Source organism: Microtus pennsylvanicus, chromosome 1 (assembly GCF_037038515.1).
Source record: "Microtus pennsylvanicus isolate mMicPen1 chromosome 1, mMicPen1.hap1, whole genome shotgun sequence".
Taxonomy (NCBI): domain Eukaryota; kingdom Metazoa; phylum Chordata; class Mammalia; order Rodentia; family Cricetidae; genus Microtus; species Microtus pennsylvanicus.
The window spans coordinates 133,048,031-133,169,349 of NC_134579.1; the positions used below are offsets into that span (position 1 = coordinate 133,048,031).

Below are 121,319 nucleotides of genomic sequence, written 5' to 3' on the forward strand. Positions count from 1 at the left end.
ATACCCCACTTGTTATGTAGATGCTGGGATCTGAATCGGGACCTTGTGCTTGCATAGCAAGTGCTCCTACACACTGAACCATTTCTCCAGCCCTGCTCAAGCATCCTCGAGGTTGGTTATATGCCCTTGTGGTGGGTGTTAAAGCGTACAGGTGGACAGAGGCTTTCCTACAGTCCTATAAGAATACACTATGATGTGAAGAAAACAAGCCTGCTCTAAACCCATTTAGATGCAACACTGTGCGTGAGGTCATGGGTTGCAGAAGTAGCAATGTCAAGAAAGGAAGTTACACACTTAGTACTCTGTTAAAGACACGGGAATAGAGAGGTGCGGTAGGCCAGGGTTGTTGCATGGGGAGAGGGGCTTGCAGCTCTTCCTGCACCTATCAGCATAAGTTCCTATTAGAACTTGTTATGCAGGGCAAATATCCAGCCTCCTGGGAAGGGCATCTGTTAGACTGGCTTCAGGGTGGTACTTTTGAGCATTGGGCCTGTTTTGGGGAGAACTCAGCCCATATGCAGGAGTGCCTCCACCCTGTTGAAGCTGTCTTTACTTTCCTATACTTAATGTATCCAGGTAGTGCATAAAAAATCCTCTAGGCCAATGTGTGTGTGATTGTGAGCCAGTCACCTGCAGAGAAAGACAGCAGCTCAAATAGCAAAGTTTCTGCTTTCTGTCTTTAGAATTACTGTTTTCTGTGATGAGCATGAACTGAGAAACAACCACAGACAAATAAAAATACCAACCAGGGTGAGCTCAGTGGTTAAGAGCACTGACTGCTCTTACAGAGGACCAGCACCCACAAGGTAGATCCCAGGCATCTGGATGGAACTCTACAGGCTCTGTATGCACCCGATGCACAGGAACTCAGTAAAAATAGAAATGAGGTAGAGAGAGAGAGAGTAAAGTACCTCAGTTCTCCGCCAGCCTCCACATGTGCATGCGCCCAGACACACACACACAGAGCAATGCATCCTGACGAAGGCTGACTATGCTGGTGTCGGTGGACTTCTTTGTGGCCAGTTAGTTCCAAGACAGAAAAGTAGGGGCCGATGAGAGCTTCTGTGACCTGATTCCATCATAGGCAGTCTGTCTGTCTCTGTGGCCTGCCATGAGAGCGTTATCAGCTGGGAATGACTGACGAAAGCCACAATATGTATCAGATAGTTGGTTGCAAAAGTAATTGCAGTTTTTGCATCGCTGAAAGTTTTTGCTTAATATCGCAGTTTATTTTTTTATGTTTATGAATGTGTGTGTGTACATGTGTGTGTGCATGTGTGTGCTTTCCTACAGAGGCCAGAAGAGGGTTTTAGATGCCCAGGTGGTGGAGTTACAGGCAGTGGTAAACTGCCTTAACATGAGTGCTGGGAACTGACTCAGGTCCTCTACAGTAGCACTATGCTCTTAACCTCTGAATCTTCCCTCCAGCCCGTGGACTATGCTGATAAATGTGGCTGTGCTATATACCATTTTACTATGGCTTACAACCATAATGTTGTCTGTAATGAGGTCTGGTGCTTTCTTCTGGCCTGCAGACATACATACAGATAGACTATTATATACATAATAAATAAATATTTAAAAAAAAGAGCAATGGCCAGGTGGCGTGGCAAACGCCTTTAATCCCAGCACTTGGGAGGCAGAGGCAGGCAGGTCTCTGAGTTTGAGGCCAGTCTGGTCTACAAGAGCTAGTTCCAGGGGGCTGGAGAGATGGCTCAGAGGTTAAGAGCATTGCCTGCTCTTCCAAAGGTCCTGAGTTCAATTCCTGGCAACCACATGGTGGCCCACAACCATCTGTAATGAGGTCTGGTGCCCTCTTCTGGCCTGCAGACATACACACAGACAGAATATTGTATACATAATAAATAAATAAATAAATATTTAAAAAAAAAAAAGAGCTAGTTCCAAGACAGGCTCCAAAGCTACAGAGAAACCTTGTCTTGAAAAACCAAAAAAAAAAAAGGAAGAAAAAAAATTCCTTAATTTGCAGATGCTGCTTACATATAGAGTCATAGTTTGTTTTTAAACTCCTACGAAAGGAGTTTTCGTTGGGAGTTAAAACCAAGGTACGTGACCCTGTGCTTCTCAGGCCAAGTGAGGGTCTGTGCGCGTCTAGCAAGAAGATACCTCTGCTCCCGTCCTTGCGCGGGCTGGCGTTCCGTAGTGCGCAGGAGCGGAAACTGCGACGCCCTTCCCCCACTGGCTTCCGGCTGCCGCTCGGGTTCTCCCGCCTCCGACTGCTCCGCGGCTCGTGGACGTCCCGCCATGGCACTGTCGCGGGGGCTTCCCCCGGAGCTGGCCGAGGCGGTGTCCCGCGGCCGGGTGCTGGTGGTGGGCGCGGGTGGCATCGGCTGTGAGCTGCTCAAGAACCTGGTGCTCACCGGCTTCTCTCACATCGATCTGGTGAGGCCCGGCCTCCGGCTGAATGGCGGGCTGTCTGCGGGACGCGGGGCCCGAATTCTGGGCGGGAGTCAGGGCGGTGCGGCCCTCGGGCCGGGGATCAGGGTCTCCGCTCCGGGAGCAGTTTGGCGGGGACGCTGGGCCCCGGCTTCCCGGCCTCCTGTCTGTAGGCCTCCGCTCCCCAGGCCTGCCCGCGCCGCCTCCCGAGCCGAGCAGTTTCCCCAGTTACTCTGGGATGCAGGAAGTGATCGAGACCCCTGTGGATGCTGTAACTTTAATTCGAACGTGCCCCTAACTTGAAAGTAACGACCCCGCGGCAGAGCGGCTGCAGCAGCAGCAGCACCCCGGGCGTGCTCACATGCATTTACTCGAGTACGCTCCCGGCCTCTAGGTTGCAAGTGTTCGCATCCCGTTTTATTTTTAACAGATGAGGGAAGTAAGGCGCTATGAGGTTGAGTAACTTACCCTGAAGGGATGCCGCTAGTGGCTGGATGAACTCCTTTGGGGCTCGCGCGCCTCTGGGCTGGGCACAGTGCAGATGGGACACTGCCGTTTTATGTCATTCGATGTTCCCTTGGGTTTGCGCGATTGGGTGACCACGTGTAATCCCTTCAATTGGGAGACAGTAGGTTCGGGAGTTGAGGTTCGCTTGGGCTACGTAGCAAGACTTTTCCTCAAGAAATTTAAAAAAGTTTTTGATTGTCCATAATCTAAGTTTTGCTTTAGTGTGCAATGACAGGAAGCCGCTGTAGTTTGTTAACTGTTGGAGAAACTATCTAGAACTGGGATGTGAGTTGAAAATGCCTTAAGGATTAGCAGAAACGAATTTACAGGTGTCAGGATGTAAGGCGAGGCAGAATTGGAATCTATTTTTCTATGCATTGATTAGACTTCCCAGTTCCAGGCCACAGAGAATCCAGTCTGTTGGTAATTCTGGAGGCAATGTTTAAAAAAGAATAGTTTTTTCAGTAGACAAGAGTGAATTGAAAAGTAAATGATCTTTGTTTTAATTGTTTTTCTTTGGTCTAATGTCTGTAGTGAACTGTAGCGTAAATGAGGAGGTTCACGAGATCCCATCTCGTAAGGATGACAGATGTTTAGGACGCTGGGAGCTTTGAAGTAGAAATGGATATTTCAGTACTTAGATGTTTTTATACTTTTTAAAAAATATTATGTATGCAGTGTTGTGGACACCAGATCTCATTACAGATGGTTGTGAGCCACCATGTGGTTGCTGGGAATTGAACTCAGGTTCTCTGGAAGAGCAGTCAGTGCTCTTAACCTCTGAACCATATCTCCAGCCCCTAAATTTTATTTTTATTTTAAAAATTTTCCCTTAGTTTATGTGTCTGTTCCTGGTGCCCTCGGAGTCCAGGAGGGGCATTGAATTCCCTGGAAATGGTGTTACCAATTTAGGTGCTGAGAATTGGGCCCCAGGTCCAATGCAAGAGCAGCCAGCACTCTTAACTGTTGAGCCCTGTCTCCAGCTCCTGGGTTAGATTTTAAACACGAATTTTTTATTTTATTTTTTGACTTTAATATCCCTCAAGCAATCCTGAGTGACTATGTATATACAGAGTAAAGCAACAAATGTTTCCAACTCCGATCGCCACATCACTTAATGGAAAACAACAGGCACAGGAAATTATACCACATTTGAAATAATCAGACAGATGGGTATTCATTTATTTGGGGGGGTGGAGCCCGTATGACAACTTAGGGTGTCTTCTGGGGGCATTGTCTACCTTTTTTTGAGACAGAGACTCCCTTGTTCTGGAACTCTCCAAATTTACTAGACTGACCAGCTAGTGAGTCCCAGGATCTCCTCTTGTTTTAATATGGGTGCTGGGGGATTGAACCCACATCTTTGTAGCTGGCAGGACAACCACTTTAATGCCTTTTATCTCTTTTGTCTATTTATCTATCTATATTTTGAGACAGGGTCTCTATATGTAACCCTGACTAGTCTGGACCTCATTATGGAGACCAAGCTGACCTCCAACTCACAGATACCTGAGTACACCACCTTGCCCACCGGGAACTTTTATATTTCTATTTATTTGTTTGTTTTTAAAATTTTTACATTTTTATAAACCAAAGCTTTTATGCTTTCTAAGGAATTCCCTGAAATAGGATTAAATAAAAAAAATTAGCCATCCTCAGTGCATTCTGGTTTTTTTGCTTGCTTGTTTGTTTGTTTCAAGACAGGGTATCTCTATATAGTAGTCCTGGCTGTCCTAGAACTCACTTTGAAGACCAGACTGGCCTTGAACTCGCAGAGATCTGCGTGTCTCCTCCGAAGGACTGGGATTAAAGGCTGGCTTGCCACCACCAGGTCTTGATGGTTATCTTTGACATTGACACTGCCCTTCCCATATTCTTTAAATGTAGCTTTTAACAGTTTGGGTATGACTTGTCCAGAGAAGCACTTTCTACACTGGTAAGTTCTGAGCTATGAATGCTGAAGGTAGTGATATTGCTCGAACAGTTTGATTCATCCGGGTTTCTGCCTTTGTAGATTGATCTGGATACTATCGATGTCAGCAACCTCAACAGGCAGTTCTTGTTTCAAAAGAAACACGTTGGAAGGTCAAAGGCTCAGGTAACTGTTTCCCATGTGTGTTTAGAACTTTGACAATGAAGTTTCTCTCAACAGGCCAGATTATGGCTCCTAGAGAGAGGGAAAGTAAGTGAAGCTAGCATCCCCCCCTCCCCTATCTTTCTCTCTCTTTCTTCCTGGTTTTTCAAGACAGGGTTTTCCAAGTCACTCTGTAGACCAGGCTGACCTCGAACCACACCTGTTCGCCTGTCCGTTTCTACCTCCCAAGTGCTGGGATTAAAGGCTGCACCATCACAGCCCTGCTTCTCTCTTCTTTTGTCTATGATTAAAATTATTCGTTTGCTTATTTTAGTTTGTATGGGGCACCTGTGAGTGCCACTGCAGGAGAATAGAGGTAGGGGACAATTGGGTCCTGGGGGTCAGGTGATGAGAGAGAAGGGCTGAGGAGTAGCCCACATCCCCCCCCCCCCTTTTTTTTTTTTGTCTGGAAGGAATTGAAATCCTGAGTGCTGTATTTGAGGTGTCTTTTGTATCCTCTTCATATTTAAGTTTGCTCCTTTGCATCCCAGAGGCCAGATTCTCCTGTGTCCCCAGGGAAGATACTGCTGCTTTGAATATTCTTCCTGGGTTGGGACCAAAGGTCTTGTTCCTCTGTTTTCTGCCAGCCCCTTCCCTCCCATCCCATTGTGCTTGTTTCCTATTTTCTTATTTGCAGCTCTCTTCCCCACAAGTACTTTGCTGTGTCAGTTTTTAGACTGAGTTCCTTCATCCTCTGACAGGAGTCTTTCTAAACTTGCATTACATTTTGTAGTCAAGCTAACCTGGGTGGTTATTTACGGCTTCTTTTCTTAGGCTCTTAAGTGAATGACTGACATTATTGCATTTTAGTTCAGTTTAGTTTTGTGTTACTGGAGGTAGACAAGTGCTCTACCCCAGCCCCATGGTTTCTATTTTCTCTGTTTGCCATTCACATAAAAGTGTAGGGGAAAACTAATTTTATGAATATGTATATACTTAATGAACTCTTACCACATTTTTTGTGTGTATATATATATATATATATATGATTACCTAAGTAAGTAAAGTGACCTTGTATATGTCAGATTTCAAATGTCAACCAAAATGAGTAATTTACTTTTGGTTTTCCAGGTTGCCAAAGAAAGTGTGCTGCAGTTCCACCCCCAAGCTAACATCGAGGCTCACCATGACAGCATCATGAAGTATGCACGCCATTCTGTTACAAAGCTATTTGCTATGAATTTTTAGTTAAGCCTTTAGAGTATAAGGTATTTTTATCAGGCATCTATGTGAGCCTGAATCATTCTGCAGTTTTCGGATAATTTCTAGAATACTTATGCATGCTAAGTCTGTGCCATTAGTGGCATCGCTTCTACAAGTTCATGTAGATGAGCGATGTTTTAATGTCAGTAAGGAAGTTACTCAGAGACTTAGAAATAACTGTGCTTTCATGCCTGAGGCTCCGCTGCTGCTGTGTATAGTGGTAGGGTCTGACTGCACGTACCTCAGTAATGATGGGTAATCTGTCCTTATGGACGTGCAGAGCAAAGATCCATGAGCATAAGTCCCCTGCCACACACACATGTGACTGGGAATTAGAGGGAGCCTTCAGCTTTCTCAAAGCACTTGTCTTTCCGGCTATTTCTAATGCTTTGTAGATCTGCCTATTGCCTCTTACCCCTTGCACTTTCCCAGTGCTGCTAAAAGTGGAGCCCCGAGGGGCCTGAACCCTGCCTGATTGTGACCATGTGAGGTGAAACCGCTGGCCATGTAGATCCTGGGAATGTGTCCCTTGTATGTTCCCAGGCACTTGCTACCCTGAGGGGGTTACTAGTGAGGTTATGCCAGCTTTCTGCCAGTTTAAGAATTTGTCTTGGTGTCTTAGATTGCTGGTCAGGATGGAGAGAAACTTGAGAATAGTTCCTTTAAAATATGCTTGTGTTAGGAAAATTCCAGCCTTCCTGTCACTATGGCATATACTTCCCACCAATGGTTATTTTTACAGTTATTTGTCCATTTTGGGACTCTATTTATTATGCTGAGAAAAAATCATACAAAAGACCAGTTTTGATGACCTTTTTGTTTTGCTTTTCAGCCCAGAGTATAATGTGGAATTTTTTCGAAAGTTTATATTGGTTATGAACGCGTTAGATAACAGAGGTAAGGTGTTTTTAATGTTTTACATCTTGTTAATTTCCTCTTCCCCTTGTCAAAGCTGGTTAGAGATTTAGTGTCCAATTATGAATTAGAATTCAAACACAAAAGGAAATAAGAATAGGTGGGGCTTTTGGGATGTGTGGCAGTCTCTGTTGCCCAGCCCAAGCCAGTCTGGAACTCACCGTGTTTCCCCAGGCTGACCTTAAACTGGTGACAATCCTCCTGCCTCAGTCTCTGGTTTGTTAGAATTTTAGGTATAAGCAGGGCCAGTTGATGGCTATTTCTCTAGGACACACAGTTGGCCTTCATATACTTTGCTATTCTACCAGAAGGTGTAGCTAGAATTTTTTTCAGGTGGTTGTAGTACATCTTGTTTGTGCATAGACCTAGGCAATGAGCATCTGAGGGGTGTCCACCAGGACTATTATAATACAAATGGGCCAGAGCATCAGGTGATTGTAAAGTGCCTTAGGGTGAGGCCTCAGTAAGGTGTTAGTTTTTCTGCTCTATTCTTTTTTTTTTTAAAGATTTATTTATTATGTATACAACATTCTGCCTCGATGTATGCCTGCATGCCAGAGGAGGGCGCCAGATCTCAGTACAGATGGTTGTGAGCCACCGTGTGGTTGCTGGGAATTGAACTCAGGACCTCTGGAAGAGCAGCCAGTGCTCTTAACCTCTGAGCCATCTCTCCAGCCCCTTTCTGCTCTATTCTTGAGGCGGGTCTTAGATTTACTAAGTAGCTGGGGATGATCTTGAACTCTTCTGACCCATTGTGCTTCTGCCTCCCAAGGGCTGGTACACCAGGCCTAGTTTAGGCTGCTCCATTTAAAGACTGGCTCTAGAATTCTTCCAGCTGTACCTGTAACATAGGGTCCTAGACCAGGCCCTCGTAGGCGTAACAAATTTCTTTCTGGAAAGCTAAGCATGGTGGGCATGTCTTTAATACCAGCACTTAGGAGGCAGAGGCAGGTGAGTCTCTGAGTTTGAGGCCAGCCTGGTCTACAGAGTGAGTCTCAGGGCAGGCTGCAAAGCTACACAGAGAAACCCTATCTTGAAAAACCAAAAATAAAATAAAGAAAAAAAGAGTCTTTGTCTAGAGTAAATTTGTAAAGCAAATTTCTTGTTTGATTTTGCTGAGTGTCCTGTAATGACATGTCATTGGCTAAGGATGTAGCCAAAGTGTTGCATACAAAAGTAGTTATCTTTGCCTTAGTCACAGGGAACATGTGGTTTATTGAAAGCAAGAAAATGTTTTCATAATTGTCATCCTGAACTTGTTTCTGTCTTCAGAAACTCTTGGTAACTCATGTTTTCTTTCAGCTGCCCGAAACCATGTAAATAGAATGTGTCTGGCAGCCGATGTGCCTCTCATTGAAAGTGGGACTGCTGGTTATCTTGGACAAGTGACCACTATCAAGAAGGTAAACACTTTGTTCTTATTTTTTCACCTATTTACTTGAGACTTAAGGAAGGAAAAAACTTTGGGTGTATATAGTATAAGCAGGCCAGCATCCAAGGTATAGAGATTTCATGCTGTATAAGACAGGGTGGTGCCAGGCAGTGGTGGCGCACGCCTTTAATCCCAGCACTCGGGAGGCAGAGACGGGCTGATCTCTGAGTTCGAGGCCATCCTAGTCTACAGACCAAGTTCCAGGATAGGCTTCAAAGCTGCAGAGAAACCCTGTCTTGAAAAACCAAAACAAACAAACAAAACCGGGATAATGCTTGGGTCCCTGGGTTCATTAAATTCCCAGAAGACCTCCCACCTTAAGGTATATATTAAAATTGTTAGCCTGAGCAAGGCATGGTAGTGCCTTCTTTTACTCCCAACATTCAGGAGGCAGAGGCAATGGATCTCTGGTCTACAGAGCAAGTTCTAGGACAGCCAGGGCTACATAGAGAAAAACTATCTTGAAAAACCAAAATCAAACAGAAATTCTTAGATTGACAGAACAAGCTACAAAAATGCTTAGTAGTTATAGGGCTTGGTGTAAAGTTGTAGATGGTAAGCAGTAAGTCAGACTTCCAAAAGTTGCAGTGTGTCTGGCATGGTGGCACATGCCCTCTTTAATCCCACAGCAGGATCTGTTTGGCTTCAAGGCCAGCTTGGTCTACATAGTGAATTCCAGCCAGCCAGGGCTGCATAGTGAGACTTAGTCTCAAAACAAGTCAGCAGTGATTTTGGGACCAGTGAGATGGTTCAGCGGGCGCTTGGTGCTAAGCTTGACAACTTAGGTTTTAGCCCTGTACCAACGTGTTGGAGAAACAACTCGCACAACTTGTCCTGATTGGCACACATGTGCTTTGGTGCTCCTGTGCATGCACACACACTAAATGAGTGTAGAAATCAACAGTTGACTTTTGGGTTTGGAGTCTTCTAGTTCAGGTGTAGAAATGAGGTAGTAACCGGTCCTAACTCCGGATCTCTAATGTTCATTTTTACCTAAAGGAGTCTGGGGTGCAGGTAGATTTGCAGCATGTCAGCGAAGCTAACGAACGAGTGGGTGCTGTGCATCTTTAGCCTAGGTTTATAAAAGCCCGGGACTGATTAGTTAGGTCTTCAGATCTCTTCTTAGCTCCTTCAGGAAGTAAACATTAAAAGCTACATTTGAAGAATTCCTTCAAAGGTTAGAAAGTACTTTTTGAAAATACTTAAAATGGCCTAGCTTGTCGCATATTTTTTTTTTTATAATATTTGTAATTAACTTTATGTGCATTGGTGTGAAGGTGTCAGATCCCCTGGAACTGGATTTTCAGACAATTGTGAGCTGCCATGTGGGTACTGGGAATTGAACCCAGGTTCTCAGAAAGAGCAGTCAGTGTTCTTAACCACTGAGCCATCTCTCCAGCCCATTGGTATATTTTTGACTGGGTACCTATGTTACAAAGCATGGCTTTCTTTTGCTTTAACTGCTAGTCTTGGAAGCTTATTCTGTGCCATTCTCCAGAGGTTGTGTGTGGGTCAGTGCTCTATAGACTATAGTGTGTCAGTATAGAATGAGGTGGAGGTGTTTGTTACCTGCACCATACACAGTGTGCTTTTCGGTGGCTTCATCCGAGGTATTTATTGGAAGTCGGAGGGCACAGTAGCGTTAGCAGGAGATCCTGGATCTGCCATTTAATTTATATTAAAACATATATTGATTCTTTTTGTTTGTTTTTCAAGATGGGCTTTCTCTGTGTAAACAGCCCTGGCTGTCCTGGAACTTACTCTGTAGACCAGGCTAGCCTTAAATTCAGAAATCTACCTGCCTCTGTCTCGTAAGTGCTGGGATTAAAGGTGTATGCCACCACCACCCAGCAAGAATTTTGATTCTTTAACTGTTAACTGTTACATTGTTTTTTATTCTCCCATGTGAAGGCTTAGGTTGAGAAACACTGAGATAAAGAGGGATTCATCTGATGGTCCTACAGTAGGGATACCTTGCCCCTACTTTTTTTTTTTTCTCTTTGGAAACAAGGTTTCTCTACATAACCCTGGCTGTCCTGGAACTCTCTCTCTGTAGACCTCGCTGGCCTTGAATTCAAAGATTGTCTTGCCTTAGCATGAGTGCTAGGATTTTAAAGGTGTGCATTACCACCCCTGACTCTCTGTAGTTTTCTGTTATTTGGTGAAATAAAAAATATAATTCTCTGATTTGATGTTGTACTACAATGCTTTCTTCTTTCTGAATTTGCCTTCCACTTGCGTGGGAGTTGGGAGGAATGTTTCTGCCTCAGACACAGCTTGGTCATGTCACTTAGCCTTTGCATTTTGACTCTGGATCCTTTATATATGCAGTAAGGGTTTTGCGGTCACTTATAGTTTAAATTTTTCTTGGCGGCATAGAAGTGGGCTGGAATGTAAGTGAGGGGATGGAGTGTCTGCAGCTGTACCACCTTCTAACTGTTGTGGAGTAACTGCTCTCTCCTGCCCTGACTTCATAGGGTGTGACTGAGTGCTACGAGTGTCATCCTAAGCCAACGCAGAGAACGTTCCCTGGCTGTACGATTCGGAACACACCTTCTGAACCTATTCACTGCATCGTTTGGGCAAAGTATTTGTTCAAGTAAGAGTTATGTGTCCCTGGTGTGTTTTCAGAGCAGATTATGGAACACGAGGTCATTTTTACTTAAATAGTCTTAAAAAGGTTATATTTATAGCGGTTAAATATGGCAAAGAGACACTAGTGATTTTCTTGGGTTTAGCTCAGACAACATTCTTTGCATGCTGTGGATGAAATTTTGGATGTTTAGTCTGGTATTGGACACAGGCATGCAACAAAGTTTGTACGAATATATATATTTGGAATTATGAAAACATACTTATAAATAACTTGTTAAAGAATAGTTCACATCCCTGGTCGTCTAGTGGTAAAAAAAAAAAAAAAAGAATAGTTCACAGCGGAGTTAAAATCCTTTAGTGGTCTGGGGTAAGACTCATTTGTGTGGTACTTATCTGGTACGCCTGAGGCATGGTTAGGATCCCTACCCTGTTTAGTAACCATCCACAACCAACTCTAACAATGGCAAAAAATACCACTTGTTGAATGCCTGACTATGGTAGTGAGAAGGAAGGCTACTGGTCACACACACAGAGAAATGCTGAGTGTTGGTGGCCTAAATGAGGAGGTGTGCTCCAGAATATATGAAAAAACAAAACTGAAAGGAGAAGAATATAGTTGGGCACCCTCTCCCCCCAAATAATTTGCAATTTGATTCCCAGCTGGGAGAGCCTGAGTAAATAACTGAGAACACAGTGTTAGCACACAATTTCCAGACAGTAGTGAGGTTCCCAGGAACACATCTCCTTAACACCTCCCCAGCCCCCAGAGACAGTGTTTCTCTGTGCAGCCCTGGCTATCCTGGAACTCACTCTAGACCAGGCTGGCCTCAAATTCACAGATCTACCTGCGTCTGCCTCCTGAAGGCTGGGATTAAAGGTGTGCATCACCCAGTTTCCCCCTTTAACGTTTTACATTAATTTGATATATGCCCGAAGACAGAGAAATCAATTCTGATAGCATTAGTAGTTAGAACATTTCTTGTTAGGCAGTGATGGTGTACATCTTTACTCCCAGCACTCAGGAAGCAGAGGCAGATGGATCTCTCTGTGAGTTCAAGGACAGCCAGGACTATCTACGCAGAAAAACCTTGTCTCAAAAAACCAAAAAGAAAAAAAAAAGTTTCTTGATGTTTTGTGGCTCTTAGATAATATCCTTTGTCATTTCTAGGATCCCATCTTGGATGCTACATGAGTTTTCACGTCTCTAGCTCTTGGCTGTTCCTTTCTTAGATATTCTTTGTGTTGGACAACCCTTGTGGTTCTGAGTAGCAGGTCAGCACAGTGACCAACACTGGCATTTGTCTAGTGTTTTCCTCGTGAGACTGGGTATTGAGAGGAAGACAGCAGCAGGGGAAGATGCTGTTTGTCCCGCTGTCAGCATCATCTGTCACTACTGCACTGGGCTTGGTAACCTTCCTTCCCCCCTTCCCACTGAGCAGTGTAGCAGGGAGTCCCGGGCCGCCCACTCCAAGCAGTGGAGATGTGTTTTTTGAGGCCAGTGCATCCCAAGAAGTCATTGTGCTTGCATTTCTTGCTAAGTAACTCACTCTTTGGACTTTTCCCTGAGAGTGTTTGTTCTCCTCGCTTCCTGCTTCCTGTTCTTTTCCCCCTTGAGACAGGGTCTCTTGTAGCCCAGACTGACCTGAACATACACATGCCACATAGTTGGAGATGATGTTCCACTTCCCAAACACTGGGGTTGCAACTGTCCATAACTATTACCCGGGATCCAGTGTCTTTCTAGCCTCCACAGGCATACATGTGGTGCACTGAGCACGCATTCAGGCCAAAGATCCATTTACTTACTTACTTATTTGTCAAACAAAAAATACATTTATTTATTCATTCATTTAGGTTATTTTATTTACAACAGATCTGTGCATTTGAGGCCAGCCAGGTCTGCAAAGTGAATTTCGCAACAGCCAGGACTATGCTCAGAGGAACCTTGTCTTGAAAAACAAATCAAAATTTTTATTGTGGAGAAAATCTTTATTGGAATTAGGGAACAATTTTCTTATTTTGAGATTTATTTTATTATAAGTACATAAGAATGTTTTCCTTGTATGTGCACACCTGACACCCTCCATTCACCAAGGGCCAGATTCCCCCATGTAGGGGCTGAGGGGTAAGTGTGAGCTCTTCCAGAGGACCCAGAGTCCATTCCCAGCATCCACGTGGCAGCTCACAACTGGCTCTAACTCTAAGATCGGACACCCTCACACAGGCATACATCAGGCAAAATATCAGTGCAAATGAAATAAAAGTAAATACATTGTTATTCTTATTTTATTTATTTATTTTAATCAATTAATTTATTATATATACAATATTCTGTCTGTATGTATGTCTGCAGGCCAGAAGAAGGCACCAGACCTCATTACAGATGGTTGTGAGCCACCATGTGGTTGCCGGGAATTGAACTCAGGACCTTTGGAAGAGCAAGCAATGCTTTTAACCACTGAGTGATCTCTCCAGCCCCATTGTTACTTTTTAAAAAGACATCAAAAGCACTGAAAGTGAAGGAAGAAGAGTTGATCAGAGAAAGTGTTGGGTGGCTGTCAAAAAGAGACAGGCTGTTAGATTTGCAGCTGGCTGAAATTTGTTTTTTAAAATGTATTTCTTTTTTTTTCATTAATCATAAACTGATTGGCCCAGTGTCTCAGTCTCTTCTTATTAACTAATTCTTATAACTTATATTAGCCCATATTTCTTGTCTATGTTAGCCACGTGGCTTGGTACCTTTTTCAGCGAGGCAGTCACATCTTGCTTTTTCTGTGGCTGGGTCACGACTGCAGTCAAATGTGTTTCTAAAATCAATAGAAGTATGGTTGATAAAAATCAGACCAGATGCGACACGACTATAGCAGCACTCACGAGTAGAGGCAAGTGGCTCTCTGCATTCTAATGAGCTCCACCATACAGTAGGACCCTGTTGTAGCCGACAGCTAAGCCTCCACAAAGTGTGGTATGGTGTGTGGATCATGCAGCTCAGTTGACGGGAGTATTTGCCCAAATAGTGGATACTCCAGTTTTGATCCTTGGCCACAGAACACCCTAACTTGACTACCTAGCATGGATATGTCACACTCAATGGAAGATCCACCCAATCAGGCGGTCTAGAAGATGTGAAACATTGACAGCCTTGTTGGGAGTTAAATAGTATGACCAGAAGAAGGTCGTTTCTTGGGAAGTGTTTCCAAGAGCTTTACAGTTTTCGGTGTTTGCTTCTTTGTAGGGGAAGCATATGAAAGGGTTCCACTGAGATTTCACTGAGTCATCTCCCTGAGGAAAGGTCCTCTGTGTCTGAAGAATCAAACCAGGTTTAGGGTGACTTGGCTGGTGAAGAATCTTAGCTTAACAGTTTAGTATTATTTTCTTTTCTGTAAGAAGAAGTGCCTTATTCTCTGCTGAATCTTGCCACCTAGAATAAGACTTTGGGACTGTGTAGCAGATGGGTAATTATGGACTAGCCAGCTGCAGGTGTCTGGTGAGTGTCCTCTAGTGTGAAAATGTTCAAGAAGGAAGCTTGCCTGTTTTTGCTAGCACGTTCGAATATTGAAATGTTTGAAACCTAGTGATATTGTCACACATCTCATCTAGCCTTGGTGCCACGAGCAAACAGGATTCTCTTAGGATTATGTATGCGCTGTGAATCATCATGCTAAGCATTTGGACTATTGTAAATAGATATTTCTGGGGAAATAGTCACATCTGTTTCAAATGCCTTTCCCTGATTGTTCATTCTTCTGGAATTGCAGCCAGCTGTTTGGAGAGGAGGATGCAGATCAAGAAGTGTCTCCTGACAGAGCTGACCCTGAAGCTGCTTGTGAGTGGCTGTGCCTTTGCTGTTGATTTAATGGTGGTGCCTTAAGGTTGCTTAATGTGCCATTGCATTTTGGGGGAAAATTGTTATTTTATGAATATGGATGTTTTGCCTGTATGTATGTCTAGTCCCATCATCCCATTTTAGGGAGGTTGTTGGTTTGTTCTTTGATGGTAGGTTTTTGTTTTCGAGACTGGGTCTTTCTGTGTGCCCCTAGTTATATGTAAAGCACAGAGGTCCACCTGCTTCACTTTCCCAGAGTTCTGGAATTAAAGTGTATGATGTTTTAAAGCTTTCAGAACAAAGATTGAAAGGCTTAAGAACAAAGGAGTAGTTCCATTTCACTGGTAAGAACAGTGATCAAGATGGCTTGCGCCTTTAATCCCAGCACTCTGGAGGCAGAGGCAGGTGGATCTCTGTGAGTTTGAGGATAACCTGGTCTACAAAGCAAGTTCCAGGACAGTCAGGGCTACACAGAGAAACCCTGTCTCAAAGAAGCCAGAAAGAAAGAAAGAGAGAGAGGGAGGGAAGAAAGAAAGAAAGAAAGAAAGAAAGAAAGAAAGAAAGAAAGAAAGGAAGGAAGGAAGGAAGGAAGGAAGGAAGGAAGGAAGAAAGGAAGGAAGAAAGGAAGGAAGAAAGGAAGGAAGAAAAGAAAAGAAAGAAACCGAGATGAGACATTTCACAGATCTAATTATTAGGACTAGGAACAGCACCCATTCTGTTTACAGGGTCGTGGTTTTGTTTTTTTTTTTTTTTTTTTTTGGTTTTTTGAGACAGGGTTTCTCTGTGATTTTGGAGCCTGTCCTAGAACTAGCTCTTGTAGACCAGGCTGGTCTCGAACTCACAGAGATCCGCCTGCCTCTGCCTCCCGAGTGCTGGGATTAAAGGCGTGCGCCACCACGTCGTGTTTTAACTGTTAACCTGTTAGGGCTGGAGAGGTGGCTTGGGGTCAGTACTGACTCTTCCAGAGGACCTGGCACTCGTGTGTTGGTTTACATTCTCTGAAAGTCCTGTTCCAAGGGATCTCATATCTCTTCGGACTTCCAAGGGCACAAAGACATATAGGTCAAACTACCTGTGCATGTAAAATACAATCTAAAAAAAAAACAACTCAGAAAGCAGGTCAGTGGTGGTGAATGCCTTTAAAGAAGACAACAACAGCAACACACATCTCACTGAGGCACAAAAATACACTAGTGCTCACGTTGCTGTCCTGGAACTCTGAATGTGTTCCGTACAGCTGCCTTCCATTGCGTGATTCTCTCCCTTAGGTGAGAATGTAATTGTACATTGAGATACAATGCTTGTTTTGTAGGGGAGCCGACAGAGGCTGAAGCCAGAGCCAGGGCTTCCAATGAAGATGGAGACATTAAACGTATTTCCACTAAGGAATGGGCTAAGTCAACTGGGTATGATCCAGTTAAACTTTTTACCAAGGTCAGTCTCGCTCTCTTCCTCGTTCTTCTGGTCTGATTGGGCTTCCTGCTTCCTCTCTTTTAAAACTTATTTTATGTGTATGAATTGTTTGCCTGCATGTGTTTATGTGTACCATGTGTATGCCGGTGCTGCCTCAAGTGGGGGTTCTGATCCAAGAGAACTAGACTCAGGATGTTAGTGAACCACCATGTGGATGCTGGGAACTGAGCCCTATCCTCTGAAAATCCAGCGAGCGCTCTTACTGTGAACCATTTCTGCAGCCCCCAGGGCTTCTGCGCTTGATCAGCAAGACTCTATCACTCAACAGTATTTCAGCTAGGATTACTTTTATTATTATTATTATCATTAATTTTCATTTTAATTTAGAAGGGCACACATATGACATGGTGCTCATGTGGAAGTCAGAGGGCAGCCTTGTGGGGTTATGTGATACTCTTCCGGGAGAGACACAAACAAATATCAGTTTGCCACAGATAGGAAACTGACCAAAATAGAGTATTGATAGCACCAAAGCTCAACTTTGTGAAACAGTGAGTTTTTGATTTGGTTTTGTTTTTTTAGTGGGGCATGGAAGATGAAGGTTCTAGACAGGGTTTTATCTGTATGGCTCTGGCTGTCCTGGAACTCATTCTGTAGACAAGGCTGACATCAAACTGTCTCTGCTTCCAGAGTGCTGGAATTAGAGGTGTGTACCACCACCACCTAGCAGCTCAAACCACCCCAGAATTTCTTAACTCTATAACTTTAAGATGTTTACTAACCCCAATCCCCAAAATAAAAGGGGCAGAAATGGAGCACAAAACCTCTAAGTGTATTATTTTAAAAACAGTATTTAGCTGGATTTCATGGAAGCAGAGCTGGTGTGTTTTGTTTTTGTTGTTTGTTTTTCCAGATAGGGTGCTGGTGTGTTTATTGAACCCTTCAGTTTGTGTCGTTAGTGTTTCAGATTAATTTTGTGGGACTGCTGGGGAGGAAGGTAGGACAGTCTGGGTGATCCGTAGAGCTGACAGTACCATTGCCCTGAATTCTCCAAATATTTGAACTGTGGTGCTGAAAATTGTTCCTCTGCCTATATGTGCCATGCCTTTAAACTTTCTTTTATGGTATAATTATAGTAAGTAAATCAGCACAATTTGATCTGTGTTTAATGAAGTTGGGCTCAGTGTGATTCATGGGATTTGTTTGTTTCAGCTTTTTAAAGATGATATTAGATATCTGCTGACAATGGACAAACTCTGGCGCAAGAGGAAACCTCCAGTTCCCCTGGACTGGGCTGAAGTGCAGAGTCAAGGTAAACAATGCAGCCAGTCACTGGTGGTGGTGCAGCCTTTAACCCCAGCACTTGGGAGGCAGAGGCAGGCAGATCTCTGAGTTCGAGGCCAGCCTGGTCTACAGAGCAAATTCCAGGACAGCCAGGGCTGTTATATAGAGATATCCTGTCTAGGGTGGGGGTAGGGGGCGAAGAGTCCAGCTAGTGCTTTTCATACTGTGGGAATGCGTGTTTGTGCATTTGAGTGATTGGGCTGATTATAAAGAGAAATCATTAGACACACCACTCCCAAGAGCAGGAGCTAGTTTTCTCTCCCTCTCTCTCTCTTTTTTTAAATTGTTAATGATTAGGAAGTTGTGGGTTCGTTATTCCCAAAAGTGTGGTGAATATATGTAAAAATTGCCTTTGTACTCTTGAGTTATTTAAGATTTAATATAGAAATACATTATTAAAATTTATAGTCAAGGAAATAAAACAGTTGTACTAACTTCTTCCTTCTCAGTGGCATACTGTGTTTCCTTCTCTGAACTATGCTGCAGCGTCCCTGGAGTGGCATGGAGGTGTTTAATATTCTTACTCATTTTTAGGAGACACCAATGCATCTGATCAACAAAACGAACCCCAGTTGGGTTTGAAAGACCAGCAGGTTCTGGATGTAAAGAGCTATGCAAGCCTGTTTTCAAAGAGCGTCGAGACCCTGAGGATGCACTTGGCAGAGAAGGGGGACGGAGCTGAGCTCATGTGGGATAAGGTCTGTTTTCAAAGAGCATTGAGACCCTGAGAGTCCACTTAGCAGAAAAGGGGGACGGGGCTGAACTCATGTAGGATCAGGATCAAGTTTGTTTGGAAATGTGTCTGTCTCTTACGTACTTCACTTATGCTGTTCCTGTGTTGTAAGTAAAGCTAACAACTTGGGGTATTACTTACTTTGTTTGAATGTTTTCATCTCCAGTTGTTATGTTAGAATATGAATTTTCTATGCATATGGATAAGGTCAAGTATCAAAAAATTTGTTTTGGTAACACACTCATGGCTTATATTGAGTAGAAAGTGATTTGTCTCGGTAGGGTGTTAGAGTTAGAAAACAGGCCTGAAGGCCTCTGCTTTTGGAGGCAGCAGCTCATCTGCTTGATTTGACCTTAAAAATAGTAGAAGTTGCCTATACACTTTCCCCCAGGGACTAAGCCTAGGCCCTTGTCCATGCTTGGTAAGTGTGCTGTGTGGCTCAGGCCTTAACAGTTAAAAGCATGTGCTACCTCTCTCATCTCTGAGGTTGCCTTTCTGTTGAAGTGCACAGAGTTTCAGAACTTAGGGAGAGAGAAACATGGCGAGGCCGACACCTACAGTCCCAGCACGTGGGAGGCTGAGCTAGATCACCATGTTTGAGGCCATCACAGGGTCTGTAGTGCAAGCTAGCCTCAAACTCCCTCTGTTGTTGGGGGTGACCATGACCTCCTGACCTTGCTGTCTCCCCTCACGGATGCAGGACCACTTTACCTAGTTATGGGATGCTAGAGGGGCCTGCTCAACAGACCAAGCTGCATTACCAGGAAGATGCAGTTGTTCTTAAAGTTGAAATAAGTTCACTGTGTTTAATTGGCATTTGAATTGCAGGTAAAATTGATTATGTGATAAAGTTTATTTTAGTACTGACAGTTTTAATGGGAAACCTGAGATGTGTCTCTGTCTCTTTACTGGGTTGCTTACTTGCCTGGCATGCATGGGGCCCTGGGTTTCGTCCCCAGCATGGGAAGGAAAAGAAAGATTTGCAATGGATCTCAAAGTAAAGAGAAATGATTGGCCAATTTTAGAATCCTCAGATAACTTTGTATGCATAAACTTTGAAAGTTTGGTTGAATCAGATATCTAAAACAAGCTAGTGGGTTTAAGTTTTTGAAATTCTTATAAACATTAGTCTCTTGGTTTGTGTGATATAAATGGTAGGTTTTGAAATATTTTCTTTGCTGTTATTCTAGTGATTTGGAAAGTTTCTGTTTTTTCATTGGGGCCAAATAAGGAGCTCATGGCCCTGAGCCTAAGTACTGCTGCCCTCATGGTGTCAGTCAGTTTCTGGGAGACTGGGTGGTTTGGGGTTTTTAATTGATGTACTTTATGTATATGAGTGCTCTGTCTTTGTGCACACCAGAAGAGGACACCAGATCTCATTACAGACAATTGTGAGCCACCGTGTAGGTGCTGGGAATTGAACTCAGGACCTCTGGAAGAGCAGTCAATGTTCTAAACTACTGAGCTGTCTTTCCAGCCTGAGAGATTGTTTTGCCTGCATGTGTGCAAGACATGTGTGCCTGGTGCCCACATAGGCCTGAAGAGTTGAGTGAACCCCCTGGAACTGGAATTATAGTAGTTGTTAGCCATTGTGTAGATGCTGGCTTGGAACTGAACTTAGGTCCTAGAAACCAGCCAGTGCTCCAAACCACTGAGCATCTCTGTAGCCCCACATACCATTTGTTATAAAGGCATCTAACTGGGCATGGTGGTGTACACCTTTAATTCCAGTATAGTGAGGTGAAGCAGCAGGTTCCAGGACAGCCAGGGCTGACAAACCCTGTTTTAAAAATAACAGAAAAGAAAGAAAGAATCCAGGCATTTTATAGAGCAAGACAGCTACATCTTACTCAGGAACTTAACAAAAGTAGAAGTAGACAGCTAGACATGATCGCTCATTCCTTTGGTCCCAGTGCTTGGGAGGCAGAGGTAGGTGAATCTCTGAATTTGAGGCCAGCCTGATATATGTAGTAAATTTCATAACAAACAGGGATACAGGGATATGTAGTGAGACCCTGTCTCAAAATAAAAATAAGGTAGAGACCCTCAGGTCCAGGAGTAACATTTGCATTTGGGGTTGGCCTGGGTACATGGATGAGCTGCGCCCAAGCGTTTCAGCCTTTGCTTCACTTGAGAGCATGAGTTGTACACAGCAGCAGTCACCCTGGGCTTTTCATCTTTACTGGAGGGAAAATAGCCCTAAGGCTCTAAGGTAGGCATGTTGGTGTTGCCTTTAATCCCAGGGCTCATGAGGTATAGTCAGGCAAAATTCTCTGGGTCTACTAAGTGAGTTCCGGGACAGGGAATACAGGAAAATACAGGACAGGGCTACACAGAGAAACCCTGTCCTCAAAAACTGCACACAGGGGTCTGTTCAGTTCTAGTTTTACACGTTAAAGAGTTCAATAGCCACATCTGGGAAGTACCTTCCTGGTGGGATGGAGACTGAGCGGGGCTGAACAGGTTGTCCTTGTGTAGATTCTCTGCGTGTCTAGCAGCCTCACTACTAATGGGTCCAGAAAGGGCTTCCTTAGGTGAGAAGGGGACTTGGTCTTTAGCTGTACACATGTTCTCATTTGGTTTTGTTTGTTTATTTGATGTGCCCTGGTGTTCTGCCTATATATACTCTGTGAGGGTGTCATCCCTTGGAACTAAAGTTACAGTTATGAGCTACCATATGGGTAGTGAGAAATCCTAGCTCTTGTGGAAGAGCAACCAGTGAGTGCTTTTAACGGCTGAGCCATCTATTTAGCCTGGTTTTGTTTTTTTAAAGGTGTATTTATTTTTCATTTCATGCTTATAATTGTTGTGCTTGTTTGCACATGAGTCTGTGCACTGTGTGTGTGATGCCTGCAGTGGTCAGAAGACAGTATTGAATCTCCTGGAACTAGTTACAGATGTTGTGACCACCACATGGATGCTGGGAACTGAACTCTGGTCCTCTGTAAGGGATGTAGGTTCTCTTAACCAACCACTGGACCATCCTTCCAGTTCAGTGCATTTGTTTAAGTAGGAGCGCTTTTCTAGCAAGCATGGTGGTTCTTAGTGTTTTTAGCAGACTGTCTTCCTGGACCAGAGAACCAGATGAGCCTCTTTGGCCTACCCTGTCAGCCTCCATGCTACTTACTGGGCGGCCTCCCCCATCCAGCCTCTGGTTCAGTCACCCTTTGTTCCTGCTGTGTGGCCGAATGTGACTGTTTTGAAGGTAATGAATGATAGTGAAATGACTTTGATTGGACCAGGCCTTGTCATTTGTGTTGCTGGCAGGATGACCCCTCGGCAATGGATTTTGTCACTTCCGCTGCAAACCTCAGAATGCACATTTTCAGCATGAATATGAAGAGCAGATTTGATATAAAATGTAAGTTGTTTGTGCTTCAGTTGTATCATCAACAAACCCATGCAGAGTTTTCTGTTTTGACAGCTAAATGTGTTTGTCCGTGTCTTTCTGTCCTCTAGCAATGGCGGGGAACATCATTCCTGCGATCGCTACTACTAACGCAGTGATTGCCGGCTTGATAGTGTTGGAAGGATTGAAGATTTTATCTGGAAAAATAGACCAGTGTAGAACTGTAAGTAATTTTGTTTGGTTTTGTTTGTTTTTGTTTGTTTTTGTTTGTTTTTTTTTTTTTTAAGATATTGCCTCACTGTGCTGCCCTAACTGATCAGGAACTTGCTATATGAGCCAGGCAGGCCTTGAACTCACTGGGATCCACTTGCTGCCTCCTGAGTTGTAGATTTAAGGAGCTATTTAATTTCCTTTTAAGAGTAATTTTATAAGAAACACATTAAATGTGCTGGGGATTGTCTCGTGTAGACCAGGCTGACCTTGAGTTCATATGTAGTTGAGGGTGGCTTGAATGGGCTCCTAAGAGCAAGTGCACCCTCCCCACTCCCAGCTTTATTCAGGTTTTTTTGTTGGTGGTGGTGATTTTTGTGTTTGTTTTTTCAAGACAGGGTGTCTGTGTAGCTCTGACTGTTTTGGAACTCACTCTATAGACCAAGCTGATCCCAAACTCGCAGAGATCCACCTGCCTCCACCTCTTGAGTACTGGAATTAAAGGTGTGCACCACCATATCCAGTCAGTTTTTTGTTTTGTTTTAACCTTTATGTTTTTAACTTCTAAATTTTTTTTGATAAAATTTTCACAGAAAGCTGAATGTTTCGTTTGGCTTTTAGTTATGAGTTATGACCGTTATTAAGTTTATTCATACTTAATATGACTGTTTCAATTGTTTGTGCTTAGTTTTTAAATATCAAAGTGGATCCATAATGTTTATCCTAAGTGTTAAAGGTCATCCTGGCTTTCTTTTGCTGAATGCTAGCCTTCAAGCTGGGCTTTGTGCACAGTCAGCATGTGCTCTGCCGTGCTCTACAGCCGCAGCTTCAGTTGTTTGTTACTGCTACTGAGTGCCTTGCACCTCTTTCTCCCCTGGAGTGGCCCCGGGCCTGTAAGTCTCTTCTCACCAAGGCCTAGTGTTCATTGTGGGAAAAGCTACAGGCAGAGGCCGGGTGACCTTACTTTTCTCTGGGCTAGGGGAACCGTTGTGATTCTTGAGAGTTAATTGATCTTAGACACTGTGCCAGCTAGAGTCATAAAGTGAAGATGGGCTAGAGAGGGGAGAGGTGGCTGTTCTTTCAGAGGACCCAGGTTCCATTCCCAGAACCCACACCACATCTTAAAACTAACTTCATTGCCAGAGGATCTGACGTCCACTTGGCTTCTGTGGGTACTTAATGCATGTTGGGCACAAGCGTATGTAGGCAGAACGCCCATATACATAAAATAATAAGAAATGAAAAAAATGCCTTTAGTCTCAGCACCTGAGAGACAGAGGCAGATGGATCTCTTTATTTCGAGGCCAGCCTGGTCTACAGAGTGTGTTCCAGGACAGTCAGGGCTACACAGTAGGGGATGGGGGCAATTCCAGATTCATCTGTAAAATGGCAACTCAGCGTTTCTGTTTCTTGCTTGTGTTTTTTCTTTGAAGATTTTTTTGAATAAACAGCCAAACCCAAGGAAGAAGCTCTTGGTGCCCTGCGCCCTGGATCCTCCCAACAGCAGCTGTTACGTTTGTGCCAGCAAGCCAGAGGTGACCGTGCGGCTGAATGTCCACACAGTGACTGTCCTCACCTTACAGGATAAGGCAAGTGCAAGGACAAGTTCTGTCTTCATTTTGAGTCGAGGATGGAATTCACCCTCCCCTGGAAGCCCTGGCTGCAGAGCGAGTAGCACCATTCCTGATGGCTTTGCAATCCAGATTCCCTCTGGCCTCTTCCACCAGTGGTTCCAGGATATGTGTCTCGTCTTAGAAAGGTGTGGGTGTGCTTGACTGGAGGATGGGTCCTGGCTGGGCAGAGGCAGACAGTGGGTATTTGTAACAGCAATATCCTTCAATTGTCCTGGTTTTGTTGGTGAACAAACTGCATCACAATGCCTGGCTGAGGCTGGTGTGCTCTCTTTCTCACTTGGTCTTGAAGGATGTGTGTAAGGTGCTCTTTCCTATGACAGAGTATTATGTGCTGTGCAGCTGAAAGGACTTCTGGGTGTGGAGAGTAGGTAGGATTTAACAGTGTTGTCACTTAAGTTGCATCTTAGAAGTTTAGGGGAGACGCTGTTTGGAACAGGAAAGATTATCTGAGGATCTGATTAGACATTTTATAGTCTTAACAACTTCCATGACAGGGTTGACTTGGAGAATGAGGGGAAATGTGTTAGAAGCTCTGCCTGAGCCCAGTGTGTGGGGAGAGAGAGGAGGGCATCTCCTGGTCCTCTCTGGGAGAGCATCACATGGGCAGATGTGCGATGTGGGCAACTCCTTGGTTTCCTGCAGTCAGGAGCAGAGAGAATATATTAAAGGATAACTGTGGCCCGAGAGACCTAGTGAATCAGACAAACCTGATGATCTAGTGCCATCCCCAAGTCTCCTGGTGGAAGGAGAAACCCAATCCCAAAGCTTTTGTATGGTCTGAGTGCCGTGGCACTCGTGTGTACACTCTTACATATATATATCACACACGCACATATAATTACATAATGAGCTTTGAAGAATAACTTGAACCCTCGTCAGTGAAGAGGTAAACCTGTATAGAAAAGCAATATAGGGTTTTGTTAGGTCTTTAATGAGCTGCATTAGTTCATATTTAATTTCCCCCTTCAGATAGTGAAAGAGAAGTTTGCTATGGTGGCACCGGATGTCCAAATTGAAGATGGGAAAGGAACAATCCTGATATCCTCAGAAGAGGGAGAGACAGAAGGTACCAATCTTGCTCTTCCTCACCTGGGCATCTGCCTGAAGAAGGGACAAGCTGGCTCATGTGGTGTTTGCTATTGCACTCATAGCTGTGGAACTTGTGGGGGTTTCTCAGGCTGCTCTTTGTCTTCCACAGCTTTAGATTTGGAGGGTTTCTGGCGTTGATGTGCCTCGGGGATTTATTGGTCTTCCAGTGCCCAGATAATGGCTAATTACACATTGTAATACCACTGTTCATTTCCAAGGACGCTCAGTTTATTTCGTGGTCCCTAGGGCTAGGTTGGTGGGAGCATGAGCTTCAGGCTGTTGGTCACACTGGAGAGTGGCAAGGTCTTGGTAGCTGGGTCTTTCCCACCCCATCCCCAGCTTTCAGAATCAGACACACAGTGCTGCGCCTGCATCATCCCCTCCACTGAACTATTTAGGAGTAGGAATATAGTCACTTGGCAGAGCTTCTCTTAGCATGCATGAACCTCATGAACCGGGTGTGGTACACACCTGTCTCATTCCTCAAAGTGGGGGAGGAAGCAGGAGGATCAGAAGTTCAAGGCCATTCTTAGCTATTTGGTAAATCTAATGCAAACCAGGCATGGGTGCACACACTTTAATCCTGGCACTCGGTAGAGGCAGTAGGATCTCTGAGTTTGGGACCAGCCTGGTCTATAGAGTAAGACCATATATATATGGGGGGTTGGCAGGAGGACACTGGAGAGAGAGCTCAGAGGGCCCTGTTTCAATTCCCAGCACTCATATGACAGCTCACAATTGTCTGTAACTCCAAGATCTGATACCGTCATGCAGACAAAACACCAACACACATAAAATAAAAGTAAATAAATTATTATCAAAAGAAGTATCAGGATTCCTGTTGGTAGTTTTGCTTGTTGAGAGATTGAGGTATTAGGTCATATATAATCAGAGGTCATATGTTGGCTGGCCATTTGGGGAGTCGATTTTAAATCAATTTGCTTTGTTTTTTGGTGGGTTTTTTTTTTTTGTTTGTTTGTTTGGTTTTGGTTTTTTGAGATAGTGTTTCTCTGTGGCTTTGGAGCCTGCCTTGGAACAGCTCTTGTAAACCAGGTTGGAAATCGGTTTGCTTTGAATGGGAGATTTCTGTGGGTCTTTTGTGTTTGCCCCTTTTGAAGTGCTTTTGGTGTTGAATGTTCGGGGCTGAATTCCTCAGGGCCTAATAGCACAGTTAGTTTTCTGTGACTAAGAACCACAGCCTGGAACACTTACTTAACCATCAAACACTTTGCCCTCAGTCCTCTCCTCTCCTCCTTGTCCTGTCTTCACGTGATCTGTCTTGCAGGGATGTGTGTCCCAGATCTATGGGTGGCCAGGCTTCTATAGACACCTACTTACTTACTATTTAATTTAGAGTAAGACTATTGTGTAGCCTAGGCTAGCCCCCCAAATAACCTTGGCTTTTGATCCCCTGTCTCACCTTCCAAGTGCTAGGGTTACATGCATGTGAAAACCTGTTTTTAATTTGTTGCCACTAGTACAAAGAGCTGTCTCTTCAAATGCGATTACTTTCTTGGGTATTGTGGGTCAGGATTTGAGAGTGCCAGTTTTGCGGGGACACCATCTGACCATAATGGATTTTGCTTTTTAAGAACTTAGCTGCTTGCGCTGTGAAGTCATGACTAAAGCATCTGTGTTCTGTTCACATCCAGCTAATAACCCCAAGAAGTTGTCTGATTTTGGGATTAGAAATGGCAGCCGGCTTCAAGCAGATGACTTCCTTCAGGACTACACTTTACTGATCAACATTCTTCATAGGTAGGAGCTGTTACGCTGGAGTATATGAAGCACAGGAGCCCTCGAGAGGAAGGCTCAGTAGAGCCGCACAGGGCTGTACCTGCAGGAAAACGCTAGGACTCAGAAAGAGAGATAAGCAACAAAACCATTTTGGGATGAAAAGCTGGAGGGGCTGGGTGTTGGTGGCACACACCTTTAATCCCAGAACTCTTTAAAAATCTTAAATTATTCAGTGAATATTCCTCATGGCACACATGTGGAGGTCAGCAGACTTGCGAGACCTGGGACCTGAACTCAGGCCTGCAAGCACCCTTAACCTGAGCCACACTGCAGGTACCATATTTACCTTTAAGAAAAGTTGTCAAAAGTCTGAGGATCAGCCATCCTATAAGCCCTCCAGTTTTGTTTTGTTTTTTAGTTTTTCGAGACAAGGTTTCTCTGTAGCTTTGGAGCCTGTCCTGAAACTCACTCTTGTAGATGAGGCTGGCCTTGAACTCACAGAGATCCGCCTGCCTCTGCCTCCCGAGTGCTGGATTAAAGGCATGTGTGCACCACCACTGCCCGGCAGGACATTAAATTCTATAAGTTATGTAATGGACTTGAAGCTGAATGTCAGTGCTGTGCTGTCCCTGGCTTCATTGGGACACCAGCTGGGTGGCGGTGGCAGACTTGTGTTTATTTGTGAAAGGAAAGAGTAGGAAAGGACAGGGCAACTGAAGTGTCTGAAGGAGTAGCACAGTCCGACAGCATGTGCCTGTCTTTGTTACTTGTGTTCAAGTCTCAACAGAACCGCCTATGAAAATGTGCATCCTCTGCTCACCTTGACACACATTCTCATGCACAGTTTGAAACTCATGTGTGAAAGTGGGGAGTTGCCTATAAAGGTAGGGGAGACCTAGAACACCGAGATCAGCTCACGAATGGAGTGAAGGTGTAGCATCTCTTTGGGTGTAGCGTCTGGGGAAAGGGATGTCTCAGTTGCAGGGCTGCAGGATCTCTTGTTCAGTTTTCTATGTTAGTGACACAAAATAAAACCAGCCTTTACAGTTTGAACCAGAAAAGCTTTGCTCTGTGATCTTTTTTTCGAGAGCATTGTGAAAGTTAAAGCCTTCTGGGGTGCGGTGCACTCTGAGTGTGGGGGAATCTGCTCCTTTACCATGTGAGTGAGCATGGCCCGGTCCCTGGTTTACAGCCTGTGTTCTCTTACAGTGAGGATCTAGGAAAGGATGTCGAATTTGAAGTTGTTGGTGATGCCCCAGAAAAAGTGGGGCCCAAACAAGCTGAAGATGCTGCCAGAAGTATCACCAACGGCAGTGACGATGGTGCCCAGCCGTCCACCTCCACAGGTGAGTCACCTCCAAGCCAGAGGACTTAAAACAAGCTGGGACTTTGGTGGACTTTGTAAAATACTAACACTGAATTGGTCTGGAATTGACTGTATAATGGAGCTTTGAGTTTTATGGACCGTGAAGCCCTTTAAGGCTGGGGATAGTCTTAGAGGAGCAGAGGTGGTTTTCTGACTCCCCTGTTGGACTCCAGCAAGCTATGGGTTCACTTTCTGCTCAAGGTCTGTTCTGTCTAAGCTGCCAACTGTCTATCTGATATGGAAGTCTCCAATTATTTATCTGGTTGGGTGTGGCTTCCAGGAGGCAGAGTCCCTAAGCCCAGGCCACCTCAGACTATCCCAGGGGTCCTGCTGCAAACACCTGGTACCTTTTCAGGTATCCAACCCTGTGCTGCTCTCTGATTGGACGTTAACCTCCCCTCCTTTCTTTTTGTGCAGGAAACTGAAGGTTTTTTTTTTACCTCTGTTTCCATTTCTTTGACCCCTCATCTTTTGATGTTCCTTAGAATGTTTGTTCTGGGCTGTAGTGTCCTCTGAGGATTAAGGGGTGAACTTGGAGGCTGTAGAACATGGCCACCTTGGCTGACCCACTCCCCACCCACCCAACCAAAACATTGTAACCCTGACCCTCTGCTGTGCCGGGTTTTGAATGAAATGTAGGGAAGGTGTGGTTCTGTTTTAAGCTTTGGCACATGGGAGACACCCTGCCCTTTGGGTATAGAGCTAAAGAATTTGAGTATGGGGGTCCGGAGTTTGAAGCCTGGCCACATTTTGTGACCACAGGGAGTCCCTCTCTGTCCCTTGGTTTCCTTTCTGGAAGTGGGATAATAATGCTGTCTTCTTTATAGGGCTGATTAGATGAGTTTGTGCACAGCTCAGAGCAGTCGCTGGCAGGTGTAAGTGGCTTGTTGCTGTTGCTGCTCTTTCTTCTATTAGGGTGCCCCCACCCCTTCTCAGTGGAGACTCAGCAGGCATGATGATGCATTTGAAACGTGCTAGTCACAAGTTTTTGTTTTGCTTGGAAAAAATAGGACTTTGCCCAGGGTTGGTTCCCCTCCCAGTAACACCCTTTTCCTAAAAGTAGACATGCTTGTTATACCAAACACATTCCCTGGGGGTGGCCGGTGAGGGTGGCCTGGATTCAGTGAGCTGTCTGTGTGAGGCCTTGGTGAGCCGCTGACATCTCCCACACTTCACCACTCTTCACATTGTTTTCCGAAATAAGCCCAAGAGCAAGATGACGTGCTCATAGTTGACTCAGACGAAGAAGGCCCTTCAGATAGCGCCGACGGCAGCAAGGACGAGAGGGCGCGCAAGCGGAAACTGGAAGAAACTGAGGATGCTGCTGCCAAGAGGTCCCGCTTGGAGGAGGCAGAAGATAGTGATGACGTCATAGAGTTAGACTGAGCAGACTCCTGGCCCTTGATCTGGTTGGAACCGAAGGTTTTGTCCTTTGTTACAGAAGGGAAGCAGAGGGCTGCAGTGACTTTGGTTCCGCCCTATGAAAGCATTCATTTGCTGAGACTGTTAGAGACTGTATTGCTGTACTGAAGTAGGAGTAGTGTTTGAGACCCTTTGCGCTAAGCTGGGCGGACCAGCGATGAGCTGAGAGAACGTGTGCATGTTGCCTTCCCTGTAAATAGCCTTAGCTATCATTTCCTAGTGGAAAATACTGTGGGGTAGGAACGCTGAGACCTGGTTATAAATACTATGCCTTTATTTTTGGCTAGAGAAGAGTTATTTTTAGCCTAGATCTAACCATTTTCATACTCTTACCTGAAAGATTCACAGAAGTGTCAAGTGCTATGCATTGAGACTTGTTTTTTAAATGTTACCTGGCACTGTGTATATTAATGTAAAACAATGTTAATTTACTCAAATTTTCAGTTTGTACTGCCTGGTATGTCTGTGTAAGAAGCCAATTTTTGTGTATTTGTTACAGTTTCAGGTTATTTATATTTGATGTTTTGTAAACTCAAACAACAAATATACTGTACTTATGGACCAAATAAATGGTGTCTGTGTACTTGTTATCTCTTTGGCTGCCTTAGTGGGTTTGTGTCTGTCACAGGCATGAACAACTCTACACGTCTAACTGCCTCCAGGCTGAGACAACTGCTTGCCTTGCTTGCAGGTAAATAAGCTGGGCGTGAGCCAAGCATGGTGGCCCACACCTGAGGCAGGTGGATCTCTGTGAGTTTGAGCCAGCCTGGTTTACAGTGCTAGTTCCAGGGCAGCCAAAACAGTGAAACCCTGTCTTGGAAAAAACAAACAATAAAGACTGGGCGTGTCATGGTGGCACACCTCGTAATCCCAGCACTAGAGAGGCAGACAAGGAATCGCTGAGCCACTTTGCAGGCTCCAGGCCAGTAAAGTGACCCTGTCTCTGAGAAATACCGCCCAGAGTTGACCTCTAGCCTCCGCTGACACACACAAGTGAAGGACGTCTGACCCCTTGAGTGTGGCTAAACACATCTGGGATTTCAGGCGGAAAGCTGAATCTGGAAGCTGGAGAGCCGGATGGCTCAGGTTAAGAGCAGTTGTTCTTGCAGGTGACCTGGTGTCTGCAAAGCCACCTATAACTTTAGCTCCATGAGAGCTGGCCCCCTCTCCCCACCTCCAAAACCATGTGCATACCCACATAATACATTTTAAAAATTAAGCCGGGCAATGGTGGCACATGCCTTTAATCCCAGCACTTAGAAGGCAGAGGTAGGCGGATCTCTGAGTTTGAGGATAGCCTTGTTTACAGGGTGAGTTCCAGAACAGGTACCAAAGCTACACAGAGAAAATCCTGTCTCAAAAAAAAAAAAAAAAGAAAGAAAGAAAGAAAAGAAAAAAAAAGACAGGGTTTCACTTTATTTTAATTTTTTTTTTAAAATGTGGTTTTAAAATATCAGACCCTCTGGAACTGGGGTTACAGACAGTTGTGAGCTGCTGTGTAGATGCTGGGAATTGAACTGTCTCCAGCCCCAGGGTTTCACTTTGTTGTCCAGGTCAGTGTTAAACTTGCTGGTAAGCTAGGAAGACAGTTCCAGGGTAAAGCATTTGTCATAAAAGCATCAGGACCAGGATCTGGGTCTCCAAAACCCACATGAATCTGGACACAGTAATATCTGTAATCTGACTCAGCTGCTCGTGGTGACTGACACACCTTTGATCCTAACACTAGGGAGGCAGGGTTACAAGTCAACCAGGGGTATATAAAGAGACCCTATCTTCCAAAAGAAAACAAAATATGTTTTTGTAAAATGAATGAAAAAAAGTTTAATAAATTGTATTTTTATTTTTTGAGAGCCTGGGAATGGTGGCCATGCTTTTAATCCCAGCACTTGGGAGGCAGAGACAGGCGGATCTGAGTTTGAGGCCAGCCTGATCTACAGAGTGAGTTCCAGGACAGCTATGGCTGTTACATGGAGAAACCCTGTCCCCAAAAAAGAGAGGTTCTCTCTCATACAAGTGGAGAATGAGAACTGACAGTTCTGTTATTCATACACCTGCATGCATGCCATGGCATGTACCCAACCAAACACAGATGAATGACGTATTTTTCTCTTTAAAGATTTTTTTTTTTTCGGGCTGGAGAGATGGCTCAGAGGTTGGGAGCGCTGACTGCTCTTCCGGAGGTCCTGAGTTCAATTCCCAGTGGCCACATGGTGCCTCACGGCCATCTGTGATGGGATCTGGCGCCCTCTTCTGAAGCAGAATGTTGTACACATAATAAATTAAAGAGGAAAAAAAACAAAAGCTTTAAAAAAATAAAATAAAAAAAGATTTTTTTTTTTTTTTTGGCTAGGCAGTGCTGGTGCGTGCCTTTAATCCCAGGACTCGGGAGACAGAGGCAGGTGGATCTCTGAGTTCGAGGCCAGCCTGGTCCACAAGAGCTAGTTCCAGGACAGGCTCCAAAGCTACAGAGAAACCCTGTCTCAAAACACCTCCCCCCCCCAGAGAGTGATTTTTTTTTAAAGATTTATTTTTTATGTAAATAGTGTTTTGTCTGCATGTACACCTGCATGCCAGAAGCCGGTATTATATCTCATTACAGATCATTGTGAGCCAACCATGTGGGTGCTGGGTATTGAACTGAGGACCTCTGGAAGATCAGCCTGTGCTCTTAACCTCTGAGCCATATTTATTTTTATCTTGAAAAGTCAAAGGAAAACAAGATTTATTTTTAATGAAGTGCGTGTCTGTGTGTGTGTGTGTGGGGGGGGTTCTGCATGTAAGTTAAGGTGCCTGAGGAAGCCTGAGGCATTGGATTCACTGGTGCTTGAGTTCCAGGCAATTGTCAGTCCCCTGATGTGGGTGCTGTAGACCTATTCCGGTGCCTTCTACAAGAGAAGTGAGTACTCTCTAGCCAACATCTCTCCAGCCTCAGAGAAAATTTTGTTACTTTCTTTTCTTTCTTTGAAACAGGGTTTCTCTGAACGCTTCTCTACTCACAGAAATCCCTCCCTCTGCCTCCTGAGTGCTGGGAGGCACCACTGCCCAGTTGAAAATTATATCATTTAAAAAAATATTTTTTGTGTGTGGATGTAGAGATGGCTTAGGGCTTGCTTAAGAGCACTGGTTAAGTTAAGAACACTGGCTGCCTCTGTAGAGGACCTGTGTTTGGTTCCTGGCATCCACATGGCAGCTCACAACCAACTGTAATTCCAGTCACAGGAGATCCGACACCTGACCTCCACTGTCCCCAGGCACACATGAGGTACACATACGAACATACAAAGGAACTCCATAAAAAAAAGAAATACGTGTATGTATGCTCAGAAGTGTGTGTCTACATGTGTGTAGATGTGTATACATGCCTCTGCACTTGTGTGGAAGTAAGAGGATAAGCGATCTCTTTGCATTTCAAAGCCTTATTCCTGAGGTCCAGAATTCTCCATTTGGCTGTTTTTAGAGTGGATATATATATATTTTCGAGACAGGGTTTCTCTGTAGCTTTGGTGCCTGTCCTGGAACTGGCTCTTGTAGACCAGGCTGGCCTTGAACTCACAGAGATCCACCTGCCTCTGCCTCCCGAGCGCTGGGATTAAAGGCGTGCGCCACCACCGCCCGGCTAGAGTGGATATATTTAGAGGAGTCTTTTTTGTTTGTTTTTTGTTTTTTGAGACAGCATTTCTCCGTAGCTTTGGAACCTGTCCTGGAACTAGCTCTTTTAGACCAGACTGGCCTTGAACTCACAGAGATCCACCGGCCTCTGCCTCTCAAGTGCTGGGATTAAAGGTGTGCGCCACCACCACCCAGTTTAGAGGAGTATTTTTTTTTTCTTTTCTAGGGGTTTTCCGGCAAGAGCCAGAAAACCTGCTAGACAAATTCTAAAAGAGCTGTAACACTTAGAGGAGTATTTTTATAGATACTTTTATATTGGGGACCTGCTACTTGAATTCTACACATAGAAGGGACATTTTCCTCCTGCATTTAATTCAACACAACTAATTGCAGCCAAAAGCTTGAGACATTTAACTGTTCTCACTAAAGAAAACAAGGATGAACTGAGCATGGTAGCACATACCTTTAATCCCAGCACCTTGGAGGTGAAGGAAGTGGATCAGTAGCTCAGAGTCCTTGGCTACATAGCAAGTTTGAGGCCAGCCTGGGATGGAAAAGAGGAAGGGAGGAAGAGAGGGAGAAAGAAAGAAAGTCAACCAAGTTGAACTGTAGGGTCTAAGTGCTTTGTTCTGGTTGGTTATATTTGAGGAAAATTATTGCCTGATAAAGCACCACTTTGAGAAGTGTTGCTGTGCTGGGGCAGCCCTGGACCGGGTGAAGGGGAAAGGAGAAAATTAGCTGGAGTGCTGCGTGCGTTCATCTCTCTCCGCATCCAGACCTCCACCCGCTGCGTGCGTTCATCTCTCTCCGCATCCAGACCTCTACCCGCTGCGTGCGTTCATCTCTCTCCGCATCCAGACCTCCACCCGCTGCGTGCGTTCATCTCTCTCCGCATCCAGACCTCCACCCGCTGCGTGCGTTCATCTCTCTCCGCATCCAGACCTCCACCCGCTGCGTGCGTTCATCTCTCTCCGCATCCAGACCTCCACCCGCTGCGTGCGTTCATCTCTCTCCGCATCCAGACCTCCACCCGCTGCGTGCGTTCATCTCTCTCCGCATCCAGACCTCCACCCGCTGCGTGCGTTCATCTCTCTCCGCATCCAGACCTCCACCCGCTGCGTGCGTTCATCTCTCTCCGCATCCAGACCTCCACCCGCTGCGTGCGTTCATCTCTCTCCGCATCCAGACCTCCACCCGCTGCGTGCGTTCATCTCTCTCCGCATCCAGACCTCCACCCGCTGCGTGCGTTCATCTCTCTCCGCATCCAGACCTCCACCCGCTGCGTGCGTTCATCTCTCTCCGCATCCAGACCTCCACCCGCTGCGTGCGTTCATCTCTCTCCGCATCCAGACCTCCACCCGCTGCGTGCGTTCATCTCTCTCCGCATCCAGACCTCCACCCGCTGCGTGCGTTCATCTCTCTCCGCATCCAGACCTCCACCCGCTGCGTGCGTTCATCTCTCTCCGCATCCAGACCTCCACCCGCTGCGTGCGTTCATCTCTCTCCGCATCCAGACCTCCACCCGCTGCGTGCGTTCATCTCTCTCCGCATCCAGACCTCCACCCGCTGCGTGCGTTCATCTCTCTCCGCATCCAGACCTCCACCCGCTGCGTGCGTTCATCTCTCTCCGCATCCAGACCTCCACCCGCTGCGTGCGTTCATCTCTCTCCGCATCCAGACCTCCACCCGCTGCGTGCGTTCATCTCTCTCCGCATCCAGACCTCCACCCGCTGCGTGCGTTCATCTCTCTCCGCATCCAGACCTCCACCCGCTGCGTGCGTTCATCTCTCTCCGCATCCAGACCTCCACCCGCTGCGTGCGTTCATCTCTCTCCGCATCCAGACCTCCACCCGCTGCGTGCGTTCATCTCTCTCCGCATCCAGACCTCCACCCGCTGCGTGCGTTCATCTCTCTCCGCATCCAGACCTCCACCCGCTGCGTGCGTTCATCTCTCTCCGCATCCAGACCTCCACCCGCTGCGTGCGTTCATCTCTCTCCGCATCCAGACCTCCACCCGCTGCGTGCGTTCATCTCTCTCCGCATCCAGACCTCCACCCGCTGCGTGCGTTCATCTCTCTCCGCATCCAGACCTCCACCCGCTGCGTGCGTTCATCTCTCTCCGCATCCAGACCTCCACCCGCTGCGTGCGTTCATCTCTCTCCGCATCCAGACCTCCACCCGCTGCCTCCACCCACTGCGTGCGTTCATCTCTCTCCGTATCCAGACCTTCACCCGCTGCGTGCGTTCATCTCTCTCCACATCCAGACTAGATGTTTGCCGCTCTGCTTCTCCACCCTGGGGATTGTGTTCAGTCCTAAAGCCAAGATAAGCCTTTCTTCCATAGGCTGCTTTTCCAAATACTTTATCACAGCACTGAGAAGAGTAACCGCGGACCTCACCAAAAGGAATTTAAAAAGCTGAGTGACAGTACACACCTTTAACCCCAGCACTCAGGAGGCAGAGACAGGCAGATCCCTGAGTTCAAGGCCAGCCTGGTCTACAGAGCAAGTTTCAGAACAGCCAGGGCTACATAGTGAGACCCTGTCTAAAACGAAACAAAAACATACATTTTTATTTTATTTTATGTGTCTGACTGGCCTTCGTGATGACAGTGCATTGTGTGTTACCTAGTGCCCACCCAGACCAGGAGAGGCTGTTCATTTTCCTGGAACTGGAGTCACAGACAGTTGTGAGCTGCAGTGTGGAGGTGGCACCCAACCTGGGTCCTTTGCAAGAGCAGCAAATGCTTTTAACTGCTGAGCCATCTCTCTAACTCCCCCAAAATAACTTCTATTCTTTTTTTTTTGATTTTCTTTTTTTTAAATATTTATTTATTTACTATGTATATAATAGTCTTGTCTACATGTATGCCTTCAGGCCAGAAGAGGACACCAGACCTCATTACAGATGGTTGTGAGCCACCATGTGGTTACTGGGAATTGAACTCAGGACCTTTGGAAGAGCAGGCAATGCTCTTAACCACTGAGCCATCTCTCCAGCCCCTTTTTTTGATTTTCGAGACAGGGTTTCTCCGTAGCTTTTTGGTTCCTGTCCTGGAACTAGCTCTTGTAGACCAGGCTGGCCTTGAACTCACAGAGATCCGCCTGCCTCTGCCTCCCGAGTGCTGGGATTAAAGGCGTGCGCCACCACAGCCCAGCTTACTTCTATTCTTAAGAAGACATGAAAACAAGAAGTCATAAACTGGTAGAAAGGATTTGTAAAGCACACAGTACACTGGTATTCAAAATATGTAACAAACTTTCATAACTCAGTTAAAAAAAACCATACTAAATATCTTTGACTCATGTCAGCCTGGAAAAAAGAATGCTTAAAGGAGCTGGAGCAATGGTGCAGCAGTTAAGAGCACTGGCTGCTTTTTCAGCGGGGGCTGGTTGACTTCTCATCTCCCACATGGTGGCTCACAGTGGTTTATAACTCCAGTTCTAGGAGATCCAAAGTCCTCTTTGGCGTCTGTGGGTCCCAAGCACGTACTTAGTATATGGATATATGCTCAGGTAAAACACCCATATACATAAAATAAGTAAATTTAAAAAATAAGGACTTTTTTTTGTTAAGGCTTAAACCTAGCAAACTTGAAAAGGTTTTGAGCAAAACTTTTGTTAGAATGTACACATGGTGGGGCTGGAGAAATGGCTCAGTGGTTAAGAGCATTGCCTGCTCTTCCAAAGGTCCTGAGTTCAATTCCCAGTCAACCACATGGTGGCTCACAACCATCTGTAATGACGTCTGGTGCCCTCTTCTGGCCTGCAGATATACACACAGATAGAATATTGTATGCATAATAAATAAATAAAATATTAAAAAGAAAAGAATGTGCACATGGTGATTGCCTTTAGTCCCAGTGCTCAGGAGGCAGAGGCAAGCAGATCTCTTGAGTTTGAGGGCTATTTATTAAGTTCTAGGACAGGGAGAGCTGCAAAGACCCTGATCAACAAAAAAAATACATTGTATGCAAAAGTTTGAATACTAGTTTCTTTTCTTTTTTTTTTTTGGTTTTTTGAGACAGGGTTTCTCTGTGGTTTTGGAGCCTGTCCTGCATCTAGCTCTTGTAGACCAGGCTGGTCTCAAACTCACAGAGATCCGCCTGCCTCTGCCTCCCCCGAGTGCTGGGATTAAAGGCGTGCGCCACCACCTCCCAGCTGAATACTAGTTTCTATACACTTTGTCATGGTTTCTCCAGGTCTTCTGTTTGTTTGAGACAGGGACTATGTAGCCCTGGCTGTTCTGGAACACGCTCTGTAGACCAGGCTGGCCTCAAACTTGGAGATCCACCTGCCTCTGTCTCCTGAGTGCTGTGATTAAAGGCGTGCGCCACCATGACTCACTTGGTTTCTCCCACCTGTAATAATAATAATGTACACACACACACACGTTCATTTGTGGTACTGAGGGTTCCAACTAGGCTTTCAGATCTCTTTCTCATTTATTTACTGTGATGAGAGGTGACAATGAAGGAGGGGTTCTCTCCTTCTACTTTGTGTGTCCCAGGGATAGAAGTCATCAGTAGGCTTGATGGCAAGTGTCCAGCTCCCTGCCCCCCAGCTCCTTTTATTATTATTTTTTTATTTTGAGATAGTCTCACTTCATTGGTCAGACTGACTTTGATCTGTAGCTCAGGCAAGCCTTGAATTTGTGATCCTTTTGCTTCAGTCTCCCGGCTGGCCTCCATCCCTCCAGTGCTGGGATGAACGGCCCGCAGACTTAATTGCACACAAGGGATTTGATCTCATAGAAGTGCTTTATTCTACTATTCCACAGTTTTAAGTTTTGCTACCTATTGCTAAAGCAATGGATTTTAACTGACCCTGGACACTAATATGTTATTTAAATTCTGAAGGCTCAAACTGGGCAAGTTGGACTGAGACATTTATTTAATAACTTTCTGGGGGAATCTTGCTGTGCAGCCCATGCTGGCCTCAAAAGTGATCCTCCTGCCTCAATCTCCTGATTACAGACAGTCATGCACCATCATAACCTAGGATAGATCTTAAAATAACAATATTGCTTAGCCGGGCGGTGGTGGCGCACGCCTTTAATCCCAGCACTCGGGAGGCAGAGGCAGGCAGATCTCTGTGAGTTCGAGGCCAGCCTGGTCTACAGAGCGAGTTCCAGGACAGTCTCCAAAGCTACAGAGAAACCCTGTCTCGAAAAACCAAAAAAACCAAAACAAAACAATATTGCTTATAAAAGTATTTCAATTGTTGTTGTTCATTACATAAATTTGTGTTTGCACACGCACGTGTGTGTGCACGTGTTCATGCCATAGCGGGCATGTGGAAGTCTGAGAACAACTTATCTAATCTTCTAGTACGAGTCCAGGGAGTTTACTGCATGTGGTTACCAGCTGTCCATCTCTCCAGCCCCGTTTTGTTTGTGTGCATGTATATGCAATGCACACGGTTATCCGAGGACAACTTTTGGGAATTGGGTCTCTCCTCCCACTGTGAGTTCTGGGGAATCACACTAAGCAAGGTGATTTTTACCTTCATGTGTCTTTTCACTGGCCCCCAACACTTTCAAATGCCTGATACATTTGATCAATGAAATGTGATCATCGGTCAAATTGACTTTCCTTTCTCATCAGACAGGTAGATAATGAGGCAGTTCCCCTTGACACGTGCTCCCCAAATGCTTGCTTCCAGACCTTGTGTCTGGGCGAGGCAGGGATGGAGTTCCCTCAAGTCCTAGGAGATAGGTGTGTGTGTGGCCAGGGTGGGAGGTGGGGGTGGGGAGCGGGGAGGATGAAGCAGGGATTTGTTTCACTTCCATCTGGAAAGCTAGTGTCCCAGATGGCTCCTTGCAACCAGGAGGCCAGGCTACTGCACAAGTACCCTGATACCGGGGTACTTTCCTGTCAGGCTCTGAGCAAAGGGTGCCTGGAAGAAAGGAGGCTTCCTGGATCACTGGGGCTCTACACATAAGGATTGCCTTTCTTTACTCTGATCGCTCTACCAGCAGAGGACAGATTTTTAGTTTGTGGCTCTGGGGACACAGTCTCCAGCCATGTGGCCTCGCTGGCTCCATACATCACATGACTGCACTGGTGCTCAGAAGCATCCTGTTGACACACCCTAGATCCTAGGGCCTGCCACTGTAAAAGAGGAGCCCTTGCTTTTCAAGGAGACACTTACCATTGTCACAGCTGAGGCCCTGAAGTCTGAGCCTGGTCTGATGATCTTGGGAGTGCCAAAGGCTGCTGCCTGCAGTAAGACCAGGTTGCTGAGCCCTGTCCAACACCCATGAATGAGCAGACTATGCAGTGCGAGCCCCCTTTTGGCTCAATCTACCCAGAAAACTATAGAACAAGTGAAAGAAAGGCAATACTTGATGATAGCAATAGAGAACCCTGGCCTGGCAACCAATTTCCAGACTTGAGCCTGCTTACAAACCCAGAACCCCTTGAAGGGAACGGCAGGCCCCTCGAGTAAGAGGCATGTTGCAATACAGAGGAGTCTATGTTAGCCTTTCATGCATCCGTTATCCGGAGGGACCAAAGCTCTTCTAACACTGCAATTATACCTCTGAGAAAAGGAAACAATTGGACTTCCCAAGGCCTAGTAGATACTGGTTCTAAATTGACAATAATTCTGAGAAATCCCCCATCCAAAACAAAAATAATGCATTGTGACTCTCTGGTTAAAGTAGGGACTTAGGATGTCAGGTGTTCAACAGGTTTATTTTTTAGATTTTATGTGTATGGGTGTTTTGCCTGCATGCATGTATACGCACCGTGTTCGGTGGTGCATATACACATATGTTCGTGCATATACCCCCTAGAACTGGAGTTAAGGATGGTTGTGAACCTTCGTGTGTGTGTGTGCTGGGAACTGAACTTGGGCCCTCTGCAAGAAGCAACAAGTGCTCTTAACCTCTGAGCCATGGCTCCAGCCTAAATTTTGGTGGAAGTCAGATTCACAATGGGACCTGGAACTCACCCTGTGATTCTTTTCTAAGTCCCAGAATGTGTAATTGGGAGAGATATACCTAGGAGTTGCTAGAATGCCCACACTGGCGCCCCATGTCAGAAATTGTCAGACTCTCCACATTGGTGTCCCGTTTGGAAACTCCCAGAATTCCCACACTGGTGTCACATCCATGTGTAAGGCACTATCAGGCTGCGCTCCCAAAGCAGAACGCCTGGAGGGAATATGGGGAGGTTAAGAGCGCAGGGCTCAGCAGGGAGGTGGGGGTGTCTGGAATGCGCCCTGAGGTCCCCGGGGCGTAGAGCCTAGGCCACCGTTGGCTCGCCCACGTCCCCGCGCAGCCCTCGCGCCCCTCAGCCCGCCCGTCGCCGCCCCCTACATTCCACAGGCCGCTGCGCAGTCTCCTTCCTCGCATTCCTGACGGGGCAAAGAAGTCCCTCCGCCACCGCCCCCACCACCCCTCCCGAGCGGGGCCTTGGAGAGCGGAGGGGGCGCGGCCCCGAGCTGCGCGCGCATTCCTCCGCCGCGCGCGCCCCTTCCCTCCCGCCCTCATTCCCCGTCACGGTCCCGCGCGAGCTCGCGGCCCACGCCGAGCGACCGCGACCCCGCCCCGCCCCGTGCCCAGGGGTCCCGGGGCGGGCTGCGGGCTGCGGAGAGGCGAACGATGCAGCGGCGCTGTCGGAGCGGCAGCGGCAGCGGCGGGCGGCGGAGGCGGAGGTGACGCGCCGCGGCGGTGGCGGCGGGCCGACGGCCATGCAGCGCTCGCGGACGGCCGCGGACGACGCGGCTCTGCTCCTGGCCGGGCTGGGCCTGCGCGAGCCGGAGCCGACCGCCGACTCCCCGGGGCGCGTGCGGCGCGGGCCTCGGGCCGCCGACGAGGCGGCGCCCGCGGCGGGCCGTAGAGGAAAGGGCGGCGGCGGAGTCGGTGGCCTCGAGGCCGCGCCCGACGTCCCCAGCCGCCCCGAGCGAGGCCCGCGCGCCAGCCTGGCGGGCTCGGACGGCGGCAGCGCGCGCTCCAGCGGCATCAGCCTGGGCTATGACCAGCGCCACGGCCCCGGTCCCGGGCCGCCGTCGGGGGGCAGTGCGCGCTCCAGCGTGTCCAGCCTGGGCTCCCGCGGCTCAGCGGGCGCCTATGCCGATCTGCTGCCGCCCGGCGTCGGCCCCGCGCCTGCCCGCTCTCCGGAGCCCGCCCCGTTCCCGTTGCCGTCGCTGCCGCTACCCCCGGGCCGGGACAGTGGCCCGAGCGCGGCCGAGCGGCGGCTGGAAGCACTCACGCGGGAGCTGGAGCGCGCGCTTGAGGCGCGCACGGCGCGAGACTACTTCGGTGAGCGCGCGGGCCGGGGTCCGGGGGTTCGGGGTCCGGGATGCCCTAGGCGCGGGTGCGGTCTGTTCTCCAGCCACAGATGCGGAGGTGTTTCGCGCGCGCTTCCTGACTTGAGGCGGGAGAAGCGGGGGATCCAAACAAAATCAGGTTGATTGGCAAACTAAACTATTTTCTGGACACTTTAAAAAAAAAAGATTTACTTAAGAGACAAGGTCTCACTGTGTATAGCTCTGGCTGGCTTGGAACTCACAGAGTTCTTTCAGCCACTGCCTTTCCAGTGCTGGGATTAGAGACATGGATTGGCAAAGATTTAGTTATGTGTATGTGAGGGTACCCTAGGAGGCCAGAAAAAGGTGTCAGATCCTTTGAAACTGGAGTCACAGTCGATTGTGAGCAGATACGGATGCTGGGAATGGTGCCTGCAGGTAGGACCGTGTGAGGCCACAGGACTAAGCCAGGTACGCCAGGCTGCTCTGGGCTGAGTCGTATATACTGGATATTTCCTAAAGGAATGCTGGGCTAGGAGTTTAGCTCCGTGGTAGAGCGCTTGCCTAGAGTACTCAAGGTCTTGGGTTTGTTCCCCAGCAAGGCAAAACAGAACCACAAACCAGCCTTACCGCTGGATACACAATGGAAAAGTCCAGACTTGAGCCAGCTTGGTACAGGCCTGTAATCCCAGCACTTGGGAAGCAGGAATAGTAGATAGCTTGAGGTTTAAAGCCAGCCTAGTCTGCATACAGTTCCAGACCAGTCAAGACTACATAACAAGACCTTGTTTCAGAAAGGACAACAGAAAATGGATTTTATACCACCAAATACCAAAGAAAGGAACAACAACCCAGGAAAGGAATAACATGCATCAGCCCAACAACCTCTGAGGGCTTTCCTTGCCTCAATACTTAGGGCGAATCAGGGTAGAGGAAGTGAGGGTGTGCAGGGTTAGCAAGCATGAGACAGGCCTGGCAGATTTCTAGCCCCAGGCCAGCAAAACTAGCAGTTCCTGGCGGCTTTGAAGTAGACCTTGGGGAAGTAGAGGCTGTCTCTTAGCTGGTCGGGTGGGTGCATTCCGGGATGGAGGAAGATAGTGAGGTTATGGGAAGGTTGTAACCCAGTGTGGGTCAACATCAGGGGTGTGTGTGGGCTAAAGGGTTGGTCTGTCTTTGCGATAAGGTGCTTGGTTCGATGTGAGAAGGCATGATGGGAGTCGTGGTTTAGTAGATGTGGTGGCTGCTGGTAGTGGGCTGGGAGTAGGGGCAAGTGGGAGACAGACCTCCTGCCAGGTGTTGAACTGGGACATCTGCAGGGGACACTCCGATGCTCTTGGTCGGCATCTGGCCCCTGCACACTTGGAGGCTGGGCATTAACTATCTGTGGGTCCCATGGGTCTGTGTATTGCTCTGGGTAGGTAATGCTAATACTGGCTAGTACCGGCACTGAGGACCAAAGTCTGCAAGAGGGCTCCAAAGAGCAGCGAGGGCTCAGCTTTCAGGTGTTTCAGCCACATAGGAGACTGAGCTGGCTGATGATAGAGGGTCCCCTCAGAGTCAGGTCTCATCGAGTGCAGACTGGTCTAGAATGAGCTCTTCTAAAGGGATAGCCTTTATCTCTGTCTTCACCCCAAGTGCTGGGATTACAGGTGTGCATCACCGCAGCCAGATTATGGGGTGAAGAGCAGTTGGAAGCTGGGGCTTCATGCATGGTAGGCAAGCACTCTCAGTTGAACCTTATCCCCAGTACCCCCTTCTTTTTAGATAGGGTCCCTCCCTATCTACCAATGTGATCTCCAGCTAACCACCTTCCTGAGTGTTGGGACTGCAGGTATGAACCACCACCACACCTGGTCTAAGGGCCACCCCAAACCCCAAGCCAAAAATAGTTGTTTTTTTTTTTCTGGTTCTTAAAAATATGGGCAGTTTTGCCTGAGCTGTGTATCTGATGATGATTGATGTTTTTGAAATACAAAAACGGCAGTTTCCATGTGTGATAAATACCTGTAATCCAAGCACTCGGCAACTGGAACTTTGCCTTGTCCCCCTCGGCTGCCATTAGGAGGCTGACTGCCTCAGACCCCTAGAACTGCCCGTCCGCTGTGAGGCTCCGAGGGCCACACCTGTCTGCTTCTCTTAGCAGCCTTTGGTTCTGATTCCTGTTTGATTCCTTACAGGACCCCTACTCTGAGTTGCTAGACTGACACTCCCCCACACTGTTATTCTGTCTGACTGTGAGGGGTTTGGAGAAAGCCCCTGAGATCGGGATTATTATTATTATTTTTTAATATTTTAACAGTCACGTGTGTGGGAGGGTTGCATGAATGCTGAGGTGTGTGTATAGAGGTCAGAGACCAACTTGTGGTTTCTTTCCCTCTACCCTGTAGGTTTTTAGACTTGAACCCAGGTTGTCAGCCTTAGCTGCAAGACCCTCTTAGCCATTTCTCTGGCCCTGGAGTAATTTTTATTCTTTAACCTCAGTGGTTTTCAGGACTCTGTTGTTCCCCTTAGCCTCAGTCAGTTTGCTTTTCTATTCTCTCAGCAGCCTCTGGTCTCCTGCCGCCCATCCCACTTCCTACCTCCTCCGAGCACTGAGGTTCCTGTTCCTCCCTCCATGCTTTCTGTCCACGGCCAGCCTCACTCTCCTGCTATCTGAGAGGGTAACAGTCTTCTCTGTAGCCTCTTCCTCCACCCTCAGCCTCCCTCTTTCCTTTGGCCCCTTTCTTTCAGATATAAATCTGTAGAAGGGTAACACACGTGCACACACACACTCTCACACAATACGTACACATGCACACAGGGACAGGGCTGGTGAGATGTCTCAGTGGCTAAAGATGCAATTTGCTCCCAAACCTAACTTCCCAAGTTTGATTCCCGGAACCCACATGGTAGAAGGAGAGAACTGACTCCTGCAAGCTGTCCTCTGACCACACGGGTACCGTAGCATGCACATGTACTCGTGTGTGTACATGTATACAGATAAATATTTCTTAAAAAGCATCAATTAACTTCCAAACCCATATGGCCACAGAGTCCTTCTGTCCTTTCGTCTTGCCTTCCTCCCATCTCAGGTTTGCTCATTCCCTCCCTCTCTCTCATTTCTGAGGTGTCCTGTGCCCTGGGGTCACTTTTTTTTACCCTGAGGCAGAATCTTGTTCTCTAATTCAGGCTGGCCTAGAACTCTGCTAAGCTTTCTGATCACTGAGGTTGTAGGGATATACTGCCACAGTTGGTCATTCTAAAGTATGTTTTTATTAAAGCAATCTGGGTACATACAGACAATATACGCCAGGCTTAATGTACCATAGGGCCTTCCCTTTCTGTATACCTTTTTGTCCCCTTTTTTTTTTACTTTTTTAAAAAAATTTTTTAAAGATTTGTTAATTTTATATGTATGAATTTTTGCCTGCATGTATGCATATGCACCACGTGTGTGCCTGGTGCCCCCAGAGGCCAGAAGAGGTGTCAGATATCTGGCACTGGCACGTATGGTTGTGAGCATCCCCATGAGTCCTGGGAATTGAGTCCCAGCCGTCTAATTCAAGAGTGAGCAGCCAGTCAGCCAGTGTTCTTAACCACTGAACCATCTCTCCAGACCCTTATTTTTAGCTTTTGAGACAGCGTTTTGTTATTGTATCCTTGGCTGGTCTGGAACTTACAGCGTAGACCAGGCTGGCCTCAAAATCACAAGGATCTGCCAGCCTTGGCCTCCCCACCCCCACCTTTCAGTGTTGACTGCTATGATTCAGTCAAGTAAATGGTGAGATCTGATTCTCATGGCTGGTGGAGGAGTGAGAAGACAGAAGGAAGAGAAGTCCGGCAGTGTGTCGGGATGGGTTGTTGGGGCCTGGATAGCCTGCCAGTTACACGCTGAATCAGGACTGGAGGAAAATTAGGGAACAAGCCACGTGTGGTAGCGCATAGCCATTGTACCCGCTATCTGGGACACAGGTTGAGAGAGCTTGAGCCCAAGCTAGTGACAACACAAAGAAGACTGGATGAGATGAGTCAATGCTAAGACGTACTGCTAAGCCTGACAAGCTGAGTTCAGTTCCCCAGGACCACAGTGGGGAGAGTCCATGGTGGTGGACCAAAGGCACAGGTCCAGGACAGCTAAGAGCGCCCATCTTTGGTTTTTTGTGAGGCAGGGTCTTTTACCAGCCCTGGCTACCCAGGAACTTGCCTGCCTCTGCCTCCAGAGTGCTGGGATTAAAGGCCTGGCCACCACACCTTTTCCGACAAGGCCACACCGCTTACTGCTTCTCAAACAGTTCCACCAATAGGGACCAAGTATTCAAACATGAGTCTGTGGGGACCATCTCATGCAAACCACACAGAGATGCTGAGTATCTGAAGCGAGCAGCCTTTGTGTCTCCCGGAGGGCTGGGCTAAAAAGTGCACAAGATTTGGAGCCAGGCATCCTCCTAACACTGCTGGTCAGTCCTGTTTTCTCCCGCATCTGACCTGCTGGGTGGTCCCAGTTCCATCCTGTATTCCTGGATCCCTGCGTAGAAAGCACTGTCCGTTCAGTTCATGCTGTAAAGACCACAGAGGGACTGTCCTTCGCCATCCTGTGTAAAAATCACCACCTCCAGATGTGTGCCTGTGGGGGGCTGGTTCATACGTGTCAGGTGTGAGCCACTAAGTTGACGCTCTAGCCTCTAGACTTTTGTATTTATAGACCAGATCTTTCCATGGAGCCCAGATTGACCCTGAACTTGAGACGTACTACTTCAACCTCTCTAGTGTACAAACGGATGGCATGTGTCAATATACCTGGCCCTCTAGATTTAGTCTTTGTTTTGTTTTGTTGGAGACGAGGTCTTACATAGCCCATGCTGGCCTCCAGCTCTCTGTATAGCTGCCCTGTCTTTCAAGTGTTGGGATTACGGGCATGTGCCACCATACTCAGCTACCCTAGATTTTTAAAAATAAATTCTTTGTAAAATTTTTATTTATTTTTACTTTTATTTATGTGTGTGTGCAGTGACTGCAGAAGCCAGAAGAGGGCGTTAGATCCCCTGGAACTGGAGTTACAGGTGGCTGAGCCACCATGTGGGTGCTGGGAAGTACTCTTAACCACTGAGCCATCTCCCCAGCTCTGATTTAGTCTTTTCTTTTGTATACAGCATTCCTTCCATGTATGTCTGCAGGCCAGAAGAGGGCACCAGACCTCATTTCAGTTGGCTGTGAACTGCCATGTGGTTGCTGGGAATTGAACTCAGGACCTTTGGAAGAGCAGGCAATGCTCTTACCCTCTGAGCCATCTCTCCAGCCCTAGTCTTTTCTTTTTGACTGATTTGTTTTATGTCTGTGAATGTTTTGCCTGCCTGTATGTATGTATGTATATATGTGCACCACTTGCATGCCTGGTGCCCTCAGAGAGTGAAAGAGGGCACTGGATCCCCTGAAACTGGAGTTGTGGATGGTCATGAACCGAGTGGGTGCAGTGATGCAAAAACAGTCAGCGCTCTTAACCACTGAGCCACCTCTCCAGTCCCTTGAGCTCTTCTTTTTTTAATTTTTATTTGTTTTTCACATCCCAACTGCAGTTTCCCTTCCCTCCTCTCCTTCCAGCCCCTCCCCTCACTCCCCCTTCCCATTCCCTGTCTACTCCTCCACTTTGTTTCTCTTCAGCAAATGGCAGCCTCCCATGGACATCAGCCAGCCATGCTATGTCAAGTTGCAGTAAGACTAGGCACCTCCTATCCTATCAAGGCTGGATGAGGCAACCCATTAGGAAAAGGGTCCCAAAGCAGCAAGGGTCAGAGACAGCCTCTGCTCCCACTGTCAGGAGCCCCACAAGAAGACCAAGCCACACAAGTGCAGCATAAGTGCAGATGGCCTAGGTCAGTGCCCTGCAAGTTCTCTGGTGGGCGGTTCAGTCTCTGTGGTTGGTTGACTCTGGGTTTTCTTCTGGTGCCCTTGCCCTCTCTGACTCCTACAGTCCTTCTTCCTCCTCTTCCTCAGGATTCCCCAAGCTGTGTCTAATGTTTGACTGTGGGTTTCTGCATCTGTTTCCACTTTGATCTATTTTCTTTGGTGGGGGCGGGAGCTGAGCACTGAACTCAGGGCTTTGAGCTTGCCGTGCAAGCGCTCTTCAATTGAGCTAAACCCAACCCTGATCTGTCCTTTATTTTATTTTATTTTATTTTATTCTTTATTCCTTTATTTTTTTGGTTTTTCAAGACAGCTTTGGAGGCTGTCCTGGAACTAGCTCTTGTAGACCAGGCTGGCCATGAACCCACAGAGATCCACCTGCCTCTGCCTCCCAAGTGCTGGGATTAAAGGCATGCACCACCACCACCCGGCTCTGTTCTTTTAATGTCTTACTTATTTTTATTTTATGTTCCTTACTATTTTGCCTGTATGTGTGTGTGTGTGTGTGTCACATCCCCTGGAATTGGAGTTATGGATAGTTGTGAGCTTCCATGTGGATGCTGGAAATTGAACCTGGGTCCTCTGAAAGAACAGACAGTGTTTTGACATTATCATTGTTGTCATCATTATCGTTACGGTTTTTGTTGTTGTTTGAGGCAGGATCTCCATATAGACCCCTGGCTAACCTAAAAGGTGCTATGTAACCCGGGCTGGCCTGGAACTCTGAGCTATCTGTCCTCTTGCCTTGGTCTCCTGAGTGCTGGGGTCACAGGCGTGCATCATCCAACATGTACCCCACTCATCTGACATCTTGTGACTTCTGGCGTGTGTGTCTCCTCTGGAGCAAGCACATGGGGCTGGGGATTTCTCTGCACTACGTTTTCTCTACATTTAAGAAGTGGTGCACGCCTTTAATCCAGCACTCAGGAGGCAGAGGCAGGTGAGTCTCCGAGTTCGAGGCCAGCCTTGTGTACAGAGTGAGTTCAGGACAGCCAGGACTACACAGAGAAACCCTGTCTCGAAACTCCTCCTCCCACCAAAAAAAAAAAAAAGAAGAAGAACAAAAAAGAGAAGGGTGTGAGCAGGCAGCAGGCCACGTTTGTGGAATGTGTAGAGAATATTCGAACCTTGTACAGCCGAGGAAGGATACCTGTCCAGGGCAGTGATGCCCTTGAGTGTACCTTTGTGGGGTCAGAAGGTACATATTTATTTTGAAGAGTGGGATTTGGTTCCAAGGCTAGGAAGGTTGTCTTCCTCAGTGTGAGGTGGAGGGGCGTGGAGTGCCTTTTCTAGCTCTGATGCTCATGGTCATAGCTGATGGCTGACTTCAAGGGCTCTGCCTCCACCAGTGCTCTGTGAAGCTGTTTGAATGCCCAGGCAGCAGTAGCTGCCCCTACGTGCTGCCCGTACTCTCTGCCTTTCTCGTCGTGGGGACCAGCTCCCTGACTGGAGCCACTTAAAGGAGGAAGGATCCCTTCCGCTGTCCGTCATGGCAGGAGCATAGGGGCAGCGCCTCGCATCTCTGCAGAACATTTGCACATGAGCAGAGTTGAGCTACAACCTTCCAGACCTGCCTCTAGTGGCCTCTGTCCACCAGCCAGGTGCTTAAAACACGGACAGGACACATTCAGCTTCCAGCAGGGTCCTTGTAGCTGAATGTTAGACTAGGGATTTGGTGGTACTGTCGTTGGGGCCTGGCTGGCCACCCAACTCCAGGACATAGTACTAACTGCTGCTCTCCTGCTCCTTCCTCACAGGCATCTGTATCAAGTGTGGGCTTGGCATCTACGGAGCAAGGCAGGCGTGCCAGGCAATGGGGAGCCTGTATCACACCGACTGCTTCATCTGTGACTCCTGTGGTAGGTAATAGCTTCTACCCCACCCCCACTGCCCCGTCACTCCCTCGCATCCAAGTCTCAGGCAGAGGAGACACTCTGTTCTGGGATGGAAGGAGGCTGTTCACATTCTCCCTATGCACATGGCTCTTGACACCTTTCTGGGCTTGACTTGAGAGGTGTAGGTCTGAGGAAGGAGCCATGGAACAGCTGAGGGGCCTTTTGTCGGCTATCAGAAAGGCTCCTCTCTGGTCCTTGGCTGTGCTTCTTCCATCCGCATAGGGTTCTGGTCTGCCTGGGAGGGATAGGGGCATGGATGAGGGGGCTTGTACCATCTGGACATGAGGTTAATATTTGTAAACGTATTTTAGATATATTTCTTGGACTTTATGTGTATGAATGTTTTGCCTGCATGTATGTGTGTGCACCATGTGTGTGCCTGTTGGTCCCCTGGTACTGGCGCTGTGGATGGATGACTGAGTCACCATGTGGGTGCTGGAAATTGAAGCTGGGTCCTCTGTAAGAGCAGCCAGTGCTCTTAACCACACCCTGCAGGGAATATTTCCATAGTTTATTTTATCACAGTAACATACATAAGGATCAAGGCAAAGAAATGCTATTTTTGCTAGAGCCTGTAATACGGTCACTCAGGAGGCCGAGGCAGAAGCAGAGTTCAGAGCCAGCCACGGTAATGCAGAGACCCTGCCTCAAAAAGAAATGATCAAACTGCTCTGTGTCTAAGGCTGTGCTGCCATTCCTCACATCCCCCATCCCTCGGCTAAGTCAGAAATCCACATTTATCTTATTCCTGATGAATAATGTTGTCTACACAGCATCAGTCAGATCAAGCGTGCTCACCCTCTCCTTTTTTCTTTTCTTTTTTTAAATATTTATTTATTTATTATGGACACACTATTCTGTTTGCATATATTCTGCAGGCCAGAAAAGGACACCAGACCTCATTACAGATGGTTGTGAGCCACCATGTGGTTGCTGGGAATCAAACTCCGGTCCTTTGGAAGAGCAGGCAATGCTCTTAACCACTGAGCCATCTCTCCAGCCCCCTCTCCTTTTTTCTACCCCCCCCTTTTTTTGTTTTTTTTTGGTTTTTTTGGAGATAAGGTTTCTCTGTGTAGCCTTGGCTGTCATGGAACTTACTGTGTAGACCAGACTGGCTTCAGCTTCTGTCTCTCAAGAGCTGGGATTAAAGGCATGTATCACCATGCCTGATTTGAGATTTTTTTTTTTTTTAAGAAAAGCAGGGGGTGGGGAGCAGGGCAGGAGATGGCTTAATTAGTAAGGTGCTTGCTGCACAAGGTTGGGAACCTGAGTTTGAGCCCCAGCATCCCTGTGAAAAGCTGAGTGAGTGACAGCCCACCAGCCGTCTAGCCAGTCGGTGAGCTCCAGGGTCAGGGAGAAATCCTGTTTCAGAGACTACGTGGGGAGCAGTCAGGAGAGACATCCAGTGTTAACCTCTGGCTTTCACAAGCTCATGCACACATACACACATTTAATTTTGCCTTGTTTAACTGTAACCTCAGAATTTTTTTCTTCTCCTCAAATGTGACCTTTAGTCAGGCTTTTTGCAGAGCTGCTGCCAGGAGCCTGATGGGCCAGAGCTCTGCTCTCTAGACTTGTATGGGAAGCGGATTGTTTGCCTTGTGGTGCACAGTCTCTGGGCTGGACTCACTACTCCCTGGAGGTTTTTAGCCACAGATAACTGGGAAGCTCCTGGGGACTGAGGCAGGCCTGTTCTCAGGCTGGACTGCCAGTGGCTCCGGCTGTCAGCAGCCCTTTTAGCCCCTGGATTTGGCTTTATCTTGAGGGCAGCTGTTCTCACAAGGGTGATTTTTCTTTTAACCCAGGTTGCATGTGTGAGTAGTGTACTCCTCCTGCCTGCCACACGGTAGTCCGTTGTGTGATCAGACCACAGCTTGTTTCTCCATGTAATCGCTCATAGACACTCGATGCTTAGACTGTGCTGTGAACTCTCGTAGAGTTCATCCGTGCTCAGGTTCTCACTTCTCCTGGGTATATTGCAGGGAGTGGAGTTTTGGGGTCATAGGGTATGCGTGTGTGTAACTCCATAAGAGACTGCCAAATTGTCTTCCCAAGGAGCTGTAGCATTGACAGTCCCCTAGAAACCTAAGAGCCGCGGTGCTCTGCATGTTTGCCAATCATTGGTGCTGTTGTCTTTCCGAGAAACTGTTCTGCTGGGTGCATCTCATCATGAGTTTAATAATGCATCTTTCCCAGTGAGCATCTTTCTGTTGGCTTTTTGGCCATTAATATTTTTTTCTTTGAAAAATACATTTTTATTATGTATTTATAAGTGTGTGTGCAAGCATGTATTTCGGGAGGTGGGACAAAACTTGCAGGAGTCAGTTCTCTCTTCCCTCATGTGGTTCCAGGGATCAGACTCATGTTGTCAGGTGTGCAGCAAGCATCTTTGTTGCTGAGACATCTTGCCAGCCTAATAAGTATTTTTTTGAGAAATCTGTTCAAAGCTTTTGCTTGTTATAAAATTGGGAGTTTCCCTCCCTTCCGCCCCCACACAGGGTTTCTCTGTGTAGCTCTGACTGTCCTAGAACTCACTCTGTAGACCAGGCTGGCCTTCAACTCAAAAAAATCCTCCTGCCTCTGCTTCCTGAGTGCTGGAACTAAAAGCATGCACCACCACAGCCCGGTCAGGACTTTTCTGGGGGGAGGTATTTTTTAATTATTGTGCATGTATTTATGTGTTTGTGTCTGTCTGTCTGACTGAGTGGAGACTATGTATATGTGAAAACACGTGCCCCAGGAGCCCGAAGGTGTCCTGTCCTGGAGCTGGAGTTAGGTGACTGTGAGCCATCTCTTGTGGGTGCTGGAAACTGAACCCAGGTTCTCTGCAATAATAGTACATGCTCTTAACCGCTGAGCCATCTCTCCAGTCCCCCTTTTTGTGTGATTTTTAAAACCTATTTTAGTGATGCTTTTGTTAAGAAATGTTCAATTTTGACTAAGCCCAATTCACCAGTTTTTGTGTGACGGGATTGCAGGTCTGAGCAACCACACTCAGTTGAGGTTGTGTTTGTGTTTAGGTTGATAACAATTTTATATTAGAGTTGTACATGTGCAGAGGCTGAAGGTCAGCCCCAGGTGGTGTTTCTTGGGAACCTTTTGTTCTAGGAGCTCTCACTGGGACCTGATGCTTACTAATTAGGCGAGTGTAGCTGGCCAGCAAGCTGCAAATACCTTGTCTCTACCTCCACAACCCAGGAACTGTAAGGGTGTGCCACCATACTGGGCTTCTTGGTGAATGCTGGGGACTAAACTCAGGTCCGTGTGTGTGTGTGTGTGTGTGTGTGTGTGTGTGTGTGTGTGTGTGTGCGCGCGCGCGCGCACTTCACTGGCAACCATCTCCCCGGCCGCCTTATCACTTTTGTATTGATTGCTCCAAAAAATAAATGCTGAGATTGGGCAGCATTTGAAAATGGACACAGCTGGTGTGAGCTGGAAAGGATTTGGATCCTCTTTTCTTTTTCTTTTTTTTTTTTTTTTTTTGGTTTTTCGAGACAGGGTTTCTCTGTGGCTTTGGAGCCTGTCCTGGAACTAGCTCTTGTAGACCAGGCTGGTCTCGAACTCACAGAGATCCGCCTGCCTCTGCCTCCCGAGTGCTGGGATTAAAGGCGTGTGCCACCACCGCCCGGCCTCTTTTCTTTTTCTTAAAGATTGATTTATTATGTATACAGTGTTCTGCCTGCAGGTCAGAAGAGAGCACCAGATCTCATAGAGGGTTGTCTTGTAGTTTCCAGGAATTGAACTTGGAACCTTTGGAGAGTATCCAGTGCTCTAAACCTCTGGGCCATCTCTCCAGCTCCCAAGCATGCCACTTTTCGTGGTGATGACAGAAAGCATGTACTTCCGGGTCAGAGTCTTCAAGCTCACTTCCCATTCTGCTTGATTCTTGACTATTATGGGATGGCAGGTGATCCTGGGAGATTCTGCATACTCTATGTGGCAACCCTTAATTGAATTAGGAATTATAATTTTTAAAATTTATTTATTTATTTATACAGTATCCTGCCTGTAGGCCAGAAGAAGGCACCAGATCTCATTATAAGTGGTTGTGAGACACCATGTGGTTGCTGGGAATTGAAGTCAGGACCTCTGGAAGAGTAGTCAGTGCTCTTAACCACTGAGCCATCTCTCCAGCCTGGAATTATAATTTTTTAAAAAATGGTTTTAGAGCTGGAATATTTGTGATGCTCAGCATGACCTCAGACTTCACAGTTGAAGCAGTCCTCCTGCCTCAGTCTCTGGGGCAGCTGGACCTTCCAGGAGCCCCAACAGGAGAACCCCCTGACCCTTGTCCCAGAGGCGCATCTTGTCTGTAATGCTGGACAGCAAACAAACTCACTACTCCCTCCATGAGAGATAGATGCTGTCTGTCTTCTGAGTTCACTCTGAGAGTAAACTTGAAAAAGCATCTAGACTTGACAGCTGCCAGCCTTTACCTGCAAGATATGTGGGATGACTTGGGAGTTGGCTTCCCAACACACGTTCTTTACCTGTGTCTTCTCAGATTTCTCTGGGCCAAGCCTGGTTTTACAGTATGCAGGGCCATACACATAATTCCCTAAGTTTATCCCTTAGTGTAGGTTTCCAACTCCATGATGTTACCAGTATAGTTTCCATGTATGTATGTATGTATGTATGTATGTATGTATGTATGTATGTATGTATTCATCTGGTGTGTGCATGCACGCACACACACACACATGTGCACATGTGTCCATACGTGCGTGTATGTGTGTTTTTAATGTCAACAGAGGCCAGGAAAGTGTGTTTCAAGATCCCTTGGAGCTGGAATTACAGCTAGTATGGGCCACCTAATGTGAGTCTTGGGAACCTAACTTGGGTCTCTGGCAAGAGCAGTGTGCAATCTTAACCATGAGCCATCCTCTTCTCCAGCCTCATAAATGTAGTTTTAAAATGGTAACTTCGCCTGGTGGTGGTGGCGTATGTCTTTAATGTTGAAATAGGAGCGGCAGGCTGCGTCCCCGGCATCCCACGGCTAGCTTTACCGGAAATAATTACACAGAAACTGTATTCTTTTAAACACCGCTTGGCCCATTTCTATCTAGCCTCTTTTTTTGGCTTACTTTCGCACCTGGACTAGCCCATTTCTTATAATCTGTATAGCCCATGAGCTGGCTTACTAGGAATGATCTTAACCTGTATCTGTCTGGAGTGGGAGAATCATGGCGACTCCTTGACTCAGTTTCTTTCTCCCTGCATTCTGTTCTTTTTTTTTTTTTTTTTTTTTTTTGGTTTCTCGAGACAGGGTTTCTCTGTGGCTTTGGAGCCCGTCCTGGAACTAGCTCTGTAGACCAGGCTGGTCTCGAACTCACAGAGATCCGCCTACCTCTGCCTCCCGAGTGCTGGGATTAAAGGCGTGCGCCACCATCGCCCGGCTGCATTCTGTTCTGTTTATTCCGCCTACCTATGTTTTAACCTATGAGGGCCAGCCAAGCAGTTTCTATATTGCTTAACCAATGAAATCAACAGATTGATATATGACACTCCCACATCACTTCCCCTTTTTCTGTTTAAACAAAAAAAAAAGGCTTTAACTTTAACATAGCAAAATTACATATAACAAAACAGTTATCAAGCAAGAATTATAGTTACAATATTTATATCTATTTTATCTTTTATCATAACAATGGAAAACTATAACTATCTATCCATACTTCAACTCCATCAAAGACTCCAGAAGGATATAATATTACCTAAGTAAACAAGAAATCCAAACTCTAGAAATGACAGAGACATCTCGCTGCTTGGACAGTCACCCAGAGTTCTTTTGTACCGTTGGGGCATCCATCTTCAGCCTACAGGCCCATAGTATCCAGCAGACTCTTCCATGAAGCAGGAAATTTCAAAGACAGTTCAGTCACTTTCTGCTGTGTCCTGCAGAATGTCTCACAGACTCTTTCATGAGTCAGGAACCCCGAAAGACCATCTCACCTTTAGGCAAGTTCAGCAGTCCTCTTTCTGTGGGTTCTTTGTGTTCAGTTTATGCAATAGTCCAGGCAAGAGCAGTTTCTTGCCAAATGGCTATCAAACTTCATAACGATCCTCTTCGATGCCCATCTTCCTCTCGAAGTAGATTGGTGCCGCCAGGAGAAGACACATCTCATTGTCATGAAAAGTCCTAAGTTATTAAAACATTAAATGCCATATTCTGCAGTCTTTGAAAGATATGAAGAATGTATATCTAATTGAAATGTATCTCTATATATCTAGAAAATCTAACTAACATGACTACAAGCTTTACTATTATTTATGATTATCCATCAACAACCTATATTTCTTAATTATACATTACATTTTTTAATGAACTACACAATCACAATACCTTAATCAAGATCAAAAATATATATACATATAACAAAATTGACTGTAAAATCCATACCAATGCAAATTATTCATACCTATATCATTTCCCCCTTTAAATGTAAAAGAACATTTATAAACAATATTTTGGGAACATGGGCGCAGTTTTTTCTCTCCAAACTGCTTTTTGCTGAATGGGGGCGTCGTTAATTAGGTCTTTTATGGTATAACCTGTGTGCTAGTTTCATCTCAGTTGGCAATTGAGTGAAGCAATTTTCTGAAGATGTTCACAGCAACCCTTCAGGAGGGCGTGGTCTATCATACCAAATTGGGATAGAAGAAATCCACAGGGTCTGGTCCTCTGTGAAAACAAAAGAAGACCCGCTCCAAAGCATCATATCCTTAGACCCAAATTTTGAAATTGTAATACCCTTATATCCATTCTGGTTTAGCTTGGCAGCCCATGTAATGAAATGTCTCTCTGTATTTAGCACCTTTACAGTCAAAAATTTTAAAGAAAGCACAATGTACATAATCCAGATTCTCTGTGAATTTTTTATTTTTATGTGGCTTATTTTTGTTATTTCTTTTAATCTCTTAACTATCTGTACTCTGTCTCTTTAAAGACTTTATCTTTTTTTTTTATTAAACCATTAACTTTATTCTCTATATTCTTTTTTTTTTTTTTTTGGTTTTTTGAGACAGTGTTTCTTTGTGGTTTTGGAGCCTGTCCTGGAACTAGCTCTTGTAGACCAGGCTGGTCTCGAACTCACAGAGATCCGCCTGCCTCTGCCTCCCGAGTGCTGGGATTAAAGGCGTGCGCCACCACCGCCCGGCTCTCTATATTCTTTTTTTTTCTTTCTCTCAAGCCTACGTACATTTATTCAACAGTGTGATTCATTTAGTGGTCTGAATCTGTCTTATTGTGAATCTGCAATTTTTTACTATCCACGAGCACTTTTTTTTTTAAAAAAAGATTTATTTATTCCTTATATATACAATGTTCTGCAGGCCAGAAGGGGGCACCAGATCTTACTACAGATGGTTATGAGCCACCATGTGGTTGCTGGGAATTGAACTCAGGACCTCTGGAACAGCAAGCAGTTCTCTTAGCCACTGAGCTAGCTCTCCAGCCCTCCACGAGCACTTTTGATTTGCGCCTTTAAATCACTAGGCGCTTAAGAATCTAAGCTGTGACATTCCTAGGTCAAAAACAGGTACTGCCTGCTGGCCCCGCCCAGTCCAACATGGCGGAGCCACTCGTGCCTCTGATCCTGGCACTTGGGAGAAAGAGGCAGGTGCATCTCTGAGTTTGGGGTCAGCCTGGTCTACAAAGCAAGTCTCAGGACACCCAGGGCTACACAGAGGAACAAAACAAAATAAAAACAAAAACAAAAAACCAAAAAAACTTGTAGCTTCATATTCCCAATATTTGTTGCCAGAATAAAAATGCATTTGACATTTGGTTTTCGTATCCTGGCCGTCTGTCCTATCCTGCACTTACAGTAAACTTAGGGTTAGTGGGTTACTAATGGTTTTCTCTACAACACAATCGTGTCATCTATGACTACAGATAGTGTTACTTCTTTCTGGTCTACATTAGCTCTAATTCCACATCTCATTATTGTACACTGCCTAGAACTTCTAACAAGATGGAATCATCTTGTTTTGTGGTACTGGAAATCTCTTCTAGACCCACACCCCAGCCCCTCAGTGGGGATTCTAGGCAGGGGCTCTACCACTGAGCCACACCTCCAGCCCTGAGGTTTCTTAGACAAGGTGCTCCTATATATCTCAAGCGTGCCTTGAACTCCTACTGCCTCTGAAATTACAGGTGTGGGCCGCCATACCCTGCCACCAAACTGTTCAGAGGAAAACGACTTAACCTCTCACCTAGGTGCTTGATGCCGCTGAGTTTTTCACCAGCACTCTCAGCAGGCTGAAGTTCCTTCTTAGAGCTAGCAGCTCCTGGCGCCTCCTGCCGGATGGCAATGCCAAGTAAGCATTAGAGGTAGAGGCAGTTGAGGTAAAGAGAGAGGCATGGGGAAAGAGACCTTCCTGTATTTGCTTTGATTATATCTTTGTTTACTGTTACAGTTTTTTTTCCTGAAATATTGTTTTTGGTTAAGAGAGGCCAGGTTGGCCTTCAGCTAGGCTTTGTAGCCAAGAATGACCTTGAACTTGAGGTTCCTCCTATCTCCACATCCCAAGTGGGATTACAGGCATGTGCTACCACACCTAATTTTATTGTCTGGTATTTTGAGGCAGGATTTCCTTTATAGCCTAGGCTGTCCTCAGCCTTTGGGGCCCTGCCTTCATCTATGGGATGCTGGGTTACAGGTGTGAGACACCGTTCTGGCTTGACATGTTTATAACAGCAGCATAGCATTAAAAGGATGTTTAGAGGGGGCTGGAGAGATGGCTCAGCAGCCACGAGCATGTCTGTTGCACTTACAGAGGTCCTGAGTTCAATTCCCAGTAACCACATGATGGTTCACAACCATCTGTGATGAGATCTGGCGCCCTCTTCTGACATAAAGGTGTACACACAAACAAATGAAGGGGTGTTTGGAGATGTCCGATGTTCATTTTCTCATTGGTGGGCGGTGAGTACTGACACTCAAGCCAGGCTCCGTTCCTGGTGTCAGCTTCCATTACCCCCTCCACCCCTTCCCCTCCAGGGAGACGACTCCGTGGGAAGGCCTTCTATAACGTGGGTGAGAAAGTGTACTGCCAGGAGGACTTCCTGGTGAGTCTGCACTGTGTTGCTGGCCCAGCTGGGTGGGAGCAGGGGCGGGACCCTCCTTCGGACTCACATGCAGACTTGAGGCCAGCGACAGTGAGTGCCCCTTTGTCACGTGACGTCCTGGATCCTGTGTCCCCTCTCAGTACTCCGGGTTCCAGCAAACTGCTGACAAGTGCAGCGTGTGTGGACACCTTATCATGGAGATGGTGAGAACCTCCCCGTGACCTGGAGTCCCCCACCCTCTGCTGCTCTAGACCGTTGGCGGGGGCCCTAAGCCATGGCCTGTGGGGGGTGGTGCTGTGCCTCCTGCCCATGCTAACCTTTAGGTGCTTCCCCCAGATCCTACAGGCCCTTGGCAGGTCCTACCACCCAGGTTGCTTCCGCTGCTCAGTGTGTAACGAGTGTCTGGATGGCGTTCCCTTCACCGTGGACGTGGAGAACAACATCTACTGTGTTAGAGACTACCACACGTGAGTCTCCCTTGCTGAAGAAGCAGTGTGGACCGCAGCAGGGCCTCCCCAGCTCTCTTTCCTGCCTAGCTCTGCCTTTTGGTCCTGGCCTTTTTTTCTCTTTCTGCCCTTGTGTTTTCTCTGCAGTTGGGGTAGGGATAGCTCTGATTTTGGTGACAGGAGCAGAAGGATGGGACTCCTTATATTTTGGTGGGTACATCAGGAAAGAACCTGGAGGTGGTATCAATAACTATTATCTTGGGGGCTGGAGAGATGGCTCAGTGGTTAAGAGCATTGCCTGCTCTTCCAAAGGTCCTGAGTTCAATTCCCAGCAACCACATGGTGGCTCACAACCACCTGGAATGAGCTCTGGTGCCCTGTTCTGGCCTGCAGACATACACACAGACAGAATATTGTATACATAATAAATAAATAAATTAAAAAAAAATAACTGTTATCTTTCCAGAATATGTTTCCATGTGCTGGGGAGCAAGTGTTCCAATTCATGAGCCTGGGAACGGTTCCCAGTGACGCCTAAGGGCAGGGCAGGGACATTTGTGATTCTGGGCCCTTACTTGTCTGTTCCCTGCCATTGGGCCTTTTCCTCCCAAGGAGAAAGCCCTGGTGCCACATGGGCAGCCTGTCTGTTATGGTGGCTCCAGGCTTAGGCCTCAGAGCCTTGGGTCTCTGCTGCTGCTGATTTTTGAGATTGGTGCCAGCATTTGTCCTTGGTGGTACTCAGGGTGGAGCAGAGGTCTCCTCTAGGGAAGGCTTCAGTCTGGACACAGGGACTAGAGAATGCATAGGAGATGGCTGGAGGGAGCCTGAGGCTGTCCTGCAGGAGGAGGGAGGAAGGGCACAGATAGGAACTGTGTCAACCATTACTGCCAAGAAGGCAGAAGCTGCACACCCACGTGTCTACACAGGAGGCAGGCTATCTTAGAGCTGTTGTGGTAGCTCCACCCATGTCCTCTTGACTCTACCTTCTCACCTTCTCACTCCCACTTCCTTTATCCTTCCAGGGTGTTTGCTCCAAAATGTGCTTCCTGTGCCCGCCCTATCCTCCCTGCCCAGGTAGGAACACTTCACCCAGAAGCAGCGGGTGCGTGATCCTGAGGCTTTGTCCGATCCTGCCTGCTTTGCCTCAGATCCTGGGCCATATTAGGAGTGGTCTGCATTCTGCAGGGCTGAGGAGTATAGAGGACGTTCATGCAGGGGGTGGGTCAGGTGTACCCTGTATGCATTAGAGGAAGAGGTGGTCCTGATTCTCGTGACCCACTGCGGCACTCTTGCTCCATTACTTGTAGCGGGAGGGGCTGCTCACCCCGCTCATTCAGTTCTGCAGTGGATGTTGGGTAGCCTAGGGCTAGAAGAGCAGATAGGGAGGCCTTGGCCTGTGTAGGGTCTTTCTGCATGAACGATGTCTATTTAAGTCAGCTTCCTGAGGAAACATGGCTGGTAGTGGGAGTTCCTGCATGAGCCAACACCCATGTGACTTTCTTACTATCACATGCCTATGTGTGACTCCAGTTGGGGAAGATGCCCAGGGCACATACACATCCCTCTTGGGCATGTGCTGAAGTGCCCTGTCCTTGTCCAAGGGACATGTCTACTCAGGGTGGCACATTGTAGAGAGGTGCTTTAATGGACAGGACATAGTGCTTCAGGTCCAGGGAGCACATGTGTGAATCTGCCTCTTTTTCCAGGGCTGTGAGACAACCATTCGTGTGGTGTCCATGGACAGAGACTACCACGTGGAGTGTTACCACTGTGAGGTGAGCTCCGGCCTCACCCACCCTCCCCTGCAGATACTGTCACCCTCCACCCTGGACCCTCTCTCTGTAGCTTCTGCTCCATACTCCCTCAGTAAGCTTTTCCCTTTCTTTCCACCCATGCTCATTTTTCTTTCAGATAGTTCCATTTTCACTAAGTGGGTGTTGGATTTAGTAGAATAGGCGGGAATTTAGAATTGGCAGTGTCCACATGAAGTAGTGTGTTGCTGTTGAAGGGAGTTGTCAGGACCTTGCAAAACTATAGAAGGTTTCCTGGGGGAGGTGGCACCCAGCCTAAGCTTTGTAGGGTGATAGATCAGAATTCTAGTGGAGGATGAGTATGCTGTCACTTCCTGTAGCAAATATTGGAAGTCACCAACTTACATAGAAAAGGTTTATTTCAGTTTGGTTGTAGAGGTTTAATCCCATGATGGTTGGTTGACGCCATTGCTTTGGGCCTGTGATGTGGCAGAGCTGCTCACCTCATAACTGGTAAAAGAACAAGAAAGAAGGTTTGGAGAGAACTTTGAGATGGCCCACTGTGTAAGGATACCTGCTACTGAGTCTTAGGACCCACGTGATGGAGGAGACAGCTGATTCTGCAAGTTGTCCTCACCTCCACAGGCATGCCATGGCACCCACTTCACATGCAAATAATACATGCAGCCAGCCTGGTCTACAGAGTGAGGGCTAGGCCATCCAGGGCTACACAGAGAAACCCTGTCTTAAAACCAAAACAACAACAACATCATCAATAATAATAATAATACATGTATAAAAAAAGAGGTCAAGGTTCTGGAGTCCCCTTGACCAAAGAACCAAAGCCTCTGTGGCACTTCAACCACCGCCTCCGTGGACAAGGGACCAAGCTTCACCTCCCGCACTTTCTTTGTGTGTTTTTTTGAAATATGGTCTTACTGTGTAGCCCTGTGTAGTAAGCTTTCTCGTTGGACTGTCTTGGACCACCAGCCTGCAAATAGAGACACAGACTTCTTAATAATGAAAGCTTGGCCTTTGGCTTAGTCTTTTTCCAATTAGCTCTCATAATTCAGATTAACCTGCTTTTATTAATCTACATTCTGCTATTTAGCTTTTACCTCTCCTCCTTTCTGTGTATCTGGCTTGCTCTGCCTCTCATTAGCGTCTCTCTGTACCTAGATTCATCTTCCCCTGACTCCCCAGAAATCCTGCCTGTCCTCTCCTGCCTAGCTGTTGGTCATTCAGTTCTCTATTAAACCAATAAGAAGACGCCTTGGTGGGCTGGAGAGATGGCTCAGTGTTTAAGAGCACTGCTCCAGAGGACCTGGGTTCAATTCCCAGTACCCATATGACAGCTCACAACTATCTGTACCTCCAGTTCCAGGGGATCTAACACCTTCAAACAGACATACATGTAGGCAAAACACCAAAGCACATAAAATAAATCAAAAATAATGAAAAAGAAAGTGTTTTTGGAAAGATACATTTTTACAGTGTACAAAAAGATTATCCACAAAATTTCCCCATTTTTGTCTAAAATAAAGTTTTACTCTGTCTAACACAGTAAAACTATATATAGTTTTATAAGAACAATTATCAGGCCAGGTGGTGGTTACGCACACCTTTAATCCCAGCACTCGGGAGGCAGAGGCAGGAGGATATCTGTGAGTTTGAGGCCAGCCTGGTCTACAAGAGCTACTTCCGGGTCAGGCACCAAAGCTACAGAGAAACCTTGTCTCGAAACAAACAAACAAGAACAATTATCAGATAAAAATTACATTTACAATGTTCAGTCCAGTTGTATTTTGACATATTCAGAGAAAATATCTGTCTTGATGAGTTCAAAGTTTTATTTATACCTAAAGCACTTTTTATCATAACATATTACCAACCTAAAAATCTTTTTAGACCTTAAAACATTTTCTTAGATGAGCAACTTAAGCTTTTATGTCTCTCAACCTTTATAAACTTTACATCTCTTTAGCAAGTTTTTTTTTTTTTAAATGTGGTAACAAAGAGTAACAAAGACAGTATAACTAGTCTTCAACTCCCATCAGAGACTGGAGAAGGATAAAATAGTACCTGAGTAAGCAGGAAGTGCAGAGCAAACAACTTTCAAAACTATAGAAATGACAAAACCAGCTGCTGTCTGGACAGTCACCCAGGGCTCCTCTGCAATATTGGGGCATCCATCGTTGGTCTAATGGCCCAGCATATCTGACAGACTTTTCTATGGAGCAGGAATTTTGAAGGACTGTCCTACCTTGTCTTGGCAAAGTGTGGCATTCATCTTCTTTTGTGTCCTGTTTGTCCAATTTGGTCAGCATTTGAGGCAAGGGCAGTTTCTTGTCCAGTGGCTAACTTTGCCATACACACACAAAAAAACTTCGAGGCCAGCCTGGTCTATAAGAGCTAGTTCCAGGGCAGGCAACAAAGTAACACAGAGAAACCCTGTTTTGAAGACAAAAAAAAAAAACCGAAAGAAAAACAACAACAAACAAAAAAATTATCTCTTGAAAACTTATCTACATGACTATTAAGTTTGATTGTTATAGATGATTAACTAGTAATCTACATTCTAAAAATTATCCTAAACAGTTTATAATAATAGTCTTTAAGGCCCAAAACTATATATTTTAAAATGAAGTGCTGTATAATACCTAAAACAACAGAAAATATATACAGTATGTTCTAACAAAAATAACTTTAAATTTGTATCAGTATACAAAGATCTATACCAATGTAAAATATTTAAGACTAGTAGTTGCTTTTTTTTAGTTTAAAAGTATATTCAATTAATTTACTGTTTTATTTTATCATTCCTATATCCTGCTCTTTTATTTTCATTTCTTTTGTTTTTGTTTTTTTTTAAATTTTTTTAAATTTATTTATTTAGTTTTGTTTTTGTTTGTTTTTCGAGACAGGGTTTCACTGTGTAACAGCCCTAACTGTCCTGGCATTAGCTCTTGTAGACCAGGCTGGCTTCAAGCTCACAGAGATCCGCCTGCCTCTGCCTCCCAAGTGCTGGGATTAAAGGCGCGCACCACCACCGCCCGGGCCTCTTTTATTTTCAGAAAGAAATCCGTGAATCTAACCTGCTTTGTTTAGTTTTTCCCTGACCATGAACAAAGATATAACCTCTCCCCCAATGCAACATATTTCCTGATTTTCATTTTGAAGTTAAGACATTCTTAATATATATATATATATATGTTGGTTTCATTTAGCGGTTTTTTGCTATAACCCAGTGTTTATCAGCAGTGTTATTTTTAGCTTAAGTCAACAAAGCAACATACCTGTTCCATGTGCCCTGTCTGTTTTCATCCTTATGAGGCTGTGTATACACACACACACACACACACACACACACACACACACACACGCACACGCGCGCGCGCATATATTTTTTACTCTCTTTAAAAAACTATTATTTTTAAACTATTTTCCTTATTTATTTATTTATTTATTATGTATATAGTGTTCTGGGCACCAGATCTCATTATAGATTATGGTGTGAGCCATCATGTGGCTGCTGGGAATTGAACTCAGGACCTCCAGAACAGCAGACAGTTCTCTTAATCTCTGAGCCATCTCTCCAGCCCTAAACTATTTTCTATGACTGTCTATGCCCATTTTTTCTCTTTCTTTAGCATTTAAACATATCTTAAAGTATTTTGTGCCTATTTAGAGGTTTTTTTTTTTTGGCTTAAACCTGGCTTTCCTAAGCATCCACAGTGTTCTCTGACCAGGAGAACCAAAGCCCCCTTCTGTTTATTGAGAGCCCAGCCTCACGCTGGCAGGTAGCAGTGGGAGCCACGTTTACTGCAGCAGCTCTGGGAAGTTGCTGACCACTCTCCAGAGTTCATGCAAGTGACAGCCAATTGCAATATGTGCTCCCGGGGAGTCCCAGGTGGCCACGGTTGAGGTGACGGCTGACATGACTTCTGTGTTCATGTGGTCATGACACATGTTACATGCCAAATATAACCGCTTCTTTTATTGTTTTATTAATAAATAAAGCTCAGGAGTCAGATATTAGGGTGTAAACCTGATAGATTCACAGAGTGACAAGGGAAAGTGTCAGCTGACCCCCTCCACCAGTGCAAAGTGTAGTAAGCTTTCTCATCAGACTTTCTTGGACCTCTAGCCCCCAAATAATGACACAGAGACTTCTTACTAATTATGAGAGCTTGCCTTAGCTTAGCTTTTTCCCCAAATAGCTCTTACAACTTAGATGAACCTGCCTCTATTAATCTATGTTCTGCCATGTGGCTTTTTCCTTTGTTCCATCTGTATGCCCGACTTGCTACGCCAGAGGCCTCTCTCTGGTGTCTATGCATGGCCACTATTCATCTTCTCTCCTCAGAAATCCTGCCTGTTTTCTCTTGCCTAGCTATTGGTCATTCATTTCTTTATTAAACCAATCAGGAGACTCCTTGGCAAAGACACATCTTCACAGTGTACAAAAAGATTATCCACAGCAGCTCTGGCTGTCCTAGAATTTGCTGTGTCTGCACTGGGACACGCGGGTCCTGTGCACGTGGTTAGAACTCTTGCTGAGCTAGCTCTCTAGTCTTCGGAATTATTTTCATAGCCCAGGCTGTACTCAAGCCCAGTCTCCTACTGGGTTTAGTCTGCTAGATGTGTTCAGAATTTTGTTCTCTTGTTTCTTTGAGACACAGTCTTGCTATGTAGATCAGGCTGACCTGGACCTTGACTTTTTGCCTCTGCCTCTGGAATCCTGTGCTTATAAATATGGCTCCTGCACCTGGCTGTTGGCTGTCACTTTGTTGTTGTTGTTGAGTTTAAAGTTATATTTGTGTGTGGGGTATTCATAGCTCTGTGTGGAGTGCAGAGTTGGAAATGGAGTTAAGGGGAGTCTGTGGGAGTCTGGCTTGTTCTGTGGGTGCAGGGGTCTGAACTGTGGTCTCCATGGTCGAGCAGCAAGCTCTTAGCACTGAGCCTTTCTCCAGCCCTGCCTTGTTCTTAAGAACCAGTATCTTGTGAAACTAGGTGTGGTGGTGCACGCCTTTAATCCCAGCACTTGGGAGGCAGAGCAGGTGGGTCTCTGTAAGTTTGAGGCCAGCCTGGTCTACAGAGCAAGTTCCAGGACAGCTAGGGGTATAGAGAGACCCTGTCTCAAGCAACTAAAAACTAGAAACAGTTGGGCAGTGGTGGCACATGCCTTTTATTCCAGCACTTGGGAGGCAGAGCCAGGCAGATCTTTGTGAGTTGTTCCAGAACTGGCTCCAGAGCTACAGAGAAACCCTGTCTCCAACAACAACAAAACAAAACAAAACAAAAAAACCCCCAAAACCAAAAAGGCAGTATATAGCCTGTTAGGCTGAGCCTACATTTACTACCCGTCCCTGTCCTTTTCCTGAGGCTGGCCTTAATTCCAAGTCTTTGGGTGTTTCTTTAAGGTCCTCTGCCCACTGGCGTATCTATCCCAAACCCGATGTTTTTTTGGTGAGGATGTCGTCTCCTGCTTACTGGGGTTCAGGTTGTGTTTTATCTTCCGCAGGATTGCGGGCTCCAGCTGAGTGGGGAGGAAGGACGCCGCTGTTACCCCCTGGAGGGGCATCTGCTCTGCCGCCGGTGCCACCTGAGGCGCCTCGGACCGGGCCCACTCCCCTCACCCGCTGTGCATGTGACTGAGCTCTGAAAAGCAGCCATCTGGAGAGAAGGGTGACCCACGCTCCTGTCTTCTCCCCTCCACCGAGCTGCTGTCTCTTCCGCAGGGGCCGGACCCCCGCGTCAAATAAGCGACTTCTATTTATTCACCTTCCGTGCCTCAAGCCACTTCCCCTGCTGGGTTCCAGGACACCCGCACCCTGCAGCCTTGGGATAGGCCACCTTCTTCTGCCTGGCCTCAGCTCCCAGAGGCAGGGCTTGGAGGGCTGGGTGCCATGGGGGAAGGGTGCCTTATTTGTGTGCGATCACAGCCAGGGCAGTGACACCTGGGAAACGCCGGGTTTGGCCTTGATGGATGTTTCAGCCACAGGTCTCTCCCTCTCTGGATCCCGGCAGGGGTGATGCCTTTCTAGCATCCTCAGCCTTAGAAGACCCTGAGCGAATCCCAGGCACAGAGAGCGAGCCCACCAGGGTTCCCTGTGACACCGGGGAGCATCTGTGCACACTGTATCCAGCTCTACCACAAAACCATGTGATTTGACTTAAATTAAGTTCCCCCCACCCCCGAGGATGTTTGCATTTTCTTTAAAAGAATATAGTTTCTTCTAAAAACTTGGACCAAGTTGGTTGTTACCTTAGTCACAGCAGATTCGTGTGCACACACGGCCTGTACCATGTAGCTAGAGTCGCGGTGGTAAGGACATTTGTAGTTTTAACTGTTTTTCCATGAATTCTAGAATATTGCCACATCTGCTTCAGATTTCAGTGTGGGGTGGTGTCAGAATCTTATGGAAAGGGACCCAGTGAGCTTCAGGCAGGGCAGATGTAAATTAGATTTTCTTTGGAGGGAGAGTACTTCCTGGGTACTGTGAAGTACTGGCAAGATTTTGAGGCTGGTTAATGAAGACATTGAACCTATGCTTGTGTATGACCCTGGCTAGATTTCATTGTTGTCAATGCTGGATGTGGCTTTGCTTTGGTTTTGTTAATTGTTTATTTCAAGTCAGGGTCTCCTTTTGTGGTAACCCAGGCTGGTCTTGAATCTCAGAGCCTCCTGTAAGAACCTCTGGAGCAATGTTTTTGAAAGCTTTGGCAGAACTGAGCACTACTGTTGCCAGGGAAACCGAGGTTTCCCTTTTAGGGTTCTTCATCTCAGTTTAAAAGTTTAGTAATGGGCCAGGTAATGGTGGTGGCGCACACCTTTAATCCCAGCCCTTGGGAGGCAGTGGCAGGTGGATCCCTGTGAGTTCGAGACCAGCCTGGTCTATAGAGCAAATTCCAGGACAGGTTCCAAAGCTACACAGAGAAACCCTGTCTTGAAAAACCAACAGAAAAAAAAGTTTAGAAATGGACTCGAGGTCCTGAGTTCAATTAGCAGCTACACAGTGTCTCACAACCATCTGAAATTAGATCTGGTGCCCTCTTCTGGTCTACAGGCATACATGCAGGCAGAACACTGTATACATAATAAATAAACAAACACATCTTTAAAAAAGAGAAAGAAATGGACTCAGAAGAAAGCCCAAGGACAATTTAATTAGAGTTTAAGGTAGGCAGTGCAGGTTAGGTGAGAATTCGAGCAGCCACCAGGAGAGATGAAGAAAATTGTGTGCCTTCTAAGTTAGGTGGGGGAACAGAAATGGCTCCTTAGGAATGGAAGTAAGCTAGTGAGCTGAGGAAAGAGCCCCACAGTCTCCCGCCTCTTGGTGTACAGGCTTTTTATAGTGTATGATCGCTGCTCATGCACTGTGTAGATGATGCCAGGGGAAAGGTTTCCCAGTCTTTCTTTGAAAACTGACTGCATTCATGTTAATCTTCATGTAGCTTTCTCTAGTTTCTGTTCTGTCATACTAGAGACCAAAGCAGGACACACAGGACTGAACAGTAGAGAAACTGGTACCTCTGGTCCAGCAGCGCTGAGGGCGGGGAATAGCGCGCCCCCTGGTGGTCTGAGGGAGCAAACAATTAAATTAGCTGCTTAAAACTGGTTTTTGGTGCCATGGGAAATGTGCCTGAAGATGGGGACTTATGCAGCAAACCAGAGTGACTTCTTCCTAGAGGAAGTGACCCCAGTGGGACCCAAAGGAAAGACTTAAGGGATAGGATGTTCACCTTCTGGTTAAACTAACTCAGTTACTTATTTTTTTTTCACTTTTCCCCTCAAGTGCTGGATATGGAGCCCCTGGATTTTTACATGCTGGACAAATGCTCTACCACAGAGCCACGCCCCAGCCCCTCACTGGGGGATTCTAGGCAGGGGCTCTACCACTGAGCCACACCCCAGCCCCTCACTGAGGGATTCTAGGCAGGGGCTCTACCACTGAGCCACACTTCTACTCTGGTAAATTTTCGCTGAGCCGCACTCTGAGTCTCTAGACCCTGTTGAATTTGAGCTAAGCACTCTACCACAGAGTCGCATTCCCAGTCCTCACTGCATCACATCCCCCGCCCCAGCTTAGTCTTCTCTAGCTAGTAGCGAGGATTTCTGACTGTTATATTCGCATCTCTCTACCTCTCATTTGGACCGTGGTTCCTCCATGTGGCCCGTCTCGCACTTTTTTCTCTGAGTCCAAAACGGAGGTGGGCCCTACAGTTTCAGCCACAGGAGCGGTCCACATCTGCGTCATCTTGGTAGCCAGGCCTCCCTATACTGCCTGGACTGAGTCCTCAGACCATGGAACCGCCATGCTTTGTCAAAGCGTGTGGAACCGTGGCTTTAATTTAGCAGTGCTGCTCTTTCTCCGCAGCCGCCGCGTCTCTAATGCCTGCTGAGCTGCCCGCGACCTGGTGACGATTGGGGCTGAGGAGGCAGTGTGAGAGCCATACTCCCAGCATGGAAGTTGCTGAGGAGCGTCCCGCTCTGCCAAACGCAGCTGCCCTCCCTTGACATGGGCACCTGGCAACCCCAGCTGTGCCTTGGTCAGCCTTGGACTTCCATGTATCTGAATCACTTATCCTTTGGCGCTGTCCACCCCATAGGTAGTGAGGTCGCCAGGCCAGGGTTAGTCGTGGCTGACCATTCTTTTCTTTGCAGTGTCTAAAGGGTTCAGAGCAAACACTTGATCTCCCATTGGTTAACACATCCAAGTTCAGACTGAGTCAAACGGAGGAGCCACAGGTGGGGTGCAAAGGCCTAGAAATGGGTTCATACGTACAAACATGAAGCTTGTTCGTGTCTGCCATATTACATGTGTGTAGTGGAGCTGGGTTCATGTCCAGGGACACAGACCCATGAGTGCTTGGCTTATTGCTGGTGTGTGTGCATGTGTGTATGAGTGTGTGTGTGTGTGTGTGTGTGTGTGTGTGTGCAGAAAGAAAGTAGGGGGCAGGGAGGTTGGCGAGGTTGAGGGTCTCTGAGAATGACTGGGAGAGACAGACAAGCTGGCACTCAGGAGACTCAGGGGGATTGCTAGCATTCTGAGTCTAGCTTGGGATGTGTAGCGAGACCCTCTATCAAAAATATAAACAAGGGGTTGGGGAGAGGGCTTAGTGGGTAAAGCTTGCCACACAAAGGTTTCTTTCTGAGAAAGTGAGGTTCAGGGGAGCCCTAGATGACATGGGCCTAGATATAGGGAAGAGAGTAGAGCAGGGACTTGTCCTGACCTTCAATGATTTGGCAGTGCTTCAGAGAAGTCACCTAAAGCGGAGGCAGACCTAACTGAGGAATGTTCTCGAGGGAGGAGACCCACTGGGTGGGGTTTCCTCTGGACTCAGAGACCTGGGCAGGGCTGGAGGACTGCAGCTCAGAGATGTAGGACCTGGGTCTGGAGACGCAGCTCAGCAGTCAAAAGCGCCAGCTGCTCCTCTATGAGGATGCAGGTTCAATTCTCAGTGCCCACGTGCTGGCTGGCTATAACTCCAGTCCCAGGGGATCTGATGCCCTCTTCTGGCCTCTGCTGGAAGTGGAAATGCGTGGCTCACAAACATACACGTGAACCCAAAGTAAATACATCTGAAAAACAATCTGAGGTATGGGCTATTAAATCGATCCAGGTGCACAAACAACCCCCTAGGAGCAGGTGGCCAGTCTTCCTTCTCTGGTCCCCAAAACGTGGGGGTATCTCCCTAAGCTGAAGGGTAATGACGACAGTGGTCTGTTCAACTGTCAGACACCCATCTGTGTCCAGCTGCCACTGTCCTCAGCCACACCCAGTGCCCCCTCACCTGTCTGCTGTGTATACACTGGTATCACAAACATCGGTCACATTCCCCTTACACTAACTGCTGCCCATAGGGCTGCCACACAGTCTCCTGCCCCCAACTGATGCTGCCTGCCACACAGGCAATGTCCCCTGAATGATCCCACTAGAGCAGGTACTCTCTTATAGAGAGTTCCTTCAGGCTTGGGGATGCTGATTGTGGTGGTGACTGGGGGACACACTTCGGACAGTTACCCACTTATATTTTACTTCAGCATTTTATGGAACTTAGAGCTTGATTGCTGAGCTGTGCTGAGGGAAGGGGACTTGGATTCCTAAGCATCCCCAGCCATGCTCCCTCTCATCTGACCCAACTGGTCTTTCTACCAGAGTTTAGACACGGACCTAAAGAACGGCCACATCCCCCAAGTCAGGGCTTGTTAGCATTGAAGCTGAGATGTGAGTGTGGATCAGCTCAGAGCCCCATAGCCTTCTCAGCTTCAGGGGATCTAATGCCCTCTTGTGGCCTCAGTGGGCATCTGCGCTCTTGTGTACATACCCATGATATTATGGGCACACATATAATAAAAATGAAACAAACTTTTAAAACATGTATTTATCTATGTGTGTTGGGGCACCTACCACAGTGCATGAACCATGGCCTGGCTGTGGAGGTCAGAGGACAGCTCGCAGTTGTCAGTTCTTCTACTACATGGGCTCCTGGAATGGAACTCAGGGAAAGGACCACCAAGCCATCTTGGCTCTTAACAGGAGATTTTGATGCAGATTTAACAGAGGCACTGGGAGGAAGTGAGACAAGCGTGGGTGTGGGGCTCCCTCTCTTCCGCCTTCCTTCTCATTTGCTTTTTTGTTTTCTGTCTTCAGACAGGGTTTCTCTGTAGAGCCATGGCTGTAGGGGCATTTCATTAGTGTTTTAATAAATAAAGCTTGCCTGGGGGTCAGGAAAGTAAAACAGCTCCACTAGCCAGCCTTACAGACCTGGCAGTGGTGACACACACATTTAATCTCAGTAGCCACGCTTGTTGCCATAAAAACCAGGCAGTGCATGCCTTTAATCCCAGCCCTAGAGAGGAATATAAGACAGGAGGAGACAGCTCTCAGTCTCAGTCTCATTCCGAGATTCCTGGAGGCAGGATCACCATTTCAGACTAAGGTAGAGGTGACCTTCAGGTCGAACCCCAATTTCTCTCTGAGTTTTTATTAATCGTGCTTCACCTGGCTGTCATGGAACTCAATTGGTAGGCCAGGTTGGCCCTGAATGCAACCAGTTGGTCAGCTGTTCAGACCAGTTCAGACCTGTTCTGACCTGTTCATACAGGTCTCGACTGGTACAGACTGGTTCAGACTGGTCTCGACAGGTTCAGACTTGTTCAGACCGGTTCAGATGGGTTCAGACCGGTTCAGACCTGCCGTGACAAACACGACACGCACAACAAATTTGACATGCATGACAAATGTGACACACGTTGGATATGACAGCCGTGGCATGTGTGCCATGTGCGACACGTGTGGCAAATGTGACACGTGACTTACGCGACATGTGCGACAAAATTACATGCATGGTGGATGGAACACACGCGCTGAAGAAGATATGCGCGACAAATATGGCACACATGACAATGTGACACGTGCGACAAACACGACACACACGTCAGCTGGGGCACACGTGACAGGTGTGACACGCATGTTGGATACGACGACACGCATGACAATCGCGTGCAAGGGGACGATGCGGGAGCCACTGGCTAACAGATACTCTCGGTGTATCCTGAAAAGCTGCTTGTGTGTGTTGGCGTGGGAGTATGTTCTTATGGGATGCACATGGAGGCTATGGTGAACCTCACATGCCATGATTCTGGTACCGTATACCTGTTACTGGATAGAGAATCTCTTATTGTCCTGAAGCTCTGTTCAGCGGGGGTGGCTGACCAGTGAGCCCAGAGATCCTCCAGGTTCCACCTGCACGAGCACCGTCCCTTTTGCTGGGTTTTGTGGTTTGGTCGGTTGGTTGACATGGGTTCCCCTCTGTAGGCTGTGAACACCATTGGTGAATAAAGACACTGTCCTGGCTTGTGATGGGGTAGAACAGATCTAGGTGGGGAAAACTATACTGAATGCCGGGAGAAAGGAGGCAGAGTCAGAGAGAAGCCATGGAGCTGCTGCTGGACACGCTGACACTTTGCTGGTAGGCCACTACCTTGTGGTGGTGCACAGATTAATAGAAATTAAGATGTAAGATTTAGTCAATAAGAAGCTAGAACTAATGGGGCAAACGGTGATTTAACTGATACAGTTTCCATGTAGTTATTTTGGGAGTTTGGGCGGCCAGGCGGCGGGGAAACAAACAAGTGGGCTCATACAACAGTTGGCTTTGCTTTTTTGTGACAGAGTTTCTCTGTGTATCCCTGGATGTCTTGAATCTCTCTTTGTAGACCAGGCTGGCCTTGAACACACAGAGATCCACCTGCCTCTGCCTCCCAAGGGCTGAGATTAAAGACGTGTGCCATCACCGCCTGACTCACCCCTAGATTTTTCACGTGATTTCAGAGGATCAAATTCAGTTCGTCTTGTTTGTTGAGCACTTTTCTGAGCAGGCCGTCTCCCCAGCCCCACAAAGGCTGTTCCCTGTATCCCTGTGACTGCAAGGCCCAGAGCACGAGCCTCACGTGTGCTCAGAAGCTGCAGCTGCTGTTTTCTCCCATCATGGATGCGTCCTCCCAGACCCTCCAGGCAGGCACACATCCCCTGGAGTGTGGATCAGTTGCTGGCAATGACATGTCCCTCTGGCCTCTGTCGGGTAGATTGCCTATACTCTGGGTTCAGGGCACTGACCATTGGCCTGCACCGGTCAGTTCTCTGGACCTTGATGTGGTCTCCATCTCATGCTGCTTTGACAGCATGCACTTCAGCTTCTACCTGTCACTAACAGCCACAAGGGTCATTTGCTGCTTGCTGCCAGCCAGGTACAGGACTCCATGACCATCTTCCTGAGCCTCCAGTTGTTCAATCAAGGAAACCGAGGCTCATAGAAGCTGAAAGATTTTCCCGAGATCACGCCACCTCAAGTATTCAGTAGGATCAATGTTTTAGCATCTTCTCACTTTCCTTCCCTCAGCTCTTGCTGACACCTGGCTGGGACCCTTTCTAAATTCTCCTAAGGGGGGCTGGAGAAATGGCTCAGTGGTTAAGAGCATTGCCTGCTCTTCCAAAGGTCCTGAGTTCAATTCCTGGCAACCACATGGTGGCTCACAACCATCTGTAATGAAGTCTGCTGCCCTCTTCTGACCTACAGATATATAGTCTTCCAATAGGACCATATACACCGCCCCTTCCTGAGACTCATGCAGCTAGGGCAGAATTCATACAACTGGCTGGGAGCGACGGCTGGATACTCAGGAAAGGATCCAGTGGCCCTCCCTGCCCCTCCTTGTAGGAGGGGATGCCAACAGTCAACAGCCCTATGTGATACTCTTTGTCAAGCAGCCCCAGTTGCTCTTGTGATGACCGTGGATGCTGTGCTCGGAGGATAGTGCTAAACCTCCCAATCCCAGGTCCCCGGGACCCATGAGTCTCCAGAGCAAGTGAGGTGAAGGACAGAAAATTGTGAATCCACAGATGGGGATAACGGCTAAGCGTTGCTGTGGTCCACGTCTCGAGAGTCCAGGGCAAGTGACTGGGAACCTCATCTCTCTGGACTGCACGGCATTCTCCCGTCTTATCACCAAGCCGAGACATAAAACCCACCCCACAGTTATGCACTCAAAACCAATGTGCTTTTCTGAGATGCAGTGATAATGAAGGAAGAATAGACTGACTGGTTCTAGATAACATCCTGACACGAAGCCACAAGTCCCCACGCAGGTGATCTATCAGTCACATTGATGGCCCCATTCAGAAGCCCCTGCACTAACCACATCTCTCCGTCACTCAACACAGCACTCTTCTGAGTTTTGTCAAGATTACAGTGCTTCTCTGTCACCCTGCATGGGGAGGTGCGTCCCATCCCATATAGTTGCTGAATTTCCCAGGTGAACAAGCTGGTTTCCGACTTCCAGGGATTCCTCACATCCCAAAGTCAGCATGGTCACTGGTGTCCTACCAGAAAAACAGAAAGCTTACCTGCCAATCACTTGGTCGCTTACAGCCTCCCTTTCACTGCGCTGAAGTCAGGCATAGCCCTGAGCAAAGTAGGCAGCAGGCCCTCAGAAAACGGCCACTGCAGTCACCCAACCCAGTGTTTAGTTCCATCTGAACCCTTTTCTCTTCTCTACCTGAGCCTCTCCTCCCAGCCAGCCTCTGTGCCTGGCACTCGGTGGATGCTTGAGGGTGCGCTGGTTGGAGAAACACTCTCCCTGCTGGGCTCAGGCTGTGCTGTCTCAAACAGCACCCTACTCCACAGCCAACCCCTCCCCTGCCCAGAGTGCAGAAGTCACATTCCGACCTCTGAGTCTCAATCTGACTCCTCCGCATCCTGCAGAGGGCGCTGCTGTGCTGCTGACTGCCACCTAGGCTTCTACCCTTGACTTAGCCCCCCTCCCGGCTGACTCCCCTGATCTGACAGCCTTGTCTATTCATCTGGATATGCCAGACTAACTGGGCACGGGGCTCCAACCAACACACATCTGGACTTTACCCGGGGCTCTAACTGCAGTTGGGCCTCTCATCTGTCTCCACCTTACCTCTATGCTCCAGGTTCTTTCCTCCCAAGAGAAGGCAAAGGAGGAAGAGAGACAGGCTCAGGGCTCACCAGCGCTTGAGTCTCCTGACTCCCTAGGTTTTCTGGTCTGCTTCCATAGCACTAACACTTGTAGCACGTCTGTCCTGTCTCTTGAGAAGGCTACTCTTGTGCCTGGATCTTTCTTTGGCTGATTTCTAAAATTCCTTTCATTGCCAATGTCCTGGACTGCCCATGATGAATAAATTCTGACCTGAAGTTTGTTCAAAGACTCTGGGTAGAGGTTCTCACTCTGCCATACTCTGTCTGGCCTCAGACACTTTTTTTACACACACTTGGTGTAAGTCTCCATTGTCGTAGAACTACGGCATTCTGCACGACCTTAAAAACAGCACCATGGAGATGATTCAGTGTCCCATCAATCTGGGGGTGAGAGGGTGGTAGAAAGGAGGAGATAGGAGTGAGAACATGGAGACATGGGACAGTTAAGGGAGAGGAGGGATGAAGTGGAAGAGCAATGAAAGAGAGATCTTGATAGAGACACTATGGGGTAAGAAAGAAGCCTGGTGCTAGGGAAATTCCCCAAAATCCACAACAATGACCCCAAATAAGAGTCCTATCCATAGTGGGCTGGGTGCCTTAACTGAACTTCCCCTTTAGTCAGATTGGTGGATACCACAACTAACATCATAGAGCCTTCATCCAGCAACTAACAGAACAAGATGCAGAGATCCACAACCAACCACCACGCCAAACTCCAGAAATCCAACTGAAGAGAGGGAGGAGGTAATACATGAGCAAGGGAGGTAAAGATCATGAGATCTGATAAGATACAAGGAGTTATTCCAGACTTTTTATATTTATTGAAGTTTGCTTTGTTAGCAAGTATGGTCAAGATCTCCTGAGTAAATTGTGAACATGGGGACCTTGGGGGGAGGGTTGAAGGAGGGGAGGGGAGAGGCAGGGAGGGGAGCAGAGAAAACTGTATAGCTCAATAAAAATCAATTAAAAATGTAAAAAAGAGAAAAACATTCTGAGTGCGGTAACCCAGACCCAGAAAGATGAGTATGTTATGTACCCACTCATATGTGAATACTAGTTGTAAAGCAAAGGGTAAGGAAGCTATAGTCCATGACCCCAGAGAAGCTAAGTATCAAGGAAAACCCTAAGAGAAACATAAATAGATACCCTTGTGAAGGGGAAATAGACAAAATCTTTGGAGACAGTTGGGAGCATGGAAGTTGGGGGAGAAGGGAATGTGGAAGGGAGGAGAAGGGGACAAGTGGAGGGGGAGTATAACCAGAAGGAATGGGATGGTCAGATGGGGGAAGTATAGAGAAGGAGAGCAAGGAAAGAGATATCTTGACTGGGGGAGCCATTACGGGGCTAGCAAGAAACCTAGCACTAGAGAACTTCCAAGGAACCCACGAAGATGACCCTAGGTAAGACCCTAAGCAATAGAGGAGAAGGTGCCTGAACTGGCCTTGTTCTGTAGTCAGATTGATGACTATCTTAAATATCATCATAGATTCTAAATTCAATAACGGATGGAAGCAGATGCAGAGAACCACAGTGGAGCATTGGGCTGAGCTCCCAAAGTCCAGTTAAAGAGAGGGAGGAGTGAGAAGACAAGCAGAGAAGTCAAGACCATGATGGGGACACTCACCTCCCATCCAAACTACTGACATATCGCCCATGGTTAATCATGTCTGTTTGTGCTCCCATGTTCCCAGTACCATTGTTTGTGGAAAATCTGGCCCTCATCCCAAGGATCCAGAACACTAACAGGAACGCATTACATTACCCTTAGAAGTGAGAGAGCTGATTCCAGAGAAGGTACAGTTGCATGGAAGAATGTTGACAACTCATCACTTTTATGGTCTGGACAACAGTGCGGTGAGGACCACTGTAACAGTGGAATGACACATGAACTTAATGCCTTCTTCTCCTAGGGACAGGTGTGCTGTATACCAGGGGGCTTCCAGTGTTCCCAACATAGCTGCGACTATGAAAATCCATCTCATAGTCAACAGGGATCTGAGACAGGAATTCTGAAATGTGATTCCAGGGGTGTGCAATTGCACTCAGAGCTCACCCATCCCTCTAAATCCCTTTAAACTGCCTTTTCCCCAATCTCTGTTTCTTGAACATTCCCATGTAAAATCATGACAGAATTAAGGCAAAGGGTGGCTATTTTCAGAGAGTTTCATTGAAAACTATTTTTCAGGATTAATAGAAGCAACATTAATGGAGCTGTGACCAGTGGCCTTGCCATCAGAAGCAAAAACATGATGGTTTCATTTGTAGGAATGGTGTCCAAGAATATTTTTATCACGATTAATAAGGGTTTACCAGTTACAGTGTGATTCCATGGTATTTATTCTACACAGACTAGGTAAGTCTTCAAGAATTTCAAAGAACATTTTTATGAATACAATATGTATATTACCTAATGAAAGAGGTAGGCAGGATCCAACATATGATATCAGTGGTGTAGGAGGGGAGCGCAAATTAAAATTTGTTTGACAGGAAGTCAGGAGTTCTTTGACCCATGTCCTCATTTCTTCCTGGACCACTATTATTATTGTTTCATCCTCTCCTTTCCCCCAAACATATAACTAAGCAAAGACCCCATGAAGCATAGGTCTTCCTAGTCCCACTCCACAGAAAGCCCAAGTTTACTATCAAATACCCTTTATGTAACCAATGACAGCCTTTGCAGCTTTCATAGAGCAGGGGAAAGAAAGATACTTCTTATCAAGCAACATAATGCATCCCTGAAAGCCATCTTCCACATGGTACCAGTTCACAGGGATCCCCTGGTCTTCTAAGCGCTTCTCGTACAGCAACACATCATCCCGGAGGATGTCGTTCTCACAGCTCACCAGCAATGTCTTAGGAAGCTGAGAAATAACCCTGGCATCTGCTAGGACGGGCGAAATTTCTGCACTCCAAATGTGTTTGGTTTCAGATAGGCAGCCTCATTAAAAGGCCCAAGAGACTCTGGTTGTGAAAATTGTCTCCAAAACCTTCTGGGGATGTTTTCATGACTGATCCATTTCTGGTATTTCTTCCACTTATCCAGAGGTATAACAGCACCTGCCAACATGGCACCTTTCCAAGAGAGGTCAATGGCCAGGTATTTACACAGACACATAAACAGCATGTCTCTGGTAAGGAATGGCACATTTTTGCTCTGCTGATATGATGGCAACTGAAAATTAACGAAATTCAAAATTGGTTGAATCAGGACTTGTGCCTGGACCTGGGGTAGACTGGGAATTCTGGTTAAGACCTGCATGACAGTGGCCACAGCCCAACCTCCAATACTCTCTCCACAAAGAACCACCCGGGATGGGTCCACCGCAAAGGATTCCAGGTGCATCAGGAAGTAGATGGTGGCACTCAGGCAATCATTGGCAAGGACAGGATGATGGTAGCTAGGAAGCTTGCGGTACCTGAGGAGTAGAGAGCAAACACAGCAAGCTACTTTACAATCGGGTCACTGGAGGCCACTTCGATCATTGTCCTCTACTCTCAAAGCGGACCAAACCTGACTCAATCCGCAGAGTGATCCTAACAAGTAAACATGGCAACCCCCACTTTCCCTTCAGGGACTTTGATGATCAGGGAAGCCAGGATGCTCCATGTCCACCCATACTACTTCCCATAGATGAGCACATCACATGCAGAATCCAGCAAGTTCGAAGATGATGTCTTAGAAAACAGAGCAAGCAGCAAAGATCCAGGGACGGCTACTGGATTCATCTGGTCTCCCCTCTTGTGAGACTCACATTTCCCTGATGTGTGAGGCACATGGTGAGCAGTATTAAAATCCACCCCTTGACACACTGTAAGTCCATGCCAGTGTTAGCAATAAGGCGTTCATTCTAATGTTTATTTTCCTGTGGTTAAGCAAAAGTGTTAGGAGATTAGGCCATTGGACTCCTTAATGGGGAGCTCTTAGACTCCCGCAAAGGAGGCAGCTTTGAGAAAATGACTGTGAGTCTAATCGTCAGCTAGACTTCTAACACACAGGTGATTTTGAACACCACACGAACATTAAGAAAGCTGCACAACAATCGTGGCCACTTGCAACTAAAACACAACCCTAGCACCTGAAGTTGCAGCCACCACCAAAAGTTTTCAAACAATTTGAAATAGACTTTCCTTATGATGTGAAGCCAAAGAAAAGGAACTACTCAGAATATATGCCTATCAGGACTCTAGCCCAGTTCAGAAGGGACAATACAATACTTCTCATAAACACAATTCTATATGAAGGCCCGCTGACACCAGGGCACACGCTCTTTTCTGATTAGATTAGCATGCTGTTGTGTTAATTTTGTGAGCCAGCTGGAAGGCATCTTCCTATGTTCGCCACTGCCTTGGTTTGCAACATTTGACCCAATAAACAGCCTCTCACTAGAAGTTATTCCTGATGGCTTTTGTGCAGCAGACGGAGCAGGTTACCAGAAAGAAGCAGCGGTGCCAGTAACGGCAGAGGCTGCAGAACCAGAGGCACAAGGGCTACTGGTAGTCTGATAATGATGATAACTGGCCCTTGGAGGAAGCCAGAAGCCTTGAGAACGGTGATAGCAGAGCCATGGGGAATATCCAGTGGCCACACAGGAGCAGAGGTGAAGCTGCAGGAATGGCAGTGAGGGGTGGCAGAGGGGCAAGGCTGACAAAAGAGCTCAAAGCCAACAGCAGACAGTCAGGGAGACAGAGGCAGCAGTGGCCACAACAGGAGAAACGAAACCTGGGGAAATAGCAGCTGTAGCTTTAAAGAGCCAAAGGTGTTAGACACTCCATGTGAGAAACTGTGAATAACCCATTGTCAAGACCTGGGGTATGGTGACATCCTAGACAGGTGTACATAAAAATATATAAGTAACACCCAAGTTCAGGGCCCCTTTCTATAGTCTAATGTCACCCAGATGGTTTCAATAAATACCCTAGCATATATGAGCCCCCCGTCATCTCAGGATGCTCACCCTACCATCAGCACCACAGAGTCTGTCTCACTGGCCAGGAAGCTGCAAAGGCCATGGTAACTGTCTGCAAGAGAAAAACCCAGTATTAAAGCAGCTGTGGCAAGAACCACGCACTTTCCACCACAGACCCCGGGGACAGCAGCTACCTTGGTGGACCCAGAGACAACATCTTTTCTCACAAGTTCAGAGAAGTTCGGTGTCTACAGCACATGAAGGGCAGGAAGAGAAGGAAGAGACAAGATTAGAAAGGGCATCATGGGGTACGGGAGGGGCTGCAATGCAGACATGATATGCTCTAACGTGTATTTTTGGACCCTTCTGGTGGGAAGAGAAGACTGAAGCTCAAGAAGTGGAGCCAACGCAACTTGGGTTCAGCAGTGAAGGGGATGAAGTGATTGGATTTTCTCCACCGTGCGACAGCCAAGCTGAGGAACGTGCATGATTCAGAGAGTGGTGTGAAAAGGCAGAAATGGTCAGTGCTATGAGTAGAGAGGAAAGAAAGGGCTCACGGCCATTTCCAGGAAGTCCTCCTCTGACACACTGCCCCAAGCTAGACTTAGACCAACACAGAAAACTTTGCCGCTTAAGCTACAACCCACTGACTGGGGTGAGCCCCAAACTCCGCACCCATTCTCTCTTTAAGAAACTCCAACTTCTTCCTGCATCAGCTCCCTCCTGACAAGTCCCCATGAGAACATGTGTCAAATTCTACCTTTGATGAAGCTCCCCACCTCACATGGAAGCTACTTACCCAAGCTTCCAATTATTGCACCTCCTCCATGATAGAAGACGATGCCTCGCCGGGGTTTGGAAGACACTGCCTTGGGCTTGATCAGCCTCACAGGAACTGTTCCAAAATGCATGTCAGTCGCCAGCACGTTAGGATCCTTCTTTATCAGCATTAGGCTTATGAGAAACTGTAAAAACCTGGGCATGGCACAAATTCTCAGTTTCTCTAGGATGTTTCCCTGTAGTAGACAAAGGACAAGAAGTGTGCATAAGTAGCACAAATTCTAATTGTTCTTAGTAATAAAAACCTGGAGTCAGATATAAGTGTGAATGCCGGAAGAGCAGAGAATTAGAGCAGCCAGCGCCTGGAGAGTTCACACTTCTACCAATGCTCAGATCGAAAGGGCGATCCTGTCCTCAGACTGCCTCCTCAGATTGCATCCTCAGATTGCATCCTCAGACTGCATCCTCAGACTGCATCCTCAGATTGCATCCTCAGACTGCATCCTCAGATTGCATCCTCAGACTGCATCCTCAGATTGCATCCTCAGATTGCATCCTCAGACTGCCTCCTCAGATTGCATCCTCAGACTGCATCCTCAGATTGCATCCTCAGACTGCATCCTCAGATTGCATCCTCAGACTGCATCCTCAGACTGCATCCTCAGATTGCATCCTCAGACTGCCTCCTCAGATTGCATCCTCAGACTGCATCCTCAGACTGCATCCTCAGATTGCATCCTCAGACTGCCTCCTCAGATTGCATCCTCAGACTGCCTCCTCAGATTGCATCCTCAGACTGCCTCCTCAGATTGCATCCTCAGATTGCCTCCTCAGACTGCCTCCTCAGTCTGACTGCCTATGCTTCACACTGCTGCCTCAGACTGCTTGCTCAGATTGCATCTACTCCAGTCTCCTCCCGCCTTATATTCATCTCTCTGCCCAGCCATATCACTCCTGTCTCCACCTCCCTAGTGCTGGGATTAAAGGCGTGTGATCCCAAGTGCTGGGCTCACCTTCGTGTGAGCTCTGTTTCTCTCACAGACTGGAGCAATTTCCTGTAGCCCAGGGTAGCTTCAAACTGACAGAGATTCATCTGCCTCTGTCTCCCAGGTCCTGGGACTAAAGATGTGTGCCACCACTGCCCGACTTCTAAAAGCTTAGTTCTGCAATCCAGTCTTCAGACAAGCTTTAGTCATTAAAAACACAAAGTATCACTCCAGGTGAGTAATTGCTGAAGCCACTTAGCATTGCTCAGGTGTCTTCACCAATCCCCACCTGCTTACCACATGTACAAAGGGATCATGGGAACATAACTCACTATTTTATACATAATATATATGCATTATTTTCAGATAGGGGAGCCTGTTTGAACTTTACTTCCCACAAGGTCCTGAATGAATGGTGATGTTGTTGTGATCCAAGTGTTGACCTCACTTCATCAAAACTCATTAAAATTCCATTGCCAGTAGTAAGAACTGGGCATTTTAAGAAGCAGCGATGTGATATTCTCTTGAGTTGTTTAAGTCATTTATGAATGAGTGAGGTCATCTGGTTTTCTGTCTCATAAGCATAGGCATCCTTTTCTAGTAAGAGATGAAACCATTGCTCTAGGGCTTCCCAAACTCCAAAAATGTACAGGTTTTTGTCCTTACTTGGCTACACCAAAGTGCTTGGGGTGGTGAGAGCAACCCAACAAGGGGTGAAGAAAACCGACAGGGACCCCATGGAGGTGCCTCAGGATGAGACAACCAGGTAGTTGACACAACTGATGGAATATTTTCACACTATTTCACCTTGCTAATGCATTTTTTAGTGTTTCTTTGGGCCTGAACCGCAAGGCCAACTTGAGTTTTCTCGAAACCATCAAGAGTGTACCTTGAGAAGTTACCCCGCAGGGACCTTCACAGTTCCAGTGTACAACTTTGAAAATAGGGCCACCATAGAGAACTGAGGCAAAATGTCACAAGGGACTTTTAATCAAGCCAATACCATCTTTTTCTAAAGGCTTAGGTCATTGTCGGGCAGGCTAAAGAGCTCTGTGTACTTCTACCTCAGTGGGGACAACAGATGTGTGGATGGAGCATATAAATAAGTCAACTTGACCCAAGAGAGACTAGCAAGTGCACTGCTCTGTGCCTGTCCATTTCGTGGAGGGTGCCATTATGCCTGAGTGGGCACCAAAACAGGCTTCCTGCAAGCATTTCCAAGTACACAAACAACAATCAAAGCCACTAGCGAGCAACTCGCACAACTCAGTACTAAGTGTGAGTACTCACAAAAAATTGAGGTGGCGAGAATGGCCGTTTCACAAAATGATGCGACAACTAGAGAGAATACAAGCAGGTTCAAGGACACACCCACACACCATACAGTCTGACTGGGACTGGGTTACTGTTTTAGTAGATTATTAGAAGAATAGTTGAATAACTTAAGTACATAGCTATTGCAGGGGTGAAAAGGCTCTCCTAGAGACCATACGCTTGTTAAATGAAAACCCCAAGTGCCAGAGAGGGGTTACCTCCCTACAAGTTGTTGGCCAGGGAGGCACCTGAGGCCCCATAAAACACAAAAGCTCTTGCCACTGATGTTGGGTACATGCCAGGACTAGATGGTAAAGCCTATTGCTAAAGACACTTCATGGTCTGGTTGCAGTGCAGGGATATAAGAAGCTGGGACAGAGATGAGAGGTTTCTTCATATCACTCTCTAATAATGCCGAAATGTGCTCTGTGGGCTGCTGCAGGAGGGCTGCTGCAGGAGAGTTGCTGCAGGAGAGCTGCTGCAGGAGAGCAGTCACAGGAGAGCTGCTGCAGGAGAGCTGCTGCAAGAGGGCTGCTGCAGGAGAGCTGCTGCAGGAGGGCTGCTGCAGGAGAGCTGCTGCAGGAGAGCTGCTGCAGGAGAGCTGCTGCAGGAGAGCTGCTTCAGGAGAGCTGCTGCAGGAGAGCTGCTGCAAGAGGGCTGCTGCAGGAGAGCTGCTGCAGGAGGGCTGCTGCAGGAGAGCTGCTGCAGGAGAGTTGCTGCAGGAGAGCTGCTGCAGGAGAGCTGCTGCAGGAGGGTTCTGCAGGAGGGCTGCTGCAGGAGAGCTGCTGCAGGAGAGCTGTTGCAGGAGAGCTGCTGCAGGAGGGCTGCTGCAGGAGAGCTGCTGCAGGAGAGCTGCTGCAGGAAGGTTCTGCAGGAGGGCTGCTGCAGGAGAGCTGCTGCAGGAGGGCTGCTGCAGGAGAGCTGTTGCAGGAGAGCTGCTGCAGGAGAGCTGCTTCAGGAGGGTTGCTGCAGGAGAGCTGCTGCAGGAAGGTTCTGCAGGAGGGCTGCTGCAGGAGAGCTGTTGCAGGAGAGCTGCTGCAGGAGAGCTGCTGCAGGAGGGCTGCTGCAGGAGGGCTGTTGCAGGAGGGCTGCTGCAGGAGAGCTGCTGCAGGAGGGCTGCTGCAGGAGAGCTGCTGCAGGAGAGCTGCTTCAGGAGAGCTGTCTCAGGAGAGCTGCTGCAGGAGAGCTGCTTCAGGAGAGCTGTTGCAGGAGAGCTGCTGCAGGAGAGCTGCTGCAGAAGAGCTGCTGCAGGAGGGTGCTGCAGGAGAGCTGCTGCAGGAGGGTGCTGCAGGAGAGCTGCTGCAGGAGGGTGCTGCAGGAGAGCTGCTGCAGGAGAGCTGCTGCAGGAGGGTGCTGCAGGAGAGCTGCTGCAGGAGGGTGCTGCAGGAGGGTGCTGCAGGAGAGCTGCTGCAGGAGGGTTGCTGCAAGAGGGCTGCTGCAGCAGGGTGCTGCAGGAGAGCTGTCGCAGGAGAGCTGCTGCAGGAGAGCTGCTGCAGGAGGGTTGCTGCAAGAGGGCTGCTGCAGGAGGGTGCTGCAGGAGAGCTGCTGCAGGAGAGCTGTCGCAGGAGAGCTGCTGCAGGAGAGCTGCTTCAGGAGGGCTGCTGCAGGAGAGCTGCTTCAGGAGGGCTGCTGCAGGAGAGCTGTTGCAGGAGAGCTGCTGCAGGAGAGCTGCTTCAGGAGGGTTGCTGCAGGAGAGCTGCTGCAGGAGAGCTGCTGCAGGAGGGTGCTGCAGGAGAGCTGCTGCAGGAGAGCTGCTGCAGGAGAGCTGTCGCAGCAAACCCTGCTCAGCTATGGTCCCTGCCTGCTATGGCACCAAACGCCAGGCAAGGTGTTCTTGCAGAGGAAATAGTGACAGGATTATTGTGGGACAATCAAGATCTTCTTCATACATGTGAGGCCCACTACACATGAGAGAGTTCATGTCTGGTACTGTAAGCCAAGACAAAACCTAGTGGTTCAGGAGGCCATAGCATTCAGAGGGGAATCTCTGACACTGTTTGTTGAATGTTTGCGATGTGGTTAGTAAACTGCCTTCTGATTGTCTGTGCATCAAGCACTGTTGTTGTCACCCTCAGAATTCCTTTTGCAATGGACAGTGTCCCACAGAGGACCAAAAACCACCAATGAAACTCCTGAGAACAAGTGACTACTGGTAGGGCACAATGGCTCAATGGTCAGCCTGAAAGGGCATCTATTATTCTGATCCCCTTTGAGACTCAGCGAACTTTGAGGAGGAAAGGGGTCATAAAGAACGCAAGTAAAAACAGAGAAAGAGGTAGAGAGTTGTACAGCATTTCTTTTTTCTTTTTTTGGTTTTTCGAGACAGGGTTTCTCTGTGGTTTTGGAGCCTGTCCTGGAACTAGCTCTTGAAGACCAGGCTGGTGTCGAACTCACAGAGATCCGCCTGCCTCTGCCTCCCAAGGGCTGGGATTAAAGGCGTGCGCCACCACTGCCCAGCAGCATTTATTCTGGATGGAAACATTCCCTCTGAAAGAGAGCAGGCAGCTCCTGAGACTCAAGAGGAACACTGCCCATCCCTGGAAACAACTGAGAGTCTAGAGGCAGTAGCCAACTACTAGGCAAGAATGCTTTGAGCAGAGGTGCATAATCAGATTCTCCTCCCGGCAATCTGCAGAGGCTCCAAATGACTGCATATTCAAGTTCAGAGGTCACATTCTAGAGAAAGACACCCTCCACCTCCATTTTATATTGGTGGCTGCTTCTTCCTTAGAGGCCATCGCTGCACTGCCCAGAATCCCTTGGAATTATGAAGACACTGTTGCAAGTGTAGAATTGCATAGCTGGTTTCCTTCCACAGAGCCAGAGGTCTCCAGGGAGAATAACCCCATGCATGCTAGTCCATTCCTCTTCTCTACCTCTTCAATAATAATAAATGATTTGTTTAACAGTTTGGAACAATGCCATGCCATGTATGAAACTTTCAAAGAACAAATAAGTATTCTTTATTTTGTTGTTGAGGCCACAATGCAAGGCTAATCTTCTGATTTGGGGCCCAAGGAATGTTTCCAGACTCTTTTTCCTCCCACATAAACATCTTCTCTCTCCTTTCTCTGTTTTGGACTGTGTGAACATCAAACCCTTGGATTTCTTCATGGTCACTCTTCTCATAGGCAGCTTGCCAGGGGTCTCTGGACTAGAGAGATCAGGCAGGGTCTCCCACATAGACTAGCCAACACTAGACTCAAGTCCACATCTTCTGTGTACACGTAGCACATGTCAAAAGCCACTGTCAGCAGGTACTTAGCATAGGAGCTGTTTCTAAAGTAAGGTCAGAATGATCCACATGTCTCTGTGCCTTTGGAGATACAAGCCAGCATCAGCAGGTGCTTAGCATAGGGGCTACTTTTAAAGTGAAAGAGTAAGGTAAGAATGATCCACGTGTCTCTGTGCCCTTGGAGATCCAAGGCCCTCATTTGTAGTGCCAGGAGCCCAAATTAGCATGTGACCCATACACTTGCTTATTCCTCTAAAGTGGTCCATTTTTGTGGTGGGAAATTTTCACAGGGCAGAAATACATGTTTTCACAACTTTCCAGATCCTATGAAGCCTGATCAAAGTGCCAGATAATGCTCTTACCAGCATGGCCCTTCAGAGGTCATTGCTTCAGTATAGATGAGGACTCCGAGGAACAGAGAAGTTAGCCAAAGGGCTCTCGAGCCAGTGAGAACACAGTAGCAATGTTTCCCAGATATCCTGGCTGTGAGCTCGTTAGTCTTCTCTTCTGCACTTCCTCCTCAGCTTATCTTAGAGGTAATCACTGTGCAATATCTGGCAACTGCCAAGTCCCCAGTCAGAGTTTCGATGCCAACACTCATTCAAATTCCCAGATTATCATATGGGGCCAAACAATCCTTCACACATCTGCTGAACTCATTAGCATGTGCTAAACTCTGTTCCCAATTTCCAGCCCTGAAGGCAAGCTCAGAGCCCCACAGACTGTGCACCTATGGTAAAGGGCTCGGTGAATCCATTACATGGATGTCATCAAATAGGGCAAATGAATCTCTGTCTTTGGAGTCTCGAGTGCACGTAAGGAATCTCCTAGAGACAGGGACATGGAACAAGGGGCAAGGGGGCTATGACTGAATGCTGCTTGGGATCTATCAGCACTTAGTGGGTAACACCTGTGTCTGAAATTATTTTCTTGGTCTTCAGAAAATAGCTTCATACCCAAGACTAGTGATGCACCCTGTAATAAGTCCCCTCAATAGATGGGAGTGAGGGATGGCCAGCTTAATGATAAGGCCAGTCAAGACTACATTGTGAGATCCTTTCTAGACAAGAAAGAAGAGGAAAACTGAAATTGGAAGAGATAAGAAAAGAAGGAAGCAAGGGAGAAAGCAAGGTTGAGGAGGAGGAAAAACCAAGAAAAGAAAGTGGAAAAAATAGAAACAAGGGTAAGATGTGGGAGGTGAGAGACTTTCCCAACTCAGTCTCGTGAGAACCTAGAGAAAGAAGAGATGGTAAAGAAAGGAGAAGGGCAAGGTGCAAAGAGAACCCCCAACCCATGGTGGGGCCCAAGAGAAAACTCACCAGCACTATCAGGTACTGTCTAATGCAGTGCATAAACCATAACTTGACCGGATGCTTCAGGGTAGAAGGGATATCTGCCGTGAGGAAGTTTTGAATAGCAACCCATACAAAGACTCCCAGTAAGAATGTGGGCAACCCTGCTAGCAGCAGCAGCCAGAGCACAGCCATGACCCAGGTGCCCCAGGAGCTGTTGTCCTGAGAAACTAACTTCAGAGCTTGTGTGAAGAGCACCTGATCCTGTTTTACAGACGGCTGCCTCCACCCTTTCCTTCTAGCGTATGTCCAGCACAGTGAACTGACCTGACTCTCAGTCCATGCAAGCCAGCCAACAAGAAGCAGAGAAATCAGCTTGAAAGAAAGAAAGAAAGAGAGGGGGAAAGAGGGAAAGAGGGCGGGAGGGAGGGAGGGAGGGAAAGAGAGAGGGAGGGAGGAAGGAAGGAAGGAAAAAAAGAAAGAAAGAAAGAAAGAAGAAAGAGAGAGAAAAAAGACAGAGAGAAAGAGAGAAAGAGAGAGGGAGGGAGGGAGGGAGGGAAAGAAAGAGAGAGGGAGGGATGGAGGAAGGAAGGAAGGAAAAGAAAGAAGAAAGAGAGAGAGAAGGAAAAAGAAGGAAAAGACTGAAAAATCACTAAATCACTCCTACCCTCCAAGAAGAAACTGAGAAGGGGGCTTCCACAGAATTCAGGGTTAAACCCTCACTATCATCCCAGCAATTGTGGGCACCAAGAAGAGGTCTGACAAGGGCTACACAGGCCTAAAGGGCCAACTGTATGAATGACATATACTTCCTTCAGCAGAAGAATCCGGGTAAGATGAGCAATGCATTTCCCAGCCCAACTCGGTGCCCTACCACCATCTAACTGGTTATTGACACAATGCAGGCCACAGAGACTTGAGGAGACTCTTCTCATTAAAATCATCAGTTAGTGGTCAACAAGATGCTCAGCAGGTAAATTAAAGGACTTGCCAAGAGAACTGACATCCTGAGTTGGATCCTGAGACTCACATAGCAGAAAGAGAGAATTGAATCCTCCATGTTGTCCTCTGACCTCTTCACATGTGATCTGGTGAGCAAAAGACAAGTAGCCTTTCCCTTATTAATACCTTAATTAGATACAGAAATTCCAATTGTGGTGCTGTTAAGTGCATGGTTATTTGATCCCAATATAACCAAAAGCCTACTACAGAATCAAGAATTTTACAGGATACAATTGAACGGGGATGTGAAATAAAAACAGAAACAATATATCTTGCTAGTTCAGGTTTCTGTTTATAAGTTAAGACAGTTCAGAATAAGTCCTGGTTTGTCCCGTGCAGGTTAATGTTTCTATTTGTAATTAAGAATAAGTTCCTGTTTCTTAAATCTGATGTAAATGGCAAAATATGTTTTTAACCTACACTAAACCTGCAACCCCATCAACATGATGTGTATCTTCACCCTTGCTCCTTCCTGATCATTGTACTTTTCTAACAATTCATAACAGCCAACTCTCCTGCCTCTGTAAACATTTTATCTCTCCTATAATAGAAACTTAAGGAGGCCGATAAGGCTGCTCTCTAAAATCCTGACTTAGGGAGAGACAGACAACTGGCCAGTTCTGGGTGTAGCCCAAAATAAAGCTTATTTTACCTGGACAATCTTAGATTCAATATTACTCCTCACAATTCCAAGGTTTAGTGTACCCTCCCAGTAGAGCAAGGGAACTCACCCAGGGACTATTAGGCTCTTGGGCACATAGTAAGTCCTGATTTTCAGATATGCTGACCTCTCTCTCTTATACTCACTGCGGTCTGGCCTAAGCTCTCTTCTGTTAATTGCCAGCAGCTGCCTCTTCCCATCTGGGGTTGCTGTGAGTATTATGTGAGTATTATGCTGGTAGAGAGATGGCCAACATTCCATGACCATAAATGCTCATCCTACCTTCTGCCTGGGCCCTGGTTCCCTAAACATTCCAAAGTTGAAAATCTGACCTTCCACAGGCCACCAGAATATCTGACTCAGGGGTATTCCCTGATGCTCCACAGGCCACCAGAGCCATGGTTTATGATTATAGCAATACCATGAGCCATGACTGCAACCCGGGCCTGCAGCCTGTCAGGACACCAGAGGTGATCTGAAGCAAGGCAATAAGGGCTGGAGAAGGAGAAGGGGGCTCAAGTTCCCACAGGCTGGACTGCTTGACTTCTCTGAGCAGGTAACACAAGAGGCCACGTATGAAAGAGTCGCACACTGGTGTAAAGAAATAACAACATGAGGATAGTGAAAGGAATTGCATGGCAGAACCAGCGTCCCCGGGCTGGGGATGTCAGTGAGACCCCCATGACCTTTGCTGGCACACCTCACCTAGCTGAGTGGTGGCTTTTACCTCCCTTTGTGTCCAGAGGTGCAGATGGTTAATAATTAATCTATTAAGGCCCCCCTCCCCTGTGGCCTTTGCCCCAGAGGTCAGAGCCTGGCGTGAGGAACCTAATGAAGATCTGGGGGATTTGGCATGTGACATGTTACCTTTACATTGGGGACTAAACTGTAATAAGAGGAAGCCTCTCATGGATCCTACTTTAACCCTGGGCATGAATTCATTAGAACCTGAGGATAATGGGTTTTTGTAAATCTCATGTGGGGACCGAGTAATAACACTGTGAGTAACAAGAGTTACAGCCCGGTAACTCTTGCTGGGGGCGATAGCAGCGCTCTTCTTTTACATTCTTATGATTTAATTTTTTTTTGAGACAGGGTTTCTATGTGTAGCTTAGGAGCCGTTCCTGGAGCTCACCTTGTAGACCAGGCTGGTGTCGAACTCACAGAGATCCACCTGCCTCTGCCTCCCGAGTGCTGGGTCTAAAGGCGTGCACCACCACCTCCTGGCATGATTTCATTTTTAATCTCCATATTAACTTTTCCTTCACTAAAACAATCTTTACTCTCTACTACCATGGCAGGCCCTATACTAGATTCCCCAGAATATAAAAATGTTCTCACGGCTGGCCATGGCGGCCCAGGCCTTCGTGTAACCTTAGGTATTTGGGAGGCTGAAGTAGGAGTATCAAAAGCACAAGGCCAGCCTGCGTAACTTCTCCACACTGTGTCTTAAACATTTTAAAGTGTGAAAAGGGCCATTCCTACTCCAATAGCAATGTCTAGAGATGCTCACAAGGCCCAGCATTTGACATACCGTTATCGGTCTCTCTAAAATACAGACTAACGAAATGGCTCTCTGGAACTCCTGGTAACAGAATTGTTGATCTTTATTCCAAGACTGTCTGGTATAATTGCAAATAGTCTCTGAGTATTCGGTAGGGTTTTTCTGAGGTTCCTATTTGCAGTACTGGCAAGAACGTTGTAAAAAAGGTGCACCATTTGAGCTAACCAAGTTGGAACCATCTTGAGCAGCTGGTTCTCATAGTAACGCTATCAGCATCATAATGTCATATCAACCAGGTGGAGTCATTGTTGAGGAGCCCCATCTTCTTCTTCCTGGAAACTTCAAAGAATACTGCAGGAAAATTCATTGTTCATTGTGGGAAATTATTTATACAGACATATATATAATGAAAGGTACGATAGAGACATAAATAGGTATGAAGAAAAGTAAAATTTTCCTAAATTCTTTCTTCTTTCTGTCCCATACCAGATGGCTCCTGACTTGAGAAAGAAACTCGGAATTTTTCTTTTAACAACATGCTTAGATTTAGAGAAGGACAAAGCCATTGTCCAACTCAAATCCAGCTTTGATTTTTAAGCGAGTCATGACTATTATATAAGTAGGTAGTGTATATATTGCAGTCTGGATACTCTGGTGCTCAGGAAACCCATTTTTGTGGCTGAATGTTTCCCGCATTCCCTGCATCCACAATGTCCACCTCCACTGAGAGGGCCCCCAGCATCCATAGTGTACAGGTAAGCTCCTCGGGTCTCATGGTGGAGAAGACCTGAGTTTCCCCTACCCTCTTCACATAGCTAAGGGATTTCTGCACTGGAGACTGTGTGGCTTTTACACAGGGATCCTTGTCCTTGTCGTCACTGAGACCTTTCCTTCCACTGTGCTGGTGTTGGGAGGTGTTTACACTGAAGGGGAATTGCCTTCCCCACGTCCACACGTATGCAGTTTGTGGGGAATGTAACCCTGCCGTTCAGCCTGAAGAACAAGATGTTTCATGACCATGCCACACTTCCCACAAGGGTAGATTTTCTGGAAGACTGAATCAGCGGTGGTGACCTTGACTTTTGATCCTCTTTGAAAATATGCCTCGGAATCCACTTGAAATCAGAAACCTGAGAATAGAAAATATCGAAGGAAATGGAAACCTCTTGGGAGGAAATGTCCCCACTTAAAATGCAGGTCTTACATTTCTAAGAATACATACATGACACTCTTTAATGGCTATCGGCAAAAGTTATCAAGAGAAAACTTCTGTTGTATTGACCATGGTCATGTCACACACAGGGAGCTTCAGAGTAGGGCAAAGACAGTGATGGTAGACATTTCTGGAAGGACAGGCATCCTCGGACTCACGTCTCTGCAGATGGCTTTCAACAAGGCTTTTCTGTTGGTGGGGTGTGAGCACTGATGAGATGCTAGGGTCCATCAAACCCAGGAAATGGAACGGCAACCCAGAACAGGCCCACAGAATACATAGGCATCCATACCACACTGAGTAGAATGTTCATTGTGAGAGAACACTGCAGACAAAGCCATGGAAAGGAACTGGCCTGAGAGGTTTGGTTCACCCAAGCCAAAACCCAGAGCTGGCTTGGAAAATCATCAACAAGTAAGGGATGCGTGGTGATCGAATGAAATGAGTCATGGTTTCTGTCATTTGTAAGAAATACTAATGCAGAGGGGAGGTTCCTGGTACCTATGACAAGCCAGCCCTGACAAGCGATGGCCCTCACTCTTTGCTTTCCAGAGCTAGTCCCCTTCCAGGACTGTCTTGCTAGACCTGGGGTCACATCTGCCCCTTCAGTCATCCAGGCTTGTTTCTCCAGCTGGACAAGTACATGAATCCTGGAAGGCACAGGTCCTATTCAGAGGATAATGAAGGTAAAGCAGACAGTACAGCCCAGGTGACCCTGCTCCTACAGAGCGTTAGACAGGAAACCAGCAATGAGAAGGCATCTTTCAGGGCTGGGGATGCAGCTCAGCAGAGAACACTTGCCTAGCATGTACTGGAGAGAGAGAAGATGAGGGAGAGCCCATTGGTCTCTGAAATCAGGTAAGACAGGAGTGTCAGCAGGTGGGGAGTGGCAGATGCGGGCAGGAGGAACAGTTTCAGTCAGTGGTTCTGCCAGGGTGAAGGAAGGACTGCCTGGTGGATCTCTGGGTCTTTGAAGACTCCTATCCAGAGTAGCTGAATGAGATAAGCAAGTACTCAGCCCATTTGCCACCCATGGCACCTATGCAAGAAAGCCAAGAAGGAATTAGGATCTGCAGTGACCATGAGGAGCAGAGTAGCTCCTGGGAAAAAGGGAAAGAGCCCAGGCCAGGAGGTGGGGAAGTGCAGAGAACTGACCCAGTCTGGCTGCAAGGCAAAGTTATCCCCTCTGTGTCTCATCCAGAAGCTTCCATTCCTCCTAGGAAAGTCCAGGGTCACCTCCTGAAAGCTCACACTGCCCTACTGTGGTGATGAGAGACACTGCCTTAAACAGAACTCTCGGTTTATCCAACAACTGAAAAGCAGCTACCTATGCCTCTGTGACCATGCATACCCTCGCAGGAGAAGAGAAGGTGGGGGCCAGAGCTGCCCTCTTTTTCTTCTCTCATTGGTCATCCTGTCTACTTCTATGTACATATAGGTCACCAAAATAGGAGTCTCCAGTCAGAAGTTCTGTTCTGAACTCTGGACATACACTCAATGCCTTCACACAGAGTTCCTAGACCAGTTCAGAAATTAACACGCCCCAAATCTACTTGTTTTCTCTTTACTTCTCTTACTTTTTTCCCTTTTCTTCCCCCCCTCCTTCCCCATCACCCTCTGTAGACAAGGCTGGTCTCATGTCTCAAATTCAGAAATTCGCATGTTTCTGCCTCATGAGCGCTGGAATTAAAAGGTGTGCATCACCAGGGCACGGCACAAACCTAACTCTTAACATTACTTTCAATAAATTATCCAGCCAACCTTTCCACTTCACCTGACAGCATTTCCTTCCTTCCATTGACTTACGACTCTTTTTGGTTTTTAGGTATAAAGGGGTGGTGTTGGCTAGGTGGTTAAGAGATTGGTTGCTCTTTCAGGGGCTCCAGTTCGATTCCCAGCACCCACATGGCAGCTCACAAAAGTCCATTAACTTCAGTTTCTGGGGACATAAGCCTTTTTCTGTTTTCCCGAGGCCCTGAACGTTACCTGCACAGACATACATTCGAGCTAAACACACACACACACATACACAAATAATAGTCTCCAGCTCTCCATGGCACCAGCGCCCTCAGAATCAAAGTCCCTGGGCTCATCCGCTCAGTCTCCCATCTCTCCAGAATCGCATCTCCACGCCTCTCAACACGTGGATCTTGCTGTAGAGAAAACTTCTGGAGCCTCCCTTGCAGGGGTGACAGACCGGGACCTCCCCCAACCAGGCTGCCCAGTCCGCATCAGCCTGGTGAGGCTGAAAAGACCTGGGTAGGGGCTGTCTCTGACCCTAGATGAGCACAGGGCAGTCTGCAAGCTCCGCCCAGGGCCAAACCATCCCTGGTCGAGTCAGGGCGGCCGCCACCTGCAGACTTTGAGCTGAGCGAAGCCGCACAGGCTGGGACCCAGCGAAGTTCTGCTGGCCCGTGCTGTCCAGTACTGGTGTCATCTAGGCGGTGTATTCTCGAGTCTCTGAGTTACCTGACCTGAGGAGGCAGCACAAACTCAGATTCTCAGATCGCCTAAACATATATCTGTAGGTGAGCAATGCAGGAAGTGTCGCCTAGGAAGCAACGTGCTGAGGCTTCTGGGTAATGTAGTATTTTCAAGCCCTGACCCTCTTCATGGGAGGGAACACCCTAAAGTTGGAACATAGGTAAGCACAGACACTTGGCAAGCAACCTCGCTGGTAGCCGGATGTCCTGGTCTAGCTCCTGCAACAAGGGACGTCGTACCATGATTGCCGTGGAATGAACTGCAGCCAATCACAGAAGTGTAGAGAGTCCTTATTTCAGATATTATCCAATGCTACAAAATCAGATTACACAGGCAAACAGATTGGTATGACCCAAGAATTGTGTTCACCTGATGACTTGGCATTAATAGTATTCCCTTATTTCTATTCAGATGTGTGTGAACTGACCCTTTATAAAGTCAGTTGTGGGGCTGGGGAGATGGCTCAACAGGTAAAGGCACTTGTTCCCTACCCTGGCAACCGGAATTCAAGCCCCGGGACCTGCAAGGCAGAAGAGCACTTTTGACCTTTACACACACACACACACACACACACACACACACACACACACACACACTATTACTTATCCTCCTTCCCCAAACAAATATAACAAAGTAAGTCATGGTCCCAGAAGCCTGAGACAGCGCCCACATTCCAGTTGTGGTCAGGTTTTATAGATGGTTCCAGACGCCCAGAGGAGCATTTTAACTCACACACACGATACATACACAATTGGCCATTGACCCAAGCAGTGGGAAGAAGAGACAAATTTTGCTGTCTGGAGCCTGTGTGATCCTCAGCAGACACTCGGCCTCTCTGTTCCATGTTCCTGGGGAGTTCATTCCAGGATGTCATGTATGTGCCCCATGGACCATGGCCCATGAGAGTGACAGACACTCTGGTGACTGTGGTCTCCTACATCCTCTACTGTGTTCTGCAGGGGCATTTTGGCAGCGCTGCAATTCAGCAGGGACAGTTCAAAGTCCAACTGGTTGTCCCTGCCATGTCCCAACCGACTCAATGCCCAACCTCAAAACCAAAAAGTCCAGGCTCTCCTGTGAATTATAAGGCTTTTATTGTTGGATCCCTGTTTTTAGACACCTGGAGGGTAGGGGTAGGGCTTGCTGCATCTATGCAGGTGAGCAGGCGAGTGACTTCCTTGAGTTTTCTGGCAAAGATGAAATCATCAACAGAGAGGGTTAGCTTCTAGTTTCTTCTGCAAAGAGAAAGGTGGCAAAGCATCAGAGGTGAGGGAGATCTCAGCAGTCATACACGGGACACCACTTGGGAGGGACCTGCACTCTGTCTGCAACAGCTCCTGGCTCTGACTTGGCCCAGGGAGACTCCTCTCGATTCTGTCTCCAGCAAACCACACCAGGGCGAGTCTTGTAAACAGCCTCCAATTTAGCCTGATGGGAAGAGCCACCTGCCCTCGGGACACCATGGGCACATGTGGGGCAGAATGGAGAAGCAGCTGGGGAGGGCCTGGCAGGACTCCAGGTGAGCCTTCGGGCAGTTGTGGCCCCAAAATGAACTCATTCCTGTCACATGATGCCCTCAGAGACATGCAGCTCGGGTGTTGACAATCCCACCTGTTCTAGGGATAAGAGGGGATTCAACTAGATTCTCCAGTGAGTGACCCATGCCTCGATTCTGCACAGTGACCTCAGAAATCCAGGTGACAATAAAAAGGATGAGTGTTTGGGGGTGTGGTGGTAGACTTGAAAAGTTAGGATAAAAGATCCTGTCTGGAGAAGGGGTGCCAGGCACTGATGTAGCTGGACTTGGAAGGCAGGCCAGAAAGCCTGATGAAGGCCAAGTGGTACCGTGGGAGCAGGGATCTTGGGGGTCTGGTCTGACTTGACTGAGCTGAACAGCCAGTGTCCTTCCTGCCCCTTCCTCCTAACATCTTTCTTGACTCACAGAGGAGCTGCAGTGCTGGGGAGGAACACACATCCATCCCTAAGCTGTGGTGAGCAGGTGAGTACACAGGCTCTGATCCAGACACACAGAGAACTCACCAACAGACTCTTTACATTTTCCAAGTCTTCCTCTGTCAGCTTGTTATCAACACACATCTTCTGATTTTCAGCATTTTTCAATATGGCAGATTCGTTCCTATACTGGCTCACGAAATCCACATAGTCAGGCACAGTTGCGCCAAAAAAAAGAGCAAGGTCCTCCTTCAAAGCAGGGCAAAGGCCACAATCTAGAATACAAAGAAAAGGTGATTCTCCATTGAAAGCCCTACATCAGAACACAGATGTCCTTCCTGAGGAGTGAGGCTGTGAGAGCCCTGGAGTCCCCGCATCCCTGACACCAAACTCTAGTACCATCTCCCCCGTGAAGTCACCCACATCCTAGTACCCACTTCCACGAGGTGACCCACATCCCAGTACCCACTTCACCGAGGTCACCCACACCCTAGAACCCACTTCCCCCTGAGGTCAGGAGCAGGGCAGCCCCAAGCAACACGAGAGCACCAGTGAGCTTCATGGTAACTGCGGCAGGTGCTCCTACCCAGTTTGGGCTCCTTTTGTAACTGCCCTGGGCTGCTCAGGGAGTGGGGAGGGGCTGGGTCTGAGCTCTCCAGGCCTGTCCCACAACCCTGCTTGAACCTCCCTGAGGCTGTGTCAGGGGAAGATGTGTGTTTTGGCAAGAGAGTAAGATCCTGGTCAACAAAGGGCCCAGGTTCAGCCTGGTCCCCTCCTTAGTGTTCTACTTAAGGTCACATGTCATGTGAAGACCCAGGAAGTCATGAGCAGGATGAGGGCCAGGTCCCTCCATCAGGCCTACAGCGTGAGGTCTCTGTCACCCTGTCACACCAGGAACTCAACGGTTATTAAAAGCCCCCCAGTAGTCAGTGTCTGGGGTAGACCAGTCCTCTGAGCACTTGGGGACCCAGCTCTGACTGTTTCTGTCTCTGCCCCCATCTTTCACTTGCTTCACGGCTCCATTGAAGCTGAATCAAACCCTGATGCCTTCCTGCTTTCGGAATCATCTTTAACTCCATCTTTTCGTGGTTTGCTGTTTTGTTTTGTTTCAATATAGGGAGTTTCTACCCAAGCCTAGTTGTCCTGGAATTCACTATCCAGACCAGGCTGGCCTCGAAATCACATAGACTCACCTGCCTCTTGGTGCCAGCACAGGCCATTCCGAATACTCCATAGATTTCTTAGGAAAACTAGAGGGCAATCTCAGCTGGTTACCCCAGATTCTGAAGACACAGCCTCTGTCTGGCTGGTTCAGGGTGTCTAGCAGAGTTTCTCCATCAGAGAATTCTAGATGGCCCTTCAACCATTTCTACCCGAGCCAGAGGGGCAGCATCTTTCCTTCCCCCACCGAGTGGCGCAGCAGAGGGCGCTGCTAAGAGGCAGGCTGTGGTAGGTTCCAGTGTCACTCTGGCCTATGGAGAGGGGCAGCTCTGATCCATTCACTGGGCTGGGAGACATGCATGACTCTCTCCCCTGGGACTGACATTGTAGGCCTCATGAGAGGATTCTGTCTTTTTCCTGCACTACTTTCAGGAGTGTGGGCTGAACAGACAGTGACAGCGATGGAGAAGGGGGCAGTGGAACAAAGTCTGAGGCAGGGGAATTATGAGTTGAGTGGTCAGGAGGCAAGCAGCTTGATGTGTGCAGGCTGAAGCACTGGACAGGGACAGGGCAGGAAAAGGAAAGGTCACAGCAAGAGTGCAGGGAGCAGAGTCTGAGGAAGGATCAAAGGGGACAGATCCACAGGACAGAAACTTCAGGACCTGTTTGACAAAGAGGTCCAGGGAGCTGTGGCGTCTTTAAGCACAAAAGCCTCACCAGGGCCAAGAGCCACAGCACTGGTGAGTGCCAAGGAGGTCTGACTTCCTACCCATGAGGCTCTGGGTCCAATGCTGGTGTGAGGCCTGTTCACTAGAGGGTTCCTCCTGCTGCTGCTCCCACCTGCCAGCTGCTTCTGCTCCTGCTGGGACACATGGAGGGAAATGAAAGCTGCCCAATGCAGCAGCTGGAGAGTGCCCCTTCCTGCACCCATTTCTACCTTTGTGAGCAGAGGGATCCCGGACAGTTAACTCGGGACACACTTGCCTCAGCCTCCCACAAGCAAACGGGGATTCCATGTGGGAAGCACCAGTCTTCCCCTCATGTCTCTGGACTCTGCCAGTCCCCTTATCTCTCCGTGCCCTGAAATTAGAACTCATCATTACCCTGGCCTGTTTGTCATCTGGAGCATCTCTGTACCAGGTACGGCACCATGTCCCCATAAGCATGACCCCAGGGAGAACCCAGCCTCCAAATGCTCTGTTCTCCTGTCTGATGTGCTCGCCCTTCACGTGGCTGGGAGAGTCGATGCTTCATTCCCCACACTGCATCCAAATCAGAGGACAGCCTGCTATGGCGTCCACATGGCTAGGCCGCACCAAACCCCACCTTGCGCCCTGGTCCCAGTGTGCAGGTGAGAGGCAGTGCATGGTGTGTGGCTGTAAAGCCTGTGCAGCCTCTGCTCTCCTGCTGTCTTCCGCCAGCCCCACCTCCCCCACCCCTCGCTGCCCTTCTGCTCTGCACCAGGAGCTCAGACAGGGCAAGGAAGGCACTGGGTGGATGTGGCTGCTCTGTCTTGGACTTTCAAGACTGCAGACCATGAACCAAGTCACCTTCTTTCCTGTGTATCTTTCCTGGGTTTTTTGTCATAGCAACGGAACACGGATTATACTCCTCAGTGCACCTGGACCCCTCTTATCTTAGAACACACCAAGCTTACCAGAGCACCGGGCTCTAAACCCTGTCATCACTTCCCTAGGTCCCCTTGCATTGTCTGATTTTGGTGTCCCTTAGATGTCTAAGGGCTCAGGAGAGCAAGGCATGTGCCGTTCTATCCCAGGGACAGCACATAGGAGGTCTCCACAGATGCTGGGTAGATGGGTCGAAGGGCTAGCTTGTGTCCCTCAAGTCTGTAAACAAGACCTTTCTTAAAAGTTTAAACAAACACTATCTTCCCACATAGCCCAGGCTGACCTCAAACTGAGAATCCTCTGGCTCCACTTCCCTGTTCACATTATGTAAGTGATTATAAAATTTGGCTGGTATTAATTTATGAATGTAAAGAGTCTAAATGTCATGGTAATTCAGAAGTAAGTAGTTTGTTGACAAAGACTTTTGGCTGTGAATTTGTCTCCATGAGCGGTGATAGATGAAATTTACCAAAGACTCAGAGAACCATGAGCCTTCTGACTTACTGGTTAGCTGAGCCAAATAGGATTTGCATCCAGTGACCATTTTGGAAAAGAGGTTGCTAGCACGAAGACCCACCCGTGAGCTGTCCACTCTGTCCTGTGGTCCTCGCAGGTCCCGAGGGCTGCTCAGACACGCACAATATGACCAGCTGAGGCCTCTCTCTCTTGGAAGTATTAGGAATGGAGACGAGGGCGGACTGTGGCTAAGATGTGTCTGCTGCTGGATGACAACTGTAGCCCCCTGCTACCTGTCAGAGCTGGCATCAGGCTTTTTGTAGATCTCACAGAGGTTAAGACCCTTGACCCCACATGTCAGAGGACACATGACTTCTACACATTTGCCCAGTGACTTGAACTGTTCACTACAACTGTTAATATTCTCTTACCAGATATCTCTCTTGTTTTCTCATCCCCTTGTATTTTCCTACTTGTGTGCATGTGTGTTTGTGTGTCTCTGTGCACACACACACATGTTCACGTGTGTCGGTTACATTGTATGCTGGCTAGTTTTATGTCAACTTGACACAGGTTAAAGTCATCCGAAATGAGGTAACCTCAATTTAAAAGAGCTGCAATGCTGGCCAAGGCTACATAGAGAAATCCTGTCTTGAAAAAACAAAACAAAACAACATGACTCCATAAGTTTGAACTTCATGGAATCCTGTAAGGCTTTTTCTCTCCCTGCCACCTACCCAGACAGGGTTTCCCTGTGTAGTCCAGGTTGTCCTGAAACTCAGTCTCTATACCACACTGGCCTCGAGCTCAAAGATAGACCTTCCAAGGACTTGGTTTAAATGTGGGCACCACTACCACCTCGCCAGGCATTTTCTTGATTACTGATTAATGGGGGATGGACAGGCCATTGTGAATGGGGCCATCACTGAGCCGGTGGCCCTGAGTTCTCTAAGGAAGCAGGCTGAGCAAACCAAGGGAAACAAACCAGTAAGCAGCTCTCCTCTAGGGCCTCTGCACCAGCTTAGCCTCCAGGCTCCTGCCTTGCTTGAGCTCCTGTGCTGATTTCCTTCGATGATGAATAGCAATATAGAAGTATAAGCCAAAGAAATTGAAACACTAGCCCGGCGGTGGTGGCGCAAGCCTTTAATACCAGCACTTGGGAGGCAGAGGCAGGCAGATCTCTGTGAGTTCGAGACCAGCCTGGTCTACAAAGCTAGTTCCAAGACAGGCTCCAAAACCACAGAGAAACCCTGTCTCGAAAAAAACCACAAAAAAAGAAAAAAAAAGAAATTGAAATACTTTCCTTCTTATTTTGCTTTTGGTCATAATGTTTTATAATATAATAGTAATTAATTATTAATTAAATTACTATAATTAATTGCATTACTACTAATTAATAGGAACTGTTTTGGTCATGGTGTTTCAGCACATTAATGATATCTATCTATCTATCTATCTATTTATTTATTTAAATATTTGTTTATTTTCAAGACAGGATTTCTGGATATAGCCCTGATGGTCCTGGAACTTGATTTGTAGACCAGGCTGGCCAAAACTTCACCATGTGGGTTCTGGGATTTGAACCCAGGTTAGCAGGCTTAGCAGCAAGCACTTTAATCACTGAGCTATCTCAACTGTCTCCCACCCTTCTGTTTGAGACAAGGTCTGTTATTGAACCTGGAGCTCCCATGGCATTGGTGGAGCCACCACACTCAGCTCTTTACAGCGTTCTGGGGATCTGAACTCACATCCTTAGGCTTGCATAATGAGCACTTGTCCACTGAGCCATCTCCTTAGTCACTCCATTTTTGTGTGGGAGGCAGTGGATTAACCTCAGAGCTTTGCATGTGCTAAGAAACACTCTACTACTGTGTTAGTGAGCTAGTGACAAAACCAGCATAAGAAGCAGCTTTCTGCTTACAGTTTGCATGGAAACAGTCCAAGAAAGTGGGGCAGGCATGGTGCAGGAACTCAACGTGGTTGATCACATCTTCAGTCAGAAAGTAGAGAGACATGAATGTCCAGCTTTCTTTCTCCTTTCCACTCTGTCTATGACCCTAGTCCACGCTGCCCACACAAAGTCAGACATTAATTGTTCTAGCCTCAATATTCTCACTGACACAGCTTTGTTTCCATGGTAATTCTAAATCCAGTCATGATGACCATCAGGATTAGCAATCACACACAGTAAGCCTCCTGCCTCCAGGAATGATTAACACAATGCCCAACTGAAAATGTCATTTGTGCAACAAACCTCATTCTGAGGGTAGTAGATTGAATTGAACTTGAGAGAGTCCACAGAAAGAGCACTGCCTGGGGACAGTGGAGCGCTCTAGTTTATATATGGCCAGTCCACAGTGGCCTGTGGGGCTGTGGACAACAGAGACTTCATGGTACAGGCATGACTCCCTCCCTCTACTGCTATCTGCTGTAACCGCATTGACTCTACTGTTTAGTCCTCTTTGAGGCCTGCTTACTGGTGGGCGTGAGACAGACAAGAGCAGGGTGACAGGGATGAGCGCCCGTGGAGGGGCGGGGATTTTGCAGCATGATGCAGTTGGTAGAACAAATTCATAACTGGCCCTGGTGGATCCACACATGACCAAACACACTGGGACAACGCAGGCTGGGGATAACGAGAAGCCCCAGATGGTTCCCCCATATTCTCAGAAGTCTAGACCAAAGGTTGTAGCAGCTAAGATGTCAAAGTGTAACCAGTATGTCCCCTCAGATACATACACTTATGCTCAGATCTTGAACAGATGCAGTGTTCTGGGCTGTTGGCTGCCTACAGGGACAGAAATTATCCTTGACCACTGTGGTTTCCACCTCCGAGCTTGAGCAGGACATGCTTGGAGCCAGGAGAGGAAGCAGAGGTGACAGCTGAGACAGGAAATAGGGCATTTGGCTCAGCACATGGCTGCTTGGAAAGGTCAGCTCTAACCATCTTCTGCCAAAGGTACCGCCAATTTTGTACAGAAAGTAATCACACAGGATGTCTCCAGCCATTGGTCTTCAGAGTGGGAGGGGCTCCTAAGCTCACTCCCCCATGCAAGTGGGAAGGGGATCCATAGGTGCCAGGTTCTTGCCCAAAGGCATTTGGAACTCCTCGGAGGCACATTAGTGGTAGGGGTGGGATGGGGTAAAGCAGGACTGGGCTCAGGGAGACAACAGTTTATAAGGTAGCAGGTTCTGTTCTGAGTAGAGAGAGCATTTAGCATCCTACACCATGAAGGGGACGCTGCTTCTGCTGGCCTTGCTGGTGACCGGGGAGCTGGGCTTCCAGACAAGTGAGAACGGGAACCGATGGCCTTTCTGACCCTTGTTCACTCCACCTCCCTTCCTTATGAGTTTGTTTGGTGATCTAGGGGACCCTAGGAGGTCACTAGCCAGGAGTCCTGCAGAAGACCCTTGATGCTCTCTGTTCAGGATTGTGACAGTTGGGATAGGTGGAATGGGGAGACCGAGGTGAGGTGGTGATGATTGGCCCTTAGTTGCATGTACAGCTGAAGGTGAGTCATGTGTGGGATTTATGTGAAGGTCAGATGTGCAGGCAGGTACACTCATACACGCCCCTTCTGCTGGGAATGTGTGTCTATGGAAACTGTGTGCTGTATCTAGGAGACAGCAGCCTTTGGGAGGGCAGGAGTGTGGCAGTTCACTTAAGACATTTGTAGAAGTGGCAAGAAACTGAGCCTCCACTTCTGCCAGCCTGGGGCTCCTTAATGATGTTCTTCTCTCTGTGTTTGCAGCGGACGCATGCATTCCGTTCTTTGAACTCTATGCTGCAGTCTCCATTGGAAACAAGATAATACTGAATGCTGTCCTTGACCAGTTTGCCCCTACTGATGGGGAAAGGGAGACTGTTGAAAAATTCATGGATTGCTTGAATGATTCAGGAGTGGAAGGCAAAATCCTGAAAACCATATTCTTGGTAACGTCCTCCTTATCCTGATGGCTCCATGCACCATATGGTAGAATGCTGTGTACAATGATGTGGTCAGCTAGTCACGTGTGTCAGGGGATCGACACCAGAGCACTCAACCCTTGCCCACCCTAGCAAATGTCCATGCAGCATGCTGGTCCACCTCCAGTCTGTCTATGCAAGGTCCTGCAGAGCGCTCCCCAAGGATGGGTGACCACTGGGTTCTCACCACAGCAGGGCAGGCAGGGACACAGGAGAGTTCTTGGTGTGGATCTGCACAGGGAGGACACCCTCAACTCTCCTCTGAGGTGCCTGAAACTCCTGTCTCCTGGCCAGGCTCACCTTCTCTGGAGCCTCCCTTAACTCTTCTCTCCTGTCTCAGATGGAGCCCTCCTTCCACTGGCTTCCTCAGAGCCACAGCCAGAACCTCCCTCCATGGCTTAGATGCCACACCCACCACCTCAGAGAGTGCCTGCAGCTCCTCACCCCAGCTGCTCCTGGTCTCTCTTAGTGTCTTATTTAAGCATAGCTAGATTACAGAGACAAATATTTTCAATATTGCATCCCTCACTCTCCGTTTCCCAAAGTACTTTTAGTTTGGGTGTCAGGTCCTGCAAAACCACAGCACTCTCCAAGAAAGAATTTCTTCCAGCACATCCACTCAGGGACGTATTTCTAACATGACCACACAGCCAATGTGCTGACAGATGTCCTCAGGTACAAGACATCATCAAAGCTAGAACTCAGCCATCTTGTCCCCTCTCCAGACCTAGCCCCCATCATGCCTTAGGGAACTTCTCCTTTCATCCCTGCCTGGCTAGGGTGGCTTTTCAGACTCCTCCTGACAGCTGTGGAGGAACTGCAGCTCCCTGGGGCAGAGGCTGTTGCTGGAGCCCTGAATCACTGCAGGGAATTTTCTTCCCTGTGCAGAAGGAGCAGCTTCATCATGGGTGACTGGGGAGCTCTGCTGGGGTTTTGCATCTTGTCTGTAACCACTTCTGCATCTTTCTTTCTTTGGGTTTTCCAGAAAGCCGTGGTCTTCAGCCCAGAATGTAGAGAATATTATACCGAAGACACCATAGACAAATTGATGACAATCCTTTCCAAAGTTAACTTGCTTAGAAAATGATGACTGATCTGAGAGACATCTTGCCGCCCTGTCCACTTTCCATCCTGAAGCTGGCATCCAGACACCTGTCTCTTCCTTGCTCAGTTGTTAAACTGGTTCAATAAACACCCGCAGTTCTGTTCTGGTTCCCGTGTCTATTTGTTGTACATGTGTCATGTGATTTCCTCAGATCTAGGAGAAAGAGAGGACTTGGGTAGACACTCAGAGCAGGGAGGCTGCCACAGACTGACTAGGTATCAGGGAGAGCCATTGTAGCCTTTTTTGTTGCTATGGAGACCAGGCTGGCCTCAAACTCACAGACATCCACCCATGTCTGCCTCCTAAGTGCTGGGATTAAAAGCATTGGCCCTCACCAAGAAAAGCTCAGTGCAGCTTTGTGAGACTGTGAGACAGAAGTTGTCTGAGGGTAAAGAGCAAGGAAGCAGCCACAGTCTTCCCTAGGCTGCCAGGCTAGAAACGAGGTGCACAGCTACTCACTTCATATTTTGCCTCTAGGCTTTATCTCAGGGCAGCTGGCTCCTTATAGGTCAGTCTATAACAGTGCATTGACTCAGAAGATGACTGGGGAGACTCTTCTGGTCTGCAAGAAAGGTCATCATTTGTTGTAGCCTGATCTACATAGAAAGTTCCAGGACAGTGATGGCAATATAGAGAGACCCTGCCTCCAAGCTAATATCAAAAATTAATAATAAACCAAAAACTCAAATGAGGAAAGAGTTGAATAGATGTGCAACTAAAGAGAAGAGAGAAGGCTGGGAAGAAGGTTCAATGGGTAGAGAGCTTCTGTGCTTTACTGGTGACATGAGTTCATATCCCAGAACCCATCTAAGGCCAGATGTGGCAGCATACATCCATCATTCCAGTGCTGTTGTCAAGAGCTGAGAAGAGATAGACGAATACCCAGAAGTCTCTCTGGACAAGGTAGGTGAAGAGCGACACCTGAGTAAATACAATCAGTGAACACTGGGATGGGCAGTGAGGAGAGAGTGATCATATAGGGGGAGAAGGGGCTGGAGAGATGGCTCAGTGGATAGGAGCACTGGCTGATTTTCCAGAAGGTCTGAGTTCAATTCCCTGCAACTACCTGGTGACACACAGTCATCTTTAACGGAATCTGATGCCCTCTTCTGGTATGCAGGTGTACATGCACACAGAGCACTAGTATATCTTTAAAATTAATAAATTAATCAAAATAATAAAACAAGAGCTATAAAGTGGGAGGAAGGAACATTAGGAGCAAGAAGATGCTCAACATTGTGACTACAGTGATGAGTTCATATAACCTACCATATTTTGTTCTTTAATTATGCACAGCACAGGGCACATCAAACAATTCAACCTCAATAGAGCTTTAATAAAAGAAATGTTTCTGTACAAACGGAATGTGAAAAATACAAAAATATGGATTTCCTCTCTACTGAAAATCCCTAAAGTTTGGCAAATGTACACTGGCCCCACACTCTTTGGGATAGAGGCCTACTTGAAGGACACAGAGCATCATGAGCAATAGAGATTGGCTTTGAGTCCCAGGTCACACACGGACTTCTTTCCTTTCTCCTTGTTCTGGTCCACGTAGCCCGGGAACCCAGTAACATCTGAACACTTACCATTGTCCTGAGTATTGATGGGGAAGCTCTGGTAACCAACTATGCCTAGCTAAGGCGTGGCTCCCTGGGATCCAGGAAGAAAACTGGGACTGACAAGGTGTGTGCTCTTTTTGCGCAATTCCCATGGACACAGAGGAATTCAAACTTCCCATTCGGTAGCATGAGTTTCCCATTATAACCATTAAAAATATAATTGTTATCCTTAAACTCTCCTGGTTATTTCCCACATGAGCTAATTTGCAACACCTGGCACCCAACATGGGGCCAATAGAACCTCTGGCAGCTCTGGCCAGCCATGGTCACACCATGTTTATTTGGGCATAGACTGTCCAAGCTCAGCACACAACTCTGAGCCCCATAACATCATCCCCACACACTCACCCCTTGGCATCCCTAGGCGCACTGTGCCACCGCTCACGTACCCTCTGCCGTGTCCCTACACATTCCCTCCTTGGTTTCCCTCCACACCCTCTGCCACCGCTAGCTTGCTCTCACTGCCCAGCACACGCACCCAGCCCAGCTCCACATCAATCCCCGTGGGCAAAGGCCATTCCCGTGCACTTTTCCGGAGCACTTCTGCAGCCACAGACCCTGCTGCATCTAGTGTGTGAGCCCAGCCACAGCCATGCTGCCACCACCCTGCACTGCAGGCTTTGGGTCCAGCCACCGCCGGAGTGGCAGACCTGTCTAGTCTGGCTATTGAACAGCCAAAGACCTTCACAGAGCTCACGGTCTGTGATTTATACTAAAACACTTCTTTTTTGAGTGTATTTTTCAGTATTCTATCTAAATTCAGATTTAATCTGAGCATGTAAATTCAAATGCACGGTGACACCTACTGGCAGGCAACGGTTATTGCACTTATTCCACCCGATTAAACCACAGGTGAGACTTACTGATGTAAACGGGCAATATGTCAGACAATCTAACCGTCCAAGATTACGATAGCCTTTTCACTTACACCATGTGTGAAGTCTTACAAGATGCACATGATGTCCCTCCTACATTGCTATTCTCATTTCTAGGGTTTACTTTTGTTTTCTTAAAAATATGGTTTGATAATAGGAAAATGGTACAGTCTTTACAGACTGAATCCAGGCTTCTTAGAAAAGAAGCTGGAAATATAAAGAAGGACACATCTTAACCAACAATTTTCAGTCAGATGAGGTACTTTTAAACATGATACAGACTGGAAACAAGCTTCTCAAAGAGGAGGTCATACTTCTAAAAGAGAATACAAACACTTTGAATACCAAATCTCTGTCGAATGAGGTGCTTTTAGACATGGGACAGACTAATAACACACTTTTCGAAAAAGAGATTGCACTTCTGATGGATGATACCAGGTCTTTGCTTAACAGGACTCAGTCAACTGAGAAATCTTTGGTCTGATGGTAATTTATTTACAGAGAGATTCAGCACTCTGGAAAAGGAAACAGCTGATTTGGCACATAAAACCCGGTCTATGACATTGGGTGCTGAAACATTATTTGAGAGAATTTTCACTGTTGAATGTATTAATCAGACTCTGTTGAAGGGATATGATAGATTGAATGATAGTATGTCTCTACAGGAAGGTAATATGAATGCCATGAAGATTATGTCCAAGGATGAGACATTATCGCTCCTGGACAGAATTCATACCTTAGAATCCTCAATGAGGGCATTAGAGCAGAATACTGGACAGGAGGCCCAGACTTTACAAAAGGCAGTGGTAAACAGATTTGAAAAGATTGAGGAACTTATCAAATTTGATGACCCAGAACAAAAGGTAAAAAGGCAACATTTGACCTCGTCAGTACATAAAACTCTATGGGATAGCTTCCCCATATTTCTGCCTGCCTTTCCAGTAATAACATCAGAAAAGGTATCTGGCTCTAAATACCTTAAGGTTGTCAAGGAATATACATGGGAGCCCATATGCATAGCTGATCTAAAAGAAATTAAACAAGCAACTGTGACTTACGGACTACCTTCGTCCTTTGTTAGGGAGATGGTCAAAACCTGGGCTTTCAGTCACAAAGCCACACCTCACGATTGGGCTCAGTTAATCTCAGCAGTCCTAGGAGATGTTTTGTTAAAGAGGAAGCAAGAATTTTAGAGCAACAAGAAAAAGCGAAAGGAACTGAGATTTCCTTAGATCAAATTCTAGTTGATGGACCTTACTCTGATCATAAGGATCAAGCTCTTTATAATGATGATTATGACACTTTAGCTCTATGTAGCATAGCACCTTTGGAGGCTTGAGATAGGAACCAGGAACTAGGAAAGAGGATTAAATCATATTTTGGGGTTAAACAGAGTCAGAGAGAACCTTTTAGTGATGCTTTCAAAGACTATCTAGGGCTGTACAAATAGGGGTAACTCACCTAGCAGCTAGACGTATAATAATTGAGTCTTTGGCTTATGAGAATGCCAACATTGAATGCAATTAGATCCTTGGGCCTTAAAAGATCAGATCAGCACCCATGGATGCATACACTGAATGTCAAGACACTTGATTATGGTACTGAGGTGTGGGTAGGAGAAGCAACGTCCAATGGTAAGAGAAGACATCAAAATACCAAATGTTTTAATTGTGGTAGAATGGAAGATATGAGAAGGGATTGTAGACAATGGATTGCTAGATGAAGGCGTAAGTCACAAACAATCCCACACCAGTTTGGAATTATGATTAATAGAATGGTTATTTATTTAAGTGGGAAAAACTTACAGATCACCATCCTAGACAACAGCCCTCTGCAAAACCAGGAAGGGAGCCTAGTTGCCAGAAGCGGAGCCGGAAGCCAGAGAACAAGCGGAGGGCAGGTGCTGCTTTTTTAAAGAGAGAGAGACCACGCCCCAATGGGCTGGTATCTCAGCAGCTATTGGCTGAAGAAGCAGAAGGAGCTCCTGCAACACCTCCCCCTTTTGTTTAAGTAAGAGAGTTCTAAACCTACTACAAAATTATATATAATAAGTACAAATATCCTATTCTAACTAGCTTAAGTCTTGTATAATAAATAACTTGGCCAAGTCATGAGAGGAAAGTAACTACATTTATATAGTCTTCAACCCCATCAAAGATCTGAGAAGGGAAATAATGTTACCTGAGTAATTAGGAAGTGCAATTAAACAACTTCCAAAACATGCAACAAATTACAGAGACAACTAGCTACCTGGGCAATCACCCAAGGTCACGTTTGCAGTGTTGAAGCAACCAACTTTGGCTAAGGCCATAACTGACATACCATTTTCAAAGACAAGAAACTTTTCAAAACTATCTTACCCTGTCTTGGCAGGATATGACAGTCCTGTTTTATCCATTTACGGATACTCTGTATCTCTGTCAGTGGTTGAGGTATGGGCATTTCTTTGCCCAAAGCCAGTTCTGCCAAGAAGAAAGGCTCCAGGTGGAGTGTCTTTGGTGCTCAACATTCTTTCTGGAATAGATTGGTGTTTCCAGGAGTGATTGTGTCTCACTACCACAGAACTCTGAGTTAGATTAAAGGCCATTTTCTACAGCTCTTTGAAGAGGTTGAAGATTATCTATCTATACTGAGTATAAACTCTATGTATCTAAAGAACCTGATTAGTCTAATTATAAATGAAAAACATAGATGACTATTGATCTATATAATTCTCAGTTAGGTATTCTCTCAATACCTATCTAACTTAAATACTAAGACAATAAACAACTGTTCAATAAAAGAGGACAATATGACCTCCAAATATAAACAATGTACAAATATACATTGCAATATGGAAAATATATCTCAATTCATAAACAATATATAAGCATCTTAATCAGAGGTAGAATTGTACACTACAATATGGTAAATATACATATATCAATACATAAAAAATGTTTTAAACAGAGGTAGAATCATGCATGCATACAATAGTCAATATAATTTAACTTTGTATCAATATACAAGAATCGATACCAATTGACCAAAACCAGTAGCTTACAAGTACCAATCTATTATCCTATCATCCAATTATCCCTTTTTTTTTCAAAAAGATCCCTGAGCTTATGAAATTCCTCCCCCAACTCCCCACCCCTAACTGTATACTAATTATAATCAACACCTAAATGATGTCCCTAAACCCAAGGTCAAACTTTACTGGGAGAGGGGATGTCATCCTCTAGAAATACTTCCAGCTGTCATGGGGGCAACGTTCTTTCTGGGGGACCCTGTAAAAGTAAAATGATGGTTAAATTTCAAGATCAATGTCTTTTAAAATTGCAAATAGTCTCTGAGTATTTTGTGCAGGTCTGGCCAGAATGTTGTACAAGATGTGCACCATTTCAGCTAACCAAGTTGGAACCTTCTTGTGCAGCTGGTACCCCAAACAGGTCTTGTAGTATCAGTATCTTGACATCATATCAACCAGGTGGAGTTGTTGTTATGGGGCCCCATCTTCTTCCTGGAAACTTCAAATATCACTGTAGGAAAAACTCATTGTTCACTTTGAAAAACTTAAACATTAATCATATAGACATTTATATATATATATATATTCAATGAAAGGCATGATAGATATATTCAATGAAAGGTATGATAGATATGAAGAAAAGCAAAGATGTCAGAAACTCCAGAAACTCTGGGTTTTTCTCTTAACAACAGGCTTGGAATTAGAGAGGGACCCCAACGTTCTTTTGTACTGTTGGGGCATCCATCTTCAGCCTACAGACTCATAGTATCCAGCAGATATAAACATAAAGCAGAAAATTTTAAAGGCTGTTCAGTCACTATCTGCTTGTTGCAGACTCTTTCATGAGTCAGGAACCCCGAAAGACCATCTCACCTTTAGGCAAGTTCAGCAGTCCTCTTTCTATGGGTTCTTTGTGTCCAGTTTATGCAACAGTCCATGCAAGAGCAGTCTCTTGCCCAAATGGCTATCAAACTCCATAAGGAGCCACTTCGATGCCCATCTTCCTCTTGAAGTAGCTGGTGCTGCCAGGAGCAGACATGTTTCATTGTCATGAAAAGCCCTAAGTTATTAAAACATTAAATGCCATATCCTGTAGTCTTTGAAAGATATGAATAATGCCTATCTAACTGAAATATATCTCTACATATCTAGAAAATCTAACTAATATGACTACAAGCTTGACTATTATTGATTATTATCCATCAGCAACCTATATTTTCTAATTATACATTACATTTTAAAATGAACTATACAATCACAATACCTTAATCAAGATCAGAAATACATATACATATAACAAAATTTATACCAATGTAAATTATTCATATCTATATCATATCCCCCTTAAAAAGTAAAAGAACATTTATAAACAATATTTGGGAATATGGGCACAGTTATTTCTCTCCAAACTGCTTCCTGCTGTATAGGGGCACTGTTATTTAGGTCTTTCATGGTATAACCTGTCTGCTAGGTTCATCTCAGTTGGCAGTTGAATGAAGTAATTTTCTGAAGGTGTTCACAGCAACCTTTCAGGAGGGCGTGGTCTATCATACCATATTGGAATAGAAGCAATCCACAGGGTCTCATCCTCTGTGAAAACAAAAGAAGACCCTCTCCAAAGCAACATATCCTTAGACCCAAATTCTGAAATCATAATATCCTTATGAAATCCATTCTGGTTTAGCTGGCAGCCCATCTAATGAAATGTCTCTCTGCACTTAGCTCCTTCACAGTCCAAAATTTTAAAGAAAACACAATGCACATAATCCAGACTCTCTGTGAATTTTTCATTTTTACATGACTTATTTTTCTTTATTTCTTTTAGTCTATAACTATCTTTACTCTGTCTCTTTAAAGGCTTTACCCTTTCTCTTTTTTAGGACATTAACTTTATTTTCTATATTCTTTTTATTTCTCTCCCAAGCCTATGTGCACTCATCCAACATTGTGACCATTTAGAGGTCTTTTATGTCTGAATCTGTCCTATTGTGAATCCGTAATTTTTTTTACTGTCCAGGAACATTTTTGATTCATGCCTTTAAATTGCTAAGCTCTTAAGAATCTAAGCTGTGACATTTCTAGGTCAAAAGCAGGTACTGTGAGTTGACACACCCAGTCCAACATGGCGGAGCCGCTTGTGATTCTGACTCAGTTGTTTGCGGCTCTGGAGCAGCCGGCTGCTCTGGATGTTGGCTCCACCTCGCTCCAATTTTAAAATGGTGGATGTGCCATTTTCTACTAGTTCTGGGGCTGCCAAGTAGGAGCCACACTCAGCACTTTAACTCTGAGACTGACCTTTTTTATCTCAGTTACAGCCTAATCTGCTAGGCAGAGCAGTGAACAGCCTGGAAACATCTCTGTGTATGTCAGCGGGAATTCGCCATGCTCTCCCGCTTGTGCATGCCTAGTAAATCTGATCCCGCTGCCTGCCCAGGTGCAGGTGGTGAGCGCTGAGCCATTGGCATGGTCTCAGAGTACTTTCTTTCTGATCCCAAGCAGGAACACAAGCATCCAGGCCCACAAACACACCGTAGCCAGAGTTTGCACCAGTGGCAGGGCCCAGGAAGCTGCGTTTTAAAACCACACATGGCTTTTTTTTAAGGCTGCTGAGTCAGGAAATTCTCTCTGTGGCACGCCACCCACAAACAGCAAAATGCTGTGTTAAACTCAGTTTTTTGTGTTTAAAATTAAGCCCTCACAGGTTTTACATGGATCCAGTTTGCCACGTTGGGCGCCACTCTGTTGTAGAATGATGGAGACACTGTATCCTGCCCTTGTGCCCTCTTACTCTGTTCACCAGCTGCAATAATTTCTTCAATCATTTCAAATCTTTTTATCATTGTCTCTCTTAAATCCTGAATCTCCTGACCTGCATGAGTTTCTAGTGATTTCACTAAGGTATCAATTCTTTGGTCCCCATTCTACACCTGTGATTCCAAGGCTTTAATTTTTTCCTTCAAAGATAACATGTCCTCCTTAAACTTTTCTTGTGTATCATGTAGATTCCCATCTTGGAGGTACATTCTGTCTGTTACCTTATCAAAACTTTGTGATAACGTCTGAACGTCAAATTCAACAGCCTGAACCCTTTCAGGTAATTTCATAGTACCCTTGGATATGGGGTCAATTTTGTCTATCATAGTATCCACTTGTTCAGATAACCTCTGATTTTCAATAATTTTAATCCTTTCAATTAGTCGTTCATTATTAGTCCATAGAGATTGTATCATTCTTAGGAGTGCCATATTCTTCCTTAATGATAGAATATGGAAAAGAAAACTGAAACCTAGTAACCAGTAAATTAAGGTATCCCCATAGTCATAAACCTTGCATGATATAATCCATTGTATTAGTAAACAAAGCAGTAAAATTTGCGTTGGAAACAAAAACTGCCATATTACCTATTATCCAGCAGGTGGCGCTGTTGCTGAGTCTCCACTAGAACCACTGGAAAGGTGACAAAAACGGGGTTCACCTTAGAGTAAATGTAATTAAATCAATTCCATACATGGAACCAGAAACCCAGAATCCAGGAGTAGAGAAGAGCAACCTGGAATCCGCGTATGCCTCCACGTGATAGAGTCACCCCGAGGGGTTGCAGCTTTTGGCAACTGCTTGCGTTCTGATTCGTGCCACTTAAGCACTGCACTTGCAAGGGAGATTTAAAAACGACTCAGAAAAGAGCAAACTAGGCGGGCAGAGACTGTGCGGGCCAGTGGAGTTTAAAACCATGTGGGGAGGCAAACGATAGGGTGCATGGGGCTTGAAGCCAGTCTGAGGCGTGTAAAGAGAATATATAAGGAATTGCAGCAAGAAAAGCCACTGTGTGATAATTTATATTAAACTGCTGGCTCTGTCTATAAGGCACAGGCCGTGGCTGAGGGAGGGCTCGTGACAAGCCGAGCTGGAGGCAGGCAGCCGAGCAGGGGAAGGAGAGGTCCTAAAACCAAACATTTGGGTGCCAGATGAAGGCATAAGTCACAAACAATCCCACACCAGTTTGGAATTATGATTAATAGAATGGTTATTTATTTAAGGGGGAAAAACTTACAGATCACCATTCCAGACAACAGCGCTCTGCACAATCAGGAAGGGAGCCTAGTCACCGGAATCGGAGCTGGAAGCTAGAGAGCGAGCTGAGGGCAGTTGCTGCTTTTTTAAAGAGAGAGAGAGACCACGCCCCAATGGGCTGGTATCTCAGCAGCTATTGGCTGAAGGAGCAGAAGGAGCTCCTGCAATACCTAGGGATAATACTTCCTCTGGGAATGGCAGAACTAGGAGGACTCAGCCTTCAGGTGTATGTAAAGGTGTGGCAGGGCCAACATCGAACAAATCAATGTAGGTCAATGAAAGGTAGACAGGCAACCGGATACCATGAGGAAACAACATGGGGGTGCCTCTTGCAGGCCCCCATAAAGAATGTTGTCCAGTCATTCCCAGTTACAGTGGAGAATGTGTCTCACCAAGAAAATTAAAAAAATCCAATGCCCACTGTAAAAAGCCATACTGGTCTGAATGATGGGTTAAATGTGGAGGACAAGTCAAAAACTCCATTAGGACAGAGGAAACATATATTTTGGCAGACTTCCATAAAGGATATAAGACCAAAGCTAAGACTATGTATTAATGTCATTTTTATTGAAGGCTTATTAGACATGGATTCAGATGTAAGTGTCATTACTCCAGAATCTTAGCATCTGAATTGGCCTCTTTAAGAGGTAGATGTTCAGTTTCTGGGAATTGGAACCCCACCTTGGGTAAAAGAAAGCATGGGATGGGTTGAATGCATAGGGCCAGAAGTCCAAATGGGAAGACTAAGGCCATATATAGCCAATATCGCAGTGAATTTGTGGGGTCATGACCTATTGCAGCAATGGAATACCCAGATTAATATTCCTGCAGCCCCAAAACCTTGTTTCTGAGGAAAATATTAAAAGATATTATAAATTACGGAACCAGCCATTTGGGCTGTACATGAGCACAAAACAAGTGACAAACCTTCAGAGGTACCAACAGCCCTAACTTTAAAATGATTAACTGAGAATCCAATATGGGTTAAGCAGTGGCCTCTAGCTGGGGAAAAGTTGCAGGCTCTAAAGAGCTGGTAGAAAAGCAACTAGATGCTCGGCATATAGAAAAACCAACCACCTGTTGGAATTCTCTTGTATTTGTTGTCAAAAAGAAATCTGGAAAATGGAGGATGGTGATAGACCTAAGGGCTATCAACAAGGTTATTCAACCTATGTACCCTCTACAATCTGGAATTCCTCTGCCTTCTCTGTTACCAAAGGGATGACCTCTCATCATTATTGATTTAAAGGATTGTTTCTACACTATACCTTTACAAGAAAAGAATAGAGAAAAGTTTGCCTTCACAGTGCATACTTTTATTTAATTATTACTTATATTTTATTTAATTATTCTAAGCCTACTAGAAGATATCAATGGACCGCCCTCCCACAGGGAATCCTCAATAACCCCACCCTCTGCCAATACTTTGTCAGCCAGCCATTGGAAATAATTCGTAAGCAATTTGCTAAGTCTGTAATCTACCATTACATGGATGACATTGTGTTATCTGATTCAAATATAGATACTTTGGAAAAGATGTTTGAAGAAGTAAAGAAAATCTTGCCTAGTTTGGATGCTCACCTTACTAAACCTGGATGGAGGTGGGTGGTCCTTGGACTCCCCACAGGTCAGGGAACCCTGATTGCTCTTCGAGCTGATGAGGGAGAGGGACTTGATCGGGGAAGGGGGAGGGAAATGGGAGGCGGTGGCGGGGAGGAGGCAGAAATCCTTAATAAATAAATAAATTTAATAAAAAAAATCTTGATTAAATGGGGATTACAAATTGTTCCTGAAAAGATTCAGAGAGGAGATTCTGTTAATTACTGAGGTTACAGAATAGGTTTACAGAAAATTAGAACACAAAAGGCACAAATTCAGAGAGACCAGTTGCAGACTCTTAGTAACTTTCAAAGATTACTAGGAGACATTTCCAGTCTACAACCGGCTGTTGGGATAACACCTGATCTAATAATTCATTTAAACAAAACGTTAGATGGTGATAAAGACTTGAATAGTTCTAGAGACCTAACAGCTGAAGCAGAAAATAATTGATTGTTGAGGAGAAATTACAGGAGGCACATATGGATTGGGTGAATCCAAATCTTAACTGTATTCTAGTCATATTTCTTTCCAGAATTTCTCCTACAGGCATTTTAATGTAGAGGGATGATATTGTCTTAGAATGGATCTTTTTACCACATAAACCAAGTAAAAAATTAAAATTTATGTGGAAAAATTTCTGTATTAATTATAAAAGGTAAATTGAGACTTGGTCAATTAGCAGGTATAGACCCAGCAGAGATTATAGTGCCTTATAGTGTTGATGAAATAAAAAGGTTATGAAAAGACAATGTACCCTGAAAAAGGGCTTGTGCTAATTTTTTGGGAGAAATTAATAGCAATTATCCCAAATGCAATAGAAAAATTGCATTTGGGAAAAATGTTGGAATAGCTTTTCAGCTCATAGGTGATGTATTGGACTTCACCTCCTGCTCTGACCAGACGGGCAAGCCAATATCTGCAGACCTGAAGCTAGGCCTAGCCGCTGGCCCTGTCCTGTTTGCTTGCCAGCGGTTTCCAGAAATGAATGCTATGCTAACATTCTGGCAGGTGGGTTTGCCAGGGGATGTGGACAGAGCCTGCAGATATGTCTTTACAGAGTGATGGTGTGCCACAGACAACCTGCCTCGCCCAGCAGCAGGGGACAGATCAGGAAACGTAGACCACCCACAGAAAGGGATGCCCTCATCCGGCTTTCAGAAAGTGTGCTCACAAGAGATAAACAACAATGCTTTCTGTTCTTCCTGGCAGCAATTTTACCAGCCTGTGCCTAATGAATTTTGTGGAACACTGTTTGCTTTATGTGCAGATAATCAAAAATCACTTTAGGAAATAATTTCAGCCTTATTGAGGGACAATTTTTTTTTATTGGCCAAGTTTTTCAGAAAACTTTTAAAATGTAATTAAACCAGTGTCACTATAGTCAGTTCTACTTGAGGTGTCCTGATGGTTATGTGTGTGACTTTTTACACTGTTAATGCCCACATGGAAAGCCATTACACAAATAAATAATCAACATTAAAAAGAATGTGCTTATAGGAGCCGGATGTGGTGGCGAATGCCTTTAATCCCAGCACTGGGGAAACAGAGGTAGGTGGATCTCTGTGAGTTCGAGGCCCGCTTTGTCTACAGCGTTAGTTCCAGGACAGTCAAAGCTACACAAATAAATCTCGTCTCGAACCCCACCCCCCAAAATGGGCATGTATAAATATATGCACGGCGGGGTATATGTGGAGGCCCAAGGACCACTGGGGGAGTCAGTTCTCTCCTTCCACCCTATGGATCTTGGGGATTAAAGTCAGGTTGTCAGGCTTGATAGCATTAACCCACCGAGCCATTTCACTGGCTGTGTGACATTGCTCCACCGAAGGTCGGAACAACTGTCTGTTCATTCCAAACAGGGAGCCAGTGGCAGACGGAAGTGCAAATACCACAGAAGGGCAATTGGTGAAACAATGAGTTTTACTGAGGTCACATAATTACAAGGGCAGAAATGATTAAAAGACAGCTGCATCTGAGCCTACTCCAGCAGCGGTGATGGCTCACAAAGCTTGGAACCCGGAACTCACCGGACAGCTCAGTGTTGTGGCTTAGATGTCAGATGCCGAAAGATCTGGAAGGTAATCCTGACTCTTTCTGATCTACAGGTTCCTGGCTCTATAGGTTGGAGAGAACACCTGAGAAGCAGGAGGGGCAGTAACTAAGGTCAGAGAGTTGTGTGTGTGGGGGAGCATGAGTGTTCTAATGGGGACAAACTGCCAGTCACCTGTGCCCTACTCTGCCTTGGACCTCTCCCACCTGACACCTGCAAACCCACTGAAGGCTGGGACACCATCGGCCTAAGACCAGGCCTACCTCATCCATGCGGTGCCAATTATATAGATGGAATACAGAGGCCCAGAGGAGCACTGTGAGACACGTACTCTATACAATTGGCCCACGTCCCCAGCAGAGGACAGAAGGGACAATTTTGCTGTCCGGAAACTGTGTAATCCTCAGCAGACACTTGGTCCCTCTGGCCCTTCACTGTTCCATGTTCGTGGGGAGTTCATTCGAGAATGTCATGTATGTGCCCCATGGCCCATGGCCCATGAAAGTGAAATACTCTGGCTGTGTTGACTGTGGTCTCCTAGCATCCCCTAATCCCCTAATGTGTTTTTCAGGGGCATTTTGGCAGCGCTGCAATTCAGCAGGGACAGTTCAAAGTCCCACTGGTTGTCCCTGCCATGTCCCAAGCAACTCAATGCCCACCCTCAAATCCAAACAGTCAAGGCTCCCCTGTGAATTGAAAGGCTTTTATTGTTGGAACCCTGTTTTTAGACACCTGGAGGGTACGGGTAGGGCTTGCCGTATCTATGCAGGAGAGCAGGCAAGTGACTTCCTTGAGTTTTCTGGCAAAGATGAAATCATCAACAGAGAGGGTTAGCTTCTAGTTTCTTCTGCAAATAGAAAGGTGGCAAAGCATCAGAGGTGAGGGAGATCTCAGCAGTCATACACGGGACACCACTTGGGAGGGACCTGCACTCTGTCTGCAACAGCTCCTGGGTCTGACTTGGCCCAGGGAGACTCCTCTCGATTCTGTCTCCAGCAAACCACACCAGGGCGAGCCTTGTAAACAGCTTCCAATCCAGCCTGATGGGAAGAGCCACCTGCCTTCGGGACACCATGGGCACATGTGGGGCAGAATGGAGAAGCAGCTGGGGAGGGCCTGGCAGGACTCCAGGTTGAGCCTGTGGGCAACTGTGGTCCCTCAGAAAACTGATTCCTGTCGCATGATGCCCTCAGAGGCATGCAATTGGGGTGGAGACAATCCCTCCTGTTCTAGGGACAAAAGGGGATTTAGTTAGATTCTGAAGCTGAGTGTCCCAGGCCTGGATTCTACACAGTGACCTCAGAGATCCAGAGGAAAAGAAAAAAAAATTGAGTGTTTGGGGGTGTGGTGGTAGACTTGAAAAGTTAGGATAAAAGATCCTGTCTGGAGAAGGGGTGCCAGGCACTGATGTAGCTGGACTCGGAAGGCAGGCCAGAAAGCCTGATGAAGGCCAAGTGGTACCGTGGGAGCAGGGATCCTGGGGGTCTGGTCTGACTTGACTGAGCTGAACAGCCAGTGTCCTTCCTGCCCCTTCCTCCTGACATCTTTCTTGACTCACAGAGGAGCTGCAGTGCTGGGGAGGAACACACATCCATCCCTAAGCTGTGGTGAGCAGGTGAGCACACAGGCTCTGATCCAGACACACAGAGAACTCACCAACAGACTCTTTACATTTTCCTTGTCTTCCTCTGTCAGCTTGTTATCAGAACACATCTTGAGATCTTCAGCATTTTTCAATACGGCAGACTCGTTCCTGTACTGGCTCACGAAATCCACATAGTCAGGCACAGATGGGCCAAGAAAAAGAGCAAGGTCCTCCTTCAAAGCAGGGCAAAAGCCACAATCTGAAACACAAAGAAAAGGTGATTCTCTGTTGATAGCTTTGTATCAGAACACAGATGTCCTTCCTGGGGAGTGAGGCTGTGAGAGCCCCGGAGACTCTGTGTCCCTGACACCCACACCATAGTACCCAGTTCCCTGAGGTCACCCACACCCTAGAACCCACTTCCCCCTGAGGTCAGGAGCAGGGCAGCCCCAAGCAACAGGAGAGCACCAGTGAGCTTCATGGTAATGGCGGCAGGTGCTCCTACCCAGCTTGGGCCCCATTTGTAACTGCCCTGTTCTGCTCAGGGTGCAAGGAGGGGCTGGGTCAGAGCTCTCCAGGCCTGTCCCACAACCCTGCTTGAACCTCCCTGAGGCTGTGTCAGGGGGAGATGTGTGTTTTGGCAAGAGAGTAAGATCCTGGTCAACAAAGGGCCCTGGCTCAGCCTGATCCCCTTCTTAGTGCTGTGCTTAAGGTCACATATCATGTGAAGACCCAGGAATTGATGAGCAGGGAGAGGGCCAGGTCCTTCCATCAGGCCTACAGAGTGAGGTCTCTGTCACCCTCTCACACCAGGGAACTTGATGACTATTAAAAGCCTCCCTAGTAGTCAATGTCTGGGGTAGACCAGACCGCTGACGTCTTGGGGACCCTGCTCTGACTGTTTCCGTCTCTGCTCCCATCTTTCACTTGTTGCATGGCTCCAATGAAGCTGACTCTAACCCTGAAGTCCACCTGCTGTCAGAATCATATTCAAGTCCATCTTTTCATTGTTTCTTTGTTGTTTTGTTTTGATATAGGGTGTTTCTACACAAGCCTGATTATCCTGTACTCACTATCTAGACCAGGATGGCCTCAAACTCACAGAGACTCACAAGCCTCCTGATGCCAGCACAGGCCATTCTGAATATCCCATAGATTTCTCTTTTGTTTTTTTAGATTTATTCATTTATTATGTATACAACATTCTCCCTCCATGTTTGCCCACACACCAGAAGAGGGCACCAGATCTCATTACAGATAGTTGTGAGCCACCATGTGGTTGCTGGGAATTGAACACAGGACCTCTGGAAGAGCAGCCTCTTAACCACTGAGCCATCTCTCCAGCCCTTCCGTAGATTTCTTAGGAAAACTAGAAGGCAATCTCAGCTGGTTGCCCCAGAATCTGAAGACACAGCCTCTGTCTGGCTGGTTCAGAGTGTCTAGCAGAGTTTTTCTATCACAGAATTCTCGATGGCCCTTCAACCATTTGTACCCAAGCCAGAGGGGCAGCACCTTTCTTTCCCCCACCGAGAGGCCCAGCAGAAGGGGCTGCTAAGAGGCAGGCTGTGGTAGGTTCCAGTGCCCCTCTGGCCTATGGAGGGGGGCAGCTCAGACCCATGCCCTGTCCTGGGAGACATGCATGACTCTCTCCTCGGGACTGACATTGTAGGCCTCATGAGAGGATTCTTCCTTTTTCCTGCACTACTTTCAGGAGTGTGGGCTGAACAGACAGTGATAGTGATGGAGAAGGGGGCAGTAGGCAGAGGAGCAAAGTCTGAGGCAGGAGAATGACAGTTGAGTGGTCAGGAGGCAAGCAGCTTGATGTGTGCAGGCTGAAGCATTGGACAGGGACAGGGCAGGAAAAGGAAAGGTCACAGCAAGAGTGCAGGGAGCAGAATCTGAGGAAGGATCAGAGGGGACAGATCCACAGGACAGAAACTTCAGGACCTGTTTGACAAAGAGGTCCAGGGAGCTGTGGCCTCTTTAGACACAAGAGCCTCACCAGGACCAAGAGCTACAGCACTGCTGAGTGCCAAGGAGGTCTGACTTCCTACCCATGAGGCTCTGGGTCCAATGCTGGTGTGAGGCCTGTTCACTAGAGGGTTCCTCCTGCTGCTGCTCCCACCTGCC

At 46.8% G+C, this 121,319-nt stretch overlaps 4 protein-coding genes and 1 non-coding gene across 8 annotated transcripts; 2 read left to right on the forward strand and 3 right to left on the reverse strand.

Moving 5' to 3' along the window:
• The first annotated feature begins 2,192 nt into the window (after positions 1–2,192).
• Uba2 (ubiquitin like modifier activating enzyme 2) lies at positions 2,193–29,876 on the forward strand. Of its 2 annotated transcripts, none has more exons than XM_075984669.1 (17): positions 2,193–2,403; positions 4,919–5,002; positions 6,110–6,180; positions 7,074–7,138; positions 8,459–8,559; positions 11,066–11,187; positions 14,942–15,009; positions 16,322–16,443; positions 17,635–17,734; positions 18,301–18,464; positions 21,767–21,860; positions 21,959–22,071; positions 23,492–23,651; positions 24,666–24,758; positions 26,434–26,539; positions 27,728–27,864; positions 29,089–29,416. In XM_075984669.1, the coding sequence occupies exons 1-17, from the start codon at positions 2,266–2,268 to the stop codon at positions 29,268–29,270; spliced, it is 1,920 nt and encodes a 639-aa protein (XP_075840784.1). In that variant the 5' UTR covers positions 2,193–2,265; the 3' UTR covers positions 29,271–29,416. The 2 variants fall into 2 exon arrangements, with proteins under 2 accessions (XP_075840784.1, XP_075840779.1); XM_075984664.1 differs by having other exon boundaries at positions 2,196–2,403; positions 23,492–23,647; positions 24,662–24,758; positions 29,089–29,876.
• Positions 29,877–33,142: 3,266 nt separating this feature from the next.
• On the reverse strand, positions 33,143–33,204 carry LOC142842806 (U7 small nuclear RNA). Its single transcript, XR_012909469.1, has one exon. It is a non-coding gene; the product is annotated as a U7 small nuclear RNA (small nuclear RNA).
• A 7,203-nt stretch (positions 33,205–40,407) lies between these two features.
• On the forward strand, positions 40,408–66,467 carry Wtip (WT1 interacting protein). Its single transcript, XM_075984682.1, has 8 exons — positions 40,408–41,186; positions 48,811–48,912; positions 57,951–58,018; positions 58,159–58,221; positions 58,355–58,485; positions 59,487–59,538; positions 60,171–60,239; positions 65,740–66,467. Exons 1-8 carry the CDS (start codon positions 40,616–40,618, stop codon positions 65,878–65,880), a joined length of 1,197 nt encoding a protein of 398 aa, XP_075840797.1. The 5' UTR covers positions 40,408–40,615; the 3' UTR covers positions 65,881–66,467.
• Positions 66,468–77,368: 10,901 nt separating this feature from the next.
• Positions 77,369–87,435, reverse strand: LOC142841165 (arylacetamide deacetylase-like 4). The gene is given in 5 exon segments (XM_075957938.1): positions 77,369–77,655; positions 77,658–78,142; positions 79,682–79,745; positions 80,433–80,649; positions 87,268–87,435. Coding segments are annotated over 5 exon segments (1,221 nt in total).
• A 7,760-nt stretch (positions 87,436–95,195) lies between these two features.
• On the reverse strand, positions 95,196–114,014 carry LOC142841168 (major allergen I polypeptide chain 1-like). 3 transcript variants are annotated; one of them, XR_012909024.1, is made up of 4 exons: positions 113,933–114,014; positions 113,283–113,356; positions 110,755–110,941; positions 96,249–96,332 (listed from the first exon to the last, which is right to left on the reverse strand). XR_012909024.1 is itself a non-coding variant. In XM_075957950.1 (3 exons), exons 1-3 carry the CDS (start codon positions 96,617–96,619, stop codon positions 95,310–95,312), a joined length of 279 nt encoding a protein of 92 aa, XP_075814065.1. In that variant the 3' UTR covers positions 95,196–95,309. The 3 variants fall into 3 exon arrangements, 1 of the variants encoding a protein (XP_075814065.1); XR_012909025.1 differs by having other exon boundaries at positions 113,283–113,328; positions 113,933–114,004; XM_075957950.1 differs by lacking the exons at positions 110,755–110,941; positions 113,283–113,356; positions 113,933–114,014 and adding exons at positions 95,196–95,339; positions 96,559–96,619 and having other exon boundaries at positions 96,145–96,332.
• Between the last annotated feature and the right edge of the window lie 7,305 nt (positions 114,015–121,319).

Bases quoted from the DNA above. Each gene is read 5' to 3' on its own strand.
- LOC142841168 (XM_075957950.1), bottom strand. From the start codon at position 96,619: ATGAAGCTCACTGGTGCTCTCGTGTTGCTTGGGGCTGCCCTGCTCCTG. The intron at 96,333-96,558 runs GTGGGTTCTAGG...TTTGTATTCTAG, and splicing joins GCTCCTGACCTCAGGGGGAA to ATTGTGGCCTTTGCCCTGCT. The intron at 95,340-96,144 runs GTGAGTTCTCTG...TTCTCTTTGCAG, and splicing joins AAAATGTAAAGAGTCTGTTG to AAGAAACTAGAAGCTAACCC.
- Uba2 (XM_075984669.1), top strand. From the start codon at position 2,266: ATGGCACTGTCGCGGGGGCTTCCCCCGGAGCTGGCCGAGGCGGTGTCC. The intron at 8,560-11,065 runs GTAAACACTTTG...CTGACTTCATAG, and splicing joins AAGTGACCACTATCAAGAAG to GGTGTGACTGAGTGCTACGA. The intron at 11,188-14,941 runs GTAAGAGTTATG...CTGGAATTGCAG, and splicing joins TGGGCAAAGTATTTGTTCAA to CCAGCTGTTTGGAGAGGAGG.
- Wtip (XM_075984682.1), top strand. From the start codon at position 40,616: ATGCAGCGCTCGCGGACGGCCGCGGACGACGCGGCTCTGCTCCTGGCC. The intron at 58,019-58,158 runs GTGAGTCTGCAC...GTCCCCTCTCAG, and splicing joins ACTGCCAGGAGGACTTCCTG to TACTCCGGGTTCCAGCAAAC. The intron at 59,539-60,170 runs GTAGGAACACTT...CTCTTTTTCCAG, and splicing joins GCCCTATCCTCCCTGCCCAG to GGCTGTGAGACAACCATTCG.